We start from the raw sequence: 137,038 nt of genomic DNA on the forward strand, positions 1-137,038 counted from the left end.
AGCCCCTCTCGGCTTAGAGAAAGTCCAGCTGTGAGCTGGGACAAGGAAAGCGAGGCCGGGAGAGGCCCAGCAGCCTGTCCACCTGCGGCCCCTCCATAGGCGGGGCCGAAGCCTCCCCCACAGCTTCCCTGGGCTCAGGAACTCTCTCACCCCCCACCTCTCCAGAGACAGCCTGGCCTGGAGCCTTCTCACACATGCTCAGGGGGATGTGGGACCACAGCCCCTGACGGCCGGGTTTGCTGGTGGAGAGCGTAGGTGTGGCCCACCTGGGCACGCGCTCCTCTGCCGGCTGGCTCCCCTCTCCAGGGCCAGGCGGGGGCTGCAGGGCTGGGGTCCCTAAAAGAGTGACCCCCAGTACCAAGTGGCGCACACTTCCTAAGGCCAACAGGGGCTACGACAGAAACATACCCCAGGCCCAGAACTGTCCCTGAGCGGCTCCACCAGCCCTGGGGGGTGGGGGGACATCAGCTGAGCACAGGCCTTGGGGCCAGATCCTGCCCCTGCCCAGGGCCCACCCCTCCCCCTCTCAGCCTGGGAAGGAGAGCAGGCAGTAGCCGCCCCCACCCCCAAGCTGAGGACAGAAAGGACTCATGAGAGACTGGCCGTGAGGGCTGGGCAGGGCCTGGCCCCCAGCCCAACAGGGATGTGACCAGGCTGGAGCGTGACCTGGCCGTCACCTGCCCGGGGCCAGCCGGCTGTGCTGCAGGGAGGGGCCTTGGCTCTCTTCATCCCTGGTATCGTCATCACAGCACAACCGATACACGGAAGTAAAAGGCACATTTGCCCTACCTCGGGTAGACACCTTAATATTGGAAGACGTGAAATTCTTGACACACATTAATTCAATGCAATACCAGTAAAGATCTCAACTCATTTTATTTAGTTATTTATTTTTGGCCCCTCCTCGTGGAGGCCACTGGCCTGAAATCGCTGAGTGGGTGTTGAAGTTAGACTTGACCTCGGGCTCTAGAGGATATCACAGAGTCGGAGTGAGAAGCCCAATGTGGAGTCTGCAGGGATAGGAAAGGACTCGAGTGGAACAGAAGAGAGGGCTCAGCGTCAGCTCCGTGGACACCTGGTGAGCTGACACTCAGCAAGGATGGCAGGCCACGCGGGGAGGGTGGCCGCCGATGCCACCGGAGGAACACCAGCTTGTTATCGCGAGACTGAATGAACACGGTCGCCTGTACCCCTTGGCACAGAGAGGAGCTCTGGTGTGAGCATGAGAGCTGTAGGGTTAACACGGGGAAGATGAGGAAGGGCTTCTCAAACAGGAAACAGCAGACCACCAGCTAATCCCCGTCACCACCCCACAGCCGAGGCGTTCCGTGTGACAAGGACACCTCAGCCGACATCAGCAGACGCCGTGGAGTGGGGGAGGTTAGCCGCAGCATCTAAAGCCAGGGGCAGGCCGGTGCTGTGGTGCAGTGGGTTAAGCTGCACCTGTGGCCTGTGGCCTGTGATGTCAGCGTCAGTTGATTTGAGTCCTGGCTGCCCCACTTCCATCTCCGATCCAGCTCTCTGCTAATAGCCTGGGAAAGCGGTGGAAGATAATTCAGGTGCTTGGGTTCCTGTACCTTTGTGAGAGACCCGGATGGAGCTCCTGGCTCCTGGCTTTGGCCTGGCCTAGCCCTGGCTGTTGCAGCCATTTGGAGAGTGAACTAGCAGATAGAAGGTCTCTCTACTTCTCTCCACCCCCCCCCCCCCCGTAACTCTGCCTTTCAAATAAATGAATAAAATAGATCTTTAAAAAATAATTAAAATAAATAAATAAACACTGTTCTGGGCCCCTACTGTAATGGATGGGTTTTCCTTGTCCTGAGCGCCATCTGCTAAGTCAGAGGTCCAGCCTGTCCCCAGCAGCCACCCCGGTCTCCGTGTCCCTGGAGGGAAGCCACAGTGGCTGGGAGGCAGGGGCCGAGGCGGTGCTGTGGGTGAGTAACCACAGCGGCTGGGAGGAACGGCCCTGCGTGTGGCCCTCGGCAGCTCCCCTGCACTCAGTAAGCCCCCGACTGATTTGACTAAGGCGAAGGGATCCCTCTCCCCAAGGCGGGTGTCACCACAGGGGCCTGGAAATCCGGAAGGGGTGAGTTTCCAGCTCCTATTGCTTTTGTTGTAATATAATCATCTGCTTGTAGGCTGTGTTTGACAACTGGAAGTTTAATCACCTGGACACTTTGGCCCAGGGAGTCGGGACAACTCAAAGACTACATTTCCCAGAAGCCTCCTCTCCGGGGACCAGCCCACAGCTTGGGAACACTGTTACCATGGAGACAGCTAACAGCTAGCACAGGCTGTCCTCGGAGGGGTGAGGAGGGAGCAGGGGTCTGCGGCTGCTGGACTGGCTTGGCAGAGGGAGGGGGACGGTCGTGGGATGAGGGGGCTGCCTCTTCCTGGGGGGTCTTTAGCCCTGATCTTGGGGGGAGGTTTTCGTGAGTGTGTGTAGAGGGGAGGAGGAGGTTGCAGGGAAGGGCCTGTGGATGGGGCAGGGTCCAGGGAGCTTTGAGGCAGGATGGCCCTCCCTAGCAGCTGTGGGGAGAATAAGGTGTTGCAGCTCTGGCCCCAGCTGCCCACCTCCCCGCCTCTTCCAGGGGTCCCTTGCCCTTGGGTTCAGGGCCACCCAGTGCCGGCTCCACGGTAACCCCTGGCGCCCTCTGACACCTGGACCTGCTCCTTTCCTTCTTCACCACGTCCCTGCCTCCCACCGTCCTTTCCTGGACATTCCTAACTCATTAGGCTCTGAAACGCACGGCTTACACAGCCAGGAAGAGATGGGTTTGAATCCCAAATCTGCCACTTACTAGCTACGACTGTATGTGCTGCCCTGAAGGTCTCTAGACCTCAATCTTGTCGTCTGCAAAGTGGGCATCGTAAGAGGGTCTGCACCACAGAGTTGTTGGAGGATCCGTGAGAATAGCCCTGTGCAGCCCTAGCATGGGGTCTGCACATAGTAGCTGTTAACTAAACTGTGAGTGCCTCCGGGGCTCATGCTCTTTGTGCTGAAATGGATCTGACGCCCAGCCATGCTGTTTGGCTGGAGGTTTGTCCCCCAGGAACTGGGGTCCTGGACGGGCCTCGTGGATAGGCTTCCTGGACTTGGGGCCTCTGCTGTGACCTTGACCGACTGGCTTCCAGCACCAGGAGTGTTCAGCACGTCCCAAGTCCTAGAACACAGAATGTCAGAACTGGGCAAAAGCACCTGGTCTTCCCTTCCTCTGGCAGGAGGGGAAACTGAGGCCCAGGAAGGGGCAGGGCATGGCGCAAGGGCACAGCAGGAGCAGGGAGCAGAGCCAGGATTTCTCCCAACCCTGGCTGCTGGCCAGTGATTTGTCTCCCCGGGGAGGGCGGGCCAGCATTTACCTCCTGGTCCCCTTTGCATGCTCGGGGCTGGCTCGATTCTGCAGGGTGATGAGAAACGGGGACACCTGCCCTTCCCTCCCTGCTCCGCACCACAGCCTGGGAGTTGGGTCGGGTTTCCTCCTCGCTGGGCTCTTGCTCTGTTGGCTGTGGAGGAAGTAGACATTTGAGATGGGGTGATGGAAAGGCCGGAACCGGGGACTGGTGGGTCTGCTGGGGTGGCGCTGGGCAGCCAGGAGCAGGGACGCGAGGGGAGGCTGAGCTCTGCTCCCACACGAGTCTAGAGCTGGCACTTGGGCCTCTGTGGCATCCCCTGGGACCTCCGTCCCCGTGTCTCCACCTGCCATCCTTAGTAGGCACGTGTGGTCACCTCACAGTCACGCCGTGGCCACCCCACCCCAGCTGGAGGTCCCCTTCCAGGCAGCAGGAAGAGAAAGGACAAAAGTTACAGCTGGGCCTCCTGGGCGCGGCCCTCTAATCAGCCGCCCGGGAATTTGTGCTCACGTCTCACTGGCCAGAACTCGGTCCCCTCTCAGGCCAGCACGTCACCTGTAGCTGCAGGAGGCTCTGGAAGCTGAACATTTGAGGGCACAGTTCTGCCCTCCCCAACGCGGGGCTCTGCTGTGGGGCAGGGCCTGGATCTCTGGGGAGGACAACAGGGTCCACTCAGCCAGGCCCTGCTCTGTGGCAGCGTGGGTCACAGAACCAGGCCTATCCTCTGTCTGCCGGCCACACAGGGCGTGGCCAGGAGCTGACCCCATCACCTGCCCCTCATCCACGTGCCTTGGTCTCTCTGGTCTCTGTGCCTCAGGCCGCAGTTTGCTGAGATGAGATGTCACTCACCTGGAACCTTCATGGGTTTTTTGGTCACATTCTGTGTCGCTTGACTGTTGTGAATGCTTTTTGTAAACCAAGTCACTTTTTGGATTGAATCAAGACCTCTAAATAGGAGACCCTATGAAAGGGTAGCAATCCATACAGTATTAGCATCATTACTGTAAAGAAAAGATAACCATCAAAAGAGATGCGAGGGGCCAGTGTAGTGGTGTAGTGGGTTAAAGCCGCCGCCTGCAGCGCCAGCATCCCGTATGGGTGCCAGTTCGAGTCCCGGCTGCTCCACTTCTGATCCAGCTCCCTGCTGTTGCACCTGGGAAAGCAGCAGAGGATGGTCTAAGTCCTTGGGCCCCTGCACCCATGTGGGAGACCCGGAGGAGTTGATGTGCACCCGTTTTTCTCTTTTTTAAGATTTATTTATTTATTTGAAAGGCAGAGTTAGAGAGAAGGAGAGACACAGGTCTTCCATCCTCTGGTTCACTCCCCCAAGAAATCAGGAGCTTCATCCGGGTCTGCACATGGCTGGCAGCGACCCAAGCACTTGGGCCATCTTCACTGCTTCCCCAGGTGCCTTAGCAGGGAACTGGAAGGAAAATGGAGCAGCCAGGACTTGAACCTGGGCCCATCGGGGATGCTGGCTCGCTACTGCCCTGCCTGTCTAAAGGGAGTTGTGCAAGTAGAACACGTGGCTGTGCTGGGGGAGAGCAGGCACCTGCAGCAGGTGCCTCTCGGGTGCTGTCTTTACAGGAAGGGGGCGCTTGGCTATGCCACGGTGTCCTTGGCCACAGACAGAGACTGAGGCGCAGCGCTGGTGGTGGGCTTACAGAGGTGCTAGCGCCACACAGGACTTTGTCCTTGACCGAAAGGAAGTTTAAGAGGGAATCACTGGCCGGCGCCGCGCCTCACTAGGCTAATCCTCCGCCTTGCGGCGGAGGACTAGAACCCTGTGTGCCGGCGCCCCAAGGCGGAGGATTAGCCTAGTGAGCCGCGGCGCCGGCACACCGGGTTCTAGTCCCGGTCGGGACACCGGATTTTGTCCCGGTTGCCCCTCTTCCAGGCCAGCTCTCTGCTGTGGCCAGGGAGTGCAGTGGAGGATGGCCCAAGTGCTTGGGCCCTGCACCCCATGGGAGACCAGGATAAGTACTGGCTCCTGCCATCGGATCAGCGCGGTGCGCCGGCTGCGGCGGCCATTGGAGGGTGAACCAACGGCAAAGGAAGACCTTTCTCTCTGTCTCTCTCTGTCTCACTGTCCACTCTGCCTGTCAAAAAAAAAAAAAAAAAAAAAAGAGGGAATCACTTCCGGTCTGTGTGCTGGAGGCCACTTGAAACCATTTCCGGGGGTCCCGGGGATGCACAGTGCGGCTTGGCGGCTGTTGGTGATTGATCTGAGGGTCACCCCTCCCCCAGTGCCAGAATGGAGGTCCTGAAGGAGAAGGTGGAGGAGGAGGAGGCGGCCGAGCGGGAGGAGGCAGCCGAGCGGGCAGAACGGGCGGACAGGATGGATAAGGCCATGATGAGGCCGGTGGAGGTGCGCAAGGAGACCACCATGACGCCGGAGAAGCTCAGAGACCTGGAGAGGAAGCTGGCCGAGACCCCGCTCCCCAGCCCGGCAAAGCTCCCGTGAGTGTGTTGGGATGGAGGCTCTGGGCCCTGCAACCCCGGTGAGAGTGGACCAGGACTGGGCACAGGAAGAGCCAGGCAGGGTGGTGGCACCGGGCTGGGATCAGGACACAGAGGGAGGGCTCCGCTTTCAGACTGCCTGGTCTGAGTGGCCACTCTCCCTCTGCCTGGCTGTGTGATCTTGGGTGACTCACTCACCCTCTCTGTGCCTCAGTCCCTTTAGCTCTTTAAAAGTGCAGGTGTGGATGCTGATAGCCACTGAGGCTGAATGAGGGAGGGGTGGAGTCAGTGGCGGCGCGGGTGGATTGAGGCTCCCCAGGGGCCAGGCAAAGCCTCCCTGGGACTAACGCTGTGCCTGTTGTAGCACAGGCTCTCGACCAAGGACACCCTTGACCTCTCCAAGCTGCCCCTCTCCTACAAAACTAACACGCCCAGAGAGGAGCACCTGCTGCAGGTGGCAGACAACTTCTCCCGCCAGTACAGCCACCTGTGCCCGGACCGCGTGCCCCTCTTCCTGCACCCGCTCAACGAGTGTGAAGTGCCCGTAAGGCCGGGACAGGCAGGGTGCAGGGGGCCGGGGCGGGTTCTGCAAGGCTGTGGGCCCAAGAGCCTCTAGGCCGGAGCACACAAACTCAGCCCTGGTGGGCTGCGAGGGAATGAGCCCCCATGCCCCACCTGGAGAGGCAGCCGTGGATTGCTGCGGGGTTGGGGTAGAACCAGGCCTGGGTTAGGAGGTCAGGAGGAGAAGGGATTGGGATTTGCAAGGGAAGCGCTGGTCTGTGAGTGCGGGCAGCCAGCACAGGTGTCAAAAATCACCATGTGCTCTGAATACAATGGTCTGTGGGGCCTGCGCACCTGCGTTTTGCTACCTTTGGGTGAATCCCACACCATTCCAGCTACAGATGGGGACTCAGGGACACGCTTTGGACCACAGGTGTGAGGAAGAAGCCCCGGGGCCTGTCCTGGGGCTTGGGTCTGTTTTTCTGCCACTCCCGGGAAGGGTTGGCCTTGGGGCTGGAGCCTGCACTGGCCCTCAGCTGCCCCTGGCCAGGAACCTCTGGAAAGACCACACCTGTGAGGGGCCTAGGGGGCAGGAGGCTGGACCCCGACTCTGACTCTGACTCACTGGGGCACTGAGCCTCCCCCCTTGGTGCCGAGGTTGGGGGGTGCTAGGGGGAGGGAGCTCCCAAGGCCCCTCCTACCCGGATCCAGAATAAGCTCGTGAGGGGGTGGGGTCTCCCAGCCACTGCCTCTGCTCCACCATACACTTCCGGGAAGGGGGCTGCTCTGCCCCGCCAGGGCTCCCCGGGATTTGAGGAAGGCCCTGGGGGCCCCAGGACCCGCAGCTCCAGGCTGCCCAAGGCTTCCCTTGCAGAAGTTTGTGAGCACAACCATCCGGCCCACGCTCTTGCCCTACTCCGAACTCTACAACTGGGACGGCTGCGCCCAGTTTGTCTCTGACTTCCTCACCATGGTGCCCCTGCCAGACCCGCTCAAGCCGGTGAGTCCCGCTCACAGAGGCGTCCTGGGGCACCGGGGGCTGCTGGGAAGCCAGGGCGGGCTCAGGCCACAGCCCCTCAGAGACCCCCCTGGGGAGAGGCAGTGCCTTGCCTGGGGGCGCACAGCAAGCCTGGCCCCCTGGCCTGACTTGGGGGGGGCAGCCTCCTGTGGCCTCTGCCCCACCTTGGGGCGCCTTCTCTCTGCCAGTGGAGAGAGGGAGGAAGAGTGGGGTGTCGATAATGACAGGCAAGGGGAAGATGCCGGATAGGAGAGGGGAACACGGGAAGCCAAGTCCCCCATCAGGCGGCCAAGGCCAGAGGCTTCTACAAGCTGGAATTCCCGCCTCTGGGGGAAGTCTGTGGGCCCCTTAAAATTGCAGGCACCTGGGGATCGCACTGGCTAGGTGGTGTCCACTTTGTGTTTGGCGGGGTCCCGAGCCCCACAAGGGTTAGAACCCCGCCAGGGGCCAGCGGGCACTCCAGCCTCGGCCCCAGTCTGACAGGTGGGCTTGCTGGCTGGCGGGGCGGAGCGGCAGGTGCTGACGCCGCCTGCCGTGCGCAGCCCTCGCACCTGCACTCCTCCACCACGGTCCTGAAGCGACAGCAGGGGAACTGCTTCGACTTCAGCACGCTGCTCTGCTCCCTGCTCCTTGGCTCCGGCTACGACGCCTACTGCGTCAACGGCTACAGTTCGCAGGACCTGTGCCAGATGGACCTCACGCGGGAGGTGTGCCCGCTCACCGTCAAGCCCCGAGAGGTACAGCCAGGCTCCTGGTGCCCCTGCCCTGGCTTTGCCCTCTCCCCAGGCAGCCCTTCAACCGCCCTGGTAACTCCCTTGTGCACATGTGTGAACACACACAGCCCCCACCTCCCACCTCACTGTCGCTCCCCGCTGGGTCCAACCCAGTGCCAGCCACTGTGCTGCCCGCCCTGGGTGAATTTCACAAACACCACGGGACTTCTGGTGTAAGTCAAACTATTCCAGCTGTACCTGATGCATCAGACTCCAAACGCCCCAGCCCTCTTCATGAAAGGAAGTGGCAGACAAATGTGCAGACTTGATTCTCAATCCCCACCCCCATGTTAATAGCAAAAGAAAGAACCCTGCCAGTGGGGGGTGGTGTGGTCTGTGTTCGCACACCTGCTTTTACATGGGCCAGGGGCTGCCATGAACACACGAGGCACTCTGAAATGACTCTTAGTGGTCAGACTCATGAAAGCATCCGTCTAGATGGGAAACCGCTCATACGGTGGTGATACCTTTTACCACTGCTTAGTCCCAGGACTCTCAGCCGGGCCAAGCCCCTTCGGGGGTCCGCAGCTCGGGGGCAGGGACTCAGGGGCCTGAGGCATCCAGCAAGATGCAGGTGCGCCTGTATTCCCCCTGAGTGAGCACCTGAGGGTCCCAGCGCGGGGGCTGTGACGGAGGGCAGGTGAGGAGCGGGCGGAGGTGCCAGAAGAGCCTCGCTCGCCCAGGTCCTGCGGCTCAAGAGAAGACCAAGAGACAGTAGTTCCATCCTGGCCTTCGGCTTCGGCACTCTCAGCCCAGCCAAAGTTGTCTTTTTTTCTTTTCCTTTTTTTTTTTTTTTTTTTTTTTTAAAGACTTGCTTATTTGGAAGAGTTACTTAGAGCGGGGGACACACAGAGATCTTCCATCTGCTGGTTCACTCCCCAAATGGCCGCCAGTGCCAAGCCTGGGCCAGGCTGAAACCAGGAGCCTGGAGCTCCATCCAGGTCCCCTACATGGGTGCAGGGGCCCAAGCGCTCAGGCCATCTTTAGTTGTGGTCCCAGGCGCGTTAGCAGGGAGCTGGCTTGGAAGTGGAGCAGCTGGGAGGCAGGGCTGGCTGGGGGAGTCTCTCAGAGCTGGCTCTTCTTGCCTTGCTGGGTGACAGAGGATCAAAAAGGAGGAAAAGCCACCGCCTAAGAAATACACCATCAAGCCCCCCAGGGACCTGACCAGCAGGTTTGAGCAGGAGCAGGAGATCAAGAGGCAGGAGGAGAAGAAGGCCGAGGAGGAGAAACTGCGGAGGGAGGAGCAGGAGCGCGTCATGGTGGGTCCGCGCCCGGGGACCCAGCTGTGGCTGAGGGACTGCCGGGAGAGGAGGCAGGCAGAGGCCCATCCACAACTGCACCTCACCTCTGCCAAGCCCGTGGGACTCTCCCAGGGTGGTCAGCCAGCTCCAAGGGACAGAGTCCACGAGGTTCTCCTTGCTCCATGCTCACTGGGTGCACACCTGCTCACCCGCCTCCCCACCCCTCTCCTGCCATCATGCCCTCTCTCACCCACACCCCCTCTCCCACCACCCCCCGCCCTCCCTCCCACCCCTCTCCCACCACCCTCCCTCCCATCCATCTTGCCATCCATGCTTCCATCGTCCCTCATCCCTCCTTCCAACGTCCTCCCTCCTCTCCCTATCTTCTCCTTCCACGATGCATTCCCTGAGCTGCTCCTGTGGGCCAGGCCCTGGAGCTACCACCAGGAACTTGACACAGCACAGAGCTCCCAGGGGGATGAGACAGGAAGCCATGTACTTCCTTTCTGTGGCTTTACCAAAGGAAAGAGTTGCCTTTGTCGGGGTGAACTCTCACCCAGCTCTATGGCTTTTAAAGCTAGTAAGCCTTAGATACCTGGAGCCCCCCCAGAGTCCAGTTTGCAAACCCCAGGTCCGGCCCCACCCTCCCATCTGATGGACAGGTTCACGGAGGACCAGAAGCCAAGGGTGGGGTCTGAGCAGAGCTCAGCTCCCCTGCTGGCCACCAGCCCCGGGGAGGTCTCTGGGCCCCCCTACGCTGCTCTTACCAACCATCTGATCGGGGGGGTTGCCCACCTGTGCAGGAGGCGGAGAAGGCGAAGCCCGACCCCCTGCACGGCCTGCGCGTGCACGCCTGGGTGCTGGTGCTCTCGGGGAAGCGCGAGGTGCCTGAGACCTTCTTCATCGACCCTTTCACGGGGCGCAGCTACAGCACCCAGGACGAGCACTTCCTGGGCATCGAGAGCCTCTGGAACCACAAGAACTACTGGATCAACATGCAGGACTGCTGGAACTACTGCAAGGTGCCTGGCGGGTCCGGGGCGGGCACGGCCAGGACTCGGGAGTGCGGCATCTTCCCCGTAGCCAAGTCCCCGTGGTGCAGGCCCTTGCCCGTGAGCCACCGTCCTGCCGCGATGGTGCCTCTCTTTTGGTTTCTGTGTCCTCTGAAAACGTGGATTCTTAGTTTGATCGACACTGAAGTGTCACACACGCGCGAGGTGCCCTCAGCCTGGGCGCAAACTCGGTACATCGGTAGGTGCTGGCAGTGCCCAGGTGCCTGCAGCCACTTCTTGGAGGGGCGCATCGCCCACGCCCCCAGAAAGCCCCTTTGCCTTCCGTTACCGCCAACCCCGTGTCTTCAAAAAATTCACAAAAAATGCGCATTGTGAAGAAAATTAGATACGGATTTCAAAAAACATCTTTGCAGTCAAACAGACATCTTTTAGGGTAAATATTTAATTTGAGAGGCAGAGAGACAGATCTTCCATCCCCAGCTGAGCCAGGAGCCAGGAACTCCTTCTGGGTCTCCCAGGCGGGTGGCAGGGGCCTGAGTTCCTGAGCCATCAGCTGCCGCCTCCCCCAGAGCACGTCACGGGAAGCTGGATCGGCAGCAGAGCAGCTGGGACTTGAACCACGTGCTCTGATGTGGCACATGTATGGTTAACTGCACCAAAAGCCCATTCCATGGACGCCTAATTCACATTTCCATGAACTTTTTGAAGCTCCCTTATATTTTTTACTTATGTAAATGGCACAGATACACATACGTGCATACCCACGCGAGAGTGTGCAGGCATGTGCACAGGGTGTTGAATTAGCACACCCCGAGTCACCTGTCAGCTGGGGCCAGCCCCTCAGGGGCCCACCTGGTCACTGACCTCTCCTCCTCCCCAAAGTTAACCCCCAGCCTGACTTTTTTTTTTATAACAATGGTTACTTTTTAAAAAAAAAAAAGATTTTATTTATTTATTTGAGAGGTAGAGTTACAGACAGTGAGAGGGAGAGACAGAGAGAAAGGTCTTCCACCCGCTGGTTCACTCCCCAAATGGCTGCAATGGCCAGAGCTGCGCCGATCTGAAGCCAGGAGCCAGGAGCCTCTTCTGGGTCTCCCACACGGGTACAGGGGCCCAAGCGTTTGGGCCATCTTCTACTGCTATCCCAGGCCATAGCAGAGAGCTGGATTGGAAGAGGGGCAGCCGGGACTAGAACCGGCGCCCATACGGGATGCCGGCTCCACAGGCGGAGGATTAACCTCCTGTGCCACAGGGCCGGCCCGGCCCAGCCTGACTTCTAATCGCATCTGTTACTTTCCTGTTTGTAATCACACAGTGTACGCACTCATGCCTGGCTCCTTTCGCTCCTGATCGGGGTCCTGCTGTGCGCGTAGCTGTGCTGCGTTTTCACTGCTTCGTCATTTCCCGTCATCTGGAGCCCTCAGAACTCATTTTTCCAAACTGCAGCTGCCCACCAAGACTGTTTCCGGCCTGGACTGCTCCGTACGGTGCTGTGTGAACATTTTTGTGCACGCATTTCCTTGAACGCCCACGCTCATTTCTGCCGCGTAAATGCTTCGGAGTGGAAGTGGGTTCCAGGATAGGCAGGAAGTTCACTTCCGTAGATGCTGTTCCTTTCCCAAAGTTGCCGCGTCAGTGGGCACTCTCCCCAGCAGTGCATGACAGTTCCCGCGCTCTGTAGCATCCTTGCCAATACTGGATATTTTCTGTCCTTTTTATTTAGGTAACAGTATTGCAGTATGGTTTAATTTTTTTTTAAAGATTATTTATTTATTTGACAGAGTTACAGACAGAGAGAGAAAGGTCTTCCTTCTGTTGGTTCACCCCCCAAATGGTCGCTACGGCCGGCGCTGCGCCAATCCGAAGCCAGGAGCTTCCTCCTGGTCTCCCATGCGGGTGCAGGGCCCAAGCACTTGGGTCATCCTCCTCTGCCCTCCTGGGCCACAGCAGAGAGCTGGACTGGAAGAGGAGCAACCGGGACAGAACCCAGTGCCCATATGGGATGCCGGTGCCACAGGTGGAGGATTAGCCAAGTGAGCCAAGGCGCCGGGCCCTTAATTATTTTTTAATATTTACTTATTTGAGAGAGAGAGAGAGAGAGGTTTTCCATCCACTAGTTCACTCCAAAGCCAGGAGCTTCTTCAGGGTCTCTCACATGGGTGCAGGGGCCCAAGCACTTGGGCCATCTTCCACTGCTTTCCCAGGCCACACCAGAGAGCTAAGTGGGAAGTGGAGCAGCTGGGACTAGAACCAGTGACCATATGGAATGCTGGCGCCACAGGCAGAGGCTTAGCCCACTACACAATGGTGCCAGCCCCTGTGGTTTGGTTTTAAGATACAATTGAGGGGCAGGTGTTGTGGCACAGCAGACTAAGCCTGAGACACACTGGTCTCATATCCGTGCCGGGAGCCGGGTCCTGCCTCTTCATCCAACCCAGCTCCCTGCTAACGAGCACCCTGGGAGGCAGCAGGCTATGGCTCAACTGCTTGCGTCCCTGCCACCGGCATGGGAGACCTGGATGGGGTTCTGGCTCCTAGCATCAGCCTGGCCCAGCCCTGGCTGCTGTGGGCATTTGGGGCATCTGTTTCTGTCCCTCTTTCTCTCTGCTGCTCTGCCTTAATAAAAATAAACAAACTGTAAACCTATAACTTAAAAAATGCAAATGACTTTTGAAAACCATCCTCATGTCAAGCAAAGCTTCAGCCTTCTCACGAATTCTACAAATCAAAGACTTCAGGACTGCCTACATGGGCAAGCACACAGCTGAATGATGGCTTTTTGCTTTTTCATTCTTTTCTGGATGTGTTTGATATTATTTCTTCCTTAAATGTTTGCTAGAATTCATAAGCGAAGCCATCTGGGCCTGGGATTTTCTTTGGTGCACAGGTTTATAAGCTGTAGATTCAATTTCTTCAATAGATATTCAGGCTTTGTCGTCTTGAGAGTTGGTAGTTTCTGTCTTTAAAACCGTCTCCATTGCAGTTTTCAAGTTTATTGCCATGGAATTGTCTACACTGGATCCTTATTTTCCTGTTAACACCTTAGAGTCTGTAGACACCACCTCTGTCATCCTCCGCATCGGTGACTTCTGTGTCGACAATCGTATTGTTCCTGGCAGCAAATCAGTTCTGGTCTTTATTTTCTAAATAAATCATGGGTTTCCACTCTGATCTTTATTTTAAACTTTATGCTTGTTTTGAATTTCATTCCTTCTTAATTTTCTAGTTCTTTTTTAAAAGTTTGTTTATTTGAAGGGCAGAGTTTACAGAGGGAGAGAGACAGAGAGGGAGAGAGAGATCTTTCATCCACTGGTTCACTACCCAAACAGCTGCAGGGGCTGGAGCTGGTTCAGTCTGAAGCCAGGAGCCAGGAGCTTCTTCCAGGTCTGCCACATGGGTGAAGAGGCCCAAGTCCTTGGGCCATCTTCCACTGCTTTCCCAGGCACATTAGCAGGGAGCTGGATGGGAAGTGGAGCAGCTGGGACTTGAACCAATGCCAATATGAGATGCAGGCATTGCAGGCGGGGCCTTTACCTGCTGCACCACAGTGCCGGCCCCTAGTTCTTCTTTTAAATGTTAATTTTTTTCATCTAGTTGAAAGCATAGCAACAGAGAGAGACCTTCCATCTACTGGTTTACCCTCCAAATGCCCTTGACAGGCCCAAGCCGGGAAGGCAGGATTCCACCTGGGTCTCCCACGTGGGCAGCTGGGGCCCAAGCACTCGCGCACCGTCTGCTGCCTCGCAGGATGTGTTAGCAGGAGGCTGCTCTGGGAGCGGCGATTTTCTACGTGATGGAAGCCTTGATTTCCTCCCAGAGGCCTGCTGCAGGGGCCGCTCCCACAACACGGTATATTGGGCTTTCCTTTTCTTTCTATTCAAAGTGCTTGCTAATTTCCCTTTTAATTTCTCCTTTGATCCATGGGTTACTTTGTTGTCAGATAGTTAGAAAATTTCCAGAGATCTTGCTATTGTTGGTTTCTAATTTAGTTCTGCACTGATTAGAGAACAGAATTTTGTGGTTTCTGTTATGATTTGCTTGGTGTCCAGAACATGGTCTCTTTTGGTGAGCTTTCTGCACTCAACTGGAATGTGTGTCCTGTTGAGGCCACGTTCTATAAATGTCATTTAGGGTACACAGCAATTGATAGTCTCATTCAAGCTTTGTTGCTTTTCTATCAACTTCTCTTTCAGCTGTTGACAACATTATTGAGAAATTGAACTAGGAATTTCCCTGTTCTTTCCATTCTAGCAGTGTTTGCTGCATGTGTTTTGAAGTTAGATTGAGAAAATTTTTTTGACAGGCAGAGTTAGAGAGAGAGAGACAGAGAAAGGTCTTCCTTCTGTTGGTTCACCCCCCAAATGGCTGCTACGGCCTGCACGCTACGCTGATCCGAAGCCAGGAACCAGGTGCTGCCTCCTGGTCTCCCATGCGGGTGCAGGGCCCAAGCACTTGGGCCATCCTCCACTGCCCTCCCAGGCCACTGCAGAGAGCTGGACTGGAAGAGGAGCAACTGGGACAGAATCTGGTGCCCCAACCGGGACTGGAACCCGGTGTGCTGGCGCTGCAGGCAGAGGATTAGCCTAGTGAGCCATGACACCGTCCTAGATTGAGAAATTTTTAAGATGATTATGTCCTCTTGATGAATTGTTTATATGATCGTGTTAATTTTTTTTATTTATCTGAGAGAGAGTTAGAGAGGGAGAGACAGAGAGAGAGGCCTTCCATCCACTGGTTTACTCCCCAGATGGCCACAATGGCCAGAGATGGCCAGGAGCTTCTGTCTGGTCTCCCACGTAGATGCAGGGGTCCAAGCACCTGGGTGATTGTCCACTGCTTTCCCAGGCCACAGCAGAGAGCTGGATCAGAAGAAAAACAGCCAGGACACACACCTGCGCCCATATGAGATGCCAGTGCCACAGACGGAGGCTTAGCCCACTACGCCACAGCACTGGCCACCGTCATGATCGTTTAATCATTCTGAAATGACCATCTTTAGCTCTAATAATATTTCTGTGCTGATATCTATTTTTCTGATATTAATATAGCCACCCTAGATTTATTTTTGCATGTGTGTGTTATTGTCCTTTTAATCCACTGCCTCACTTCTGAGCCAACTCCCTGCAATGTGCTTGGGAAGGGAGCAGAGCATGGCCCAAGTGCTTGGGCCCCTGCCACCCATGTGGGAGACCAAGATGGCATTCTAGGTTCTTGGCTTCGGCCTGGCTCAGCCCTGGACATCTGGGAAGTGTGCAATAGAGAGCCAAAAGGCCAGGATCTCTGGGAAACCGGCCTGGCCAGAAACAGAGGACCCGGGAAAACGAGGAGCGTGGGGACATGGCGCCTGCCCGTCCAAGTTCAAGTCCAGCTGGCTTGATTTCTCCTCCTCCTCAGATTGGAGGCGCCTTGCCATGGGCAAGACCCCGGGGGTCTGGCTCACCAGGCACCTGGCCCCCATCACAGTGGCTAGGACGCCATGGAGAAGCCCCTTCTGCTCTGGGACTGCATTCCCCTGTGCAAGGGCCTGGGGCGCCCCCTGTGGGAGACGGCGGGAGCAGACACGGGACTGCTCTGGTGCAGTCCGTGTAGAAGTATGAAGTTGGGAGAAAGATGAACTTCTGCCTTCAGCAAAGAAAGGCACCCCCTACGCCCCGGCCCCTCCTTGTGCCTGGAGCCTAGGTGCTCTCGTCCCTCAGCGACCTCACAGGGTGTGGGAAAGAACACTCAGCAGGGGTGTCGGAGAGTTGCTGGCTCTCCACTGGATGTGAGCCATTTTACAGGTGAGCAAACTGAGGCCTGAGGAAGTGAAATGACTGCTTCCACGCAACAGGGTCAGGGCAGAGCCAAGAGTGCCCTGCCCAGAGCCCAGGCTTGTGACTGCTAGGGTCCCGTGTCCCAGGAGACCGTGGCCTCCTTCCACGCCAGTGCCTGGCAAAGGAGATGAGTGACAGGGGTCCCGGATGCCGGATGCTGCGGGACGAAGGCGGGAGTGAGATCGGAAGGGCAGGACCGCGTCAGCAAGTGAGGGCATGGAGGACGGCATCAGGACGCTGGCTGGCACCCTTCGTGCCACCTGAGCCTCGGAATGGCTCCTTTCTTCCTTCAAAGCCACTGGAAGTAGCTTTAGGGGGAGGGGAGGCTGGTGAGGTATCCATAGAGACTGCCCGGTGTGGACACACCCTGGGCCACAGGCTGCAGCCCGTCCAGTCGGTTCTGCTTTATGTTAAGGACTTTTATTTACTTAAAAGGCAGGGAAACAGGAGACCATGATCTTCCCTCTGCTGGTTCACTCCCCAGATGCCCAGGCGGCGGGGGCTGGGGACTCCATCCAGGTCTCCCGTGTGGGTAGCAGAGACCCTTGTACGTGAGCCATCACCTGCTGCCTCCCAGGGTGCACATTATCAGGACGCTGGCATCTGAAGCAGAGCCAGGTCTCAAGCTCAGTGGCTGTGATAAGATACAAGCATCTGGGGCTGGGACTATGGCACAGTGGGTTAAAGCCGCTGCCTGCAGTGCCAGCATCCCATATGGGCGCTGGTTCTAGTCCTGGCTGCTCCTCTTTAGATTCAGCTCTCGGCTGTAGCCTGGGAAAGCAGTAGAAGATGGCCCAAGTCCTTGGGCCCCTGCACCCACATGGGAGACCTGGAGGAAGCTCCTGGCTTTGGATTGGCACAGCTCCAGCCGTTGCAGCCCTCTGGGGACTGAACCAGCGGATGGAAGACCTCTCTGTCTCTGTCTCTACCTCTCTTTCAAATAAAATAAAAAATGCAAACATCCCAAGCGACATCCTACTCTCTGCACCAGCACCTGCCCCGCTTATGCTTCTGCCACAGAGATAGAGTTTTAAGTGAAAGGAGCAAAGGACAATGTCTCACCACTAGTCGCTACATAAAAGTGACCACTGAAAGCAATGCAGACATCTGAATGACCAGGTTCCTCTCCACTAAGCTTCAGCCGCCCCAAGCCCTGTTTCAGCTGTGAGGGGTCTCGCCCCCATCCCCCACCCCTCCCCCTCCGAAAGCAGGATTAGGGCACGCCCCGGTGGGCAGTTGTCCTTTACCTTGGATCTCCCTGGCAGCACAATTTGGTGTGGAGGGGGAGGGGCCTGCCCTGGGGGCAGCTGGGAACTGCTGAGGCTCCTGTGGCCCTGGCCTCAGGTGGGCTGGGTGAGGGGAAGGTGGAGGAGACCCGAGCCGTGCCAGGGAGGAGAGATCCCCACCTGGCCAGCTTCCATATGTGCCCCCTCTGGGGCTCCCTGCTTCCTGCACGAGCTGGGGCTGGGTGAGCGCGTGTGTAGGCATGGCCCAGCTGGAGAGTTCCCTGGGCTCTCCCATTGAGCAGTTGGGGTCTTCTTCACCGGGGACTGGTTATGGGAGGGGGTTCCTGCCCCCTCCCTGCTGAGAGGAGGAGGATGCCCACGGTCTGCCTCCCTGAGCCCAGGCCCATGGCCCTGCCTCCCCATGGAGCAAGTGGGGGTGTGAGTGGCTGAGGGGCGCACTCAGAACTCCCCCACCCTTTCAGGACCTGGTCTTTGACCTGGGAGACCCTGTGAGGTGGGAATACATGGTCTTGGGCACCGACAAGCCCCACCTGTCCTTGACCGAGGATGACGACTCCGGAGTGAATGATGATGACGACGTGGAAAATCTGGTAAGTCCCCGTGGCCCACGGGTGGGGAGTGCATGGGAGGCCTTGCCCCTGTCCCACTCCCGGCAGCCTGATGGCCACCTTACTAGCAGGTGCATCTATGCAGAGGTAGACCAGTAGGCTGGTTATAGGCTCCTCCAAGCAGATGGACAAACTGAGGCCCACACAGGCCCAGTGACCAGCCCAGGACCTCCCACCCATTCAGGGGTGGCCCTGCTCCTTTGGGAATGGAGACATAAAAGCCCTCTGCACAAGCCCCAGGGCCGGCCGTTCCTCGGTGCCCACCCATTGCCATGCCTTTCCTGTCCTAGGAGGTCTTCCAAAGGTCATTTACCAGAACCTTCCCCGGGTCAGCAGGGGCCTTCCTGGCAGGTCCGCGTGAGGGCCTGTGGGTGGTGGTCACAGGCCTTAGTTACAGCTCTGAGGTCTTGGGCAGCCTCAGGGTTGTTTCCAGTATGTAAAATGGGGGAGGGGCTCCTGGTCAAGCTCACGGCGGCAATGACAAGTCTAGGCCTGCTCTCAGGACATCCCACCAGTGGAGTGGTTCAACACAGACACTCATGATCTCGCCGTTCTGCAAGCCAGAGGTCAAGGTGTTGGTAGGACCAGGGCCCGAGCCCGCCTTCTCCCTGGGCCCTCACCCAGCCTCCCCTCTGAGTCCCTGTCCCAACCCCTGCTGCTTCTAAGGACAGCAGTCAAGCTGGGTTAGGGCTGCTCCACAACCACTTTAGCTTCAGTGCCTCTTTAAAGACATCGTTCCCATCCCGAGGTCCCGGACTGAGCCCAGGCCGCGCGCACAGGGCTCTCCCTGAGTACCAGGCTCTGGTGCAGGTGCCCAATCTGAATTAGCCCGTTTAAATCCCCTAGCCACCCAGCGAGGCAGGGTCTAGTTATTACCCGTGATTCTTTTCACCCCATTTCACAGATGGGAAGACTCATACGTCAGGGTTTAAGAAACTTGCCCAAGGTGTCACAGCCAGTGGCTGAGACTTGAACCTGGCTCCAGGTCTGGGCTCCCGTGGCGTCTCCATTCTACCTCCTGTACTAGCTTGGTGACCACTTGCCTGTACCAGCTGTACACTTGCCTGGGGAACCATGTGGAATGCTGGCTCCGCATTTGTGCTAAGCACAGGGACCTCCCCTATTTATTGCCATCTATCCCAGGACACTGGCGCCCCCTGCTGGCCTTGAGGCTTGGCCCAGTCCATGCCCAGAGACCCTGTCCCTGCCAGCAGCATCCCCAGCACCCGTACACAGTTCCAGCCCCGCAGCCTGCCCCCCCACCCCATCACAGAGGTTGATAAGGGGGCGTCCCTAAGAGTCAGGACTCAGCACGGACCCCAGGACAAACCAGGGCCTCCAGCCGCCTCCTACCCGATGTCCCAGGTTTCTCATGGTGCTCCCTGCTGACCACTCGGGACTCACAATCATGAGTGGAAGTCGGGTCTGAGCGATGTTTGTGGAGGAAGTTACCGAGACGGCATCTGCTCCATAGCCACCTGTTTTAAGGACTGTTTGTCCAGGCCAGGCCAGTTGTGCAGATGGGGAAACAGGTGCAGAGAGGAAAGGAAATCATCATTACGTCAGCCAGGCTTGTCCCACGCCCTCTCTGTAGCACGCTGGCCTCCCAGGAGGGCCAGTTTACAGTTAGGGAAACTGAGGCTTGGAGTGGTTCACTGGTGTTAGAGGCCGGTTCTTGGGTCCATCAGACTCCAGAAGCTTTTCTCTAATGAAGCACTGGGCACACGGGGTGCAGGTGCAGGGAGTGGTGGGTGCCCTGGCGAGAGCTCCTGTCTGCCTTCCACGTCCAGGCTGGCTCCCCTGCGGGGCTGAGCCACCAGCTTTGACCACAATCTCCCCCACAAGGCACTGACCCGCCCTGCCCACCCCTTCTCCCCGCAGGGCAAGGAGGACGAGGACAAGAGCTTCGACATGCCGCCCTCGTGGGTGGAACAGATCGAGATCTCCCCAGAAGGTCTCTGTGGTCCTCCCGTCCTCTCCAGAGCCAGTGCCCGGGCCTCCGGGGAGCTCCATAGCCGAGGGCAGGCCGCTCCTTTCCACCACACACACTCAGCCATGCGGTCCCGGCACTGGCACACAGGAGGGTTCACGTAACGTGTGCTGTTTGCTGCGGGGGGGGGGGGGGACACATCCCCTCCCCCTCCTTCACACCTTCTGCACAGCAGAGGCGGGGGCAACGCACAGAGGGCACAGAGGATGTCAGAACCAGACAGAGGCAGGCGGAGTGGGCAGCAGGGCGGGGCCCATCTCGCCCACATTGGGGTCTGCTGGCTGCCGAGGTCCCACCTGCGGCCCACCAGGAGGGCACAGGCCGCTCCAGCAGGATGCAAAGTGCTGGAGTGGTTGTCATGGGAACACAGGGTGGGGCAGGGGGATGGGGAGTTACCCAGTCCAGTCCTGGGGGAGGTATTGGGAGATGGGCAGGCAGAATGGGCTTCCAGGAGTAGGGGTCATCCCAGCAAGGGCGGGCGTTTCTGGCAGAGAGACCCACACAGGTGTAGGCCTGGCAGTGAGCGAGAACGTGGCCTGGCTGCAGTGCTGTCCCCTCTAGTCAGGCTTGGATACCGCCTCGGGTGGGTCTGTGCTTCTGCCTGGCCTGAGTTGCTCCAGGGGTGGGGCAGTCCCCCACGCTGTTCTGTGCCTCCCAGGGGTGGGCTTGAGGCCTGGAGGGGCTCTGCAGACAGTGCACCAGGAGGTACAGGGCTGGGCGACCAGGCAACTCCAGCTCTGTCTGTGCACACAGCGTTCGAGACCCGCTGCCCCAACGGGAAGAAGGTGATCCAGTACAAGAGGGCCAAGCTGGAGAAGTGGGCCCCATACCTCAACAGCAACGGCCTGGTGAGCCGCCTCACCACCTACCAGGACCTGGAGTGTAAGGCTCGCTCTGGCTGTGGGGCTGTGCTGGGTGGCCTTGGGCATGCCCTTCTGCCGGCTCGCCGTGCGTGTGGCCACTGCCGGCACAGCGGGTAGCGGCAGGGGAGCCGGCCTGGCTGCAGCAGGCGTCTGCCGGCCCCACAGGTACGGAGGTTGTGGAGATCAAGGAGTGGTACCAGAACCGGGAGGACACGCTGGAGCTGAGGCACATCAACAAGACCACGGGCCTGCACACCGACTACTTCCAGCCGGGCCACCCCCAGGCCCTGCGCGGTACACGGCCCCGGGGCAGGGAGACGGGCACCTGGGCACCGACAAGGTTCTGGGGTGGCCGCTGCCTTGCTCGGCACACCTGATGCGTGGGCAGTCAGGGGAAGCGGCTAGTGCTCCCCAGGGAGGTTGGAGCCAGGGCCGCACCCATCCAGGGCTCGAGACTGAGCAGGATCCCACCGAGAGGGCACTTTGGACTGGCAGAGGGTGCTGCAGCAAGCAGCCTCCCCTCGAAGGGCCAGGCAGCGGGCGGAGAGCGCCGGTGAGGATGGGAAGCAGGGAGGGGAGGAGGCGTCTTGGGAGAGACCCAATAACCCCAAGCAAGAATTTATAGCAAAGCTTAGGCCCAGTGTATATTTAAAAAAAAAAAAAAAAGAGGAAATGGGACCAATAAGAGGCCATCTTGCAACCCTTCATGTTGGAAAGATGGCTTTAAAAACGGTCCTACTGGGTGCAGACAGGCGTGGGAGGCAGCACACAGCTGCCCCTCGCCATGGGTAGGCAGTGAATGGCATAGCTTTTCTGGAGCACAGCCGGGCAGAAGCCACTGATAGCAAGCCCAAGCCATGTCCGCCTTTTACCAGGTCATTCCACGGCTGCGAGTCTGCTCCTGGTAACAAGAAAGAGCAAAAGTGGCTTCATGCAGGTGTTCTTCCGGGGGGTGTGGGACACAACCTAGGCGGCCAGCGAGAGGGCATCGGTTGCTCAGGCAGAGCTGTCTCTCTCTGGGCCTGCACTCTGGTTACTTACCCGGCCGCCACCCCCCCCCCACCCTAGTACACTCCTACAAGTCCATGCTGCCCGAGATGGACCGCGTCATGGAGTTCTACGAGACAGCCCGCGTGGATGGCCTGATAAAGCGGGAGGAGACCCCCAAGACGATGACAGAGCACTATCAGGGGCGTGCAGACTTCCTCTCCTACCGCCACATCAATTTTGGATCCAGGACCAAGAAGTCGAATGGGGACAGCTCGGAGTCGAACCCCCGGCCCATGGTGGTGAGAGCTCGCCACGTGCTCTGGCAGACTGGGCCTGGGGCGGAGACACTTACAGCACACTGTGCACCAAGCATTCACTGCGTGCACGACCCTGGGGCTGTCTGGGGCCAGACTCCACCTTCCCTCACTGGGCCAAGCAGTAAGCAAGCTGAGTCTTGTCAAGGGGGCTGGAGACGGGGCCCAGCACCACACAGGGCTGGAGCTGCTTGGCCATGAGAAACCATGGCGGGGAGGGGGTGTGTTTCGCCTTGCTTGGCCCCAGACCCTGGAGTCCCTAGAGCACAGGGAGAAGTCTCCTCCGCCTCACCTTGCACTCGCCCATGCTCTGGCCCCGCAGAAAATCACGGAGCGGTTCTCCCGCAACCCCGCGAAGCCCGCGGACGAGGACGTGGCGGAGCGCGTGTTTCTGATCAGCGAGGAGCGCATCCAGCTGCGCTTCCACTGCCGCGACGACTACATCACCGCGTCCCGGCGCGAGTTCCTGCGGCGCACCGAGGTCGACAGTAAGGGCAACAAGGTCATCATGACGCCCGACATGTGTGTCAGCTTCGAGGTAGGCCCATGACTGTGGGGCGGCAGCGGTCCAGGGCCAGGGGGGTCAGCGCCCCACTCCCACCGCGTTCCTGTCCACGCAACTTGGGAGAACTGGGAGGGACGCCCATGAATCCTAGCCAGGAAACTCCTCCTTCTCCCTTGGGAAAATCCAAAGCTCCCACCCGTGGCCCAGGGCCTTAAGTCATGGCTGCTCTGCTTCTGATCCAGCTTCCTGGGAAAGCAATGGAGGATGGCCCAAGTGCTTGGACCCCTGCCATCCACATGGGAGACCCCAGGTGGAGCTCCTGGCTCCTGGCTTCAGCCTGGCCCAGCCCTGGCCGTTATGGCCGGTTGGGGAGTGAACCAGTGGATGGAAGATCTCTTTCTCTTTCTCTCTCTCTCTCTCTGCCCCTCCCTCTCTGTTGCTCTGCCTTTAAATAAATCTTTTTTTAAAAAAAGTTCCCATCTGGACACACCTTTGAAGCTCCTCTGAAAATTTTCCCTTTCCCACCAGAAAAGGGCACCCAGCAGGCCAAGACCACTCCTCCTGGTCGGCCCCCAGGCCCCTGTCTCAGCAGACCCCAGATCCCAGGCCTGATGCTGGAGTTCACCTTCCAAGCCAAGTCCTCGCTCTCCCGACACCTCCCCCAGCCCCTCTGTCTTCAGCGCCTCTTCTCTTATTATGTGCACCCAAGTAGGTGAGGCATCCGAGGCCCAGAGAGGGCAGGTGACTTGCTTGCGGTCACACAGCTGGCAAGTGGCAGAGGTGGGTTGGAACACACGTGGCCTCGCCACGATGACCCTGGCAGCCCGTCTGTCACGGCGGTGGTTGTCCCGCAGGTGGAGCCCATGGAGCACACCAAGAAGCTTCTGTACCAGTACGAGACCATGATGCAGCTCAAGAACGAGGAAAAGCTGTCCAGACACCAGGCCTGGGAGTCGGAGATGGAGGTGAGCGCCCACGGATAGCGGGCAGGTGGGTGGCGACGGGTGGTGGCGGGGGCGTCTTCTCTGTGCCCTTCGACCTCCCGATGCAGGTGCTGGAGATCCTGAAGCTTCGAGAGGAAGAGGAGGAGGCGCACACGCTCACCGTCTCCATCTATGACACCAAGCGCAATGAGAAGAGCAAGGAGTACCGCGAGGCCATGGCGAGTCCCGCGCCCCGCCCCAAGCCCCGCCCCAAGCCCCGCCCCAGAGGTCCCTGGGTTCTGCCAGGAAATTCTTTGAGAGAGAATGAAGTTATTGATACGGTGTGGTCATCCTGGCTGCTGAGCTCGCTTGCGCTCTCTCTCTATCTTTCTCTCTCTCTCTCTCTCTCTCTTAATTTTTAAAAGAATTCTATTTGAAAGGCAGAGAGATCTTCCATCTGCTGGTTCACTCCCGAATTCCTGCAACAGCTGGGCTGGACCTCCATCTGGGTCTCCCACATGGGTGGCAGAGACCCAAGCACTGGAATCCTCGCCATTGCCTCCCGGAGTGTTCGTTAGCAGGAAACTGGATGAGGAACGAGGACTGGAACTCGGGCACTCTGAGTGGGTGACTTCACCACTTCACCAAACGCCCCCGAGTTGGCCATTTCTAATTCATCCCAAAGAGCCCCGGGATTCGGGCCAGGTCTCTCCCCACCCGCAGGGGCAGTAGCCAAGCTGGCATGAAGAATTAAGATTGTGTGGCTCGACTCCAGCCGGGGCTCCCACCAGGCTGCAGCCTGGGCCCGTGGCCCCAGCGCGTGGTGCTCAGTTACACCTTCGGGTTGTAAGGGCCAGCTTGGTTTTCTGGGCCAGCTTCGGAGTCCCTTTCACCAACTGAGTGGAGGTTTCCAGAAATAGTTTGGGGTTAGCAGCAGGCCAGGGCATCAGGTCCCAGGAGAGGGCAGAGCCCCGCCTCTCCAGCTTTACCAGCCCCCATCAGCCAATGAGAATCCTCAAAGAGAAGGAGAAATGAGAAGTTACCAGCAGCTTCCAGTTTAGCATCGTGGATTCCAATTGGTGCTTACCCAGTAAGCATCTGCTATGGATTGCCAGGTCCCAGCCTGTGTGGTTACAGACAAGATCCCGTCTGAGGGACCGCGTTGTGGAGCTGAGGGTTAAACCAACACCTGCAAAGCCAGCGGGATCGCATATCAGAGCACTGGTTCAAGTCCCGCTTGCTCCACTTCTGACCCAGCTCCCTGCTAATGCACCTGGGAGAGCAGTGGAGGATGATCCGAGTGCTCACTGGGAGACCTGGATGGAGTTGCAGGCTCCTGGCTTTGGCCTGGCCCAGCCCCAGCCATTGCAGCCATTTGGGGAGTAAACCAGCAGATGGAAGATTCTTATCCTCTCTCTCTCTCTTTCCTTCTCTCTCTGTATCTCTTTCAAATAATAAGTAAATCTCAAAAAAAAAAAAAAAGAAAGAAAGAAAGAGAGAGAGAAAAGAGAGAAAAGAGAGAAAAGAGAGAAAAGAGAGAAAAGGAAAAGAAAGAAAGAAAGAAAGAAAGAAAGAGAGAGAAAGGGAGAGAGAAAAGAGAGAAAAGAAAGAAAAGGAAAAGAAAGAAAGAAAGAAAGAAAGAAAGAAAGAAAGAAAGAAAGAAAGAAAGAAAGAAAGAAACAAACAAACAAGAGTTGGCTGTTACCAGTGAACACGGGCGCAAGAGCCACACGCACCTGCCCCTCCTTGGCCCATCTTGGTGCTGCCTGGCCCTGTGCCGTCACACGGCTCATGCACAGCTGCCCCGAGCTCTGGAGGGCCTGCTGATCCCGCTAACCCCCGCCCCGCCCCCGCAGGAGCGCGTGATGCACGAGGAGCACCTGCGGCAGATGGAGGCCCAGCTCGACTACCTGGCCCCGTTCCTGGCCCAGCTGCCCCCAGGAGAGAAGCTGACGCGCTGGCAGGCCGTGCGCCTCAAGGACGAGTGCCTGAGCGACTTCAAGCAGCGGCTCATCGACAAGGCCAACCTCATCCAGGCCCGCTTCGAGAAGGTGCAGCTGGGGGCCCCCACGCCCGCGGGGGTCGGGGGCGGGCCTCCGGGGCAAGGCCCCGGGCTGCTTGTCCACACCTCCTGGACTTGAGATGGGCTGCTGAGTATGTCAGTGCCAGGGAGTCCAAACTACTGGATTGTTCTCCCTCTTGTCTTTTGGGCGGACGGACAGACAGGTGCAAGCAAGGAAGAAGGGATAGAGGGAGAGAAAGATGATTGGAGGGAAGGAAGGATGGGTGGGAAGAAGCAGGCAGGCTGGCCTCCCGCCATCAGATGGATGAAGAGATGGGTGGGCCGGGGACGGGAGAGGCGGAGCGATGGCTGGGGGGAGGTGCTGGGTGAATGGCATTGCAGCGACTCCTAGTTCTTGACCCATTTCTGTTGGTCAGGCGCAGACCGAGTTGCTGCTGTGATTATAACACTTAATTGTCGCAGAGAGAAGTGGGGGGGTGGGGGTGGGGGGTACCATGACACTTGTTTTGCAAACCAGAAATTGGAGGCCCTGAAAATCTCAGTCACCTGTCCTGAGGCATGTGGCCGTCTCAGTCCCAACCCTTGCTCCTACCTCACAGACATAATATTCCTCATACGACCCAGAAACTCCCACCGAGACAGCCCGCGGCCCCTGCCCCGCCTTCCTGGCCTGCATGGGAAGGGACAGGGGGATGAACCCCCATGGGGCCATCTGGTGACCAGTGGGATTGCATCCTGCAACCCGGGCGAGGGCCGGAGTCATCAGCGCTCTCCCCGCCTGCCTGTGCCCACAGGAGACCCAGGAGCTGCAGAAGAAGCAGCAGTGGTACCAGGAGAACCAGGTGACCCTGACGCCCGAGGATGAAGACTTGTACCTGAGTTACTGCTCTCAGGCCATGTTCCGCATCCGCATCCTGGAGCAGCGGCTCAGCCGGTGAGGGGCTGAGGGGCTGGGGAGCCGGGGGGGGGGGCCTGGGGAGCGCCGGCCGGGGGGCTGGGCCCCCAGTGCTGTGATGCCTCACCCCTCTTCTCCGACTGCAGACACAAGGAGCTGGCCCCGTTGAAGTACCTGGCTCTGGAGGAGAAGCTCTACAAGGACCCCCGCCTGGTGGAGTTCCTCAAAGTGTTCACCTGATGCCCCCTCCCCCGAGGACTCAGCTGAAGCGCAGAGGGAGGGAACTCCGCCCACAGCCCAGCCCCGCCCACAGCCCAGCCCCGCCCACAGCCCAGCCCAAGCTCCGACACCAGCTAATGGCCGTCTATCTACACAGCCCACCCACCCCCCCATCCTCCACGGCCTGGCTGCTCCCACTTCTCACAACGTTCCTGTAAATAAACATTGGAATTTGTGCCTCATGCTTCATAAGCTCCAGCACCAGCCTTTATCCCCCCTCCCCACACACACACTTTTTTTTAGCTTGAGAGAGGGAGAGAGAAGCCACAACCTGTTGGTTCACTCCCCACAACATCTAAAAGGCTGGGGGTTGGTGCGGGAGCCGGCGTGGCCAGAGCCCAGTTACTTGAGACATCTCTGCTGTCTCCCTGGGTCTGCGTAGCAGGAAGCTGGAGTCAGGCGCTGGAGCTGGCACGGAAACCAGGCACTCTGATATGGGGCACAGGCACGCCAATCGCTAAGCCAAACACTCTCCCCATTGCCTTCCCTTCTTTGTAAGCCAACACCTCCCCCCCCCCACCCCCACCCCCCCACAGCCACCGTCCACACTTGCTTCCTGTCCTTTCTTTCTTTCTTTAAAGAGTTACTTATTTGAAAGCCGCATTACACAGAGAGAAGGGGGGGGGGGTCTCCCATTGCTGGTTCACTCCCCAGTTGGCCACAATAGCCAAAGCTTTGCCGATCCAAAGCCAGGAACCAGGGGCTTCTTCCAGGTCTCCCACGCTGGTGCAGAGGCCCAAGGACCTGGGCCATCTTCTCTGCTTTCCCAGGCCGTAGCAGAGAGCTGGATCAGAAGTGGAACAGCCAGGACTTGAACCAGCGCCCATATGGGATGCTGGCACTGCAGGTGGCAGCTTTACCCACTTTGCCACAGCGCCGGCCCCTTCTGTCCTTTCTCCCCTTGGAGTGCTGAGTTTTCAAGCCCCTCTGCAGATGGTCTCACAGACACCTGCAAACAAGCTGTTAGGTGTCCCAGCGGGTGGCTGGCAACGGCAAGGCCACGGTGCATGGTCCGGAGCACAGGGGCCGCCTGACGTCAGAATGCAAAGGACTGAATCCCAGTTCCTCTTTGTACCAGACAGTTTGCCCATTTGTGCAATGGGGTGGCATTGGTGCATTAAATATGGCTTATAGAGCAGAGAGGACTGGGATGGCACATGGGAGTCCTCACTAAGGTGTTAGCTCTAAAAAAACAGCCAAGAAACACACGAGAATGTTATCAGAAGCAGTCATTAGGGGACAGGGCCACCACATGCATGCCCACCAGTTTGGCTGCAATGAGGGTTGGTGGGGATGAGGAACACCTGGAGCTCTCAAACAGCTTTCCTGGTGGAGGTGTAAATTAGCACAACCACTTTGGCACACTGGACCCATAATTCCATTTCTACCTCCTGTCCATCCATTCCATGAACTTAACAAAAATGCAGCTAGACAGATAAACATAGATACCACAGAAGGCCGTGTGGGTAAGCAGTACTGTTGATACCAGGGCCAAACTGGAAACCATCCAAGTGCCCAAGAGTAGAATGGCACATACATTGTAGTCTTGTGATATTTTTGGTTGTAATAATTGATTAGGGAAGATAATGCTTCCAAACATCCTACAATGCACAGGAGAGTCCCCCCCTCAACACACACACACACACATTAAACCCAAATGTCAGTAATACGGAGGCCGCTATCAGGCTATAAAATGAATTACAACTACATAGAATGATATTTAAATTTTCAAGAATAATGTTGAGTCTAGATGCAAAAAAGTACTGTATGATTCTATGTATATAAAGAAGAAAAACACAAAATCCAGAGATGGGACTAGAAGTCAAGAGCATGTTCGCTCCCAGGCTGCGAGGAGCAGTGAAGGGACCCGAGCAGTGGCGGGGCTCCTGCTTGGTGGTGACGTCCTGCTCCTGACCCAGGGCTGCTGACTGAAGATTCGCCACCACGTACGCTTGCAGTAAGTAGCCTTTGGGGTTATATGTATTACACTGCCACAAGAAGCACTTTTAAAAGCTTCTCGTGGCTCTAATCAAGCTTTTAGAGCCAACGTCCATTTAACAAATGCAGGCGAGGAGGAACAGGTAAACGATACCGAGAGAAAATACCAATCCATCATTTGGGACACTCAGTAAGGCAAAGGGCCTGATTTCTGCCAGAGTCATTAAAAAAAAAAAAAAAAAACACCTGGGGAGTAGAAAAGAGCCAAATGTGCTGAATTCTGATTGATTCCTAGTTAGAAAAGCATTATTAAAAAGATACTTGGGACACCTGAATATAAACTATGTTAGCGGATTATTGGGAGTGATCATACAGTGATTATGTAGAATAAAGGCCTTATTTTTTTAAACATTAACTTCCTAGAAAAATTTATTTGAAATGCAGAGCAATAGAGGGAGAGAGAGTTAGAGTTATCTTCCATCCGCTGCTTCTATCTCCAAATGGCTGCAACAGCCAGGTCTGAGCCAGGAGCCTGGAAGTCCATCCTGATCTCCTACATGGGTGGTCGGGGTCTAGGTATTTTGCCCACCTGCTACTCCTTCCCAGGCACAGGAGCAGGAAGCTGGATCAGAAATGGAGTAGGGGAGCCAGCGCTGTGGTGCAGCGGGTTAACGCCCTGGCCTGAAGCCCGGCATCCCATATGGGTGCCAGTTCGAGACCCGGGTGCTACACTTCCTATCCAGCTCCCTGCTATGGCCTGGGACAGCAGTAGAAGATGGCCCAAGTCCCTGGGCCCCTGCACCTGCATGGGAGACCTGGAAGAAGCTCCTGGCTTTGGATCGGTGTGGCTCCCGCTGTTAGGGCCAATCGGGGAGTGAACCAGTAGATGGGAGACTCTCTGTCTCTGCCTCTCCTCTCTCTGTGTAACTCTTTCAAATAAAATAAATACTTTTTTTTTTTAAAGAAATGGAGTAGCAGCGACTTAAATTGGCCTCCCAATATGAGATGCTGGGGGTCCCAGGCCAGACGTAACCTGCTGCTCCATAAGGCCGGCCTCAGTATTTAGTGCTGGAGTGAACTGTCTTACCCACAATTCTCAATGGTTTAGGGAAAAAAGACGACGCAAATATGGGAAATTATTTTTTCTTCAAAAAAATTTTTTAATTAACACCTGTACTACTCGTACAATGTTATGGGGTACAGCGCAATATTTCAACACGGTACAAACCAATCAAACGGGGCAAATAGCCTTAACATTTCCTCTTCTTGATGACTGGGGCCGCCCAGCCCCTGTCTCCATTTGCTGAGACCAAGGCGGCGACCATTCTCCTGTCCTCCCGAGTGCTCTGGGGGAAGGTTTCCCTAATGCAAGTCGAGGGGAGCTGCAGGCCAGCCACCTTCCCTCCGGCCCCCCACCCCGTGTCGTCCTGCTCCAGGTCTTCCCAGCGGAAACCGCCTGTGAGGGCAGCGGGGGGTGCAGGGCGGCAGGGAGCCCACCAAGGCTTCCAGTCCTGGGCCGCGGCTTTTGGCTGTGCGCTCCTTTTCTCAAGCACCTTCACCTGGGCCTCAGGTGACTTCCTGCCCCTGAGGGTTGTGGCGAATCTAAGCGAGATCTAGCCTCCTGTCCTGCAGGAACCAACCGGGAGGCTTCAGGCGCTGGGCCCACAGTGAGGCTGGGGAGCCGGGATCTCTCCCCAGGCGGCCCTCGGCCGGCAGGACCGCGGAGGGACCGCCTCCCCTAGCCGGTTACAGCCGTTCCAGAGCCAATCCAGCTAAGGTGTCACAAATAACGTGGGCCTCCCTCGGATTCCTAGTTTGAGGTCCCCTTCGGGAAGCAGCCACACCGCCCACTCATTCATCCGCCGCGGCCCCGCTGTGGGAACCGCACTCTGGCTCTGCGCCCGACCAGGGACACAGGACCGGGCTTTTGCCCTCTAGACCGCTCGCGACAGATGCTCAAGCCAGCGCCAGGGTCAAAGGAGAGGGGCAAAGTCCTCAGGCCACGCGGACCGCCCACAGGCAGGGAGAAGAAAGAGAAACTGTGGCAAAATGCTGACTAAGGCTATGTTTTTGCTTCGCCCCACTCCAAGATGGAATCCGCGGCTTCACGATGCTCTCCCATTCCCCTTCTCATTGGTTATCTGGAAATGGTTCGTCCAATAATGTGGACGCTTATTGGTCAATCTAAGACGGTTGCTAAAGCGATTGGCGCAGTCTCCATTGGAGGGCGTTTCTCAAATTTTTCAAACGCAAACTAGGTTCTAGGAAGAGAAGGAAAAAGGGAGGCGAGGGAAAGCTTAAGGTGGAGGCGGGACCAAGAGGATGGCAGCCCCCGCATTGGTTCACTAGAGGCCGAGGGGAGGCTCTTGAACGCTCCTTTCTCGTGATTAGTCGGATTCAGGGAAAAGTGGGCGGGTATTTAGGAAAAGCGGCAGAAGCGCCTGCTTGCATTGGTCAATGCTGGCGGGAGGTGGAGCGTCGACGGCGGCTGATTGGTGTGGGAGGTGTGGTGGGCGGGGCTCTGGGCCGGAGGTTTTGTTGTGAGGGTCGGTTGTCAAGCAGCCGCCAATCAGAGCAGGGGATGGAAGCAAGTGGGGGTCGCTCCTGGAGCAGCGAGCGTCTCGGCCTCGGGAGCCGCAGTTGCAGGTGGGGTGGGCAGGGGGGCGAGGAGGCGAGGAGGCGAGGGGAGGACGGGTGCTGGCCTGGGCCGCGCCAGGCGGGGCTGGCCGGGCACCGGAGCGAGCTCCGGGCAGGGGGAGGCTAGAGCCCGTGCCCCGGTAGCCGAGACGGGTGGGAGGATCAGGCGGGGCTGAGAGGCCAGCCCCAGCTTCGGGACCAGCGGGGCCGGAGGGGGGAAACCTGGAGGGCCGGAAGCAGAGCTGGGGGCCTGCAGGAGGGTGGGTGATGGATAGGGACGCGAGGCCAGGAGAGTGAATGAATGGGGGCCACCTTAGCACTGGGGAGAGGGGAGGAGGGGGCTCTCGAGGGGGGGGCCAAGTTAGGGAGTTTAGGAGGCGGGATGTTTGGGAATGGAAGCCGTGGACGGCCAGAGAAAGGCAGACCGGGGGGACCCAGGAGACAGGGGGCGCAGGGAAGGGGCTCACGGGAGAGGGAAGAAGGGGGTGCGAGAAGCGGGTGGTGGGAGGCCCCGCGAAGTGGCCTTTTGTAATTGGAGTCATAACCGACTCCCGCCCGGACCGGAGGCCTGGTTCCCTGCTCCGTCCTTGGGGCATCGCGGGGGACAGGAGGGGTTCCCTGCCAGGAGCTGGGGGGTCTGGACCCCAGGGGCCTCTGAGATGCTCCCCGAGAGGACTTGGATGGCTCTCTCTCGGAGGTACCTTTCCGGGTCCCCGAGTCTAGCCTCTGACCCCACCCTCTATCCCTTAGGTCAGCCAGAAGCAGTGACTCTAGAAATCTGTGTGAATTGCAGGCACGTGGTCCTCCCCGCCGACTGCGGCTGCCGCACTCCGGAGGCAGAGCCGCCTCCCCTTTGCCCTGTGTTCTGTCCGAGCCGCCCTGCCCCAGGTGCCCCCGCTGGCGATCCTCAGACCCAATCTGCAGTACGGCCGCTGGCCCTGGGGGGCTCTGGGTGATGCAGGGAGCTGTGGCTCTTCCCAGGGATCTCCTAACAAGCCGCCCCTGTGTCTGTTCCAGGCCGGTGTTGAGCTGAGATGGCTCCAGTCTGACGCCCGGAGCTCCTGGACCGCGGTGGCTGGACACAGGCTGCTGCTGTTGCCTGCGGCGGATGGTTTAAAGGCAGCTCAGGGCCAGGAGAGAAGGCATTCCCCCTGCCTGGATGTGTGGGAACTCCCTGCCAACTTGATTGGTGGATCTGGGGGGGATCCGCCCCCCACCCCAGCAGGAAAGCGCAGTCCGGTATTGTGGGCGGAGCCTCAGGTGCCAGCCCCTGAAGAATGGCCACCCCCGTGGTCACCAAGACAGCCTGGAAGTTGCGTGAGTAGTTTGCAGGTTTCTTTACCACCCCGGTCTGTTCTGGGAGCTGCTGGTTAGGGGTTGGCTTGAGCCTGTAGCTTTGTCTCCTGTTCTTGGCGGGGAGACCAAGATGGCAATCACTTCTTAGCTGGGTGACACTGGACAGGTGATTTGGCCTCTTTGGGGCTGTTTCGCTGTCTGTATCGTGAGATGATCGCACTTGTATTCCATAGTCGCTACAAGATTCAAGTGGGATCGTGGATAGACTACAGCGCTTAGCCCCGGATTTCCGGAGGGCTGACGGGCAGAGCGGGGTGACGACTCCTCACAGGTGTTTTCGGTGTTTTGGATGTCAAACTTGACACGGATGGGAGTGTCTGGGTTTGGGGGTGCAAGGGGTGGCAGAAGGAAGGGGGTTGGGGCAGGCAGAGGGCTACACCGGGGCCTGCAATGCAGTACCCCGCCATTACTCCGCACTGATGCTAAGTAAGCTCTTTGATTTCAAGACCACTTTATACTTTAAAAAAATTATTGAGGACCCTGAGTGCTCTTGTGGATGGGAGTATGTCTGTCTGTCAGTACTTAGCACGTTAGAAATGAATACTGAGACGTATTAAAACTCAAGAATACCTATAGTCACTACATGCCACTGATGGTGCCTCCCGTGACCTGTATCTTCCAGAAAACCCCAGCATATGCTGTGAGCAAACGAGACTGCAAAAGGCAGCTACGGTTTTAGTCGTGTTAGGAATGTAGTTTTGCCCTCTTGTCTCGCTGTAAGGACCTTGAGGGCCCCAGACCGTGTTTTGAGAATGCTCTGTGCGTCGGCCTTTTGAGCCGTCCCCCAGCTGTAACTACTAGTCGGCCCGGCCCAGGTGTGACGCGCTGCACCTGGTCACCTGCTGCACGCTGTCCCTGGGCTGTTGAGGGGAGCTGGGGCGAGGCTCACCCACTTTTAAACCTTGAGACCCTGGGCGAAGCTCTTTGCTGGACCTCAGTTTCTCTAATTGTTCTCCAAAGCCTTCTGGTTTGGGGAGAACCCGATTATGGTTCCCCAAGAAGGCTATACTTTGGACAGAGCAGCGTCGTATCCACCCTTTCAATTTTAGCCGGGCTTTCCTGAGCATGGATCGGTGCCGGGGAGCGCGAGGGGGACAGAATGGACAAGGACGCTGTATCGCGGGGGCCCAGAGCCTGCACCGCATCCGCCCACTGCTCCTTCTCTGAGTCCGAGCTGTGCTGCGGGATGGGATAGGTGGGCAGGCAGCGCTGCAGGCTGCCCCCAGGCCAGCAGCCCCGTGGATTGGAAGGACTGAAAGGGGCAGCTGCAGCGGGAACGAGGTGCCACTTGAGGGCGGCCCCCGCTCTTCTGAGACTGAGGCTTTGTCCTCACGGCAAGGACAAGCCGTCTTGTGTTGGAGCAGGAGGGACGTGAGGCGGCACGTTGGGCACCTGCGGGCAGTTTCCTGGGCATAGTGCTTTTCGAGATTACGATCCACCCACATGTCCCGAGGCCACAGTGGCCTGTGGCTCACGGTGGCTCTGGGGCCCAGTGAGGATCGAAAGCCACTCGGCCAGCCTGGGGTCGTCCTCCCTGGTTCATTGTGTCTTCCATACCGGATGCAAGTCCTCAGTGCCTGGGACCAGAACGCCCCGTGTCCCTGGTGTTGGCCCAGATGTGGGCCTGTGCTGGGTCCCGGGGAGGGCTTGGGCCACAGTACGGAGCGGCAGCTGTGAGCTGGCCCGCCTGCCACACTCGAGGGTGCTCGTGTGCATGCAGGTGCGGTGCCCAGGCCGGGCCGTCGGCAGCTGCTGTCCTTCAAGCCAGGCTTCACGGTGTGCCCTGTGCCGCCTCTGCTGGGGCCCCCATACCCCTGCCTCTCGCCATGGGCTCCAAAGAGCTCCTAGCAGGCTGCTTAGAGGGGAACAGTCTGGACCCTTCTAGAAGGACCCAGCCTCTCACCCCTTGTCATTCCCAAAGTCTGTGGTCTGCAGCTCGATGCACTGGCCCCTGAGCCCTCTGCCCGATCTCCCTGCAGCGTGAAGCCAGGGACTTCCTTCCGTTCCCTGCAGCCTCCGAGTGCTAGGCCTAGCCAGATCGCCAGGACACGCCTAGTTAGGAGTTAGTGGCTGTCTCCTGGGCAGTGCAGTGCCGCCCAAGCCCGGGCAGAACTCGGAGGCCTCACCGCCTGCAGGGGGTGCCTTCTGGAAGAGGGGCAGAGCGCTCAGGGAGAAGGTACTCTGCCTGCTTTCAGGGTGCAACGGAAGGTCTTGAGCGGACAGGTGTCTGGGGCCAGAGCCCCCCAAGTGTGTGTCCCCCCAGGATCCAGAGGCCAGAGGCTCTGAGGGAGAGGCGAGGGCCAGAGAGGGCCCCAGCTCCCTTGGATCCAAGCGATGGGCCCCCAGCACCCGGCTTGTGTTCGGACTGCAGGGAGCACCTGTCCTCACTGGGGCTGGGTGTTGCCTCTGAGGGCGCTGCCCTGGCCAGGCCCCAAGGTGGGTGTCTGTGAGGCTGAGCCTGGGGCCTGCTGCCCGGCCTTCTCATAGCTCCTCGCGAGCCGCTGGCCTGGGCCTATGGCCCCCGGGGTGGGAGTCCAGAGCTGGCACTCAGAAAAGGCCCTTTGTGGGAGAGCCGCGAGCCGCATTCCTGCGAGGCGTCTCGGCTGCCCTGGGCGCTGGCGTATCAGGTCTGCCCTGGCCTTGGTGGGCTGTGCTGTCCTCCTGCAGGCTCCCAGGGGGAATCCCCCAGGGGCTGGCCTGGAGTCTGCACCGCTTGGTCCCTTGCCTTTGTCCCCTACCCTTCAGAGCACTGACAAGGTACCCTGAGGTTCATGTCTGCGGCCCCCGCTGCTGCCTCGCAGGCCAGGCCAGGGGCCCTCGGCTGCCCACAGGCCTTATCTCCCGCTCAGCGTGGTCAGCCCTCACCCCGCCCAGCCTGCTCGCTCTGCTGCCTCCATCCCCCACCTCCTGAAGCCCACACGTGTGGCCACAGGTCTTAGCCAGCCTGCAGCCTCAGGGTACGTGCTACAGCCCCTCACATGGTCTCCAGGAATCTAAGCAACCCCATGGGATAGGCACCACTGCCACCCATCTTCACCAGACGAGGGACCCCGCCTCAGAGAGGACAGGTGATTTGTCAAAGGCCACAGAGCATCAGCAGGGCCCAGGCCAAAGCTGACCGGTGATTCTGCTCGGAGAACTGAAGTCCCATGCGAGCTCACCTAGGCATAGCCTGTCCCAAGGTGACTTGAATTATTTGCTGACGATTTATTTATTTGAAAGGCAGAGTTATAGAGAGACAGATTCTCCATCTACTGGTTCACTCCCTAAGTGGCTACAACAGCTGAGGCTGGGCCAGGCTGAAGCCAGAAGCCCAGAATACCATCCGGGTTTCCCATGTGGGTGGTGGCGACCCACTTGGGCCATCTGCTGCTGCTTTCCCAGGCCATCAGCAGGGAGCTGGATTGGAAATGGGGCCACTGAGGCATGAACCAGGGCCCACGTGGGATGCTGGCATCACAGCTGGCAGTTTAACCTGCTGTGTTAGAATATTTTTTAAGTTTAAGAATATTTTTTAAGTTTTTTTATTTATTTGAGAGGTAGAGTTATAGAGGGAGAGACAGAGAAAAAGGTCTTCTATCCGCTGGTTTACTCCCCAGATGGATGCAGTGGCCAGAACTGGGCCAATCCAAAGCTGGGAGCCAGGAGCTTCTTCCAGGTCTCCCACACCAGTCAGGAGCCCAAGGACTTGCACAGTCTTCCACTGCTTTCCCAGGCCATAGCAGAGAGCTGGATCGGAAGGGGAGCAGCTGGGACATAAACCGGTGACCCTGTGGGATGCTGCACCACAGGCAGAGGCTTAGCCCACTACGCCACAGTGTGGGCCACCCTTGAATTGTTCTTAATTGTTCTCCAAAGCGAGCATGGGTGTCCAAGTGGGCATGGGTCCATTTTTTTTTTTTTATTTTAACAGTTATCTCTGTTTTGTGTTGTGGTAAAATATCAAGAGCCGATGAGACTTGTAATTTCATGGATATTATTGCTTAGGATCAAGTGATCCAAAACTAGCAAGTTGATTTTGAAGTTCATTGGTATTACCAGCTGATGTGCAGAGAAAGGTGAAAACTCAAAAGGAGTGGCCAAAGTTGGGAGCAGTCGCGTGTGCCTGGGCCCACGCCCGGCCAGGCTGCCGGTCCCCACGCGGGGCCTCCCCCCGCCACGCGGCCCCTCGTGTGCTTGACCGCCTTCCCTCCCCCTTGCCTTGCAGAGGAGATCGTCGCCCACGCCAGCAATGTGTCCTCGCTGGTGCTGGGCAAGGCCTCCGGGCGGCTGCTGGCGACGGGCGGGGATGACTGCCGCGTCAACCTGTGGTCCATCAACAAACCCAACTGCATCATGGTGAGCGGGGCCCGGGCGGGGAGCAGGCGCGCTGCGGGCTCCGGAGGCGCAGCCCGGGCCGTGGCGTCCACAGCGCGTCCACGGTGCTCCGTCAGTGCTCCCCTGGCTGGCAGGACAGAGGCCGGCCCTCGGGAGTGGGGGCGCCCCTGGCTGTGGGAGAGAACTCCAAGGGGCCCCTCACAGGAAGGGCGAAGAAACCCCAGGCCTGCGGTTGAACTGAAAGGCTTGAAGCCCTCCCCGGCCCACCTGCCCGCTGTCATTCACACGGGGCGCCAGTTGCCTCAGGCCTCAGAGTGTCTGGGGGACCTGGCTGGAGTTGCTGTCCTTTAACAGCGTTTAGGTACATGACTGTGTTGAGTGCTGGAGACTGTTTGCCCAAACAGGCAAGCATGCAGGTGGAAAACAGACAAGGGACGACATCCGAGTCCAGTTCTCTTCTGTGGCAAGCACTGTAGTTGGTATTTTGGTCTGTGTCCTTGCAGGTGCTTGAGATAGTTGTATGTGCACGCACATGTGTGTGTGTGCGCGCCTGTGCTCATACATGCATGTAGATGCACATGTGTGTAAACACACATGTATGCATAGGAACATATTCCGAGGACACTATCTTATTTATTCTAGTATAGCCTGTTCTCTTAGGATAACAATGTTGCAGGATTTTCTTACGTCAACGAGTGCTGTTACAAGGTGAATATTAAAGGCTTCATGGTATCCCACGGTGGGGTAGGCTGTGATTAGCTTAGCCACGCCCTGCCATGAGCAAGGAGGGTGTCTCCAGTTTTTTTAAAGCTCGCTGGCAAACATTGACCTGCCCTTGGAGCACATCTGGGATGGTTGCATCAAATCCAAGGGTGTGCACGTTTTAAAAACCTTCCAAAGCCTTTAGCCAAACTGCCCTCCAGAAATCAGTTCACCTGCTCACCGGCGGCAGCGCGGGAAGCGGCCCTTTCCCTTCGCATCCCAGCCAGCGCAGTGAACGAGCCTTCTCTGACCCTTGGCCAGATCAAGGAGAAGGGAAAGGACGCTGGGCGGTGATCTTTGTTAGCAGAAACTTCGTCACTGCCGTGTTTCCGTGTGACCCGGGGGACCGACTGGGATCTGCCTGAACCAGAACTGGAGTGCTGCGGTTCAGCAAGAATAGAACTGAAATGTTTTGTTTTCTTTAAAAAAAAGAATAGGGTTACAAACCCCCTTCTCCCGGCCCAACTCCCCCCGACCAGATACACAAGTTAATAGAGAATCAGCAAAGACTGACCCCGAATCGGCATGAAATGACCCTGTGCCCTGGCCCCCCAGAGAAGTGGTTACCGGTGCAAAGGGTCCCACCTTGGACCTCTCGTTGGACACCAGGTGCAGCCTCAGGCAGACCCCAGCTCGCTGTAGACCAGCCGCCCGGCCTGGGTGGCTCAGCCGGGCAGGTGCTCTCTGGCCGTGGGGCTTCTGCCCCTGCTGCTCCCTCTGCAGGCAGCGCACTTTGCTGCTCCTGCTGCTGTTTCTCTTGGTTGCTGGGTCTCTACATTGTTATTTACTTGCATTTGATTTGAAAAAGAGATCTTCCATTCGCTGGCTTACTCTCCAAATGCCCATAACGGTCAGGGGTGGGCCAGGCACAAGCCTGGGAGCCCAGAACTTAGTCCGGGTCTCTGATGTGGGTGGCAGGGGCCCACGTTCTTGAGCCATCCCCTGCGGCCTCCCAGGGTGCTGCTGGCTTTGTTTATTTCTGAGGCTGGGACACAGGAGTTCAGCCTGTGAAATATGCAGGATAAATGGAGAAAGGTCTCCCTCCCTCCCTCCTCGGGTCCCCGCATCTCTTTCTGGAGGTGCCCATGGATCACAATCCCTCTGTGTCCTTCCAGAATTATTTTAGGTGCACGCGAGCAGGTGTGGCCGGCTCTCTTCACTGTTTTACAAAGTGTATCACGCTGGACCCATCGTCCTCGTTTTTCACCAGGAGGCCCTGAAGCTCCGACTCCTCATTTGAAGGGTCGGCTCACTCACTCACGTGGGGGACTGCAGCTAAACACGGCTTAGCCTGCCAGTCCCTGGGGTGGGCGTTTCTTTTTTTAAAGGTGTATTTTATAATTTATTTGAAAGAGAGATCTTCCATTTTCTGGTTTACTCCCCACATGGGCCGGGCCAGGCTGAAGCCAAGAGCCTGGGCTGCCATCCTGGTCTCCCATGTGGGTGGCAGGGCCCCAGCACTCAGGCCATCTGACAGGAGCATTAGCAGGAAGTTGGGTCAGAAGCAGAGCAGCCAGGACTCAAACCTGCACTCCAACATGGGATGCTTAACGCTCTGCCGCAACCCCGGGCCCTGCGGGGTGGGCGTGTCTGTCCCGGCTGCCATCTCGCCAGGCAGGTGCGCAGTGGAGGCCGGCCTTGGGTGTGTGTGAGCACGGCACCTTCCCAGTGCTGGCGTCGCTGGTTTGAAGAGAATGTGCATTTCCCACGCGGGTAGCTGTTGCCCTCGGCGGCATTCAGGCCCACCCGAGCCCCCACAGTGATGGACGTGCCGCTGGAAGCTCTGGCCTCGGCGCTGTGGTGCTGATGAGCGTCAGCCCCTCCCCGGCCCTCCAGCCCTCTGTGGGAACGTTATAGTAAATGCTGATGGCAGCGCTGCTGTGCTGGGGGAGGGGGGAGGCATGGAGGTGGCATGTCCGACACCGTGCACCTCAGAAATCTGGAGGAGCCGCCACCCCAGCTTCCTGTGCTCAGAGCTGGGTGAGAATCCCGTCCTCCCAGTCCCCATGCAGCTCCCTGTGGCTGCTGGCCTGCGAGGGTGTGAGGGGTGTGCTGAGTCAGGCCTCCATCCTGCCCTGGCTCCCGTCATTGAGGGCCCAGCTTGGGCTGGGCAGAAGCAGGAGCTGAGAGCGGGGTGTGGGGTGGGGCTCTGTGGCCTCAGCACTAAAGAGACTGCTGTTTGTTATCTGGGCCAGCTGCTCCCCTTCGGGGGACCCGGGGCCTTGTCTGCCAGTGACGGCCACCTCGGAATGCAGCTGGTGGTGGGAGGATTGGGCTTCAGCCCCAGAAGCTGAGGCCGGGAGCTGTGGCTACTCAGGGGTGGCCCGCGGAGGCCACGTGTGGCCCCAGGATAGCCTCTCTTGTGGGCCACTCTCGCTGCAGCCTTTTCCAGAGACCCCAAGTTCGGGGCTGCGGTGTGTGGGTGGGGTGGGCATCCTGAAGCTGCCACTCTCTTCCACAGAGCCTGACGGGCCACACATCCCCCGTGGAGAGTGTCCGCCTCAACACCCCCGAGGAGCTCATCGTGGCCGGCTCCCAGTCGGGCTCCATCCGCGTCTGGGACCTGGAAGCTGCCAAAAGTAGGCCTTGAAGCTTGCCTTTCGCACACCTGCACCTGTTCCTTTTGGGCTTGTGGTTGGGCCGATTCCTCCAAGAAGCCTGCCCTGACTGGGTCAGCTGTTTTACTCCTGTGGCAGTGACCAGATGGAGTGGCACCCACCCCGCCCCACCAGCCTGGCAGGGACGGCCACTGTTGCTCCCTGAGCGACTGGCACCCAGGAGGTGCCCAGGAAATGTCTGAATGAGCAGCCTTGAATCTGGCTGTGTGTGCCCGTGGTGGGGGGGGTGCGTGTGTGTGTGTGCATGTGCGTATTCAGAACCCAGGACCTGTAGGACACGTGGATGCATGAGCTGTGAGGAGCAGGCTGAGAACTGGGGAGCCATGCCCAGCCTGGGGCAGTCCCTACTGTGGGCACACGGGCCTGGGCAAGGGGGCAGACGGATCTTGGGTTTGCTTGTGCTTGTGCCTTGTTGGTTCACCGTGAGGGAGGTCGTGGTTAGTGTAGAAAGTCGAGCCCTGGCAGGTGCAGGTGGTCGCTGTGGAAGACGAGCCCTGTGCCCCGGCCCTCCCCGTCCAGAAGCCCCGGCTCTGGTTGCCTTGTTTGTTGCACTGATCCCCGCTGTTTTCAGAAGCGTGATTACGCTGCGACCTCTGCCTTGTCTGTTTTAAGATCTTAGCTACTGCCTTCCTCGTGTGGAGCCCCTGACTGCTTGCCTGCGTCTCCGTTGCTCTTCACCAGTTCACGCCCATTCTCTGCCAGGAGAGAGCTTTCTCCTGTTGGCCGCAAGCCCGTGCCGCAACCCAGGCATCTCGGCTCAGAGCCTCTGGCCCCCAGGTCCCGGTGGCCTGCAGCCCGGCTGCCCCCGGCCCTCCCTGTCTCATCCCCACGGAGTGCTCCCTGTCTCTGCCTCAGCGGGCCCTGCGCTGTCGTCTTGCTCAGAGCCGTTCTTCCAGAGCTTTCTGCGGAAGGCTGCCTGGGCCTGGTGTCAGAGGCTGCCGGGTGCGGGCGACTTGGTTGTACCCCAGGCTTTTTCCACAGTTCCAGTGTAGGGCTCTGGGGCGCAGATGGTTCTCCCCTGGGACTTTGAAAGGGCAGCTCCCCGGCCTTCTGGGTGCTGGGGCTGCTGTTGGGAGGCCGGCGCTGTCCTGCCCGGTCCTTCCCCAAGGATCTCCTTCTCTTCCGTGTCTGTGTCTCTTGCACCTGCCCTCCCTCCCACAAGCTTGGAGGATCTGTGGCCCGCAGAGATGAGCCTTGTGGTGGGTCTATTTTCATCCCCGTGCTAGGTGCCCTCTGGGTTCTCTCAGTCTGAAACCAGGGCCCTTGGTTCTGGGCCACGTGGGGCATGTCACTGTCTCCAGTGTTGCTGTGGGTTGTCGGGCGCAGCGTTGCCAGCACCATGCGTGTTTTGGAAGAAGCTGGAGATTGGGCCCTGTGCGCGAGTGTGCCTGTTTTCAGTCCTGCTCGCTGCCTTTCCGTGGCCTCTGGTCCAGCCCTGCTGGCCTGCAGGGAGGAGGCCGTCTGCGTGCCCGACACTCGCAGGGGAAACAGCTGCCTGGCTTTCTGCCAAGGCCGATTTTTCCAGAAGAGTGCCCCTCTGCTGGTTGAGGCTCCAGGGTTCTTCTGGGCCTCCCTGGGCTCCCCGTGTCTGCGGCAGGACTGCTGGGGTGGCAGTGCCCAGTGGTGAGGGGCGCTGTGCTTTCTGTGTCAGCCCCGGGCCTGGGCAGGATGCCTGCCTCCCCGGGGACGGTCTCTCTGGGAGCTGCAGAGTCCCAGCACACGGCCCTGCTGTGTCCAGGACAGCAGCCCCGGGGTGGCCCTCTGGGAAGGGGTGCAGCTCAGGAAGACAGGTCAGCCCCCTGGAAGCACCAGCCTGCACCTGAATCGCAGTGGACAGTGGTCGGCCACCTGCAGGAGAGAGAGAGGAGCCACAGGCACTGTGCCCCTGCCCAGGCTTTACTGGCCACGAAGGTTTTACCCACGGAGGAATTCATTTTATTTTATTTTTTTTAAGATTTTATTTATTTTGTTTGAGAGTTAGAGTTACAGACAGAGAGAGAGAGACAGAGAGAAAGGGTTTCCGTCCGTTGGTTCACTCCCCAAATGGCTGCAACGGCCAGAGCTGCTTCCATCCGAAGCCAGGAGCCAGGAGCTTGGAGCTTCTTCCTGGTCTCCCACATGGGTGCAGGGGCCCAAGGACCTGGGCCATCTTCTACTGCTTTCCCAGGCCACAGCAGAGAGCCGAACTGGAAGAGGGGCAGCCAGGACTAGAACCGGCGCCCATATGGGATGCCATGCCACAGGCGGAGGATTAACCTACAGCGCCATGGCGCTGGCCCCATCCACGGAGGAATTCTTCCTGTTGACCAGGGAGTGCAGACTGCAGAGCCCTGGGTTCCTGGGCGCTGGCTCTGGGCCTGGCTCCCAGAAAAACACGTGGCCTAGATACCCCCTCACTCCTGAACCAGAGCCAGGTGGCCAGGGCCCCCGCATCTGACAGGAGAGTGAACCAAGGCCCAGGGAAGGCGCCAAGCTTGGCGAAGGCTCCCGTTGTGTGTCAGGCCTTCCATCCCAGTGCCCTCGGCTCTCCCGATCGCTGCCTCGTTAGGGGTTCTCCGTGGAGGAGAGGCTGGTCTTCAGCTGGAAGAGCTAAGCCCTCAGACCACCCCCGCACACCCTGACCAGAGTGTGGGTGGCAGCGACAGAGAGGCCTGCCGAGGCCCCAGATTTAGAAGGCGCCCAGCTGTCACAGTTACTCTGAAAGGTTGCTCGGCCTGGCACAGAGACGGGGGCCGAGCAGCTGCTCAGCCTGGTGGGCCTGGCAGTCCCTCGGCCCCTGCGGCCGAGACTGGACATCAGCAGGCCTCTGACTCCCGCACAGAAGTCACGCCTGAAGAATGTGGTCCTGCCTGCTTTCCCCCACGCAGCCACAGGCGGGCGGCCCACGCTGGGGTGGGGCGGGCGTGGCCTGCAGCAGGCGCTGGTCTGTGGGCTGGGCAGCATAGGCCTGCAAGGCGGTGCTGAGCCCCTGCAGCACGTGCTAGCCACAAAAGCAAGGAGGGCCCCAGCTCTGGTTGGCGCCGCTGAGTGAGGCACCTACCTGACGGGGGGGCGGGGGGCAGGGCAGGTGCTGTGTCGGGCTCCTGGGAGGATGTGAGGGGGCCTGGTCCCCAGGGTGCTGACAAGGACAGCAGCTCCTCCTGCCCATGTGAGTGAGGGCTCTGCCGTCTGTGGTTCAGCCTCCGGCAGGCTGCCTCACCCTCAGAGCCTCGGAGCCTGGACGAGCCGTGGCTGGCTGCATGGGAGTCACTCGGAAGTGCTCAGGCGACGTCCTGGGCACTCCGTGGGTCATCACTGAGGCCAGTGGGGAGCCACAGGAGGAAAGGAGGTCTGTAGGGGCCGGCGCTGTGGCACGGTGGGCTAAGCCTCTGCCTGCAGTGCCGGCATCCACATGGATGCCGGTTCGAGAGGTTTGGCTTCAGGGACAGCCGGGGTGGGGGTGGCGGTGGGGGGCGGAGGCAGGCCTCCCGCAGGAGGAAAGTGGAACAGCAACAATTACAGGTGGCATTTATTGAGCTGACATGTCAGGCAGGCCTGGGCTAAGCACTTTACATTTTTTTTTTAATTGGAAGAGTTACACAGGGAGAGAAGAAGAGGCAGAGAGGGAGGGAGGGGTCTTCCATCTGCTGGTTCACTCCCCACTTGGCCACAATGGCTGGAGCTTTGCCGATGCAAAGCCAGGAGCTTCTTCCGGGTCTCCCACGTGGGAGCAGGGGCCCAAGGACCTGGGCCATCTTCTACTGCTTTCCCAGGCCATAGCAGAGAGCTGGATCGGAAATGTAGTAGCCGGGACTCGAACTGGCATCCATATGGGATGCCGGCACTGCGGGCGGCAGCTTTACCCTCTACGCCACAGCACTGGCCCCTACATTCATTTTCCTGATTGTTTCTAGAATCTAACAGGAAGCTCAAGAGGGTCAGTGACTGCCTGGGGTCACCCCGCAAGTGAGGAACAGTCAGGTCCCATCCAGTCTGTCTGGTGGCGGGGCTGTGGGCTGGTGTTGCGGGGTGGAGATTGTAGGGTTCACTTAACGCACCCAGAGCTTACACCTCTGCCCTCCTGTCCCTGAAGCCTCGTGTCTGGAGTCCTTGCCTCCTTTAATGAAGGGCTGGCTGCCTCCCGAGGCACCCTGTTACTCCGACTTCCGGCTGGCTGGGCTCCCACACCCCAGGCTGCAGCTTCCAGGGGCCCCTCAGTTGCATTCCAGCAGTGGAATTGTCAGTCTTTCAAAAAGCGAGACACATGAGACGCAGTAGAGTACACAGCACCCCGAGACATAGCGAAGTGTGCGTCCGGGCGGGGCCAGCCCTGGCTGCAGAGCATAGAGACTGGTTCCCTGGGGCTGTAGAGGAGGTCGGTCCCCAGCCCTGAGCAGTCGCTGGCCCTTGCTGCGCCTTCCTGTTCCCTCCCTGTGCTCTCTCGGTTCTCATAGCTGCCCAGCTGGTCCCCAAGGCCACCCTTGGGGTCCCTCAGACTGGGTCACCCCAGAAGACCAGTGTGAGCACCCAGACATTCCCCTGCCTGCTTTCCTTGGGGCTTTGCCCACAAGTCACGTGGGTCCAGCATTGCATCCCTTGTTTTCCATCCACGGCTAAGCAGCAAAATGCCACCTCTTCCAGAAAGCCTTCCTGGACTTCTCTTTTCAACTAAGCAGCTTCTCCCCCAGCTTGAGCCTCTCCTAATCTCTGTCCTTGTGCTGTCAGGCGGGGCCAGATGCCCTGCAGTCTACAAGCTCCATGTTCCCAGGGCCTGAGCTGTACCCAGGGCTGCTCGGCTCTGCTCCCTCTGGGGCTTTGCTACAGAGAGAACGCACTGGGGTGACCCCAAAGGCACAGGCTGTGGGGAGCTTTGAGGTTCGTTTTCGGGGGAGTAGAGTGATGGCCACAATGGCTGCTGTCACCCAAGAGGAAAATTGAGAGGGTGCTGTGATTCTGTTTGACTTCCCCCCCTCCCCCCCCCCTTTTTTTTTTTTTAAGTTTTATTTGAATGGCAGAGAGCGAGCGAGCCTCCATCCCCTGGTTCACTGCCTCAATCCAGGTCTCCCACGTAGTGGCAGGGTACCAAGTCCTTGGGCCATCATCCGCTGTCTTCTCAGGCGCATTCGCAGGGAGCTGGGGCAGCAGCAGAGGCGGCGCTGGACCCCAGGCCCTCTGCTAAGAGACGCAGGCATCCCAAGGAGCGGCTTCAGCACCGCGCCACGACGCCCTCCCCTCCCCTCCCTCCAAGACCCACCTTCTGTTCTGTGCGGTTCATACAAAGCCCACGCAGCCCCGGCGGCCCTCCTCCGCCTGGCATCTCACGCCGCTGCCCGCTTTCTTCCTTGCTAGTTCTGCGCACGCTCATGGGGCACAAAGCCAACATCTGCAGCCTGGATTTCCACCCCTATGGCGAGTTTGTGGCCTCGGGCTCCCAGGACACAAACATCAAGGTGAGGCCCCGCCCTGTCCTCGCGCCTCCCGAGGGACAGGCCTGCCCCCCCCCCCCATGCTGCCTGCTGGGTGGCGGGGGAGAGGGGAGGGTGCCTGTGCCGGGGGCTTCTTCCCTCTCTGCGGCAGGGTCCACGGCCCCCAGGGGAGGGGAACCGCAGGCTTCTGCCCAGAACACCCAGCTTCCACGAGTGGATTCCAGACCTCTGTCTGGGGCGGGGGTCCCGACCTGGAGGAGCCCAGAGCCCTCTGTGCTCGGGGCTGCTCACCGGCCCCTGGCCCAGGCTCCAGCTCTGTGGCCCGACTTCTCCTGACTGTCTGTCTGCCTGTCTCCCCCACAGCTGTGGGACATCAGGAGGAAAGGCTGCGTCTTCCGATACCGGGTAAGGACAGCGCCCCCTGTCGCTCATTCCTTGGGTGCCTCGCAGACCCTGGCAGAGGTGGGGGGCTGCTGACCAACTCTGGTGTGCTGTGGCAGGGCGGGGTGGTCCAGCTGGACCCCTGGCTTCCGTGACCCCACCACCACCACCAAGTGGTGCTTATCTTCCTGGGCTCCATGCCTGGGTAAGGCAGGCACCAGGGTCCTGTCCACGGGAGCACACGAGTGCTCTGATTTCCTGGGGCGTCCTCCTGGCCTGGGAGTCTGCATTCACACGTGGAGACGTGTCCCTCTGCGACACCTCCCAGTTGTGGCCCATTGTCCCCTCTGCCTGTCCGCCGGGGCAGGGACAGGACAGGGAGGTGGGAGAGGCTGCGGGCCCGGCCGTGAGCGTGGCCTCCACAGGGCCTCTGTTTCTCCACAGGGCCACAGCCAGGCCGTGCGGTGTCTGCGGTTCAGCCCCGACGGGAAGTGGTTGGCGTCGGCTGCAGATGACCACACAGTGAAGGTAGCTCCTGGCCCGACCTGGGCGCGGGGCCCCGGGGGCTGGGTCTTCCCGCTGCAGCCTCCTGAGTATATTCACACCCCACACCCCTTGGCACATCCCAAGCTTGTCCCCAGTGCTCGGGCTGCATCGTAGGGAAAGCGGGCCACGGAGGTGCCCAGCCCGCCCCTGACCTCCCCGCCTCTGCCCCAGCTCTGGGACCTGACTGCCGGCAAGATGATGTCCGAGTTCCCGGGCCACACGGGGCCCGTGAACGTGGTGGAGTTCCACCCCAACGAGTACCTCCTGGCCTCCGGCAGCTCTGACAGGTGAGGAGGAGCGCGCGCTTCTCCCACGCCCGCTGCCCCTCTGGCCTGGGTGTCCTGTGAGACCAATGAGCTCGTGGGGACCGCACTGGCTCCCAGCCGAGCCGGGATTGGGCCCCGGCCCTCATGTCCTAGTGGGGACTCAGTGCCGCAAGGCCTGTGGCTTTTGGGGCCAGCCCTGGGGACAGTGCTTACTAGGCTCCGCCCTCTGCCTGTGCTGGGCCAGCCCCTGCCCCTGCCGCTGCTCTTGATGGCCCTGCTGGGGAGGCTTCCAGACAGTCGTCAGAGGGCCTGGCCAGGCCGCGGGCCTGTGTGGAGGATGACACAGTGTGGCTGCCTTTGCAGGACAATCCGGTTCTGGGATCTGGAGAAATTCCAGGTGGTGAGCTGCATCGAAGGGGAACCAGGGCCCGTGAGGTACGCGTGCAGGCAGCTGGGCCGGGGGACGCGGGGCGCGGGTACAGGTGGGCCTTTCCCACCTCTGCTTCTGCTCCCTCCCTCACCTGGGCTCCCCAGGTTTCTGGGGGTGGGGCCCGGGCCGGGTGCCCTCAGCCCCACCGCCGCCTCTCGCCTGGCCCAGGAGCGTCCTCTTCAACCCCGACGGCTGCTGCCTGTACAGTGGCTGCCAGGACTCACTGCGCGTCTACGGCTGGGAGCCCGAGCGCTGCTTCGACGTGGTCCTCGTCAACTGGGGCAAGGTGGCCGACCTGGCCATCTGCAACGACCAGCTGGTGAGCGCCACGTGCCCAGCGCCCACCCCCACCCCCACCCCCACCCTGGACCCCGCCCGCTCCTGCCCTGCCTCTCTGGGCCCCTGGCCCCAGCCCCAGCCCTGCCGCTTCCTGCAGATAGGCGTGGCCTTCGCCCAGAGCAACGTCTCCTCTTACGTGGTGGACCTGACGCGGGTCACCAGGACAGGCACGGTGGCCCAGGACCCCGTGCAGGACAGCCGGCCCCTGGCGCAGCAGCCCCCCAACCCCAGCGCCCCGCTCCGGCGCATCTATGAGCGGCCCAGCACGACCTGCAGCAAGCCTCAGAGGTGCAGGGGCGTGAAGGGCACGGGGTGGCGGAGGCCGGGGTGCGCAGGGCATCCTGGGAAAGGCTGCTCACTTGGGCCCCGGCTTCCCTGTGGCCTGGCCCTGTGCTCCCAGGGTGAAGCAGAACTCGGAGAGCGAGCGCCGCAGCCCGAGCAGCGAGGAGGACCGGGACGAGCGCGAGTCCCGCGCGGAGATCCAGAACGCCGAGGACTACAACGAGATCTTCCAGCCCAAGAACAGCATCAGTGAGGCCCGGCCCCCCGCCTGTTCCCTGGGGGCCCACACCTGTCCTGGTCCCACGGGCGGAACAAAGCAGAGGGAAGGGAAGGCCCATGGTGGGCAAGTGGGCTGGGAGGGGGCTGGGCGAGGGTCCCAGACAGGAGCCCTGGGCAGGCCAGGGCCAGTCCTCAGCCCCGCCCCCTCCCCACCCCCCACCTTTGCAGGCCGGACACCGCCCCGAAGAAGCGAGCCCTTCCCAGCACCCCCAGAGGATGGTGAGTAGGGGGCTGCACCTGGCCTGCCGGGAGCCCCTCTCTCCCTGGGTCTTTCCCTCCACCTTTCTAAACACACCTACTGTGTGCCCACCTGTGCACGGCTGTGGTGACCAAGCGTGAGCACTACAGGGCGGGTGCTCCCGCTGGGGGCGCACACCCAGCTGTGTGGTGAGCAGGTGGGAGCCAGCCAGCCAGATGGGCAGGAGGCTCTGGGGGAGGCCCGAGGGCCTGGTGAGAGAGGGAGGCCAGAGCGGGAGCTGGGTGAGTCCCTGCTGGAGGCAGGCCCAGAAGGAAGACGTCACCTGCCCTATGCTGGAGGGGGCAGGGCGTCCGCCCTCCGCCTGGCTCCCTGGGGGACCGTCTCCTCCTCCTCCCTCAAAGCTGGTTTCCTCCGAGCCTCTCCCTCCCCACTGCCTTCTCACCATCACACACGCACAGCGCATCCCCTGTGCCACACACCCTGGGGCTCCTGGGTTCCAGCAGTAAGCCCCCAAGCAGAGGGAAGGACAGGCCCCGCCCCGGCCTCGCTGGCTCCCCGGGGCCCTGTCCCCCACCCGCCGGCCCGCATCCTGGCCTGCCCCAGCAAGCCTTTCCTCTGGCCTGCAGACACGCCCGCGGCGAAGGAGGCAGCGAGGCCCAGCCCTGCCATGGACGTGCAGCTCCCCACGCCAAATGTACGTCCAAATCGAGCGTGCAGCGTGCGGCTCCGGGGCAGGGCTCCCTCGCACGGCTGAGGGTGCCCCATGCTGGGAGGCAGAAGGGGCCCTCTGCTGGCCCCCTGCTGAGCTTTCCCCTCTTTCAGCTCGAGGCCCCGCCCCGGCCCCCCGTCATCACCTCCACATCTGCACCCAAGGGTGAGCCCGCCATCATCCCTGCCACCCGGAATGAGCCCATTGGGCTCAAGGCCTCCGACTTCCTGCCTGTGAGTGGGGTGGGGCAGGGCGGATGCCCCCCGGGTGCAGGAGGAGCCCTGCCGCCATCCTCTGGGGCTGTCCCACACAGGCCGTGAAGATCCCCCAGCAGGCGGAGCTGGTGGACGAGGATGCCATGTCACAGATCCGCAAGGGGCACGACACCATGTGCGTGGTGCTCACCAGCCGCCACAAGAACCTGGACACCGTGCGTGCCGTGTGGACCACGGGCGACATCAAGGCTAGTGTCCCTCCCTGCTCGGGGGCCTTGGGGCTGATCTGAGTGGGGACAGAGCGGGGCTGGGCAGGCAGAGCCGTGGTGGGCTGGGCCCCCTCCCCGTCACCCCAAGCCGCATCGCCTTCCACGCCTGGCCTGAGCTCGTCGTGGTGGGGCAGCCCCGCCCACCCTGACCCAGCTCTGTCTGTGCAGACCTCAGTGGACTCGGCGGTGGCCATCAATGACCTCTCGGTGGTGGTGGACCTGCTGAACATCGTCAACCAGAAAGCGTAAGTGGCCACAGCGGGCGGGCGGGCCGAGGGGCAGGGGTGTGGCCGGGCTGACGGGGCCTGTCCCCCGCCTCTCCCCAGCTCCCTGTGGAAGCTGGACCTGTGCACCACCGTCCTGCCGCAGATCGAGAAGCTTCTGCAGAGCAAGTATGAGAGGTGCGTGCGGGGAAGGCACGCCTGGTGGCAGGAGGGGTGGTCACGGGCCCGTCCGCGACCGCACTCTCCGCTTGTGGGTGACGCCCCCCTCCGTCTGCCCTGAAGCTACGTCCAGACGGGCTGCACCTCCCTGAAGCTGATCCTGCAGCGGTTTCTGCCCCTCATCACAGACATCCTGGCAGCGCCGCCCTCCGTGGGCGTGGACATCAGCCGGGAGGAGAGGTGAGGGGCGGGGCGAGGGCGCCGGTGTGGGGGGTGGCCTGGTGCACGGCCTGGGTGGAGCCCTCGCTAGGACACGCGTGTCCTCAGGGCTGCCCTGTCATCTGCAGGCTGCACAAGTGCCGGCTCTGCTACAAGCAGCTCAAGGGCATCAGCGGCCTCGTCAAGAGCAAGTCGGGCCTGAGCGGCCGCCACGGCAGTGCCTTCCGCGAGCTGCACCTGCTCATGGCCAGTCTAGACTGAGGTGCCCCCAGGGGGCCGGCGCCTGCTCCCCACGTCTTCACCAGCCTGCAAGCCCCTGCCTGGCCCCTGCCGCCACCCCGAGCTGTCCTGGAGGAGGCGACGCTGGGCCCTTGGCACCTCCAGAGCCTCGAACTCAACTCCAGCAATGGCTGCCCAGCTCTGCCTGCTTAGGCAGCGAACTGAGCCCCAGGGCTGCTACTGTAATTTATAAGGTGAATTTTATTAAATTTGTAACTCTTGCCTGCTCTCCTCGTGGGGAGGGGCACTGTCTGGCCCCCAGGCTCTCCCAGGACTGCCAGCCCTGGTGCTGCAGGCTGTCTGACCAGCAGGGGACAGCAGCAAAGGGCTAAATCAGGTCCACCCCGCCACGGCTGCGCACCAGGTGAGGGGGTGCCCACGGCCAGCGCCGTCGCCCCATCCGCTGAGGGCGGCTCTGTACTGCCCTTCCCCTTCCCCGCTGCACAAGTTCCCAGGGCTGGGACTCAGCACAGGCTGGTGCAGGGGGAGTGGGGGAGAGCGGAGCCCCAGCCGCACCCTGCAGTTTCCCACCTATTGCGTGGAGGAGACACCCGTGGGATGGCTGCAGCAGCCAGGGGCGGGGCTGGCCCCTGTGAACCCTGGGCAGAGGGGGTGAGCAGGCCACACCCCCTGCGGCTGGACCGAGGGCTGGCCAGCCCAGCTCTTTCAGACCACACTCGTGTAAAAAAAGGCTTTTATTTTAAGAAGTAAAAATGGCTACGCTTCCAAAAGTTCTTAAATAGGACTTCAGAGGGGGAGAGGTGGGGACGCTGGAGTGCCTGCTGCCAGGCGCCGGGGGGAGCAGCTGAGGCCCCGCGCCCCGGGAATGCTATGTACACGTGGCCGGAGCCCCTCGGTGCCTTCCGGGAGACCCCGCGGGCCTGGGGGCAGCTGGCCAGCCCACCCTTGCAGCTCACGCCGTCCGCGCCACTGGTGAGCCCGAGCCGCTGCTTCTTGCTCTGCGAGGGGCCGGGACGTCCCTGTCTCCTGCGAGCCGGCGAGCACGGCCGGCTGTCCATCCATCACACAGGCAAGGGCCTCGACTTCCCTGCGGGAGGGGAGGCGGGGAGGTCAGCTGCAGGCCAGCTGCAGGCAGGGGTGCCCACTGCGGTGCTGCGAGAGCAGGAGGGAGCCCGCAGAAGCACACAGACAGCAGGCAGCGGGGACAGAGCCAGCCCCGCCACCCAGGCAGGCGGGCGAGCAGCGCTGGGCCACTGGCCCCACACTCACCTGGAGACTCTGCAGCCCAGCCTTCAGGCTGAAATCAAAGCGACAGGCGTCTCACTGGGGGCGTGCCTCAGGCCAGGCCCCCACGGGGTCCTGCCAACCCTAGCCCTTTGCCGGCCCTCCAGTGGGCACTGGCACCTGTGCTGGGGCTCACCTCTCTAGGACACAGGTGGGCTCCGCCCTCTCTGTGCCCAGGGTAGGGGTCCCTGGCCTGCTCCCCGAGCCCGGCCAGCCCCAGTTAGGCAGCAGGAGGGCTGGGCTGCTCCTCACACCGGCCCCTCCCTCCTTTCGTAAAGTGGACCCAGCGCTGTGTGCCCGACGCTGCAGGGCAGGGGACAGGGTGACAGAGGTTCAGAGACTAGAAAAGCCCACCCAGGTAGGGCACCTGGGGGCTGTGATGATGGAGGGGGTAGGGTTGGGGGCTTACCCGAGGGCTGCAGCTTCCTTCGGATGGAGCCCGCACGGCTCGTGGTCCCTGAGCCGGGGGCTGAGTGGGCACGTGCTGAGGGCTGCGGTGCCTGGCAAGCTGGCTCCCACTGTGAATGGAGGAGGACAATGGCTGGGCCTCCCTCCCCAAACCTCAGTTTCCTCATCTGTAGAATGGGTGTATTAACTCTTATGCTCCCTGAGACGGGCTCTCGTTAAGTGAGACGCTGGTACTCCGTGTGCCAGGCCTGCAGGCCTCCCTGACCATGACAGATCTGGACTAAAGAGCTGCGGCATCTGGGTTCGTTCTAGCTCCACCCCCTTCACCCACAGGCCCAGTCGGTCCCCTAAGCCCCTTCCTGCTGCTCACGCCCCTCCTGCCCCGGGCCAGCCCGAGATGGGCCTGGGGTGGTTCCCTTACCTCCAGATGCTCCTGGCTGGACCAGGACCCCAGCTCTGTGCGCCGAGCCCCAGGGCCCAGCTCCACAGAGCGTACCCGCTCGGCAAACTTGAGCGAGTAGAGCGTCTCGCTGGTGTTTTTCTCCACAGGGGACACCTGGGGAACAGAGTGGTCAGCCCACCCCCAGGCCAGCCAGCCACCCCCGTAGCACCAGAGGGACAGTGATTCCGAGGAGGGGAGGGAGGAGGGTGTGCGAGGCACACACATCACTGACTCAGGAGCGTGGTGCTCCGGGGCGGGGGCACGGGGGGCACGGAACGCGTCTTGGTGCCAGCCCATGACGGGTGCCCACCTGCACCACCATGAGGGTCTTGCTGTCGCCGCTGAGCGAGTCCTGCAGCAGGTAGGTGAGCTTGGAGTTGCGGAAGGGCACATGGCCCTGGCGCGAGCGCAGGGCGGCGATGACGTCCCCCAGCGCCGACAGCGACTTGTTGATGTGCTGCGCCTCCCGCAGGCGGCTGCCCTCGGCTCCCGACTTGCCCACGCGCTCTGAGCCAGCCAGGTCCACCAGGTTCAGCTTCCCTGCAGGGAGGGTGCCAGCCAGGTCAGGGCTGCCTGCCGCGGGGGGCCTCCGCCCAGGCTGCCCAGGGTCTGGCGCTCACCCGTGGTGCGCAGGCCCGTGCTGCAGTCCGTGCCCCGCACCGTCACGATGAGCAGGGCGTGCGAGCGGGAGCTGTGCTCATTCAGGTTGGTGAACTCCGTCGTGCGGTTGGTGTGGCCGAACTCGAACACCTGGGGCACAGGGTTCAGAACAGGTCTTCGGAATCGCCCTGGCCCCAACGCCCCTCGCAGACATCTCCCAGCTGAGGGACATCGGTCCCTCAATGCCCACAACAGCCAGGGCAGGGCCAGGCCAAAGCCAGGAGCCTGGAACTCAACCCAGGTCTCCCAGGGGCACACTAAGGACCCAAGTACTTGAGCCATCGCCTGTTGCTCTCAGGAGCCACATTAACAGGGAAGTGGAGGGGAAGCAGAGCAATCGGGCCTGGAAACTGCTATGGCACGTGGACATCACTGCCGCAGACGCCCGCCCTTCCACACCGGAGAGGAGCAAACAGGCTCAGAGCGGACAGGGGCAGGCCCGAGTCACACAGGGCAGGGCAGAAGCTGCCGTGGAACCTGGCTTCGTCCTGGTCCACAGCAGCTCTGCGTGGGCCCAGGGTCTCCCCAGCATTTCCCCCAGAGCCCCCCAGCCACACACCTTGTTGATGTCGTCCACACTCTGCACCCGGAACTCGGTCAGTCCTGGCACATACAGCTGCCCACTGCCATCTGGGCACAGCCGGATCTCCAGCTTCTCCTGAGGCTCCTTCCCCAGCAGGTCCCTGGAGGGGCGGGGCCGGGGGAGGGCGGTTACTCCTTCCTCCCAGGTGAGGCCTCTCCTAGCTCCCCACCTAGGTCCCTGCTCCTCCAGCTGCTCCCTTGCACTCTGCTGTTCCCCAAGAGTCCTGTAGATGGCGCCATTCCTGCCTCCACAGTGAGCAGCTCTGTGGGCAGAGCCTCAGCTGCTGTCTGCTGTGCACCACTGCCCCTGCAGCCCACAAGGAGAGCCCCCCTCCACAGTCCCTCTTGTCCAGTCCCCAGCGGTGCCCACAGCCGCCTGTGGGGCTGGCGCCTGCACCTGAGGACCTCGTTGTAGATCTCGGCGGCGCTGACGGTGATGTTGTACTCCCAGTCGGACGCCTTCTCCTGCACCTCGGAGAAGAGCAGCTGCAGTGCCCGCTGGTTGATGCCAGGGTTCTCGGGGGTTCCCTAAAGAAGGAAAGGGCCCCGTGAGCCAGGCCTCTCGGGGGGGGGGGAGGGGCTGTGCCATGCTCACGTGGCATCTGCTGCCCCCAAGCCCCTCGGCCACCACTCCAGGGGAGCCTCCCTACCCAGAGCACCTCCCTGCCTGCTGGTCATGTCCCCCAAACGCCCCCTCCACTGGCGGCAGCAACTGCTGCCTAGGCCCCAGTTTAAAGTGGCCTGGGGTCTCGGGGCCTCTGCTCCTGAGGCAAAACACACGCTGTGCAGAACCCCGGTGTCCGTGAGGGGTGCCCCGCAGGCAGCACCTACCTCCATGGTGTACGTCTTGCCAGCGCCCGTCTGGCCATAGGCGAAGATGCAGACATTGAAGCCGTCGATGCAGGAGGTGACCAGGGCCTGCACCTCCTGGAACACCTGGGAGAGGAGTGTGACGGACTGTGGGGCCCCGCCAGCTCCAAGCCCACTCGCCCCCAGCAACACCACGGCCTGTGGCCCTGCTGACGCTCCCTGCTCTCCAGCCCCCCGTGCTGGACACTGGTGGGCAGCCGGGGTGCTGCCATCAACGCCAGTGCGTGGTCCCCGGTGCAGCTCAGTGCATGAAGGCAGAGGTAGGCACCTGCCTGCACCTGTACCTCCAGGGCCTGCCGCCAGCAGACCGTGCAGGAGCAAAGGGGCGGACGTGGGAACAGGAGGGCGCAGGCAGGACAGGCCCGGGGGACTGGGTGTGGCAGAGAAAGGGGGATGCAGAGACTACACAGCACCCATGTACCTGAGGGACAGAAGCCCTAGCAAGATCCAGGGGACTGATACAAGAGGGTATCCTTGGGACCAGTGCTGTAGCACAGTGGGTTAAGCCACAGCCTGCAGCACAGGCATCCCATATGGGTGCCAGTTCATGTCCCAGCTACTCCACTTCCCACCCAGCTCCCTGCTAATGGCCTGGGAAAGCAGTGGAAGATGGCCCAAGTGCTTGGGTCCCTACACGCGCATGGGAGACCCGGAAGAAGCTCCTGGTTCCTGGCTTCAGCCTGGCCCAGCCCCGGCTTTATTGCAGCCATTTAGGGGGTGAACCAGCAGCTGGAAGCAAATAAATAAATCTTTAACCACAAAAGAGGGTATTCTTGGCAGGAGAGGGGGCTTAGGGGCCCTGGATCACATAAATGGGAGGAGCCACATGGGTGGGCGGGGCCTCAGACACATGGGTTGGGTAGGCTGCATGCAACCCGGCCCTTCCCATGGGAGGCTTCTGAGACCCTCAGTCTTTGCTTCTCACTCGTCCCCACCGCCTTCTGTCTGGCTCTCCCCACGAGTCTGTCCCTCTGGGCTGCACTCACGTCCTGCTGCGAGGCCCACGGCGAGAAGACCTTGTCCAGCTCAAAGGACACGGGCTTGCCCTTGTGCAGCAGGTGGATGATGGAGTCGTCATCAGGGTCGAAGGTCACTGCGTTGGTCGCCTCCGGGCCTTCCCCATCCTCTTTGGTGACTGGCCGGACACGAGCAATCACCCGGATGTTCCCTGAGTTGGTTGGGGGTGGAGAGAAGGGCCCAGGCTGGGTCTAGAGCAGACTGCCAAGGCTGGCATCTTGGCGCAGTGGGCTAAGCCTCTGCGTGCAATGAGGCTCCCATGTGGGCACTGGTTTGAGTGCCAGCTGCTCCACTTCTGACCCAGCTCCCTGCTAAAGCACCTGGGAAAGCAGCAGAGGATGGCCCAAGTGCTTGGGCCCCTGCACCTGGTGGGAGACCTGGATGGAGCTGCAGGCTCCTGGCTTCTGCCTGGCCCAGCACTGGCTGTTGCAGCCACCTGGAGAGTGAACCAGTGGAGGGAAGGTCTTTTTGTCTCTTTTCTCTCTGCATCTCCGACAAATATTTAAAAAGTACAAAGCCGGGGGTGGTGCTGGGGTGTAGTGGATAAAACCATATGGGTACAAGTTCGAGTTACGGCTGCTCCACTTCCAATCCAGCTCCCTAATAGTCTGGGAAAGCAGAAGATGGTCCAAGTCCTTGGGCCGCTGCACCCCCGTGGGAGACCCAGAAGCAGCTCCAGGCTCCTGGCTTCAGATCGGCGCAGCTGCAGCTATTGCAGCCATTTGGAGAATGAACCAGTAGATGGAAGACCTCTCTCTCTGCCTCTAACTCTGCCTTTCAAATAAATCAATCTTCGAAAAATAAAATAAACCACATGGCCTTCACACTGGTACCCTCTGGCATTCCAGGAAGGCGAGAGATCCAGGAGCCCCCCTCCCAGGACCGTCATCCGTCCCCTGCACTGTGGTATGCCTTTGAGCAATGCAGGCCTGGGGGCTCTGCCTTGGGGCTGGGAGGAAAGGTGGGTGGCGCTGGCGGGGCTCCGGCACCGCCCCAGCCTGAGAAGAGGCCTTGCCCTCTGGATCTTGGCTTCCTCACCCCTCATCGAGCAGCTTGAGCCTTGATGAGCCAAGGACGTTTTCTGGTCAATCTAGAAGGGCTCGGCCATCAGGCCAGGAGGCAGGCAGACAGCTGGGCAGAGACACTGGGGCACCCAAGGGTGTCTGGCAGCATGAGCTGGTCACGCACCCCTTGCTTCCAACCCACTCGTGGAATCCCAGCACCCCCCCCAACATGGCTCCCCCTTCCTTCCCCTCCTAGTCCCCGTCCAGCTCACAGGCCAGGTGTCAGTTACAGCTCTGCCTCCTCCAGGAACCCCCTACACACCGACATCTGTCCCATACCAGGGGCTGTCAGAGCGCCTCCCGGCTCTTTCGTAAGGGAACACAGTTAGGGTCCCCTGGGTGACAGTCACTGTCCATTCTCCCAGCCAAGGTGAGCACCATGAGGGCAGGGACGGCACCTCTGGGGCGGCAGCACCTGGCACAGAGCACCCAGGCTTCCGTGCAGGCCCCGGGTGAGAACAAGTGGCAACCCAGCTGCCACTACCCAGGGCCCCGGGGAGTGAACTGCTGCGGGCGCTGGGCGGGGGCTTCAGCGCTGCACACGCCCGAGGCAGACCGTTCTCCGCCACACGGCCTGGAGCATGTTCCCTGACCGCTCTGCGGCTCCGTGTCCTGGTCTAGCTCCTCCGTGGGGCAGCACCGTGCTGCCCGCCCCGGCCCGGCCCGCCTGGTGGTCATGGTCACCTTTCAGCCGCACGAGCTCATTGTGGCACTTCTTGCGCAGCTGCAGTTCCCGGCGGTACTTGCGCAGCAGCTCCTGGTTGTTGCTGTTGACCTCCTCGATGGCCTGGCCGATCTGGGGGCGGGGGCACGGGCACAGCTGTGGGGGGCCGGCTCCCCGGCCTGGCTCGCCCCGCCGCCCACCCACCAGGGGTGCACCCTGCCTCCCGCTGTGGGCTGAGGGTCTGACTGACACGCGCTGTCCTATGTCACCTTTTCCCAGTGACCCCTCAGGTGGCGGTGCTACTACATTCCCACTTTACAGGTGAAGAAACTGAGCCACTGCTTCCCAGTTACCCTGCCCTGTGCAGGGTGCAGCACCAGCACCCGACGGCAACAGCGTTCAGCTAGGCACAAATCCCAGCTCCAGCAGAACAGCTGGGGCGCCTGAGACAACGGCCTCAGCCCCCTCACCTGCAGCGTGGGGCTGACACCACCGAACGCGAGTCTACGAGGTGGTGGAGTTCAGGTCTCCCAGGTACACTTCAGAGGGGGAGAGAGATGCGGAAGCCCCAACCCCGTGTGTCCTCCTTTGTTATTATGAAGGGAGACGCAGACACCAACGGGCTCAACGCAGGCGGCTGCGGGGCTCCTCGGCACCTGGCGCAGGCTTTGACTTTCCCCGAGCTGCGCACCGCTCAGCACTGCTTACAGAAGAACCCGCGGTCTACTCTGCAGAGCCCTGCGGGCGAATTCAGGGAGCCAAGGGCTTGCACGTGGGAGGCATTTAAGAGACCTGGGCTATTCGCACCCTGTAAGTCCAGTTTTCAAAGTGAAACCTAGCACACGTGAGAACATGCAGTAGGTCTATGGCCACGGTCACACGTGTACAACAGAATAGCCTGCAGGCAGATAGCTGGCCATGGCCAGCGTGTGGGAGCTGCGGAAGTGTCTGTGAATTCGGGAACCAGTCCCGAGTGGATGCTGCGCCTGCCCCAAGGCCCCAGTGCCTCTCCCAGCCCCTGACCCAGCCCCCGCACTCACTTCAGCCTTGACACTCCGGAGGGCCTCCTGCAGCAGCAGGGGGAAGCCGCGCACCTGCCGCTTGAGCCCGTTGTAGTCGTTGGTGAGGGTCCGCAGCGCCGGCTGCAGCGTCAGGAGGTTGGTCCGGACGCCTGCGGGGACGCGAGGGGAGTGAGGCTGGCGGGGAGGGAGGGCCGCGGCGGAGTGGGGGCGGTGGGCAGGGCTCGGGCGGGGTGGGAGGGGCCGCCGCGAGGTAGGGGGCAGTGGGCAGGGCTCGGGCGGGGTGGGAGGGGCCGCGGCGAGGTCGGGGGCGGTTGGGCAGGGCTCGGGCGGGGTAGAAGGGGCCGCGGCGGGGTGGGGGGCGGTGGGCAGGGCTCGGCCGGGGTGGGAAGGGCCGCGGCGAGGTGGGGGGCGGTGGGCAGGGCTCGGGCTGGGTGGAAGGGGCCGCGGCGGGGTTGGGGGCGGGCAGGACTCAGGCGCGGTGGGAGGGGCCGCGGCGAGGTGGGGGGCGGTGGGCAGGGCTCGGCCGGGGTGGGAGGGCCAAGGCGGAGCGGGGGCGGTGGGCAGGGCTCGGGCGGGGTAGAAGGGGCCACGGCGGAGTGGGGGCGGTGGGCAGGGCTCGGGCGGGGTGGGAGGGGCCGCGGCGAGGTCAGGGGCGGGCAGGGCTCCAGCGACCGCCTCACCTGCCAGGTTCTCGTGCACGGCCTTCATTTCCACCTGGGCTCTGGCAAAGGCCTCTTCGATGGCCCGGTTCTTGTCCTCCTCCAGGGACTGCATCTCCTCCAGCATCTGTCCGTGCGCCCGCTCCAGCTCCGCCTCGTACATGGCAATCTGGCGGCCGGGCCATGAGGAAGCTCAGGGCCGTGGAATGTGGTGGGGGAAGGTACAAGAAGGGGAGCCCCGCCCCTCACCAACACCACACCCCCCTCCTGCACAAGCACACGCGGTAGCAGGGTCAACCGGCTTCTCTCTCCCGGGCCCACGGCTGTGAACTCCATGTAGCTGCCACCACCGTCCCACCTCTCCACCCCTCACCCCCTGCCATGGGCCCCAGCCCCGCCTGGGCCGGGCCCTGGGGGAGTCAGGAGAACTCAAGCCCCGTGGTGTTGATGGAGCACACCGGGCCTGAACCTCTGCTGGTCGCGTCCCAGAGGGCCCACCGTGGGCGCTGGGAGCAGAGCGCATTACAGATGAGGAAACAGAGACAAATCTTGCCCTTGGTCACAGGGTCAGGAGGGAGAGAAGGCACTGGCCCGTCCCAGCATGCTTAGCCACTGGCCGTCCCAGCCCCCACCCACCTGTGCACGGAGCTGCGTGGTCAGCTGGTGTGAGCTCTGCAGCTGCTGCTCCATCTCCTTCAGCACCTGCCGCTGCATGGCCACCTGCTCCTGCAGGTGCTGGTTCCGGGCCTGGGACTCGCTGAGCGCCTGCCTGGTCTTGGGCGACTCCACCTCCACCGTCTTGATGACATACTGCAAGGCGAGGGCAGGCGTGTGGGGCCCTGGGAGGTGGCCACGGGAGGGGAGCCTCGAGGGGCCCCATCAAGAGCCCCGGGGGGAAAAAAGCGAGAGCAGCCTGGGGTCCTGGCTTTCCAGAACGCACTGGAATCTTCTCATTTTAATGAGAGCCTGCTACGAGCCCAGCTGTGACTCCCACCTGGGCACAGAACAGAGGAGAAGGGCAGAACCCAGAGGGCACACGCGGGCACCCGAGCACTGGGTGTGGACACTTTCTCCGGCCCTGGCCAGCTGCAGAAAAGGGCAAGGCCCAGTGCAGCACGGGACCGAGTCCATTAAATACCCACACCTGTTTTATCCCCACGACACGCCCCTCTCTCGAGGCTGCCCTGCCCTGGGCCCAGGCGCAGGTGAGGCTCACCTTGACAGGCGGGGACTGGGCCCGCAGGCTGGCGATGGTCTCGTGGCTGTCGCGCAGGCGCCGGCTGAGCCGCTCCTCCTCCTGCGCCTTCTCGGCCAGGCAGTCCTTGAGGCGCAGCTCCACCTCGGCCAGCCGGTCCGTCTTCTGCTGCACCTCCAGGTTCAGCTCGGACAGCACGCCTTTGTTCTCCGCCACTTCCAGCTGCAGCTGGGACAGCTTGTCCCGGAGCTGGGCGCTCTCCTGCGGGGGCGCGGGCCGCCGTGAGGGGCTGCGTTCGCAGTGAGGAGGAGCCGGACCCTCCGGGACCGACCGGGGCCGGGGTGTGGGGCCGGCTTACCTGGCTGTGTTCGCAGCCCGGGCAGGGCGCTGCCGCCGCCGCCACGGCCGGCTGTGCCCGCAGCCCCTGCAGCTCAGCCTCACAGCGCCGCAGCTCCTGCCTCAGCCGCTCATTCTCCACCGTCAGCCGGTCCCGCAGCTTCTCCAAGTCGGTGCCTCCCTGCGGAGGGCCGGGGCCCAGGGGAGGCATGTGGAGGGGGCAGAGGGGCGGACAAACAGCAGGCAAGGGCCCGAGGAGGAGGAAAGAAAAAGGAGAAATGTGAGAGAGCAGGACATGGAGAGAAACCCAGAGACAGGCGGCAGAGAGGAAGAGAGGCGGCCAGGAGGGGCCTCCTGCCCCACCCCCCACCTGGCCTAGTTTCCTGAGTGTGAAAGTGCCGAGAAGTCATATTTATGCACAGGGTTCACACTCCTATTTTATGTCAGCCAGCGATCCGCTCCCCTCCCTGCGGGGACCACATGACCCCCGAGGACTAGCAGCTGAGCCCGCGTTCCCGATGTGTTTTTGATGGGGAAAGGATGGTGCAGCTCCCCGCCCCCAGGGGGCGCCCTGGAGCCTCACCAGCTCTGATCGAAGTCGGCTCACTTCTTGGGCCTGGCTGATGAGCTTCTCCTTCAGGTTTTCCACCTGCAGGGCAAAGCCAGGGTCACAGGGCCTTGGTCCTCCCCTCCAGCCCACAGCCTGGGGCCTCCCTGCGTTCAAGCCTCGGGCACCTCCGGCTGCCCGCTGTGCACCGAGCCAACCCTAGCTCTTCGGGACTCGGGCCCCCTCCCAGGTCCTTTGCCTAGGCAATTGTGTATTTTCTTTCTTAGCAAGGTCGATCTATCCTGGCCCAGCCCCGGGAATCTTAGACTCTGAGTGGTTTCCTGTAGGAGAGAGGACCTGGCTCATCCAGGGCCTGGCGGAGGGGAGGACCCCCCCACACACACCCCTGTCCCCACGGAGCACTGATCCCGGGCAGCGCCCTCGTCCCTGGAGCTGTCCCCTTCCCCAAGGGCCCTGACTCTGGCCTCACATCAACCCGTCCCCAGGAGCCTCTCCTCGGGAAATAACCCAGACACACAAAGGCTCTGGCACCAGCCTTCAGCTGGGCATGTTTGGGGCTTTTGTTCCAGAACATTCTGTGACGTCCATACTTCCCCTTGGAAAATGTGCAGTGTGTGGCAGGACCGCTGTGTGATGGCTCAGGACGCGTACACCAGCTGGCGTGGAGGCACTGGGCTCTCACGGCCACCGGGGCCGTTGTTTGAATACGATTTGTCCCCCGGAACTCCGCGAGGCGGACGCTAACGGCAGTGAGAGGCGTGAGCTTGCTCTGACTGCCGTGTGCAGAGGCAGGGTCTTTGGAAAGCGATGAAACTGGATCAGGACACTGGGGCAGGGCCTCGAGGTTGAATCCTAGTGGCTTTATGGGCGGGGCGGGGCAGACCTCCCACCTATAGACGGCCTCACAGGCTCCCTGTCTCTCGCCATGCGACACTCTGTGCTCTGTCAGCAAGAAGCAAACTAAACCTTTCTCCTGGGGCCAGCACTCAGCGCAATGGGTTAAGAGGCTGTCTGTGGGTCTCACAAGCCCCGGCCCCAGCTGTTGCGGCCATTTGGGAGTGGGCCAGCGGATGGAGGACATCTCTCTCTCTCTCTCCTTCCCTCTCTCTCTCTCTCTGATTCTAGCTCTGCCTCTCTGCAACTCTGCCTTTCAAATAAATAAATAAATCAAAAAAAAAAAAAATAAAGATGCTGCCTGCAGAGCCATCATGGGCACCAGTTCGAGTCCTGGCTGATCGACTTCCAACCCAATTCCCTGCACCTGGGAAAGAAGCGGAAAAGGGTCTACGTGCTTGGGCCCCTGCACCCATGTGGGAGACCAGATGGTGATCCAAGGTTCCTGGGTTCGGACTGTTTGGGGGAATGAACCAACAGATGGGAGATGTCTTTCTCTGTTTCTATGTAATTCTGCTTTTTTAAATTTTTTTTTATTTAATGAGCATAAATTTCCAAAGTACAGCTTATGAACCACAATAGCCTCCTCCCCCCCGTATCTTCCCTCCCACCCACAATGCAATTCTGCTTTTCAAATAAATACAATTTCCAATATCAACCTCTTCTCTCCTCAAGTTAGCCAGCCCTAAATGCTTTACTATAGTAATGAGCAGCTGGCAAATGCAACAGGTGGCACCGGCAAGGGGCTCTATAGGACTAGATGCCGAGACCCACTAGGGGGCGCCACAACGTGTGCCAGACTAACCTGTGCAGAGCAGCCTGACACTTGATTGCAGGGTGTGGGTGTGCGTGTGAAAATCTCCCTGCTTAATGTGGCCGTGACGCCATCCAATGGCAGTGTGTGGGCCGCTCTCCGCTGTGGGGTCAGTGTCTCTGGGGGCGGGAGAGGGCAGCGGGACCACAGGGGTCGGGCCCCTGCTTCTCTGAGCTGGCAGGAGGGAGATGACCCATGGCACCTGTTCCTACCTCAGTGAGAAAGCGAGCCCGGGGGCCAGAGTTTGACAGACGCCGCGTGGGACCCTGCACCTGTGTCAGTGTCCCGGCTCAGCGTCCCACCCAGCTCCCTGCTGATGTGCACCCTCAGAGGCAGCACGTGGGTCCCCGCCACCCGCATGAGAGACCTGCATTGAGTTTCTGGCTCCTGACTTTGGCCCCAGCTGTTGTGGGCATCTGGGGAGTAAACCAGCAGAAAGATCTTTCTCTGTCTCCCAGCCTTTCACACACAATGAAAACAAATGATAAGGGGCCAGCGCCATGGCGCAGTGGATTAATCCTCTGCCTGTGGCGCCGGCATCCTTCCTATATGGGTGTCGGTTCTAGTCCTGGCTGCTCCTCTTCCAGTCCAGCTCTCTGCTGTGGCCCGGGAGGGCAGTGGAGGATGGCCCAAGTGCTTGGGCCCTGCACCCACGTGGGAGACCCGGAGGAGGCTCCTGGCTCCTGGCTTTGGATTGGCACAGCTCCAGCCATTGTGGCCACATGGAGAGTGAGCCAACAGAGGGGACACCTTTCTCTCTGTCTCTCCATCTCACTGTCTGTAGTTCTACCTCTCAAATAAATAAAATCTTAAAAAAAAAAAGATAGCCCGGCGCCGCGGCTCACTAGGTTAATCCTCCGCCTGTGGCGCCAGCACCCCAAGTTCTAGTCCTGGTTGGGGCACTGGATTCTGTCCCGGTTGCCCCTCTTCCAGTCCAGCTCTCTGCTGTGGCCCGGGAGTGCAATGGAGGATGACCCAGGTCCTTGGGCCCTGCACCTGCCTTGGAGACCAGGAGGAAGCACCTGGCTCCTGGCTTCGGATCGGCGTAGCGCGCCGGCCACAGTGGCCATTTGGGGGGTGAACCAACAGGAGGAAGACCTTTCTCTCTGTCTCTCTCTCACTGTCTAACTCTGCCTGTCAAAAAAAATGATAAATGAAAATTTCTCATTAAAAAAAAAAAAAAAAGTGGCCCCAGCACGGCTCACTTGTGGTTTAGTGCAGGGGAGGGTTGCGGGGGTGGGGGGTGGGGGGGGTAGTTTCAAGACACAAGATTCCGCTGAGGGGCTGGGAGGCACAACGCCTCCTGGTGGACAAGCAGGGGACCTAAAGGCTGGGCCCACGTAGGCTGCGTCTGTCGCCACCTCCACTGTCCATTCCTGATTGGACACAGTGTCACTGACCAGCAGAGAGCAAAGCTACTTCCACTTCTCTGCTTGCGACCCATAAGCCCTCTTCCTGGCGCCCCCTAGCGTCCAGCTGGGAATACACTGGATACGCACCACAGGGGAGTAGTTAGCTAAGTTAAGCGATGTATGAGAATCTGCTTCTTGGGCTGTTATGCAGTCATTACAACTATGTTCACCAGGAGTTCTCAGTGGCATGGGGAAAGGCTCATCGACACACCACGTCAAAGAACAACCTGGAAAAAACTGCCTGTGTGGTACAGAGGCGGAGGAGCTCTGGGTTGTAGGATTACAGCTGGCAAATTCTTTGTTCTTTTCAGAATTTCTAAGTCTCAGAGCATATACGTTCCTTGGGGCTGGCATTGTGGGGCGGCAGGTTGGGCCACCACTTGTGGTGTGGGCATCCCGTATGGGAGCTCTGGTTCAAGTCCCGGCAGAGCCACTTCCGATCCAGCTAGTGTGCCTGGGAAGGCAGCAGAGGGTGGCTCAGGTGCTTAGGCCCCTGCCACCCACATGCCAGGCTCCTGGCTTCAGCTTAGTGCAGCCCCAGCCACTGTGGCCATTTGGGGAGTAAACTAGTGGATGGAAGTCCTCTCTGTTTCTCTCTCCCCCCACCCGCCACCCCCCACCCATCACTACGCCTTTCAAATAAGTAAATCTCTAAAATAAAAACTACAAGCCCATATACATAAGAAAAGATGTATGTGTTCCTCTTGCACACTGACTGAAGTAAGTGGGTGCACTTCCTCTGACAGGGTCAGGAGCCCCCAAGCCCACTCCTCCCCCGAGAGGCGGCTGCCTCGGCTGCACCAGCCACGTTCCAGTTGCAGCTCTCTGCAGCGCCCAGCACTGCCCAGTATCAGATGCCAGGGCAGTGAAAGTGCCGGCCGCCACCTGCCTGCTCCCTCCTTGCGTCACAGATAGAACCTGGGTGCTCCTGGGCCCTGGCTGGGCTCTCCCAGGGACACCCGACAGGAAGCGGCTGGAACAGCACAGGTTTAGGGGAGAGCGGTAGAAGACCCCAGGACAGAGATGCGGGATGCTAAGCCATCCCCGGGCTTGTCCCGGGAGGCGAGCAGCAGAGCAGGGGCACCCACGGGCGGCCTGGCCCAGGAGAAGGATCTTTGACTTCATCAATGCGGTCTGCTTCCGGAGGCGCGGGGAGCCCTGAAGGTGCTCCGACACCCACTGTGGGCGTCAGCCTGAGGTGGGAGGGGCCAGAACCCGGTGGGTGCTCACTGACTGCTTGGCCGGACAGCGTTCCAGAGCCCAGGAGCAGGACTGGGGCGTGCAGCCTGTGGACGCTGCCAGCGCAGCTATGCCCCAGGGTCCTGGAGGGGCCGAGCCGGCTGGTGCCCCCACCCAAGCCCACCCTCCTCCACAGCCTGAAAAAGCCAGTCGTGGGATGGGGCTTCAGCCCTGCCGGGCTCAGCGGGGAGCGGGGGTGCGGGGAGAGGGAGTGCTGTCGGCGTGGGGCAGAGCCAACTCAGCAGAGGGCGCGGCGGGCGCTCGCTCTGTGTGTTCTCAGCCGTCTGCCCGGGGCGGGCAGCCTCTTATCATGGCAAATAACCCGCTGATTAAGGCTCTACCACCCACAGAGCCTGGCGTCAGGGTCCTCAGCCGTCTTCCCAGGAAAGACGGGCTCCCTGCCCACCACCCCCGACCCCCCTCTGTGGAGGAGCTGCTGAGCCCAGAAGCCTCAGGAGCACCCCCTGGGAGCCACCCTGCCCCGTCCCCCCAACACTCCCGCTCTCAGCAGGCCTGCTCCTGGCTGTGTCCACACCACCTCCTCGGCCAAGTCTTCACCGCACCGAGAGCAGGGATCTTGAGCCAGGCTGCCTGGGGTTCCCCTGCAGTGACCTTGAACAAGCCCCTTAACCGCTCAGTGCCTTTTGGTTTCCTCATCTACCTTATTGTGAGGACTGAATGAGATGACACGGGTGATGTACTCAGGACAGGGCCCAGCGCTCAGTGGCTCCTACTGCTGGAATGAAGGGCCCGGGATGGCAGGGAGCTGTCCGTGGTGCTCAGGGCCAAATGATGGTGGCTGGCACATAGTAGGTGTGCAGTAAACGCATGTAGGATGAATACTGTGTGCCCGGGACCACCAGGCAGAGTGGTATCTATGGGTGAGGCTGGTAAGCAGGGTGCGAGGTGGGCAGGGTGGTGGGGCCGGGGCACGCTGAGGGAAGCTCACTCTGCCCAGGGTGGGAGCTGCTACAGCACTCTAGGCAGCAGGTGCCGGGGAGAGAGTCGGCCCCAAAGACCACCTCTCCCAGCATCCTAGTGCACAAAGGAAGTCCAGATTTTTTTAAGTAATTATTTGTTTGAAAGGCAGAGCAACAGACAGGGAAAGACATAGAGAGGAAGAGACAGAGGACAGAGGAGAGAGAGAGAGAGAGAGAGAGAGAGATTATCCATCTGCTGGCTCACTCCCCAAATGGCTGCAACAGCCAAGTCTCAGCCAGGCCAAAGCCAGGAGCCTGGAATTCCATCTGGGTCTCCCACATGGGTGGTGGAACCCAAGTACTTGGGCCATCTTCTGCTGCGTTCCTAGGTACATTATCAGGAAGCTGGACTGGAAGTGGAGGAGGTGGGATTCGGACCAGCATTGTGAGACTGGCTGCTGGTGTCACATGCAATGGTTTAACCCACTCTGCCACAATGCTGACCATAAAGCCCAGATTTTTATGTGACCTTCACTAATATTTAAATGTTGGCAACTGGGGCAGGCATTTGGCACCATGGTTAGGATGCTGATTAGGATGTCTGCATCCCACTTTAGAGTCTCTGGAAGCCACGCCAGTTTGAGTCCTGGCTGTTCCACTTCTGATCCAGCTCCTTGCTATGTACCTGAGAAGGCAACAGATGATGGCCCAAATACTCAGGCCCCTGCCAAGCATGTGGGAGATCTGGATGGAATTCCGTGGTCCTGGCTTCAGCCTGTCCTAGCCCTGACTATCCTGGCCATTTGGGGAGTGAACCAATAGATGGAAGACTTCTCTTTCTGTGTGTGTGTGTCTGTCTGTCTGTCTGTCTCTCTCTCTCTCCTTCTCGCTCTGCAGCTCTGCTTTCCAAATAAATAAATTAAAAAAATTTAAATGTAGGCAACCAAATTGATTTTACAAATCAGGCCAATTAGGACTAACAGCCAAATTCAGCAAATGTGCAAGATACAAAAACACACAAAAATCCACTGCATTTCTGTAACTAGCAAAGAACCACCCCGAAAGGAATTAAGAACATGATCCCATTTATGACAGCATTAAAAGGAACAAAATAGCACAAAAGGATGTAAAAGACTTTTACACTGAAAACCACAAAATGTTGCTGAAAGGGATTAAAGAAGACACCAACAAATGGAAAGGCATCCCATGTTCGTGGATTAGGAGACTTAATATCGTTGAGATGTCAATAGCACCAAAAGCATTCCATAGGTCCACTGCAGTCCCTATCAAAAGCCCAACAATGGCTTCTGAAGACGTAGAAAAATCCATCCTAAAATTCATATGGAATTTCAAGGGGCATCAAAGAATCAAAACAATCTTGAAAAAGAACAAAGGTAGAGATGTCACACTTCCTGCTTGAAAAACTTACTACAAAGCTACTGTCATCAAAACAGCATGGGGCTGCCATTAAAACCAACATGCAGGCCAATGGGATAGAATACAGAGCCCAAGAGTAACCCCTCACCGATACAGCGAAGCGATTTTCAACAAGGACGCTGAGATCATCCCAGGGGAGCAAAGAGTCTTCTCACAAACGGTGCTGGGAAAACCGGGCATCCACATGCGAAAGAAGGCAGTGGGCCCCTGACCCTCGCCAGCACACACAGTTCACCTCAAATACATCCGAGACCAAAACCCGAGAGCGACCCTGTCAAACGCTTAGCTCTTCAAAGAAAACACAGGAAGAGACTTCGTGACATTGGATTTGAAGATTTCTTGGGTAGGACACCAACAGCATGGATGATAAAGAAAAAAAATGGATAGGCTGGACTTCACCGGAATTGAAAACATTTTTATGACAAAGGAGTTTATCAACAGAGTAAAAAGGCAACCCACGGAATTGGAGAGAAATACCTGCAAGCGACATTTCCGATCAAAGGTTAACTCCATTAGGGCGGCTGTTACAAGAAATAACACAACAGCAGGTGCTGGTGAGGATGAGGAGAGCCTGGGCCCCTCCTGCACTGCCGGGGGGAGCGTAAGACGCCGCAGCCGCGGTGGGACACTATACGGCGGCTCCCTCACAGAGGAAAAGCAGAGTCACCATGCGGGCCAGCAACCCCACTTCCGGGTAACTGCAGGCGAGGACTCGGGGACAAGCTCGCCCCAGTGTACCCAGCACTGCTACCTGTAAGGGCCGAAGGGTCTGGCATCCTGTCCGTGGGTGGACGGGTAAGTGAGACACACGGCGGGGCCAGAGTCTGACACCGACGCCACGCGGGAACCTGAACTGGCGGGGGGAATGAGCCGGTGCCAGGACGACCGCTGTGGGATGCCACCCGGAGGCTGGACCCAGAGGATGTTCCGAGCCACAGGAAGTAGAGTGGAGCTGTGCTGGGGGGCGGAGGGTGGGAAACCTATTTGCTGGAGACAGAGTTTGGGTCGCGGCTTGGGGAGGAGCTGGACAGTGGTGAGAGTCGCACAAAAACGTGAATCGCCTCAATGCCACTCAGCTGAGGCTTCACCAGGGCTAAGATGGAATGTTTGGTGTTACATGTATTCTCCAATTGTTTTACAAAAACGCAGGCAGGGGCCAGTGTTGTGGTGCAGCAGATAAAGCTGCCACCTGCGATGCCGGCATCCCATATGGGCTCCAGTTCAGGTCCTGGCTGCTCCACTTCCGATCCAGCTCCCTGCTAATGTGCCCGGGAAAGCAGTAGAAGATGGCGCTTGGGCCCCTGCACTCATGTGGGAGACTCAGAAGAAGCTCCTGGCTCCTGGCTTTGGCCCAGCCCTGGCTGTTGTAGTCATCTGGGAAGTGAGCCAGCAGATGGAAGATTTTCTCTCTCTTTCTCTGTCTCTCTCTCTCTGTGATTCTGCCTTTCAAATGAATGAATGAATGAATGAATGAAACTTTTTAAGGCCACATTATACATTTTAAAGGGCAAGATCTAGTTTTCCAGTCCGTGCCCTCTGAGAACAATTTGTAAAATATTTTATTTGCGAGGCAGAGAGACGATCCCGGTCTCCCATAGGTGACAGGAACCCAGTCACTGGAGCTGTCACTGCCGCCTCCAGGGGTGTGCGTTAGCAGGAAGCAGGAGCCAGCAGCCGCAGCTGCGCATCGTGCCCAGGCGCTCCCATGTGGGCTGCAGGTGTCCTCTCTGTGCAGCCGGATGCCCGCCCTGAGGGGCGATTTTTACGGTTCTATCTAGAGGTGGGAGAGGAGGAGGTGGGGAGGGCCACGGTCTGGGCGGCACGGAACATGGGAAGGAACCTGGAGGCTTTGCTCCAGGGACCACCCCCCCCCCCCCGAAGAGGGCAGGAAGTCACGGCCGCCAGGGCGTGGTCCAGGGCTGCAATCCTTTGGCCTGAGTGCTCCCAGTGCACACCATGCACCCCCCCACCCCCCGACTCCCCAACTCAGCCTTAGAGACTCCGCAACCCCCCAGAGCTGCGCCGGCAGCCGCACCGGCTGAGTCAGCTCCGACAGCCCGTCAGGCAGGTATGATTATCCGCACCGTCCGAGCTTCCGGAGGGTTAGCCTTGGTTAAGCAACCTTCGAGCGGTCACCTGACTGCTAAGTGGCAGATGCAGCACTGACTCAGGTCTGGCTGATGCTGGCAGGGCGCCCCCACCCCACCAGGATCTGCAGCAAGACAAAGCAGCCAGGTGGGGTGGGGGGCGAGTCTGGACAGGCTGGGGCCGAGGCCAGGAAAAGCAAGGTGGAGGCGCCGTCGGGGGCTCTCCTTCGGGGAGCAACATTCAGACCGTCAGACAGAGCACCCGGCAGTGACCCCGCTGGGCACCACACCCACAGTTTGCCACCCCCTTCTCTGTCCACTCTCACAGCTGGTCTGCTCCCCAACCACAAGCAACGCTTAGCCCCAGATCAGAGACTGGGAAAGGAAGGCTCGGAGGGGAAGTGACTTCCTACAGCTCCGGATGGCAGGGCCAGGGTAGGACTCCTGCCCAGACCATCACAAGTCTGCAACGCTACCCCGGATGGTGGTGGGCACTCACCAGGGACCACCTCGTCCAGGGACTGTTATTAAGCCCATTTTGCAGATGAGGAAATGGAGGCGGGGCTGGTGCTGTGTTAACACCCTGGCCCGAAGTGCTGGCATCCCATATGGGTGCCGGTTTGAGTCCTGGCTGCTCCACTTCCAATCCAGCTCTCTGCTATGGCCTGGGAAAGCAGTGGAAGATGATCCAAGTGCTTGGGCCCCTGCACCCATGTGGGAGACCCAGAAGAAGCTCCTGGCTCCTGGCTTCGGATCGGCGCAGCTCTGGCCGTTGCAGCCAACCGGGAAGTAAACCAGTGGGTGGAAGACCTCTCTCTCTCTCTCTCTGCCTCTCTTTCTCCCTCCGTGTAACTCTGACTTTCAAATAAATAAATAAATCTTTAAGAAAAGAAAGAAAGAAACAGAGGCACAGAGTGCTAATTAACTACCCAGGCGCACAGAGCCGGTGAGTGGAGCCGAAGTCAGACTCTGACCTTGGCTCCAGCTGCACCTGCACAGGGCCAGACCCTCCAGAGAGCAGCTCCGAGACCTGAGGCTTCAGGGGCATCCCCTGAGAAATCCCGGGAAACAGCCGGCGGTCAGAACGTCCACAGACAACCTGAGCCGGGACCGGGGACCACTGGGAACTCCCAAGTCATCGGGGGCGCAGGCTGGGGCGCTGGGGACCACAGGCGCCAGGGCAGCTGGGCTGCTTCACCTCCACCTTCCCTCCTAAAAAGTTCGTGGTGCTAATTAGAGGAAGAAACGTTTGCTTTTTAATTTGCTTAAAGTCACAAAAGGCCACAAGTTACTATGACTTCATTTACAGGAAATGTTCGGAAAAGGAAAACCCATAAACAGAGCAAGTGGGTTAAGGGTTGCCAGGGGCTGGGGGCAGGGGAACAGGGGCTGACTGTGAACCTACCTTTGGCTGGGAGGGGGGGGCAGGGAGGGCAACTAAGTTGGGTTGGAATCAGAGCGGGGAGGGGTGCACACTCATGAACAGGGAGCTGTCTGTCCCAGAGGGACAGAATCTACGGCGCATGAACGGAATCTCAACAAAGCTCGGGGAAGAAGGAACACGCAGAGCTGTCTGGGAAGAGGAGTGCCTGGCTTGCCTAACCTGGGCAGGGCTGGGGAAGGCAGAACTGCTGCTGAGCTCCCGCCTCGGGCCGGACACACAACCTGCAGGGGAGCCCTGGACCAAGCCCACAGCACCCAGAGCCATGGCTCTCCTGCTGCCACAGTCCCTTTGCACTGGCTTTCCCTGAGCACAGAATGTACTTCCCTCAGCTCTGTGCTGGTCTCAGTTCCAGCACTGCTTTTCCCCAGGGGCTAAGCCCTCACCGCCGTGTGTGTGTGTGTGTGTGTTGTGTGTGTGTGCACGCGCGTGTGTCCCTCCTGCAGCGCCCTCATCACTCCCCTCACCATACACGTGTGCACGGAACAAATGACCCTCTTCCTGAAGCCTGCAGCCTCCACGGGGCAGGGCCACGCCCGCCCACCCAGCACGAAAGAGGCTCACACAAGCAGACAGCGGGACAGAGCTGGCCACGAGGAGGCCCTCGGCGGGCAGATAGTCCCAGAGCCGGCAAAGCAGCGGGGAAGTGCAGAAGAGGCAGACACAGGGTGAGAAGGGTGCCCCTGAGAGGGCCCACCCGGCTCAGCAGGAGCAGGAGCCAGCACGCGAAGACCTGCTGCCTCCCAGACCCGAGACGGTCACACCAGGGCCCTGTGTAGCCCCGCCTCACCCTCTAGGTGGTGCCGGGCCAAGAGCAGAGACCCTGCTGTCCTGAGCAATGGCCTCTGACCTGTTCCCCAGGAGGGCAGTGGCTTCCGCCTGGCCCAGCCTCCCCAGGTACCTGGTTCTGCAGCTGGGCGGCTGCGACTTGCTGGTCGCTGTCGTGGAGGGCCAGCCTCTCCCGCAGGACCACCAGCTCCTCCTGCAGCTGGGCCTTCTCCTCCTGCAGCTGGGACATGGCTTCCACCATCCTGTGCACAACAGGGGCCGCCCCTGGCGACCCCGACAGGCTCGAGCACCTCCCGCTGCCAAAGAGCCGCCCACCTACGAGCAAAGTAGTGGCTGATCAGTGGGGCGGCGGAGGTCCCAGCCTGGTGGAGGACCTCACGGCAGGGCAGGCTGTCAGGGACGTCAGGGGACGCAAGCAGAGGACCTGGGGGACCCGGGGGAGCCGCAGGCAGCGGCAGCAGGGGTCAGCCAGGCCATCCGGGGCCCTCCTCGGGGAAAGCCGCCTCCACGGGCAGCTTCCGGGGGATGAAGACCCCTCTCAGAGCCTGCACTCCAGGCCTGATGGGCCAGTCCCTCTCCAGGGCCAGTCTGCAAGGAATCGTGGCTGAGGAAGAACAGGAGACATGACTTCTTCACACCTCACCCCCCCTCGAGAGTCCTGCAGAGGAGTGGGGCTCCCCACCGGTGCACGGAGGCAGAGCTAGGGCAATGAGTGTGGGTACCAGGGACACAGGGGCCAGGAGGCAGAGACAGACCAGCACGTGCAGCCGGGCCAGGGGCACGTGGGGACTGTACAGGTACAAGATGATCAATTCAGAGCTGGGCAGGGCCCCAGCTGAGTCCTCCTCCTCCCACAGCCTTCCACTATCCTGCCACCAGGAGTGGGAGACAGACAGACAGATGCGGGACAGAGCATCGAGGCCCGAGGAGTCCGAGGCCCGCTGACGGAGCCCAGCAAGCTCGTCACAGCACGTGTGTGTCTGCAGCTCTGCAGTGAGGAGCTGGCACGCAGGGGACAGAGCCGGGCACAGGACAGAGGGGGAGGGCAGGGGCTTTGCCTCCTCCCTCAGGCAGTGCCAATGGGGGCCTGGCGGGCAGTTCAGAGGGGAACCTGCTGGCCTCCCCACTCCGCCTGGAGCCCCAGGGCTTCTGGGCTTTGTTTGGAGTGGGCAGGCTCCGCGCCTCTGTGAACAAAGCCACCTGCACCTGACCCAGCTGGCAGCCTTGATGGGAGGCAGCAAGTGTGTTCGTTCACGGCTCCACGGAGACCAACAGACTGGGCGGCAGGGAGGCCACCCCGGTGGGGCTGCAGGCTGGGCACCGCCGGGTAGGCAGGCGGACAGGTGGGAGGCAGGAGAGGTGAAGAGAGGCTCCCTGGAGAGAGCAGGAAGGGTGCACGCATGCCAGCTTCTCCCTCCTTGCAGAGAGCCAGGGCTGGAGCAGTCCCTGGTTGGACAGGAACCCTGGCTGTGTGGCCTGCACGTGACACAGCATGCGTGTCACACGGAGCTGGCCGGACTTCTGTGATGTGTTCCAGAGGGAGTGAGGGAAGCCAGATGCTTCCAGGCCTGCACATGGGGCTGCCGTGGGTGGCATGTGACCCGCATGCTGTCCGTAGGCTGCGGGGGTTTGAGAGGGAACACGCTGGACTTGGCCCCAGAGCTGAGGCTGGCACCTAAGAGATGCACGGGAGGGGCCCCGTGGGGGTCCCCCCTCCCCCCAGGAAGTGGGGACAATGCAGCTTGCTCAAAAGACAACCTTGGGAATGGAGCCCGGAGCCTGTAGGGGACTGCAGGCCACAGGGCTGAGACGAGACCAGGGAGCCCTGTGTCAGGGCCACTGCTTCGACCACGGGAGCCTCGGAAACACCTGGAAGCCCCCCCTGAGCAGGTGCCTCCTGACCTCAGCACGGCCCACACGCAGGTGCAGGGTGCCGACTGGGGACCAGGGGCTACTAGGGATGAGAGGGGTGGGGAGAAAAGATCTTGATGCTACAGGAGGTCCCCAGAGGAAGCACAGGTAGGACAAGGTGAGATCAAAGGAACACTCGGGCGGGCGGAACAGGGCCCTGGGGCCCAGGATGCTGCATTCGCATGGAAGGCCAGTGGTCAAAGAGCGGGGACCTCAGAGGTCCTCCTGGGGTACTGTCCCTGGGAGACCCCGGGCTGGGACCAGACAGGAGTCGGTCCTCACTCTTAGCTTGGATTAGTCTTTCTCTTCCCGGAGCCTCTGCTGCCTGATAAAGGAAGCCGACCTGCCAGCTGGGGGATGTCCGCCTTTCCCAGGCCCTGCACCTGCTGCTGGGCGCCACAGGCCCGGGCAGAGACAGGCGAGCACGGCTCGGCACTGCCTCAGAGAGGGAACGGCTCCCTGCAGCCCTGGCAAGTTCAGACACACAGGTTAACCTGCGGCGGCAGCTGGAGGCCGGCTCCATTTGCTCCGTCTGCCCGTTCTTGGCCTCCCCTGTGAGCGCCCTGAGGATGCTGGGCTCAGGCTTGCTCTTGGGAGCCCCGGCACGGACCTGTGAGACTACGGGATGGAAGACTACAGAATCTTCCAGAACCGCAGCCATCTGGATGCCATCGCGGCCTTGCCAGAGAAGAGTGGAGCCATCAGCTTTTTCTGGGTCTCAAGGCAGCAGAATCAGAGCCCTATCCTAGGACACTGCGGACCCCCGCGACGGCAGGACACCAGGGGAGAGGCAGTGGCGCCTGCGCGGCTGCCGCCCTGCCCTGCTTTTGACAGGCACTGGGAAAAGACAAAACGTGGGGAAATTCAACCCCAGCCCCAGCTGGCCAAGGTCTCTTATCACTGGGTGGGGCGCTGGGAGCAGGGTGGCCGGGGACAGGCAAGCACACACACTTCGCTGTCCCTGAGCCGGGAGGGGCGGCCCAGGCTCCTGCAGCTGCCGAGGGTGGGCTGGGGCAGCTCTGACCCCGAGGGCCCCTCCTGAGCCAGCCTGGCCAGGGTGTTGGGCCGGGGGGAGGAGCTCCTTTACCTGGTTTCTCTACATTCACGGCGCCACCGGCTTCCGGGGCCTCCCGCTCCCGCTCCCGCCTGGGGGCCGGCGCCGGCCGCTTCAGGAGCTTCTCTTCTTTCGTCCCCTGACTCTTGCTCTCGTACCCCTTGTCCTGCAGGGCCTGCTGCCAAGACACAACCAGAAGCCTCTGGTGAAGGGGACTGCGCCGGGAGGGACCCGGCACGCCTCCGGCAGCGGGCACCTGCAGCTGGAGCGAACCCAGGCCCAGAGGCTCCAGCCTTTGGGCGGAGGTGTGGACAGCGAGACGGCGGCACTGCCTCTCCCGCCCTCCCCTGGGGCAGCTGGCCCCCGGGCACCAGCAAAGAAGGCTCTCGTGGGCGCTTGAAGCCCTCAGGCAGAGCTCGGATTGCCCCTTCGTGAGTCAACAGGGCAGCCCCGTTGATCCCAGACACCCGTCCCAACCCCACCACTAGCCCACCCATCCCAGGGCATCTTCCCCCATCATGTCGGCTGCCACTGCCCCAGAGACACGGCCCCCTGCTTCCAGACGGCACCCTCGGGGCTGCCCAGGACGCGGCACACGGTCCACCTACGCAGCACCAGGACCACGTGGCTGTCCAGGGACCGTGGAACCCCCATCTCTTGGCCAAGGAGGAACACGGACAAAGAAGGCTGAGACACGGCAGAGGAGGGGGGAGGAGAGAAAGAGGAAGTCCCCTACAGCTCCCTTGGAAAGACAGCCCAGGGCGGCGAAGACACCTGTGTCCTGCTTCTGAGAGGCTGGGCTCCAACAGGGCCTCCTGCTCGTGGGCACCCCGGGAGGCAGCAACGATGGCCCAAGTTCTTGGGCCCCATTATCCTGGTTGCAGCCTGGCCCATTTAGGGCACCTGGGGAATGAACTAGCAGATGAGTGATCTCTCTCTCTTTCTCTGCCTCAGAAAGAATGAATGTTTTTAAAGAGAAAGAAGGATGCCCCAGACAAGCAGTGCACAGCTGTGTAAGGTACACTCCCATTTGAGGCTAAGAGATAGAACCGACACAGACAGATCTAGAACCACATCCAGACAGGTGGCTCTCCCTGGGAGGCTGGGGAGATGGTGCGGCGGCTAAGGGCGGAAACCAGTGGCACTTCAGCATCTGGGGGGAAGTGCGGAGAGTGGAAGGCAGTGGTCCCTACTTTATTCTGAACCTTTTTGGCCTTCTAAATATCCACAGTGTTTTCTTTTGCTTTTTAACGTCAACACGGGTTACCAAGGTTTTTCGTGTCTCTGTGCCCTCTGTGTTCTGAAAATGCTGTCCCGAGTCTCAGGGCCTGGTGGGAAGCCTGGCTCTGCCCGGCGTGAGCTGTGTGACTGCGGGTGGCTTCCTGGCCCTCGCGGAAGCTGCGCTGTCTTCCTCCTCCAGGGACGACAGTGACAGCGCCCGCCTCACCAGGCCAGCCGGGGCCAGGTCCTCAGGAAGTGCCAGCCGCTGGACACGGGCAGCCGTTACACACGGAACATCCCCTGTCCCAAGGCTGGGGCCCAGGGGTATTCTGGAACATTCACCAGTACACCAGGACAGACCGTGGGGAGGGGAGCCGAGGCTGGCCGTGCCGTCCATGCCCGTTTCACGCGCACAGAACCTGATGGCGATTTTGATGGACGGCTTTAATGAGTCTGTGCACGACACAGTTTCCTGGTGCGGGCTTCTCCACCTGTGGCATCGTGTCGGCACACAGGAAGTCCTGATATGGGGGCATCTGGGACTCGGATTTCATTGCATTATCTGTCATCTTTGCATCTCTTCACTTTGGTCACTGAGCAGCCAAGGAAGAGAACGGAGAGAGGAGACAGGACAACCCGCAGAGTTCCTCCTTCGTCCTTTGCCACCTGCTCCCTCCCTCCCGTGACCTCCGGCCTTCAGGTTCCACTTAAGGGAGGGGGTGCACGCGCCTCCTGGAGTTAGGAAAACTCCCACCCCCGGACCAACTGCCATCCCATGGCAGGGGCTTGTCAGAGCAGCTGGCACTTCCCATCTGCAGACCTCAGCCAAGGTCACGCTATTTCGGGCCCGCTGGCCAAGCCACAGGAAGGACAGCCTGGCCCCTGGGGGGTTGGGGATTTCTACAGCGCTTCTGTGGGGAGGACCTCAGGTTTCCACCGCTGGGCCGGAGGCTGGGGTGGCCCTCTGCCCACTGGGTCGCCTCCCTGAGCCTGGGACCCGCCCCCGTGACCTGACGCAGTGGAGCTTCATGGCGCCCAGAGGGACATGGATCCTGGGCAGATCTGCTGAGCCCAGGCCACGCTGCCACCGCAGCCCGGCACCCCGTCATCAAAACTCAGAACGGAGCCGCGCCCGACTGCAGGCTGCGGGCTTCTGACCACTGCCGCCCAGTTAACTACCGACGGCCTCAGGTCAGAGCCAAGCTCTGCTCTGGTTTCCTTAACTATTCTCTCACCAGACCTCGCGGATAAAAAAAGAACGGCCTGCCTCCATCTCACAGCTGAACCGCCCGAAAATGGCCAGGAAACACCGCAGAAGACCAGGTGGGCTCAGAAGCCACATGAAGCGCTGGGCCTATGTTCACACTGGGATCGGGGCCATGGCGCATTACTCTCCGCATGCGAACACGCGTGAAGAGACCACGGAGACTCACTGCTGGGAACAAGAGCTGGTCACAGAACAGCAGGTCAACCTCAACAGTGATTACCATCACAGACACACAAGACATGCTTGGATAGGAAAGAGAAGCAGGTAAACATTAAGCGCTTACTAGCACACTTTTCAAAGGTAAGAGGGCTACCAGGGGCATCCGGGGTCTCGGCATGGCACCTCCGGCCTGTGTGAATGCTGTACGGCTAGCTACGGTTACTGGTTCAGACCCCTGCTTGCTGTGTGGCCAGCAGCGAGTTCCTGGGCCTCTCTGAGCCTCTGCGCCTTCCTCTATGAGACTCGGATCAGACAGTGTCTCGAGACTGGAATGAGGACCACGACGGCTGCTACGAGCTACGTCCTGCCTGGGACGAAGGCGGTGTGCGATTAACAGTTGCTATCATTACTGCGGTCACCATGCAGCTGTGCTACTGCCAAGGGTGCCCACGTAGGTGAAGTTAGTGACCGTGAGGTTGGGCCAAGGAAAAGACCCCAGGTGTTGGCAGAGCCTCCTGTCTGGCTTTGGATCCTCACATCACACAAGGGAATAGCGGCATTGCTCCCTCCACCCCCCCCACCCCAGGTGCATGTGCCCGACAGGCACCCCAAGCCTGCCAATCTCCCCAGTATTTCCTGGGGCTCAGCCATCTCAGCAGGCCCCATGCCTCCCATCTAACTCCTCGGCAAGGAAAGCTGCTGTCACCCTCTGCGAGATCTTCCCCCAGACAACAAAGCAAACTGCCCCAAGGTCGCGGGCTCCCAGGGCCGTGCTGGGGCAGCCTGGTGAAGAGGCTCCGGCAGGTCCCCAGCTCTCTCCTGGGAGCCTGCAGGGGACCCGGCTGCAGGGGTTCACGGGGCCAAGGCCTACCAGCCCAGCCAGCCCCTCAAGTTTCTGCAGGCTGGGAGCTTCTTACCTGTAAGGTCAGGTAGAGCCTGTGGGGACTCCCAGGGCCAGCCCAGTCCACGCTGAGTGCTCGGCACTGTGCTAGGGCTGGGCGGGCTGCACTGCGGCCACCAGAGTCCTCGTCGCCAACGCCGCCGACCGTGTCTTTTCCACGCCCTGACCGGGGATAGAGAGATGGGTGAGATGCTCTGACCACGGGCCAGCGCAGCGCTCTGGCTGAGCTGTGCACCTGTCTGCCCACCCGCTCCACACAGAAGCAGGGGCTGCCTCCAGGTTCTCCTCTGGAGAGCACCCAAGACCCCACCCGCTCCCTGTCCCCACAGGGGCTTTGGGGCTGGCACGTGCTCTTTAGCGCCCTCTACAGACAGTGGCAGAAGGAAGCTGATGCCAGCCAGCACCCGGGGCCTGCCTTTATTACTTCAGCCGCCTCTAGGTGGCAACTTCTCCTCTGCTGGCTCCAAGAGCATACTCAGAACCAGCTAAAACGCATCTGCTGGCACCTCTGACACACTGCCTCCCTCCAGGACAGGAGAGCTGACTGGGGCAGGCCACCCCGTCCGCCAGCACCCTCCACTGTGGCCAGATGCGGGGCCAGCGACTCGGGGGGACACAGCATCCTGAGTGCCAGCCCCTGGAGCCAAGCGCTGTCCAGGCCTCACAGCCCCTCTTTCATTTTCATTTATGTATTTATTTTTATATATTTGAAAGGCAGAGAGAAAACGACGGACAGACAGGGATCGTCCATGCCCTGGTGTATTACTCAAAGGCCTGCAACTGCCAGAGCCAGGCCAGGCTGACGCCAGGAGCCAGGAACTCCATCCGGGTCCCCTGTGTGGGTGGCAGGGGCCCGAGCACTTGCTTGAGCCATCACCTGCTGATTCCCAGAGCGCACATGCAGGAAGCTGGAACTGGGGCAGAGCTGGGACCTGAACCCAGACACTCGGATGTGGGGGGCAGGCATTCCAGGCAGCGTCTTAGCTGCTGCACCAGACGCCTGGCTCCCACCTAGCTCGGGCTTGGCTGGTTGCGAGTACAGTGGGGCTAATGAGCCAGCCTCAAAGCCCTGTGATGAGGATCTAACAGGACGGCACACATACAGTCCCCACAAATGCATCCCATCTGGACCACAACTGCCATCAGCTCACGACCTCCCCACTGGACTGGCAAAGAACCAGCAGCTCAAGTGGGTTAAGGACGTGCTCGGGTCACCCAGAGCCAGTACTCCAATGCCAGGTGCCAAAGGACGCTCTGCAGCTACCCTGCAGAGGGTGGCAGTGAGGGGGTGCCGAGGGGCCCAGGGCAGCCGAGGGGGGTGTGCACCCGCCCGCTGACACGTGCTGTGCCTTCACTTCTCATACTGAATTCCCCTTGGTCACTGTCGTGAGTCCGCACGGCCACAGCCTCCACAGCACCTGTTTAAGGGACCCACGAGCGCGTGCGCACACAGGACCGGCAGGGGCTGCCCAAAATCCTCAGTGACAACATTACAGGCTGTTCCTAGTTGCTTTTTATACATTGAAGTTCTCCAAGTTCTCTTTTTTCTCTTTTCTACCAGAAAGGCAGAACTCATTCCTATTATATCTGTGATCCTAAGGACATCCTTGCAGGGAGGAGAACACCCTCTGCCCTCTCCTGGCCACTGGGTCTACCGGTCCCTAAACTCCACATTTTTCCCAGAGGCCCCCCTGGGTCATCCCCAGCCGGCCACAGGCAACCCGGAAAGCAGGGAGACCTCGGGAGGCGGCCCGCTGGCTGCCGCTGATGGCACAAACACAGGAGAGCGGGAAAGAAGAGGAGTCTGTCCCGTGCCTGCTCTGGGCCTCAGTTTCCCCTTCTGTGCATGCAGGGGCTTGAACCCGATGGCCCAGAGACCGGCTGGTAACAACCCCTATCCCCATGTAGGGCAGCAGTGACGGACAGCAAAACCCTTCAGGCAGCCAGCCAGCCGGGCGAGCCCTCTCTCCCTGACAAACCAAAGCACCCTGCCAGGGAGAGCTCCGGAGAGGGTCGGGGCACCTCCCCGGCCCCCACAATCCAGCCCCACCCAGCACCACAGGAGCCAAGCACCTCTGGGTGGCCGCATGCCCGCCCGGGGACAGGACCCAGACAGGCGCGCTGGCACCAACAGTTCCCCAGGGCCCCTTCCCCGCCCCCTGCCCCGTGCTGCCCTGCTACCTACAGAAGCCGCCTGGAGGGCACCTCAGACAGAGCACATGGGCGCCCAAAGCCCGCCAGGCCGCGCTCCCCACCAGCCTCAGTCCACCCCTCACGCCTCCCTCGGGCCAGCCCAGCCGGGATCAAGTGTCAGCGCCGCCAAGGGCACCCCGGCTGCCCGGCCGCTTCACCTACCTTGTTTACCAGCTGTGAGCCCGGGAGCGCTCGGCCTGGGACCGGCAGATCGGACGGCAGAGCCCCGGCCGGGCCGGCCACCGAGACCGTGGTTGTCCTTCTTCCCTTTCCCGCTCCAGGGACTGTTAAAGTTTAACCCAGCGTCCAGGCAGGGCGCAGGGAAGGGGCGCCTGGCGAGGCAGCGCAGGGCACTGTGCCTGCCCGCCCGCCAGCCCGCCTGGCTCGGGCTGCCGCTTACCCTGTAATTACCTGACAGCTCTGACTGAGGAACCGGGCGAGAAACCTCAGTCTCATCTCTGCGATCTGGAGGAAGGCCGGGAAATAAAGAGGCATTTTAAAAATGCGGACTCACCAGTTCTCAACCTCCCCAGGCCGGTGTGCGGGGAAGGGCGGGCAGCCGGGCTGGCAGCGGCTGGGGCGGGGCGAGCCATCCCCGGCTCCTGCTCCGCGGCCCGGCCCACTCTCCACAGGCCCCGCAGCGAGGGCGTGGCTCCCAGGTTCCACGTCCTGCGAGAAGGGACCATGGCCCGGGGCTCAGCAGCCTCCTCCGGGCTCGGGGCAGCCTGTGGAGAGAATGACGGGAGATGAGCTCCACAGGTCAGGGGATCACAGGTCACCTGTTGCCCAGTGGCGGCCTCCAGCACAAAATGGGACCTGTCACCATTGGCAGGGTGCTTGCTACTGAGCAGGGAGGCTCAGCAAGGTGCGGGTGTGCAGCACCCTGCGGGGCGTGCCTCTGAGCCCGGCGGCACAGACAGTGCACAGGTCATGGCCCCACCTGGAGAAGGCACCACAGCAGCACCATCTCCCTCTACCCCGAAGTCTGGTCCTTTTTCTCCAAGACGTCTCAGTTTCTGAACCATCAGCCTCAGGCTGCTCTGCAGACAAGGGCTCGGGAAAGCCCTGGCTGTGGCCAGTGCCAAGCTAGACGTATCTGCAGCAAATTCTCTTAAAGTTAGCTCACTTGTGTAGCCGTCTAGCCTTCGCTGTGCCTGGAGCAGGGCAGGTACCACGTCAGCTGTTGAGATCCCAAGATTCATCCATCCCTCATTTACCACTTACTTATCAGATGCCTGCTGTGGGTCAGGTCCCTGCCGGGAGGGGGAAGGGAGTCCTCTTTAATCAGGAGAGATGCAGCCTCCAAGCTCCAGGTCAGAAGGGAGATACACGTTTCAATAAACCCTCCCAATCTGAACGGGATCCAGGGAGGCTGGAGGTAGGGAGGTAGGTGCCAGGCACCAGGTGGTGTGCAGGGCACTGATCAGAAACAGAAAACTCACAGGCCCCTCGTGAACAGAACAAAGGGACCAGAGTTCCAGCATGCACTGCACAAGACTTTACTGAGCACCTACTATGTGCAAAGCAGTCTTAAGGGCATTTAAGCTGACCAAGCTAGAGTCTCATGTCCAGTGATGTCACTTACAGAAGAAGGGAAATCAGCCTGGAGAGGCGACATGGAGTTTGCTTTTGGTTTTAAGATTGAGTGGGGGGTGCCGGCGCTGTGGTGTACTGGGTAAAGCCACCGCCTGCAGTGCTGGCATCCCATATGGGCACTGGTTCAAGACCCGGCTGCTCCACCTCTGATCCAGTTCTCTGCTATGGCCTGGGAAAGCAGTAGAAGATAGCTCAGGTGCTTGGGGCCCTGCACCCACGTGGGAGACCCAGAGAAAGCTCCTGGCTCCTGACTTCAGATCAGCCCAGCTCCAGCTGTTGCGGTCATTTGGGGAATAAACCAGCAGGTGGAAGTTTCTCTCTCCTCCTCCTACCTCTGCTTCTCTGTAATTCTGCCTTTCAAATAAATAAATAAATAAATATTTTTTAAGGTAGAAACTGAAGTCACTTGTTTAAAACTTTTAAAAAAAATTGAGCTGGGGGCCTGGTGCTGTGGCGCAGTGGGTTAAGCCACGGCCTGCAGTGCCTGCACCCCATATGGGCACCAGTTCAAGTCCCAGCTGCCCCATTTCTGGTCCAACTCCCTGCTAATGGACTGGGAAAAGCAGTGGAGGAGGATGGCCCAAGTGCTTGGGCCCCTGCACCTACATGGGAGACCTGGATGAAGCTCCTGGTTCCTGGCTTCAGCTTGGCCCAGCCCTGGCTGTTGCGGCTATTTGGGGAGTATATCAGTGGATGGAAGATCTCTCTTATTTCTCTGTCTCTCCTTCTCTTGCTGTAAATCTTTCAAATAAATAAATAAATCTTTAAAAAAAAAACAGCTGAAATATATACAACAATAACAAATAAACAAATTGAACATTTAAAAAACAGATTGATTTGGGGGTGCCTAAGGTACCTCCTAGTGCAGCTACCTGGGCCATGTAACACTCTCCCCCAGCTCACTGCAAGGACCACTTCCTGCAGGCAGGAAAGCTGTCTGAACTACATCCACTACCCCTAACCACTCTGGCTCCAGCACCCAGCCTACAGCTGTGCGCACATCACGCATTCTGTACGGCTTGCTGGGTGGATGAACTGAAACGCACACATGCAATTGCTGAGACTGAAACCTGGGAGAGAGGTCAGGGCTGGACACCGAGACTCGGCGTGAAAGACAGCCACTGACGCCAGAGGTGAGGACGCAATCACCAAAGGTTGAGCAAGAGCAGTGGCAGCTGGGTGAGGACAGGGCGCACTCGGGGCCAGTGAGGAGGCTGGAGAAGGGATGCCAGACAGGCGGCAGGTGCACCATCAACTGCAGTCCCAGCAGTGACTGGAGAGCTGACGGGAGGGACAGGATGGAAGAAAGCTGAGGCAGGTGGAGGCCCTGGGGGCTCCTCAAGACAGCGGTCAGGGGCTGGCGCTGTGGCTTAGAAGGCTAAGCCTCTGCCTGTGGCGCTGGCATCCCATATGGGCACTAGTTCATGTGTGGCTGCTCTACTTCTGATCCAGCTCTCTGCTGTGGCCTGGGAAAGCAGCAGAAGATGGCCCAAGTGCTTGGGCCCTGCAACCGCGTGGGAGACCTGGAAGCTCCTGGCTCCTGGCTTCGGATTGGCTCAGCTCTGGTGGTTGCAGCCATCTGGGGAGTGAACCAGCGGATGGAAGACCTCTCTCTCTCCCTCTCCCTCACTCTGTCTGTAACTCTATGTCTCAAATAAATAAATAAATAAAAATCTTTTAAAAAGAAAAAAAGACAGTGGTCAACGGAACAGGGCAGAGGGCAGGCTTGGAAGGCTTGAGGGGTGGGGTGAGGGCTGGAGGACAAGCAGCCCCCCTTCTGTTCGGGGCTGTCTGGCAAGGGTGAGAAGGAGAGGATACACCAGAGGACGTGGTACACCGAGCACAGGGTTGAACATGCCAGGTAGACAGAGAACTAGGGATGAATGAGGCTCTGAGAGTCCAGGGCCGTGGGCCTGAAGATCTAGTACCAGAGGCCCAGAGCTGGGTCCCGGGAGAATGGCATCATGGGTCCTTGCTTCCCGGACCGAGGAAGACAGCTTGGAGGAGGAGGCTCCCGGATGCAGTCTCGCTGGAAAGGGAACAGGAGTGTGTGCCCAAGGACGGGGCAGAGGCCAATCCAAACACGTGGGCAGACGCCACGGGGGAACCGAGATGGAGCAGCGTGCAAAGGAGGAGACCGAGGGAGGCAGCACCGCCCTGGTCTCCAGGCCGTCTGGCACAAAGCTGGGCACACCGGCAGCCTGCGGGCCAACGGCAGAGCCGGGGGAGGGCCGGTGCAGCTGCGTGCCCGGCTGCAGGGCACTGAGGCTGACTCCACGGGCAGCGGGGGTGTCGGGGAGATCCGTGAGGCCACGGGGCGCCAGCAGACAAGATTCCTGTGGCTATCAGGACGGGAAGCCGGCGAGGCGGCCAGGAAGACAGCAGGAAGAAAGAGGAAGGGCGTGCTAGATCCCAAAGAGGAGGAAGCAGCTGAATTTAGCAGCAGGACGGTTGTGAAGGTCAAATGTCTCAAGGAATCTCAAATGAGTCCAGGGTCTGGACCCACAAAGACGTCCTCTCTCTCTCCTCCTTTGCACAGGGATTTCACACTTGACCCGGCTTCTGGGTTCCGGCTTCCCGGGACCTCTGCCTACCTGGGAGTCACAGGGTAGGGCCAGGAGGCTGGCTCAGACCCTGGCTCTGCTGCTCACTAGCTGTGTGACCTTGGGAGAATGACTCTGACCCTCTGTGCCTCACCATTTCCCTCTACCAAATGGGGAGAAGCCACCTTACAGGTCAGAGCAGTGTGTGTGTAATCGTGTTTGGCACAAGACTGGCACACGCCAGGAGCGTGAACATCTTATTTTGCAGTGACTGCTCCAGGGGTGGTGGGATCTAGAGGAGCTGGCTGGGGGGCCGGGGGGGGTGGAAGGAAGAGGAGGCCATCTGGCTCTGTGGGTTTAGGCTCTGGCCCTGCCCGAGACCAGGGACACCGCAGAGACGGGGACCAGATGACAGCTGCCCACAGACTGCTGCAGGGGGACAGGCCGAAGGTCGGAGAGGCAGCGCAGGGGCTGAGATTTCCAAGCCTCTGCGCCCCGGTGTCCACACAGACAGCAGAATTTGGCACCAGCGTCCCTCAGGTCCAGACACTGCAAACACAGGGCCCCGTTCTGAGGCTGCATTCCTAGCAAATAGCTCCCGCCGGCCAAGGGCACGGGGAACACGGCAGGACAAGGGTGGGTGCTCACCCAGCCCCAGCCCGAGGGAAAGCCAGGGAAGGTGAAAGGCCAGAGGTGGCCACCACCCCCTACCTTGAGCCACACGTGTTGGGCGGTGGGAGTGGGGCTGCAACCGCCTTTCAGAATTCAAATAAGCTTCCTCTTTAAAATCTCCCAGGACCAGGCCCTTCACTGCACCGGCCAGAGTTCTGCTCTAACTCGCAGTGGGGGTGGGTGGAAACGGGTGGCTCCTGGGCTCACTCTCCCTGCAGGGACCCCCGCCCCCCTGCCAGCTGCAGCTGTCAAAGGCCCTCTCCTCACTGCCCAACAGGGCCCCGGCTGGCCGGGACCCTTCTTCCTGACCGCGGGACTGGCGCACCCCACCCTGTGCCCCGCCAGAACTGACCGTGGTGGGAGGGACCAAAGGGGGCGGGGGTGGGTGGGAGCAGGAGACCCCTGCAAAGGGGGCGGCGCTGATTGACACTGCAGCTCCCAGGTAGGGTCTGCGCTCTCCCCCGGCCAATGAAATCAGAATCAGCTACGGAGCCTGCTCCGATTCCAGGGGACATGCTGCCCCAGTGCTCGGCTCCCAGCAAGGTCCTCGGCTCCCGCTGGACGGCGCCGGGGGCCTGCGCAGGGCCGGGTGTCAGGGGCCCGGCTCTCCCCGCGTCCCTGGCGGGCCGGGGCACAGGGGTCCCGTGGGAAAGGCCGGCCCGGATGCGGCGCCCCGAACGGCGGACCGGGCGGAGCCCGAGCGCCCAGCCCGCCCCCAGCCCGCCTGGGCCCCCGACTCACCGGCCCGGCGGAGGCAGGATCCCGGCGTCGCCGCAGCGCCCGGGGCTCGGCCCGGCCCGGCCCGCCGGTGGGAGGCAGCTCCACGCCGCCGCCTCCTCGGCCCGCCCCGCTCCCGCCCCTCCCGCACACTTTCCACAGGAAATGATTAACTCGGGCCGCGGCGCGTTCCCATGGCAACCGGCGCCGACCCCGGCGGGGGGCGGCGCGCGCGCACAATCTCACGCGCACGCGCGGGCCCAGGCGCGCGCCCCCGCACACGGGGGTGCCGGTGTGTGCGGCCAGCCGCGGGGGCACGCGCACACGTGCTCCTGCTTTCGGGAACGGTCTCGGGAGCAGAACATGCCACACACATGCCGGCACACGCCGGACGGCGCCCACCCATGAAGTTATCACACACGTGCCCACACCCGGTGGTGCACACTGCGCGCTCCCTCGTGCTGGTGAGCAACGCATCAGTCCTGGGACAAAGAGTGCATGCATCCTAGCCAGTACTCACACATACAAGGTGCTCCGGAAAGTTCATAGATGTCTATTCTGTTCAGTTTTTGTTTCTTTTATCTATTTGAAAGACAGATCTCACCTTCACTCCCCAAATGCATACAAGAGCTGGCGCTGGGCCAGGCAAAAGCAGGGAGCCAGGAACTCAATGCATGTCTCTCTATGCATGCGTGGTGGCAGAGACCCAAGTACTTGAACGTTCACCTGCTGTCTCCCAGGATGAACGTTAGCAGGAAGCTAGAATTGGATACAGAGCCAAGATTCAAATTTAGGCATTCTGTTTTGGAATGGGTGTGTCCCAATGGGTGGCTCAACTACCAGGTCAAGCTGTAGTCCCATGCATTGAGACTTTTTAATTTAGTTTTTAAAGATTTAATGGGGCCAGCACTGTGGTGCAGCGGGTTAAAGCCGTGGCCTGAAGTGCCAGCATCCCATATGGGTGCCGGTTCTAGTCCCGGCTGCTCCTCTTCCGATCCAGCTCTCTGTTACTGGGATAGCAATAGAAGATTAAAAAAATTTATTTATTTATTTATTTGCAAGGCAGAGTTAGAGAGAGAAAGACAGATCTTCCATCCACTGGGTCACTCCCCAAATGGCCGCAACGGCTGAAGCTGGGCCAATCCAAAGAAAGGAGCGAGGAGATTCTTCTGGGTCTCCCATGTGAGTGCAGGGGCCCAAGGACTTGGGCCATCTTGCTCTGCTTCCCAGGCACATTAGCAGGGAGCCAGATGGGAAGTGGAGCAGCTGGGACTCGAACCAGCACCCATATGGAAAACTAGCCCTGCAGGCAATGGCTTTACCTGCTATGCCACAGTGCCCGCCCTAGTTCAACTTTTAGAAAAGATATATTTATTTGAAAGGCAGTTACAGGGAGAGAGAGAGAGAGATATCTTCCATCCACTGGTTCACTCCCCAAGTGGCTGCAATGGCTGCCACCGGTCAGGCTTGTACCTGGAGCCTGGAACCCCATCTGGGTCTCCCACATGGGTGGCAGGGGCTCAAGCACTTGGGTCTTCTGCTGCTTACCCAGGTGCATTAGCAGGGAGCTGGATTGGAAGTGGAGCAGCTTAGATTTGAATCAGTGTTCATATGGGATGCTAGTGTCGTATGCAGCAGCCACTGTGCCAATTCTCAGCCCTTTAATTCAATTTTTCCATGAATTTTATTTGGTTTTTAAAAATATTGATTTCATTTTTAAAAATATTTACTTATTAATTTGAAAGGCACAGTGACAGAGACAGAGGGAAAGAGAGAGAAAGAGAGGGGGAGAATTTTCCATCATTCACTCCCCAAATGGCTACAGCAGCCAAGGCTGAGCCAGGCTGAAGTCAGGAGTCAGGAACTCCATCTGGGTCTCCCACTTGGGTGGCAGAGACCCAAGGACTTGGACCATCATCTAGTAAGTCCCAGGCATGTTAGCAGGAAGCTAGATCAGAATTGCAGGATAGCCAGGACTTGAACCCGCACTCTGATATGGGCTGCGGGCGTCCCGAGGCGCAGTTGGACTCGCTGCACCGCAACACCAGCCCCTCAGTGACTCTGTGGAAGGACCCTGTGCACGCCTCTCACATGCTCATTCGCTTTCCTTGCTCGAACACACACACACACACTTTCTTCCCATCCCGGCAGGCACTTGCACGGGAGATGGTGCACATACACTCTGTCACGTGCTCTGGCACACGCACTGTCACGCTGTCTAGCGCCAACGCTTAAGCCGGGCTGCCTCCCAGCCTCTCCCCTCCCCCAAGCCCAGCAAATGAGCATCTCAGTGCGGCAAAGCTGCTCGGGGGTTTTTTAAGGTAAAATATTCCTTTCCGCTCCAGCGAAAGCAGCTCCCAGTTCAGCCCCAGAAGGCCCTCCCCTCGGGGCTCCTGAGCTCCTGGTGGGGGCCTGGGGGAGACTGAGCGGGCGGGCAGGACAGACAGCTGACCCGGAGGAGCTGCTCTGTTCTTTGTCTCCCAGACAGAGGCGCGTTTGATTCCAGGGTTAGCAGCAGTATTCTCCCTCCAGGGTGCGGAAGGAGAAAGCAAGCAGGCTGATGGCTCTGCAGGTAATCCGAGGAGGGTGGGCACGGGGCCCTTCCCGCTGGCCCAGGAGGGGCAAGGCGGGAACTTGCGGGGTCCTGGCGCTCCAGGCGAGTTCTGTCTCCTGTGGCTGCCCAGGCCCGGGACTAGCAGTCTGCCAGGGCCTGGGCCTTCGAATGTTTTGGATGCCAGGTCAGCACAGTCACCGTCCCTCCCACTGGACGTGGGCTAGGGCCTGTTTGAATTTGAGATTCCTGAGCGAAGGCTCAGTGGAGGGTTAGATGGCAGGCTCCCGGTGGCGGTGGCTGCGGTGGCTGCGAGGCTCCCTGGCGAGTTTGGTTTGCAGCCAAGGCCCCCTGAAGCCCCTCCCCATGGGAGAGAAAGCCTTGGGGCCGGCAGCAGGGGTGAGCGGACGTTTCCAGACACTTCCCTTTACTGTGGTCCCTGTTGGTTGGTGGGAGGGTGGGTCGCCTGCCTTCCAAGTCCTGGTGTGAAATGGGGCGGGGGCTGGTCTTACTTGGGAGGCGGTACATCCACACGAACGGCAGGTTCCTTCCGGCAAGCCTGAGCCAGCATTTTAACTTAATAACATTTAGTGTTCTTTTTCTCTGATTAGATGTTCGCTGTAACCCTTATCCCACCCACTGGAGATAAACCCTGCCAACACTGTAGTACAGCCTTTTCCCTTTTCTGGGCACATAATAGACACCATTTACTTCTAAGCTAGCCCCGTGCCAGGCACTGCAGCGAGCGCTTCATAAACACGAACCCATTTAACCCCGAGCGCCCGCGCCATCAGCCTGTCTTTCAGGAGAGAAGCTGAGCCTCAGGAAGTTTGTTGATGAATCCAACCTGCAGTGAACATGAGCGGGGAGCCCCCAAGGATGTGTGGGCACACCCAGAGGGCCATCCTGTGTATACGGGTGCGAGAGCACAGTCCCTCGAAGGACCAAGAAATCCGGGGCATGAAGAAGAGATGTTCTGGCGCTGGGGCTGGGGCTGAGGCTGTGGGGTAGTGAGTTAGTTCTCCGCCTGCGGTGCCAGCATCCCATGTGGGCGATGGTTCAAGTCCCGGCTGTTCCACTTCCGATCCAGCTCTCTGCTGATGGCCTGGGAAGGCAGTGGAGGATGGCCCAAGTGCTTGGGCCCCTGCACGCATGTTGGGGACCCAGAGGAAGCTCCTGGCTCCAGCTGTTGCAGCCATTTGGAGAGGGAAACAGTGGATGGAAGACCTCTGTCTCTCCCTCTCTCTGTGACTCTGCCTCTCAAGTAAATAAATACATCATCTTTAAAAATGTAAAAAAAAAAAAAAAAAAAAAAAAAGAGGTATTCTTAGAACTGTAGCAAAACTCTGACTTGAAAAGCACAAACTAGCCGGCGCCGTGGCTCAATAGGCTAATCCTCCACCTTGCAGCGCCGGCACACCGGGTTCTAGTCCCGGTCGGGGCGCTGGATTCTGTCCCGGTTGCCCCTCTTCCAGGCCAGCTCTCTGCTATGGCCAGGGAGTGCAGTGGAGGATGGCCCAGGTGTTTGGGCCCTGCACCCCATGGGAGACCAGGAAAAGCACCTGGATCCTGGCTCCTGCCATCGGATCAGCGCGGTGCGCCGGCTGCAGCGGCGGCCATTGGAGGGTGAACCAACAGCAAAAGGAAGACCTTTCTTTTCTCTCTCTGTCTCTCTCTCTCACTGTCCACTCTGCCTGTCAAAAATAAAAAAAAAAAAAAGAAAAGAAAAGCACAAACTAGGGGCTGGCATTGTGGCGCAGTAGATTAAGCCTAAAGATGTGACACCCGCATCCCATATGGACACCAGTTCAAATCTCGGTTGCTCCACTTCCAGTCTAGCTCAGAAGGTGGCCCAAGTGCTTGGGTCCTGCCTCCCCCATGGATGATCCGAATGGAGTTGCAGGTTTCTCTCTTCAGCCTGGTCCAGACCTGACTGTTGGCACTCACTGGGGAGTGAACAAATGGATGCTAGACGTCTCTCCCTCTCTTTTTCTTTCTCCCCCTCTGTAACTCTGCCTTTCAAATAAATAAATAAATCTTTTTAAACAGAAAAAAAGAATGGCTTCACGATTGTTGACACTTATTTTTAAAAATGTGCCAGTCACCAGGAATTTCATACTGATCAACTCCAAGGTCATTTCTATCCGGAAACATCACGCATGATCCCCTGACCACAGGGAAAGCGGACAACTTCCAGAAACCTGACCATGCCAACGTAAGTGAGGATGCTCATGTTCTGCCTTTGACCTCTTCTCAGCCACCTCTGGTAGAGGCACAGCTGTCTCAGGGGGCCACACCAAAGGCACATCCAACCTGTGCCCCAGGCAGGTGGCAGCAGTGTTATCTTTGTGTTGAAAGAGCCTGAAACTCTCACCTCTCCATCATCCCTCAGAAAAACGGGCAAGGGCCTGGGAGCCCTTGGCAAAGGGAAGCAGAGAGGGGAGATGATAGCCAGACTGTGTGACCCGATCCTCACGGCACCACAGTCAACACGGGTACGATGTGCGTGATTTTCCGGTTCTCTTATTCACCCTGAGAGCCAGGCACCTCCAGGCCTTGCAGACGCTGTGCTGCCTGCCCTCTCCTTTACCCCACTGCCACATGCCTCTGCCAGCCTGTACCCACCAGTTCTGCTTGTCTTGCTTGTCGCCTTGGAGGAGACCGTCCGTGACCCCTGGCAGCTGCAGGTGGGCTCACCCCTGCAGTGTCCCCCACCCGGGGCTGTCACAGACATTCCTGTCTGTCCCACTGGCACCTTGAAGGCAGGGCTCTTTCCTGATTCCAGGATCAACCTCAGCAGAGCCTAGCCCAGAGCCTGGTGTCACGTGCAAGATTTCAAAATGTTCTTGGAAAATGAGAAACTTTTTTAGCGCAAAAAAAAAAAATGTTGAAATCCATGCAGTTTTTTCATACTAGAAATTTTCCATCACCTTTCCCATGACCCTGCTATGCATTAATGATTTCAAAAAAATTTTGGACCAAAATAAACTTTCAATCCCATTTCCTTGAATTTTTTTGTGGTGAAATGAGAAGGCCATGCCAAGACGGCCACTGGCAAGTGAGCCTCAGTTATTTGGTAATGGCTTTGGAAACCACCTGGCAATGGAGCCTGCCTGGCAACAGGCTGTGATTGGTTAGGGCATAAACCGCCCCTTGACCAGATTGGCTGCCTCGGCTATATAAGCTGCTGTACCAACTGAAATAAATGAGTCTGTGGGCTGCTTGCCTCTGGCCACTTTCACCTGACTCCCCGGTGTCTGTGTGGTGACTCCGCGCCTCTTGCCCCCTTGCTTCTCAGAACGAATCCATAGCAACACTTTTTGAAGTGCCTTTTGGGTGTTCATTGAATACACAGACCCTACAGAACTGAGAGGGGAGGAGCAGGTGCATGAGACATACCCAGATAGACTTTCTTCCCTGTAAATCAATGATGATTCCTAGCAAAAGGATGTAAGAGGATAAAGCCCCCAGGTAATGATTTCCATGGGGCAGCTATGGGAACCATGCATCTTCCCTCGAGGCTGGGGAACAGTTTCTCAGTCTGGGTTCAACAGTTCCGTAGCAAGGACCTCTCAGTCAGCTGCTGTTGTGAATCCACATCTTGCATAGCCCCTGAAATCGTGGGTCAGCAGCACTGCAGAAAGAGCTGGAGAGGGGGCCGGCGCCGCGGCTCACTAGGCTAATCCTCTGCCTTGCGGCGCCAGCACACCGGGTTCTAGTCCCGGTCGGGGCGCCAGATTCTGTCCCGGTTGCCCCTCTTCCAGGCCAGCTCTCTGCTGTGGCCAGGGAAGTGCAGTGGAGGATGGCCCAGGTGCTTGGGCCCTGCACCCCATGGGAGACCAGGATAAGTACCTGGCTCCTGCCATCGGATCAGCATGGTGCAACGGCCGCAGCGTGCTGGCCATGGCGGCCATTGGAAGGTGAACCAACGGCAAAGGAAGACCTTTCTCTCTGTCTCTCTCTCTCTCACTGTCCACTCTGCCTGTCAAAAAAAAAAAAAAAAAAAAAAAAAAAAAAAAAGAGCTGGAGAGGACCCCGGGGAGGAGAAGGGCTGGGCTCTGCCTCCGGCCACACAGCAGCCCCTAAGTCTAAATTCTGGCTTTGCCCCTCACCAGCTGCAGGACTTGAACAAGCTTGGCACGGGGCTCACTGGCTGGCTCTCAGGAGCCATGCTCTCTGGTGGGCGTGGAAGTTCAGAGGTCTTGGGTAACGCGTGGCTGGGGTGTGCACTCCCCTAGCCCTTGCCGGCTGTAGACTGGCTCCTACAGGAGCTAGGTACTCCACAGGTACTTGAGTGAGTGACACCTTCCACCTTTCCCCACTGTTCTGCAGCCTCATCGACAGGAGAAACCACTGTCCCACCTGCAGAGGTCCCTGCTGGGAACCAAGGCAGTCCTCCTGCCAATCAAACCACCTTGGTGGAAACTAACCTGCCCGGCGTGGCTGCACTCCGAAGAGCTTCCCAGCTCCCAGGTGAGGGGAACCTAAAACCTGTTTGTGACCCAGTGGCTTCAAGGTCAAAAGCAAACAGAGGCCTTTTTTTCCCCTTTATTATTTCCTGTAGTCTTAAAAAATGAGAGGAATGCAAACACTGCAGAGATAAAGTTCTTAAGCACCAGGTAATAAAAAGATTTAGCAAGAAGGGCCTGGGAAAGCCCAGGCCGGCCCCGCCCCCTGCCCCTCCTCCCTCTGATCACCCAGAGGCTCAGGGCTTCCTTCCTTGGTACTAGATGCCCTTCTGCTTGCTCTGAGCTGCGCTATATTAACACCGGCTCCGCTTTTGCCTGCTCTGTCATGATTTCCCCTTACCTGCTGCAAATTCTAGGTGGTTGGTTTATTTTCTTTAACTTAAAAATTGTTTTCCTGGGGCTGGCGCTGTGGGTTAGGCAACTCAAAGGAATCCTGGCTGTTCCACTTCCCATCCAGCTCCCTGCTAATGCGCCTAGGAAAGCAGCGGGAAGATGGCCCAAGTACTTGGGTCCCTGCCACCTACGTGGGAGATTGGGTGGAGTTCCCGGTTTCTGGCTTATGCCTGGTCCAGCCCTGGCCATTACAACCATTTGGGGAGCGAGGCAGCAGATGGGAGATCTCTCTCTCTCTCTCTCTCTCCCCCCTCTATAACTGTCTTTCAAATAACTAAATAATTTTTTTTACAAATTGTTTTTCCTGGGCCAGCACTGTAGCACAGTAGTTAAGCCACAGCCCTTGACACTGGATCCCATATCAGAGCACTGGTTCGAGTCCCAGCTACTCCACTTCCGATCCAACTCCCTGCCAAAGTGCCTGGGAAGGCAGTAGAAGATGGCCCAAGTGCTTGGGCCCCTCCACATGGGAGACCCAGAGGAAGGTCCTGGCTCCTGGCTTCCAGCTGGCCCAGCTCTGGTTGTTGTGACCATTTGGGGAGTGAACCAGCAGAGAGATCTCTCTCCATCCCTCCTTCTCTCTCTGTAACCCTGCCTTTCAAAATAAATAAATAAAATCTTTTTAAGAAAAATCACATAACGAGCATTTTCCAGGTAACATGTTCCCTACCACAGCCCCTACAGGGAGGGTGAGACCAAGAACTCGCTCAGCGTTGGGGTCCCAGCGACAAGAATCTTAGTCGTAAGCAGCTGCATAGCAGGTGGCCACTCGCCTCAGCCCCGGCTGACCCGGCTATCCGTGAGTCCCGTGTCTGAGCAGCTCCCACCTCTTTCCCCACACTCACCAACAGCCCAGGCGCCAACATCTCCCCACCCACAGCCCTGTGGGCCCCCTGGGGGAGGAGGGGAGGAGAAGGTCGGCAGCTGCACAGCAGTCGCTCTCAGCGGAGTCGGGGTTGGGTGTCTGACTTTCAGAACGTGTTGCCAGATTGCCATCCGCCGCGCTCTCCCGAGTTTACACTGAGGGTTGGCAGCGTTTGGGGACGAGTACTATTTTTCACACTAATTTACAATTTTTCTCTGGAACCTGGAATGCTCGCCCGGGCTGCTTCCCCTGCAAGGCACGAGGCACGTAATGAGCCGCCCGAGCCATGACTGCAGAGCTAGGGGTGTGTTGCTTTGGTCACCGGGTGCTCAGGCCAGGAGTGTCTGTGTCAGCCGGGCTGGGCCGGGTGGGGCTGAGAACAGGGACACACCCCTCCCTTCTCTGCCAGCTCTTAAGCCCCAGACATCCGCAGACACCCTCTCGGGGATCCGAGATGGGGTAGGCGTTGGTGTGGCGGGTGAGCCGCCTGTTGGGACACCTGCATCCCAGTATGGGAGTGCCTGGTTAGAGTCCCAATGCTGCTTCCAATTCCAGCTTCCTACAGATGCTCACTCTGGGAGGCAGCAGGCGATGGCTCACGTATTTGGGTCCCTGCCACCCACGTGGGAGATGTGGAATGCGTTCACAGCTCCTGGCTTTGGCCTGACTTAGCCTCAACTATTGTGGGCATCTGGGGAGTGAACCACTGAATAGAATATCCTTCTCTCTCTGGGTGTGTCTTTCAAATAAAGTGAAAATAAATTTAAAAAGATAAAGAAACCTTCCACTGGGGGCCAACGAGGAGCATGCCCCCTGCGATGCCGGAATCCCATATGAGCGCTGGTTGAAGTTCTGGTTTCTCTGTTGCCAATCCAGTTCTCTGCTAGTGCACCTGGGAAAGCAGAGGAAGATGGCCCAAGTGCTTGGGCTCCTGCCATCCCATATGGGAGACCTTGATGGAATTCCTGGATCCTGGCTTTGGTCTAGGCCAGCCCTGATCATTGTGGCCATTTGGGGAGAGAACCAGTGGATGGACCATCTCTCTCTGTCTCTCCCTCTTTCTCTCTAACTCTGCCTTTCAAATAAGTAAATAAATCTTAAAAAAAAAAAAAAAGAAAGAAAAGAAAAGAAAAGAAAAGAAAAGAAAAGAAAAGAAAAGAAAGAAAGAAAAGAAAAGAAAGAAACCCTAGACATGTGATTCTGTTCAGGCAGCCACGGGCATCCCGACATCATCCCTGCTCTCCCACTACCCTGTGCTGGGTGTCGGTCAGTCACTCCTGGACCAGAACCCCTCCAGGAGGGGAGGGAGGGGCCGAGGCAGCAGCCAGGGCCAGGGAGCCTCCTGCGCCTGGGAAGCCCCAGCCCCAGCCCGCCCAGCCCGCCTCCTGGCACTGCAACCTCACACTCTCTGTGCCAGGCCCTGTGGCGGCCACAGCAGCTCCCCGCAGCCTGGGTGCTCCTCCTCTGGGGGTGGCCCTTGTTTGCAAACAGTAGGGGAAGCTTTGCCACAGCTGATTAACCAGACTCCCACGGCCCCGGGTCTTAGTCATCCCGCCCAGCGCAAGCAACCTGCGGCCCGCCCTGCCAGCATCGCCCGCTCCAGGTGCCAGGAACAAGTGACGGGGAGCCCCGCAGGCCCAGCGGCGTCCACCTGCCACCTTCCGGGGCTGCACGGATGCACTTCCTCCTGCCCCAAGCAAGCAGGATCCGCGGGCCTGGAATGCCGGGGCAGCAGCTTGATCTCGGCTCAGCTTTCAGCTGCTGAGGGACAACTACGTGCCCAGCTCTGGCCTTAACCTGTAGATCTAGGGCTGCCTGTGCTGTCATTTGCCATTTGCTCCCCACCGAGGGGGAGGGGCTGCCGTGGGGAAGGTGGGAACCGTAGCATAGGGGCCGTGTCCCCAACCCCGTGTGTCACCCTGGGCAGGTTTCTTGCCCTCAGCTGGTCTCATGTCCCCCCAGCCTCGGTAAAGAATAGGGGGGCTGGTGACCTTCCCAGCCCCACAGCCAGGAGTGACGGGTACTAGAATGGATGGCCCTGGCCCTGCCAGTCCCAAAGTGGGGCGATCCACCCCAGCCCCCGGGGCTCCGGCTTCATAATTTATATGCAGTACACGTGCCACTCCAAGGACACAGGGAAACACTGGCGGTTGCCGGGGGCTGGGAGGAGGAGGGGCCTGGGGAGCGAGTGCTAATAGGGATGGTTGCACAATTCTGTAAATGTGCTAAAAACCCTCCACTTCCGCATTTGCAACGGTTGGATTTTATGGTATGTTAATTATGTCTCAATAAGACTATTTAAGAAAGAAAGGACAAGAGGAAGGAAAGGAGGGAGAGAGGGAGTGCCCAGGGTCAGGCCAGAGTTGCCTTTGGGATTTGCCTTCAGCACCCAGCCTCTCCCCAGCCATCTCCCTCCAGGCACCCCCACTCCAGAACACAGAGAAGCAGCGTGTGAAGACCCCCAAGTGGCAGAGGACGGCTCCGGCTGCCGACCAGAGTGGCAGGGACCCCTGCCTCTGGTGCTCACCCTCTCCGAGGCACAAGGAGCCAACGTGGATCAAAGAGCAGGTGTGTGTGGACCCAGAGGGAGGAGGCAGAGGGTAGCGGGAAAGGTGACAGTGGCCAGGGCAGCAGAAAGCCTGTGAGTTCGGGCGCGGTGTCGCTGTGCTGGGGAGGGCCTGGAAGCAGAAGCAGGGACTGGAAACATGGGGCTGGCCAGGGCTGCCCTCGGTGGCCTGGGCTCCCCACAGGCCTCCAGACAGGGTGAGTAGGAAATACACATTGCTCTCTGCCAACTGGGACAGCCGTGTGTGCTTGGCGAGACTGAGGGACACCTGCTTGGCAAGGCTGGGGGACACCAAGGCAGCCAACCCAGACTTGACCCTGAGCCGGGGCACAGGTGCAGGGGCCCACAGCAAGCGCAGGTTGGGCCAGACAGGCAGGTGCCCAGCCCACTCCTGCTGAGAGGAAGCTTCCAGGGCCAGAGCAGGGTCCTGGGGGGTCTTAGAAGCACAGCTCCCTATGCAAATCGCCAAAGGCAGACAACCCAGAGAGCAGCCCCTGCCCCACCTCTGCCGCGCCAAAGCTCCCAGTCCACACCGCGCTGCTCCCTGGGCAAACGGCCCCATCCTGAGTGGACAGAGGCAGATACCCCTGAGCTCCGGCCCCACGCCTGCCCCGCTCCCTCGCGGCAATCGCTTGGATTTCACTCTGCTCTGAAGCCAACCTCCAGCCTGGCACCCGGCAGGGGGCACAGCTCCCCCGGGCAGGCTGGGGGACCTCCCAGCCTCTGCAGCACCTGCCTTCAGAAGGGAGAGACCTGGGGACCCAGAGACTCAAGGCAGCTGCACAGTGACAGCCCGTGGCTTATGCCCAAAGCCAGCTCACACGGTGCAGAGCCCTGTGGGGAGCAGGCCCCGGGGGTGCATGGTCACTGGGGCTCTGCAGGACATCTGTGCTCATCTGTAACCAGAGCAGCTGCAGGCCTGGCTTCCCCATCACTGTAGAGTACAGGCCTGCGTGTCCACACTCAGCTCCAACTGGCCCCAGGGGGAAGTGGCAGCAAAGGGGTGAGATGTCGGGGGCATCAGTAGGGTCCCCCTCCCCTCTGCCTTGCAGAAGCCCCAGGAGCTGCCCACACATCCCCGTTCACACAGAACACCAAGGCCTAGAAGGTGAAGGAGCCGGTGTGCCGGGAACATGCACGACACAGGCGCTCGGAGGCCGTTTCTCTGTACCGCACCAGTGGGAGAGCCCACTTAAACCCACGCATGTGGGGACAAGCCCAGAAGAGATGAGCAGCCCCAGCCCTGAGGAAGTGGGGAAGTGCTCCTCCCCAGAGGGCCCAGGGCCCACCTCCCGCTGCCTCCCCAGGCGGGGACCCTCGGAAGATCCACCTTGGACTGGAGCGGAAGCTGGGCCGAGAAGCGAGGGTCTGGGCCGCCACAGGGGAAGGTCTGGGCTCAGCCCGGCAGCAGCTGAAGTCCCCGCATTCCAAAACCACAGGCCGGGAAGTGACACATGCTGTTGCCAGACAGGTTTAGGAGGCATCTGGGGAGTGGGGCTCCGGAAACTAGGTCGGGGCCGGTGCCATGCTGGCCAGCCTCCCGGGAGGCCCAGCGAGGAGACAGCACCCCCCTCCCCACTACAGGGGCTCCCGGGGGACCCTCCAGGCCAGCACGAGGGAGACCATGACCCAGGGCTGCTGTCCAGGGCAGCGAAATGGTGGAAGGTCTTCCCCCTTCCCCTGTCAAATCTGCAGCCATCATGACCTTCCTTGAACCACAAGTGAGACGATGAATGATGATAGTGACAGCTTAACCCTTACTCAGTGCCTGCTGCATGCCAGGTACCAAGCAACCGAGCACTGTCGGAGGTGCAGTGGATTCCACAAACTGAGGGGCTTGAGGCCAGACACAGGGCCGGCAGTGTGGTGCAGAGGGTTGTGTTCAGTGTTGACACCTGTGACACCAGCATCTGGTATGAGCAGCCGGTTCTGGTCCTGGTCGCTCTACTCCTTTTTTTTTTTTTTTAAAGATTCATTTATTTTATTTGAAAGTCAGAGTTACACACAGAGAGAAGGAGAGGCAGAGAGAGAGAGAGAGAGAGGTCTTCCATCCACTGGCTCACTCCCCAACTGGCCACAATGGTCGGAGCTGTGCTGATCCGAAGCCAGGAGCTTCTTCTGGGTCTTCCATGCGGGTGCAGGGGCCCAAGGACTTGGGCCATCTTCTACTGCTTTCCCAGGCCATAGCAGAGAGCTGGATGGGAAGTGGAGCAGCCAGGCCTCGAATCAGTGCCCATATGGGATGCTGGCACTGCAGGCCGGGGATTTAACCCTCTGTGCCACAGCGCTGGCCTCTGCTCTACTTCTGATCCAGCTCCTTGCTAATCCACCTGGGAAAGCAGCAGAAGTTGCCCCAAGTGCTTGGGTCCCCGCCACTCATGTGGGAGTTGTCGATGGAATTCTAGGCTCCTGCCTTCAGCCTGGCCCAGCATTGGCTGTTGTGGCCATCTGAGGCATGAACCAGCAGGTGAAAGATCTCTCTATATATATCTCTCTGGTCTCTCCCTATCTCTCTGACATTCTACCTTTCAAATAAATAAATCTTGAGAGAGAGAGAGAGAGAGAGAGAGAGAGAGAGTCAGTCAGTCACCGGGAGGCCCTCCCAGCTCCCAGCTAAGCCATGGGTCCCGGAGGAGACAGAAGAGCAAGGGTGTTGTGGTGTCCCCCAGCGCTCCCTCCCAGTGGAACAGGCGCCACCCCACTGTTGGCCACATGGAGCCTGGCCCCAGCACAGCGCGGCGTTTTCTCATCCAACACTCTCAAGGTGGAGACCGATTCTCCAGAGGAGAATTCTCCAGAAAACCAGGACTCAGAGGATGCCCGCCATGCCAGTGAGGCCCCAGCTCTGCCCACACCTCAGTCTTTTGGTGGAGGGCACTCAGGGGGACTGGGGGCCGCGGGCATGGGTATGCCTGTGAGGACAGAAGGGATAGGTCAGAGTTGAGGACCAGGAGCCTGTCAAATCGACACGCTCTGGAGCCCCACAGGGCCTGGAGGGCGGGCAGGCAGTGGCCTGGCACAAGCAGGGGCACAAGACCCTGAGGGACCTCCGCTCTGGACACCGCCGGCCAGAGGAATCAACGCCTACAAGAGACCGTGACCTTCCGAGTAGAAACCCCAGTGGCTTCCCTGGGAGCTCAAGACAGAATCCGACCTCCTCCCACTCAGCTCAGCCTGCCCCTGCCTTCCTGCGTGCGCCCCACAGCTGCCACAGGGCCTTTGTACTTGCTGCTCCCTCTGCCTGAATGCCAGCCCCGGAACTCTGTGCACACCACTCCTCACCCCTGGGTCCCCAGCTTGGCTGCCGCCTCCTCAGAGTGGCCTTGGGGTTAGAGACGTCCAGTAATCTTCTCTCCTATCTCTGTTTTACTTCCTTCATAGCACTTACTGCAAACCGCAATTACTCTACTTTTAAGATTCAGTGGGGCTGGTGTTGTGGTGGTTGAGCCACGACCTGTGACTCTGGCATCCCGCAGAAGCTCAGGTTTGAGTTCAGCTGCTCCGTGTCTGGTCGGGCTCCCTGCTAGTGCATCTGGAAAAGCAGCAGCAGACGACCCAGGTGCTGGGGCCCCTGCACCCACACGGGAGACCCAGAAGAAGCTCCTGGCTCCTGACGTCAGCCTGGCCCAGCCCTGGCTGTCATTGCCATTTGGGGAGTGAACCTGCGGATGGAAGCTCTCTCCCTCTCCCTCTCTCTGTAACTCAGCCTTTCAAATAAACAAATACATCTTTAAAAATATATAGATATATTTATTTATTAAAATTTTTATTTGCTTATTTATTTGAAAGTCAGAATTACAAAGAGAGGGAGATCTTTCATCCTCTGGTCCACTCCTAAAATGCCTACAATGGCTGGGGCTGGGCCAGGTTGAAGCCTTCTTCTGGGTCTCCCACGTGGGTACAGGGGCCCAAGCATTTGGACCGTCCCCTGCTGCTTTCCCAGGCCATCAGCAGGGAGCTGGATCAGAAGCGGGGCAGCCAGGACTTGAACTGGAGCCCATACAGGATGCCGGTGCTGCAGCAGCTTAATCTCACTTGAACATAGCACCAGCCCCTATTTATTTATTATAAGGGCAGAGAGACAGAGAAAGGGAAAGAGAAAGGTAGAGATAGAGATTAAGATAGAGAGATCCCATCTTCTGCCTGCTGATTCACTCCCCAGCTGTAACAATCAAGGCTGGGCCAGGCTCAAGCCAGGAGTCTGGAACTCCATCTGGGTCTCCCACGTGGGTGGCAGGGACCCAAGGACTTGGGCCATCTTTTTTCTCTTTCTTTTTTTAGATTTTATTTATTTATTTGATAGGCAGAGTTACAGACAGTGAGAGGGAGAGATGGAGAGAAAGGTCCTCCCTCCGCTGATTCACTTCCTAAGTGGCCTAACAGTTGGAGCTGACTGATCCGAAGCCAGGAGCCAGGAGCTTCTTCTAGGTCTCCTATGCAGGTACAGGGGCCCAAGGACCTGGGCCATCCTCCACTGCTTTCCCAGGCCATAGCAGAGAGCTGGATCGGAAGAGGAACAGCCAGGACTAGAATTGGTGCCCATATGGGATGCCGGGTGCCACAGGTGGAGGATTAACCTGTGCCACAGCGCCGGCCCCAGGCCATCTTCTACTGCCTTCCCAGGCACATGCGCAGGGAGCTGGACTAGAAGCAGGCCTGGAACTGGCATTTCCATATGGGATCAGGCCCCACAGCAGCGGCTTAATCGGTGACACCACAACACCCATCCCTGTTTAGTTAGCATTTGCTCCTCTGTGCATTTCACTCATGAAGGCGAGGACTTTGTCTCATCCCTGCTGACCCCAGCACCCAGCATGGCGGCTTGCAGGTACAAAGTTCTCAGTGGCTACTCACTACATACGAGGATGAATGAATTCTGTAAGGATGCAGTCACAGGTAGATGGCCTAAAGCCTGAGAAAAGACTGGGATGTGGTGAGGACAGTGGCTGGGCCTCAAGCCAGGAGGCCTTCCTGGAGGAGGGGTGGCTGCAGCTTGGGGCAGGGTCAGGAAGCAGGAAGAGGAAGCAAGCCACTCTCTGCTGCTGCAGCTACAGCCACTGCCACGGAGACCAGGGCAGGGTTCCTTAGGCCACGTCCTGCCCCGGCCCTGGTGACGGACTCGGATCAGGGGCAAAGGTCCTGAGACTCGGAGGTGGATTTTCACCCTGTGACCCTCTGGGCCCATTTGCCGGCACTCTCTCTAAGTGCTGAAGGCCAAATGGCCTCCTTGTCTCTTGGAGACCTGGGCAAACCCAAAGGTCAGCCTCCTTATCTCCCTCAGCCACAGCTGGGGACGTTAGCACCAGTCTGCTGACCTCAGAGCTGCAGAGGGCACAAGAAACACGACTTGCACATCAAACTCCAGGAATATTCTCCCAGGGCACGACAGACAGCCCAGTGGGTCAGACCACGAGGTCTGGGCCAGGCTCTGGGCCAGGGGGTTAAGCCCCCTGCTTGCGATGCCAGCATCCCGTTCCGCAGTGCCTGCGATCAGGACCTGCCGCCACGTCCCTTCCAGCTTCCTGCTCATGCGCCTGGGAAGGCAGCAGAGGATATCCTGAGAACTTGAACTCCTGCCCCCCGTGGGAGGCCCGGAAGGAGTTCCAGGCTCCTGGCTTCTGCCTGGCCCGGCCTTGGCTGTTGCAGGCAATTCAGGAGTGAACCAGCGAATGGAAGAGCTCTCTGTCTCTCTTTCTCCCTTGCTTTGCCTCTCAAATTAATCAATCTTTATTATGGGAGAAAAAAAACGAAATGCACTCTGGAGTTAAAATCCGGGGCCACTGGTTGCATGCTTAGGCAAGTCTCGTGACCTCCTGAGCCTACTCCGTCCTGTGTCCCTTGTCCTCAGGAAGTCACAGAGGAGAGGCAGGTGTCTGGGCTGGTGGTTATGAGGGGCCCGGGGTGTCCGGGTGCCACAGCCGAATGCCAGGGTGAAGTCCCCACCCCTCCACCCTGATTCGCTTCCCACTGACGCGCACCCTGGGAGAGCACCCGGGTCCCTGCCATCCTTGTGGGAGACCTGGATTGAATTGCAGGCTCCTGGCTTTGGTTTGCCCCAGCCCTGGCTGTTGTGGTCATCTGGGCAGTGAACCAGAGATGGAAGATCTCTCTCTGTCTCTGCCTTCCCAATGAAAGAGGGGAGGAGGAAAGGAAGGAGGGAGTGAGGGAAGGAGGGAGAGAGGAAGGGAGATACTGTACAAAGTAAGCTTAAAAAAGGAGCTTTTGGGGCCAGTGCTGTGGTGTAGCGGGTAAAACCTCCACCAGCCATGCCACCATTCCATATGGGCACCGGTTCGAGTCCTGGCTGCTCCACTTCCAATCCAACTCTCTGCTATGGCCTGGGAGAGCAGTAGAAGATGGTCCAAGTCCTTGGGCCCCTGCACCTGCCTGGGAGATTTGGGAGAAGCTTCTGATTCTTGGCTTCAGATCAACACAGCCCTGGCCATTGTGGCCATTTGGGGAGTGAACCAGCAGATGGAAGAACTCCCAATCTCTCTCTGTCTCTGCCTCTCTGCAACTCTGCCTTTCAAATAAATAAATCTTTTTTTACACAGAGAGAGAAGGAGAGGCAGAGAGAAACAGAAAAAGAGGTCTTCCATCTGCTGGTTCAAATGGCCGCAATGGCTGGAGATGTGCTGGTCCAAAGCCAGGAGCCAGGAGTTTCTTCCAGGTCTCCCACACAGGTGCAGGGACCCAAGGACTTGGGCCATCTTCCACTGCTTTCCCAGGCCATGGCAGAGAGCTGGATCAGAAGTGGAGCAGCTGGGACTAGAACCAGTGCCCATACGGGATACTGGCACTGCAGGCAGCGGCCTTACCTGCTATACCATAGTGCCGGCCCCAATAAATCTTTTTTTTCTAAGGATATATTGAAGAAGTAATGAGAGCAGGCGCCGTGGCTCACTAGGCTAATCCTCCGCCTTGCGGCGCTGGCACACGGGGTTCTAGTCCCAGTCAGGGAGCCGGATTCTGTCCCAGTTGCCCCTCTTCCAGGCCAGCTCTCTGCTGTGGCCAGGGAGTGCAGTGGAGGATGGCCCAAGTGCTTGGGCCCTGCACCCCATGGGAGACCAGGATAAGTACCTGGCTCCTGCCATCGGATCAGCGCGGTGTGCTGGCCATTGGAGGGTGAATCAACGGCAAAGAAAGACCTTTCTCTCTGTCTCTCTCTCACTGTCCACTCTGCCTGTCAAAAAATTAAAAAAAAAAAGTAATGAGACAATGTCCACGGACAACATGGAACACAGTAGGTGCTCAACACATGATAGGTACACTTATCAAGGAGCAGTTAATGGCGCTGTGGAAGGGTCCCTCATTCTGCAAACTGACTGGCCTGGCCTCTAGGAAATGGTAAGGTCCTGGAAGCACAGAGAAATGCAGGGGCTGTTCCAGAGGGCAGGAGACCACAGAGACAAACAGCTGAACGTGGCACTGCACTCAGGTTTCCTCTTGTCACAAAGGGCGGCTGACAAAATCCCAGTAGTGCCTGGTAGGCAGACAGCAGTGCTGTTTCAACATGAATTCCCCATCCCTGTACACTGGCGAGACAAGACTATCCCTTGCTTTTTTTTTTTTTTTTTTTTTTTTTTTGACAGATAGAGTTATAGACAGTGAAAGAGAGACAGAGAGAAAGGTCTTCCTTCCGTTGGTTCACCCCCCAAATGGCCGCTACAGCTGGCGCTGCACTGATCTGAAGCCAGGATCCAGGTGCTTCTCCTGGTCTCCCATGCGGGTGCAGGCCCCAAGCACTTGGGCCATCCTCCACTGCCTTCCCGGGTCACAGCAGAGAGCTAGACTGGAAGAGGAGCAACCGGAACAGAATCCAGCGCCCCAACTGGGCCTAGAACCCGGGGTGCCGGCGCCGCAGGCGGAGGATTAGCCAAGTGAGCCGCGGCACTGGCCTAGCCCTTGCTTTTAGGAAACACACCTGAGGTATCTGACACTAAAGGAGCTCTATGTCTACATCTCACTCCTTTTTAAAAAACATTTCCTTATTTATTTGAAAGGTAGAGTTACAGGGGTGGGGCCTTCCATCTACTGGTTCACTCCCCAAATGCCCACAACTGGGGCTAGGCCAGAAACTCCATCTGGGTCTCCCAAGCACTTGGGCCACCTTCCACTGCTTTCCCAGGCCACAGCAGGGAGCTTTTCCCCATGGGGGGAGATGTCTCTCTGACAGCAGCTTCCAAGGAGAGTGATGCGCCCTCTGGGTCTGCCTGGACTGACCCGGTTTGAGCACTGAAAGTCTCACATCCTGGAGAACCCTCCAGCCCCGGGCAAGTGAGGTGATGGGTCACCCCACTTCCGGGGGACCTTGTAGATGGGGCCACCGTGGCCTCATTGGGCCAGTGAGGTTCCCTGCCCTTCAGCCAGGGGCAGGGTTGCAATGAGTGGGTCAAGGGCAGACCGGACAGCTCAGCCACCCAGCAAGAGTGGGGCTGGTGACTTCCGGGTAAAACAGCACACTCCATACAGAGGACAAGGTTTCCATGCTCTTGAGCTGCCCTTTGCTAGGCCAGGGCCCTCTGGGCAGCACGGGCATCCTTGACCGCACCCCCTCCCCGAGCCTCAGGCAAATAGCTAACCTGCATCCCAAGCCTACTCATGCATCCCCACAGCCGGAACCCGACGTGAAGGCCGGAGGGACAGCAACAGGGCACTTCACAGCTCGCCCCAGCCCCGCCCGCCTGGCAGGTGCTGGCCCAGCCCGAGGGCTGCTGTGCCACACAGGTGCCCTCCCTGGGGCCCTCCCTCCTGTGACCTGGCAGGGGTTGAGTCTGCACCTGCGTGAGGCCGGGAGAGGCAGCGCAGTCCTTTCTCGTGAGTCATGGTCCAGTCCCCTCCTTTCGTGCCCTCTCCCGCGGACACAGAGGCCTCTGTGCAATAGCAAGGCTCTGGCTTGTCCCCAGCCTCACAGGACTCCGCGGAGGCCAGCGAGGTTTGCGTGCACGCTTTGAGCTGCACCCATGAAAGCCCAGCCGCAGGTGATTACAGGAGGCTGCGAGCTCGCGTGCTGCAGGCTATTAGACGCCATGCGAGGACGCCGCCCCGCTTGGCTCGGCGGCCGCGGAGGGGCCAGCTGTGAGTCAGGCCTTGGCCCTGGCCACCTTCTTAATTTAGACGAGTGGCAGCTGCCCACCCAAATTAGCTGCCCCTGCTTCAGCCTCTGCTCAGCTCCGCACATGCCTTGCACATGCCTTCCTCGGCTTAGGAGTTTCTGAAAGCCGTCCGTGCATCGCCCTGTGGGGTGGTTTTCTTGTTCGACTGCTTTTAAGGCATTCAGGTTTCAACAACACAAACTCTGCTTGGAAAGTACATCCCCCGCCAGCCCCAGCCGCGACCTCTGTCCTCCTGCCCCTCCTCTGAGACCAGCACTGCGACCAGCGGCTGCTGGGTCCATCCTGATGTCGTCTCCGCATACAAAGGGTCTTCAAAATGTCCGTGGAAAATGTGGGGCAGGCGTTGGGCACGGCGTTTAAGACTGCCTGGTCTCTGCTGTGGCCCGGGAGTGCAGTGGAGGATGGCCCCAGTGCTCGGGCCCTGCACCCGCGCGGGAGACAGGAGAAGCTCCTGGCTCCTGGCTCCTGGCTCCTGGCTCTGGATTGGCGCGGCTCCGACTGTTGCAGCCAATTGAGGAGTGAACCGGCAGATGGAAGACCCTCACCCCCGCTTCTGCCTCTCTGTAACTCTGCCTCTCAAATAAATAAATAAATGTTTAGAGAGAGAGAGAAAGAGAAAGAGAAAGAGAAAGAGAGAGAGAGAGAGAGAGAGAGAGAAAGAGACTCCTTGGGGTGCCTGCATCCCATGTCAGGGAGCCTGGTTCCAGTCTTGGCTCCACTCACAATTCCAGCCTCCTGCAGATGCGCACCCTGGGAGGCAGCAGGTGAGGGCTCAAGTACTTGGGTCCCTACCACCCACATGGGAGTTCCGGCTCCCTAGCTATTGGTGGGCATTTGGGGAGGGAACCAGCAGGTGGGAGTTTCCGTTTCCCTCTCCCTATCCCTCTCCCTCTCCCTCTCCCTTTTCCTCTCCCTCTCCCTCTCCCTCTCCCTCTCTCCCTTTCTGTGTCTCTCTGCCTTTCAAATAATAAAATAAATAAAAACGTTTAAAATACACACTATGAAAAATCTATGCCTGTATTTCAAAGTTTTTTTTTTTTTTTTTTTTTTTTTTTTTTTTTTTTTTTTTTTTTTTTTTTTGACAGGCAGAGTGGACAGTGAGAGAGAGAGACAGAGAGAAAGGTCTTCCTTTGCCATTGGTTCACCCTCCAACGGCTGCCGCGGCCGGCGTGCTGAGGCCGGCGCACTGCGCTGATCCAATGGCAGGAGCCAGGTACTTATCCTGGTCTCCCATGGGGTGCAGGGCCCAAGCACTTGGGCCATCCTCCACTGTACTCCCTGGCCACAGCAGAGAGCTGGCCTGGAAGAGGGGCAACTGGGACATAATCCGGTGCCCTGACCAGGACTAGAACCCGGTGTGCCGGCGCCGCAAGGCGGAGGATTAGCCTAGTGAGCCGCGGCGCCAGCCTGTATTTCAAAGTTTTTTATACTAGATTTATAAATATAAATATAAATAATATAACATATGTAAATAATATAACATATATTATAAATAATAAACATCGTCTGAAATTCCACATGCCACGAGCTTTTCAAAGGGTCTCCCATAAGCCCACACACGCAAAAATGCCGCGGGCTGGCCCACGCATGTCAGCACGGTTCACACAGCAGCCAGACTTTGCTTTCCACACCCCCTGCCAGTGCAGAGTCCCCCACAGCACACATGCAGACTTGGCCCTGGCCGTGGGCTTCCTTCCAAGTGTGAGGCTGCTGGCGGGTTCCGGCGGTCCCCTACGGCAACCACGGTGCTTCCAGGAATGCTCCGGTGCCCGGATCTTTGCTTTCACTTACAGGTAGTACAGGTGGAGCGTCGCTAATCTGAACATCTGAAATCAGAACCTTGTCCTTGGACAGGACGCCACAGGTGGAAAATTCCACACCTGGCCTCCTGTCACAGGTCACAGTCAAAACGCAGGTGCACTACAAATGCTGCGTGAGGTCACTGTCAGGTTCTGCGGGGAAGGTGCATCTGAAACTTCAATAAATCTCCTGTTAGACCTGGCCCCATCCCTAAGAGACCTCTATGCTGATGCAAATATTCCAAAGTCAGAAAAAAAAGATCCCGAATCTTCAACACTGCTGGCCCCAACTAGTTAGGAGAAGAGATACCAGGCCTCTGACAAGATTCCTAGAAACAGAGCCGCAAGTACTGCCACTGCAAGTCTGACGTAGGAAACAGCACCCCTTGGACAATCTGGCGGAAAATAAGAATCCGTTCTCTAAGAAAAAAATCCATGAGATCCTTCCCTGTTCAGTGTCTGGATGGAAGCTCCCAGATCCACCTGAAGAAGTCTCGGTAGAGGGCAATGGAATGTGTGTGGGGAATTTGGATCAACCATCACTCCTGTACCTGTGTGTGCGTGTGTCTGTGTGTCCACATGTGTGTGCCAGTGTCCATGTGTATCTGCGTGTGTGTGTGTCATCATACAGGAAGCTGCCCGTCTGTCCTGCTGTCACACTCGGCACAGCTCAGTTGCAATTCCAGAAGTCAAGTTCTTTCCCACGCTCCATCGCCAAGGTACATACCTCTCAGCACCACGGTGCTCCTTGGCCTGGATCTCCCAGGAGGCGGCTGTGGCCCAACGCTGCTCCCTGCCACGGCTCGCGGGGCCCCGGCGCCCTGGTCTGAGCTGTGGACCCTGCCGACAGCTGCTGCCTCGGGACTGAAACCAGAGCCTGCTCAGAGAGGGCTGCAGAGCTCACACGCCCAGTGAGACATTAATATTTCACAGCAGAAGCCAGGAGGGCCCCAGGTTCACACCGGGTGCTTCTAGAAAGCACTGTGAAGACACAGCCCCCGTTCTCTCTCACTCAGGGTCTACACGAGACTCTAGAGACTCCACAAGAGACATGTGAAAAGGAGAGGAGCTGCCGACAACCTGTGACTGGCCAGACCTGTGCCAGCTCAGGGTCTGGCTTCCGAGCCCTGGGGATCCACCCCTTGGCATCCGCTTGGCTCTGAGTCTGAGCACTGTCCACCATGAAGATGTGGCAAGAGGCGAGGGCCATCATGTGATCATGGGATAGAGCTGCACCACAGTGCCACAGACCCAGAGCCAGGACAAGAAGCCACCTGGCACCCGGTATGTGGGAGACGCTTAGCACCTGTGACCTCCTCCCCTCCCAGGTGCCAGAGCTCAGACTCTCTCCGGACCTCACACTGCCTGCCAAGCACATGATGGTGACTCTCGGGGCCACCACGTCCCTGGCACGGCCATGTTTCCAGGTTGAGATGTCATCAGCTTGGGTTTTAGCAACCACAAAGCCACCAGACCAGAAACTCCTCTGTCCTCCCCAGGAATGTGGGGGGAATGATGTAGACAAGGAGGAAGTGACAGCAAAGAGGAGAAGCTGTGGTCCCAGCCCGCCTCCACCACCTCGCCTCCTCCGCCCCGGCTCCCCACTCTGTGCTGCAGGAAACCATTATTTCCACAAAACCATTGCCCACAGCCAGTGCTGGCTGCACATAACAAACCTAGTTGCTGACAGCATCCCTGTGATGACCAGAGCCCATTATAAAGTCATCTAATAAAATCACCATGGCTGTCATTCCTACTGCCATCATGCACCTGACACATGACATTTCTGAGACTTCCAGAAAAGCAAGAAAATGGGTGACACTCAAACGCCATCTGGAAACTCCACCCTTCCAGGTCACACAAAGGGATGGCCCTGGACCCTGTTGGGTACAGCTCACCCTTGAGTAGGCACTCCTTCTCAGATGTGAACTTCACTTTGCAAATAAATCCTATTCCTGACATGTTTCATCTTTGAATTCCTTCCTGCATTGGAGACAAGAACCTGGACCCAGTCAATGGATGACATCTGTGGCGAGCCAGCCAGGAGGTGAAAGCCCACCCAGAAATTGGCCAGAGCGGCTTTCTCCCATTGCACTTAGAGCCTTGGTTTTGTTCTGCGTCTCTTTCCTTCTCCACTTCGTTCCGACCCGGTACAGACAAACTCCTCTTGACCCAACCATGTCTGCTCTCTCCACTGACTCTCTTCCACCTCCTATGAGCCCCCACCTCCACCCTACAATCCAATCTCTATCTCCCGCCACCAGAGGCCTGGCCAGGGTCCCTACCAGGGAAACAACACAAGGACTGTCAAGAGACTAAAGGCCTGCTGACCATGGCCCTGCACGAGGGATTCCTAATTTAGAGAAGTCCTTCACCTGTTTGTAGCAGGAAGACAAGGAAGAGCCCTGAGGTACTCACCCCAAAACTGGATCCAATTCCATGACAGTGGCCCGCTACACAGCTGGACCCCATGGCCGCAGGACGGCCTGGCTGCCCAGAAGTGGGTGCTGCTACCACGCCTTTGGCTGAGGAAGCCACCAAACTGACTTTGGGCCAGCCTCTTGCTGTTCCGACTCCGCACCACGTATAAGGGGTCTAGAGGTTAAAGGACACCAGTGGCTCACAGGAGACACCGTTCCAAACAGCAGATTCACCAGCGGGACCTCTCAGAGCATGACCCGGTCCAGCTGCCCTCCTGCCATCTGCAGATACGGAACGCAGCTCGCTCTATGGAGATGCTGTGTCTACGGGGCAAATCCCTGGGAAACCCAGATGCTGAATGGCTCACCGGTGGTAGCGGTTCCAGGAAGGCAGGGGTTAGAAAGGCAGGACACGGCACAAGTGGTGGAAGCCCAGGCATTACCACCCAACACCTCGACTCAAGAGGCCAAATTTATCCCCTTGGCTAGAGCCTTAAAACGGGGGAAAGGCCAGGGCGTCACCACTCAGACTCCAGATGGTCCTCTGGCCTGCACGAGTGCCCGGAGCCTGAGGCCCTGTTTCTGCCTTGTGTATTGGCTGACTTGGGGCTTTTGCTCAGAACATCGTCCGTTGTTCCGTCACAGAGTGATGACGAGATGGTTTGGATCCCCAGCTTTGTGACGTTTTGGACGTCACGCTGGCCTCTGGTCGGCCACCTGCAGTGCTTAAGGAAGCCTGCTGCACTTACGTTAGCAGTTTATGGAAGAAGATGCCACAAGGGTGTATGATTTAGCCAAGTGGCTCCACAATTTTGGAAGGGAAGTCTCTCGGCTTCCTCCAACCGGGAAGCAGTAGCAGGTGCTCTTCCTGGGGCCAGTGCTGGGGCGCAGTGGGATGAGGTGCTGCCTGCGATGCTGCCACCCCATATCCGAGTCCCAGCTGTTCCACTTCCCTTCTCCCTGCTGCCTCCTAACGCAACTGGGAAAGCAGTGCAAGATGACTGATGGGCCCCTGCCAGCCGTGTAGGAGACCTGGAGGAAGCTCCTGGCTCCTGCTTCAGCCTGGCCCAGCGGTGGCCAGTGCGGCCATTTGGGGAGTGAACCAGTGGATGGAAGACCTCTCTCCCTCTCTCTCTCTGTAACTGCCTTTCAAATAAACAAACAAATCAATCAACTTTTTTTTTTTTTTAAAGTGCTCTCCCTTCTCTGACATGGCTCTTCCTCCTGCCCCTTTCTGACCCAGGTATTCTCACACCTACCTGTCAAATGTCTCTCCTGCAGAACCCAACAGTTTCCTATCAGGGCAGTGGTCAGGCAGGGATTCCAGCCAGTTACCAACAACTGGAGAGGAAGCTCCAGTCCCTCACTGGGACCTCTAGCTCAACAGCGAGGGATTCTCATTCCCCGGCCAGGCAGGCAGGACACCCACGACTCGACAACCTGCCTGCTTTATGCCGAAGAAGCCCCCTGTTTCCAGGCAGTCACTGTCCAGAACAGGAGCTGGCTGATAATAGCCAACACGGCGCCTTCTGCATCCCCACCATGACACATAGCCCATTATAACAACACTGTAATAAAAGATAATAGCAGTGCCTTGGCTGACACTCCTGCTCCCATCATGCCCGGGTGTGCAGCACATCCAAGAGGTCTAAAGTGGCAAGGAAGTGGGCAGTACTCAAACTCCACTCTAAGATGCTGCCCCTACACTAACCAAGCCCAGGCCCACACACCACCTGCCGTGCCTCCGCATCATATAAGGGATGATCCTGTTACACGTAGTTCACTCAAGTGTGGGCTTTTCCTTTGTGCATAAATTCAATTCCTCCATTCCTGCATGGGAGGCAAGAACCTGCACCCAGCCATCCCATCACAGAAGGAGCTGAGAACACCCCATGGCGGTTCTAGAAGGTTCCATCTCAAGACTAAAGTCACTGTGGCGTGTATGTGTGTGTGTGTGTGTGCACCATCCACTGAGCGCTCACTGGATGCCAGGTGCCGGCTGAAGCGCCTGGATGTGTTCACTGATCTGCTTCTCCCCACACAGCCTGCAGGGGAGGCTGCCATAGTCCAGATGAAGAAGCAGACGTGCGGGCAGGGCGAGCACTTGTCCAGCATCACTGTGGGTGGGGGGCAGGCCTGGGGTCGAGGTGGCCCAGGAGCTCACCGCCTGGCCCTGCAGCCTCCAGCAGGGAGGATGGGGAAGCGGCAGCTTCACGTTCCCCGCCCTCGTCTGTCCCACGTCATCTCTTGTCCCCTTTGCTGCGGCCCCCAGCAGGCAGCTGGCCAAGGGCAGCGGTGAGATTTGGCCCTGGCCTAGGCTGTCTTTAAGGCCAGTCCCTCCCGGGCGCTGCACGTGGCAGCCCACGTGTAGACGTGGCCGGGAGTGGGAGGGAAAGGCCAGAGAGGCAGCGTGGGCGGCGGGAGGGAGAGCGGCCGTGGCGGAGTGTTTGCCAAGGAGACCTGCTTGTCTCACTTCCCCGAGGGCGGCGGCTCTAAAGAGACAGCCTGCGTGGGGCCCGATCCTGGCTCCTCGGCCCGGCTCTGCCCTGACGGATCCAGCCCTCCACAGGCCTGGGCAGGCCCTGACCAGCCTCCTGGCCCTACCGACTCTGTTGCAGGAGCAGGCAGCGGCGCTGGTGGCAGGACCCTTGCGCCTAGCAGCCTTTCAGTAAGCGCATGAGAAGCGGCCCTCACACGGCGCCGGGTGATGGCGTCCCTGACTGAGCGATAACTCAACACCTGGAGTCACCGACCCAGCCCTGTGCCAGCTACTCTGCTGTGATTAGAGCAGACACGGATGCTATACCCATTTTACAGGAGAGAAAACTGAGGCTCAAAAAATTCAGTCCATTTGCTCAAGGCCATCACATCACAGGCCAGCTTTTCCTGCAGGTGCAAGAGGCATAGCGCCTGGGACCCAGAATACTTTCAGGGACTCCTAAAAATGCTTTCATTTTATTTACAGAGAGAAGGGGGAAAATGAATGTTTAGGGCAAAGAAAGTATTTCCTATAAAACATGAAACTATTCCTCTTTATCCCAACGTAGCAGTAAAAGTATATTTTTAAATTTCCTCTCCCCTGGAGGAAAAGGCTCACAACGGCAAAAGCGCCCAGGGCTCAAGGACATCAGCGTGCCGCCCTGAGGAAGCAGGACTTGAACCCAGATCTGCTGCTCCTCCAAGGCTATGTCTGTCAAAGAACCTTCCAACCCCTCCCCAGCGTGAAAGGAGCCGCCTGGGGCAACCTCAGGGCTGCGGAGTCTGCACCTGTGGTGGAGTCTGCACCTGTGGTGTGCTGCCCGCACCGCCACTCAGCCACGGCGCTCACCCGCTGGCCACAGCCTCAGTCCCTGGCCTTCCAGGAAGCCACCTGGGCAGAGGAGCTCATTGCAGACCCAGGTCATTCACAGGGGGAAGGTGAAGGCCAGTGGAGCCTGGGGAGGTGCTTGCCCCGGAGCCGGACCCGGGAGGTGCCTAAGAGGGACCGGGATCACTGGGAACACATTCCAGCTTTTCTTCCTCGCCCGAAAGAAGGCGAGCGCCAGCCTGCTCTGTGGGCATTCTGCCTTGGACAGTCCAGGGACAGAGGGCGTTGGCTGTGGAGGCCCACAGACCTGGCTTTGGGTCCCCATCCTGACGCGCAGTTTGCTGTGGGAATGGGGAGGTGTGGCCTCCAGCTCAGGAGCTCCCTTGAGATGTCCCACCTCAGTGTGACCTTGAGAAACCGCCTTCCTCTGACTCTGTCTTCCCAGCCTTAAAATGCAAACAAGAGCAACCATCGCCCCCCACGGGAAGGGGCTGGAAGTAATCACGGGCTACGTGGTAAAGCCAGCAGCTGGGGACGCCCCCTTCCTCCGCCAGGTCTGGGAGGGCACAGCTGGCACAGGACGGGGTGGGGGGTGCTCATGAGAGAGGAGCCTCGCCTCCCATTAGGCGTCACCAGGTCGGAAACTCCTCAGCCCCAGCGACTCGGTGACTTACGCCACACCAGAGCCTTGCAAGCCGAGGGTTGCACAACCCAAGGCAGAAACCGTGAAATTGGAACAAAGGCCTGGCTCATCAGTAGGCCTGGGTTCCGCGCAGGTGAGCAATGCCTTAGCTCGGCAGGGTGAGATGCCCCGCTAGAACCGCCAGGCTGAACCCTGCTGACCCAGCAGGGGAGTTTCTCAGGCTTTCTAGAAGTCTCTGGGGGAGAGGTGGCCTCCTCCCACAATGGCCCCTCCTCTCCTGTCCTGCGCTCCTGGAGCCGCAAGTGCTTCTCAAACTGCGCTGTGCGCACGAATCGGCTGGGCTGCTGTTGGAATACGGTGGGCCCGAGAATCTGCATTTCTGGGGAGCTCCCGACCATGCCGATGCAGCTGGCCAGCACTGAGGGCCTGGGCTTTCCTCTGGTCCACTGACACACTGCCCAGATCCTCCTGCACTCCGCACCTTGGAATCTTTGGGAACCTAGATTGAGTCCCTGGGTCCTGGCTTTGGCCTGGCCCTGCCCTGGCTGTTATGGACATTTGGCAAGTGAATCAGCAGATGCAATCTCTCTCTTTCTGTCTCAAATAAAATAAATTCTAAACATTTTAAAAATCTGAAGCCAATAATTTGCTGAGAGAACTTTCTTCTCCCACACATCACCCACTGACACCTTTTTCTGGCAGGTAGCAAAACCCTTTGGTGGCCTCTTGCCACAGAGATGTTAAAATTACAGCTCGTTGTGAATTCCTCTTAAAACCCCAGAAGGCCCCACGCAAAGCCCCGCCCTCTCCCATCACCTCTCCTCCCAACCCCCACCTAAGGTGTCCCTGCTTCTCCTTGTGGGCAGCTATTCCAGAAGTGTTTGTTTGTTTGTTTGTAGTTTCATTCATTTCATTTGAAAGGCAGAGTGGCAGAGGAGAGAGGGGAAACCTCCCACCTGCTGGCTCTCTCCCCAGAGGGCCACAATGGCAGGGGGTGGGCCAGGCTGAACCCAGGGGCCAGGAACTCCATCTGGGTCTCCCACGTGGGTGCAGGGCCCAAGCACTTGGGCCATCTTCTGCTGCTTTCCCAGGCGCTTTAGCAGGGAGCTAGATCGGAAGCCGAGCAGCTAGCACTGGAACCAGAGCGCCTATGGGCCCCAGAGCCACAAGCAGCGGTTTAACCTGCTGCACCACGACACCAGCCCCGGAGAAGGGAGATTTTGGAAGCATCATCACGGCCAGGTTCTTCCTTTCTTTGATGAAACTGTTAAGCCCCGTGGTTCCTCGTTTCCTCCTTTCCTTGGGCAAGATGAGGTTGGGTGGTGGGAAGTAGGGGTGGCTCCCAAGGGAAGCTCCCCACCAACTCCACCAGGAGCTCCTCCCCTAATTCCTGAGCGGAGCTTAACCACAGCACGCAGGGGAGAGGCCCTCGCACGGGCAGAGCCCTACACACCCCTGCTGCAGCTGGTGCGCTGATGCGGACAACTTCCCCCACGTCCTGGCCTCCTGCCCCAGGCACGCCCTGCCTGGGAGCAGCCTCAACGACCCCCAGGGCACAAGAGGGGGTCACCCATGCTGTCAGCATCAGAGCCCCTGCCCCCCACTGCGGTGAGCTCCCCATCAGGAGGGGGGAAGGCGTTTATGGCGGATCACCGCCCCCCGGGAGCTGGGTGTCAGAGTCCAGGGCACCAACAGGGGTTCTGGGAGCAGTGTCGCCCCCTCTGCAGGCCTGGTTGGATGCTGTTCACTACAGAACGCATTTACCACTCTGGTTTTAAAGTCATGCACATAACGGTAGTGTAGGAACACGTTTATCAGATAAATTGATTTTTTTAAATTGCTAAAGGTTACCATCTGTGAAAATCATCTCTCCGTGCCGTTTCTCAGGGGAGCTCTCCTTATTTCAACTGCTGGCAGCCTAGGAAACCTCAGCTTGTCCCTGAGCTAACAGCACTCCCTGATACTTGTTAGTTAAACATCGGAGTGAAAATTAGGGTTGAGGGGGCTGGCTGGGTGATGCAGCAGGTTAAGCAGCCGCTTGCAATGCCGACATCCCATACTGGAGAATGAGCCGGTGGGTGGAAGATGGCTCCCTCCTCTCTCTCTGTCATTCTGCCTTCTGAATAAATAAAGTCTTAAAAAAAAAAAAAAAGCGAAAGGCATGTGATGCTGTAGTTAAATTACTTGGGACACCCACATCCCATGTCAAGGTGCTGGTTCGAGTCCCATCTCCTCTGCTTCTGATCCGCTTTCCTGTTGGGAGGCAGCAGGTGATGGCCCAAGTACTTGGGTCCCTGCCACCCACATGGGAGACCCGGATGGAATTCCAGGCTCCTGGTTTTGGCCTGGCCCAGCCCTAGCTGTGGCAGGCATTTGGGAAGTGAATCAGTGGATCGATAATAATGATTTTTTAAATTATTACAAAGGCTATCTCCATTCTACGGTTCATTCATAATTTGGGGAAATATTCACACAGATCCTTTTCTTAAAGCTTTAGAATTTGGAAGTATGTAAAAATAAAGATCCTGTAGCAGCTACGGGCATGGGCGCTCCCTATGGGGGTCTCACTCTGCAGGAGCCGAGCCATTCATTAGCACCTTTGGAGCCTTTGCTGTCACTGCTGCCCCGGGCGGCAGAGCTGGGACCCGCGGGAGACACCTGGATGTGATAGGAAATTCAGGTGGGAAAAAAGCAGCGGAAAGGCGTTGTTGCACTTTCCTTGCTAAAGCGTGAAGGCTGCTGGCTCCCTGCGGGCTGGGCCATCCACCCAGCCTGCGAGTGAGGGCAGGGGAAGGTTCCTGGTTTTGTTCTGGGCACAGGCAGGGGCGAGAGGCGGCTGCCTGAAGCACCTGTCGGCCTGGGGACGCGAGGTAGCTGAGGCGCTCTGGGAGCTGATCTCATCAGACGGTTTTGTCAACAAGCGAGAAAACTTCTCTAACAAATACACATCTCAGAACGCAGTCAGCCCACTTATCCGTGGGGGAGACGAGAGCGGATTCCACATAGCCCAGCTCCTCCTGCAAGCTGAAGCAGCCGCGCAAGTCCAACAGCAGCAGGGACGCAGGCAGGGAAAGGCGAGGGGCGGATCTTCCACGTTCGCCGAGCCGAAGGCACACAGTCAGGTACGCACGGTGCTTGTCAGCCCCATTTCAGACAAGGACACGGGAGGTGAGTGATTTAACCAAAGTTGCAGCCTACTAATAAAACTCCACGCTTCCACGCCAGGCCCCGCTGCTAACCCAGGATGTGCTGCCCTCCAGGAGAATTAACACCTCTACTTGAACCTGACCGCCAGGGCGCTCCCCTGGGGGGCGCAAACATGGGCAGAGGTGTTTCTTCCCCCCTGATCCTCATCAGAGCCCCTCAGCGGGGCTAAGAGCATTGTTTCCTCTTGACCAAGAGCTCAGCCTCTGGCGCAAAGGGTGGCGAGCTCGTCCATCCAAAGTCAAGAGGGAATTGGGGTCTGAGGCTGCAAATTCCCTTTGTCTCATGCAGCTGCCCCAGGAATGGCCCTAAAAGAAAACAGAAATGCCCACTCCTGCTGCAGAGACATCCTTCCAGCTCCCACCTCAGGAGAGAGAGCGAGAGCGAGAGAGAGCTCACGCCTACCTGGGGTTCACTTCCCAAATGCCTGTAAGGGCCCCACAGACAGGAGCGGGGAGCTCCGTCCAGGTCTCCCGTGTGGGTGGCAAGAATCCAATTACTTGAGCCACCGCTGCTGCCTCCCGGGATCTGCGTGAGCAGAAAGCTGAAACTGGGAGCAGATGTCGTCCAGCTTTATTAATAATTTTAGATAGGGTTCTTGCTTGTCTATTCAGAGAATTCTGAATATCAGCTCAAACAGACCAGGCGACATGGTAAGTTTTTAAGTGTTTTATTCAGTGAGAGAAATGCACAGCAAAGTGAGGGCTTTATTTAGGGGAGAAGGAAGTCTAGAAGCTAAGTTGGGTCCATGCCAGGCAGAGAGCAGCCGGGAGCCACGTGGAGCAAGCGTGCAATGCGGGGCAACAAGGGAAGGGCCCACCGTGCCCCGGGGCCTTCTATTTACTCCCAAAGGGGAGTGGTTACGTGGTCTGATTGGCAGGTGGGCATGCAGGTGGGGGCAGGTAGGGGTGTGCGATCCCACGGGGGAAGGACGAAGCTGTGGTCTCCAGCCTACAAATCCTCTCTGCCTGCCTACATCACAGCCAGAGCTGGGAGTTGAACCCAGGCACTCTGGATAGAAGATGCAGGCATCTTGCCTGCCAGACCAAAACCCGCCCCTCGCCCCAGCCTTTCTCAGAGGCATCATTAGCTCGGCTTCTCTCTTGACATCCAGAGTGCGCAGTGCCGTGCTTTTTTTTTTTTTTTTTTTTGACAGGCAGAGTGGACAGTGAGAGAGAGAGAGAGACAGAGAGAAAGGTCTTCCTTTGCCATTGGTTCACCCTCCAATGGCCGCCGCGGCCGACGAGCTGCAGCCCGCGCATCGCGCTGATCCGAAGGCAGGAGCCAGGTACTCATCCTGGTCTCCCATGGGGTGCAGGGCCCAAGTACTTGGGCCATCTTCCACTGCACTCCCTGGCCACAACAGAGGGCTGGCCTGGAAGAGGGGCAACCGGGACAGAATCCAGCGCCCTGACCGGGACTAGAACCCGGTGTGCCGGCGCCGCAAGGCAGAGGATTAGCCTAGTGAGCCGCGGCGCCGGCCAGTGCCGTACTTTTTGAAAGGGTGACAGAGTTGGGGAGTGGAGCAGCAACTGAGGAATTCAATCAACTTTACAGGAAAAATCATGTCAGTGCCACCCCACTGAAAATGCAGCCGTGAACACGAGATCCAGTTGCTATAGCAACCGTTTAATTGACATTTTCATTTTCCCAGCATTTGTTCCAGGCAGGTAGGCGCAGACCCATGTCCTCAGGGAGGTGTGAGCAGGGGGTGTGTCTGCTTCCCCTGTCAGTGCTCCTCACTTGGCGGGGGGGGGGGGGGGGGGGGGCCAGACACTGCTCCCAGACGACCCCTGGACATGAACGACAACAGGCAGTGCCCAGAGAACCCTGTGATTCAGCACCTACAGTGGGCAGAGCCAGCATCGCTATGCAGAGGTGGAGGAGGAGACGATACTCCCGAACTTGCTCATTGCAGGGATGGGCTGCCAAGGCTCAGGTGAAGGGCAGAGCCCGGCCCAGACTCAGGTCCAGGTCCAAGGACACTTGATGGGCTGTTCCCTCGACTGGCTGCTGAGCCAGTTTCAAGGGGAGGAGAGTGGGGTGAGGAGGCTGCCTAGCTTAGCTTCAACCCATCAAGGCAGCAGGACCCCTTGTACCTTCCCAAGAGACAAGCCGCATCTGCCGAAAAGCCTAGAACACAAAGGAGGGGGGCGAGTATATCCCCAAGCTCAAGCAATACATCCCCTGCAAGAGCAGCCGCTGCCGTCTCCGCTGCAAACTCCCCGCACCCTCGGAGGTTCAGAACTCAGCCGCCCTGCCAGGTGCGCGGCCCCCTGGCTGGATCTGAGGACGACGCACGTGGAATACTAAACACAGCCCAGGGAGTTCCCGACTTGGCCACCTGACTGCAGCCTGGCCTGCCCTCGGCGGCGGTGGTTTCTCTCAAGGGCGAGGTGCCACGCCAGTCTCTCACCAAGTGTGCAGACAAGGCGGTGCATGGAAAGCGCAACTCCATGGAGAAACAGGGGCGGCAGCGAATCATTTTTGGGGGGATGGGAAGATCTGTAGGTGGGAAAGATTGCTTCTGTGACTTCCCGGGGTGGGGGTGGGGGGGACAGAATGGGCTGCAAGTGCAGCTTCTGATTTCCAGAAGGCAAATCCTTTGCAGAAGCCCAGGGGGGTTACAAGTGATCAGGGCTCGGCTGAATCCCTGTCTTCCCAGGCATTGCCGCGTCATCTTCGCTCCTAAGCACTCCTGCCTCTGATGCTTGCCACAGAGAGCGCCCTCCAGGTGGGAAAACCAAACTACAAAGGGCCCCCACCAGGCGCCACGCTGAGGTCCTGCTGGAAATGACCAGCGAGACGGGGCTCCCAGGGAAATGCCACCAAGGCCCAAGGAGTAGGGTGCAAAGGGGCGGGGGTGCACCCAGGGCCTCGTCCCCCGAACCCACAGCCACACTCTGGGGAAGAAGCCTTACTGTGGGTGCTGGGGACCCTCCGCTAAATTGCTGAAGTCCATTGCCAATGTAACTCAAGCACTCCTTCCCCCCAAATCCTATCAACTGGAGGCTCGCCCGCGATCGCTCTCTTCATTTTATTTTACAACCCGCAGAAATCTGTCTTAAAACATGTGCTGGGGCCTTGAAAGGCAGGCATGTGGGGACACTGTTGTTCAATGCCTGGGACCCGAGCGTGATGGAGACTTCCTCGCACCGAGCTGTGGGCTTTTTCCTCCCCCAGTGTCAAATCTCATCCCCCTGAGCGGCTCGTCTGCCAGCGGGACAGCTTCTCTCCTATTGGAAGCGCTTTCCTTTTCCTCTCCATCCTTTTCCACGGGCAGCTTCAGGGACCATCACCCAAGACTCGCGTGGGGCGGGCCCCTGCTCCTCCCACATCTAGTCCTGCCCGGCTTCCCTGTCTGGGGAAACGGTCCCAGCAGCCCAAGTCGGAAACCTGATGTGGGCTGTCTCCTACCTCGAACCCCAGCTGTTAGCAGGTGCAGCAGGCCCTACACGCTGCACGCATGTCAGGCCCGACTACCCCCCATCGCCTTCCCCCGGGGAGCTGCAGCAGCCTGCCCCCAGGCCACCTAGCTGCTCCCCAGCCCCGCAGCCCTCCTGCCCCAGGGGGCCAGAGGCACCATGGAAAACACCACTTACACCGCGCCCCTTTCTCCAATGTCTGCTTCAGCAGATTCATGGAGACTTCAAGTTCATGGAAAATGCACATGAAACAACTACGCATGGGTCTCTCTCTCTCTCTCTCTCTCTCTCTCTCTCTCTCTTCTTTTGCATCAAAATTAACTTATCTTCTAAGGGGTTGGGAGGGGAAGCATCGGCCACAGCAATGAAGATGCCTGCATCCCAAACCAGAGTGCGGTCTCTGCTCCGGATCCTGTTCCCTGCTAATGCACACCCTGGGAGGCAGCAGATGTGAGCTCAAATATTTGAGCCCCTGCCACCCATGTGGAAGACCTGGGTTCAGTTCCTGGCTCCTGGCCCAGTCCTGGCTGTTGCAAGCATTTTTGGGGGAGTGAACAAATGAATGGAAGATCTCTCTCTCTCTCTCTCTCTCTCTCTCTGCCAATAAAATAAAAGTAAATAATTTAATAAGTGAAAAAGTTTAAAAATAAACTTATATTTGAGCTCCAATTTTTCAGCTTTTAAAAGATTTTATTGGGGCCGGCGCCGCCATGGTTCACTTGGTTAATCCTCCTCCTGCGGTGCCGGCATCCCATATGGGCGCCAGTTCTAGTCCTGGTTGCTCCTTTTCCAGTCCAGCTCTCTGCTGTGGCCCGGGAGGGCAGTGGAGGATGGCCCAAGTGCTTGGGCCCTTGCACCCACATGGGAGACCAGGAGGAGGCACCTGGCTCCTGGCTTCGGATAGGCGCAGCACTGGCCGTAGCGGCCATTTGGGGAGTGAACCAAAGGAAGGAAGAACTTTCTCTCTCTCTCACTGTCTATAACTCTACCTGTCAAATAAAAAAAAAAGATTTTATTTATTTATTTGAGAGGTAGAGTTACAGAGACAGGGAGAGACAGAGAGAAAGGTCTTCTATCTACTAGTTCACTCCCCAATTGGCCGCAATGGCCAGAGCTGGGCCCATCTGAAGCCAGGAGCCAGGAGCTTCTTCTGAGTCTCCCATGCAGGTGCAGGAGCCCAAGGACTTAGGTCATCCTCCACTGCCTTCTCAGGCCATAGCAGAGAGCTGGATAGGAAGAGGAGCAGCCGGGACTAGAACCGGTGCCTATATGGGATGCTGGTGCTGTAGGAGGAGGCTTAGCACACTACGCAATAATGCCACACCTGTTTGTTTGTTTGTTTTCTGTTTTTTTTTTTTTTTTTTTAAGCACCCTCTTACTTGCAAGCTTCTCTGGGCTGGTGCTGCCCCAGCACCTGCTAAATCTTGCTTTCTCCTTAGGGAGAAGACAACGCACAAGAGGAGAGTGGCACGCAGAGAGCGGGCAAGGGTGATAGGAACCTGGGAAAGGGGCCGGTGCTGTGGCGCAGTAGACTAAGCCTTAGCCTGTGGCACCAGCATCCCAATAGGCACTGGTTCATGTTATCCAGCTCTCTGCTGTGGCCTGGGAAGGCAGAGGAAGATGGTCCAAGTCCTTGGGCCCCTGCACCCACATGGGAGACCCAGAAGAAGCTCCAGGCTCCTGGCTTCAGATCAGCCCAGCTCTGGCCTTTATGGCCGTTTGGGGAGTGAACCAGTGGATGGAAGACCTCTCTCTCTGTCTCTCCCTCTCTGTATCTGTAACTCTGACTCTCAAATAATAAACCTTAAAAAGAAAAGAAAAGAAAAGAAAAGACAAGACAAGAAAAGACAAGACAAAACCAGGGAAGAAAGAAGCCGGGAGAGAGGGTGGAATTCACGCTACTCCCAACAGGGGCTGTGATCTCAGGTGGGGGGGGGGAGGCCTCGTGGAAAGGGGCATTTGAGGCCTGGAGGAGCCCTGTGGGGGCATCTGTACAACAGCCTGGGAAGAGCTCTCGAGCTGCTCCCCACAGTTCAAGGAAAAGTAAAACTACAAGATAACTTTATTGAGGTGGGCATTTGATGCTGCAGTTTAGACAAAGCTTGGGACACCTATGTTGCATACTGGATGGCTTGGACCCTAGTCCTAGTCTTCCAGCTTCCTGTTAAGACACACCCTGGAGGGGAGGGGGGACTGGCACTGTGGCGTAGTGGATAAAGCCGCCGCCTGCAGTGCCAGCATCCCACATGGGTGCTGATTCGAGTCCGGCTGCTCCTCTTCTATCCAGCTCTCTGCTGTGGCCTGGGAAAGCAGCAGAGGATGGCCCCAGTCCCCATGTGGGAGACCCACAGGAGGCTCCAGGCTCCTGGCTTCGTTCAGATCTGTGCGGTTCCAGCCAATGCAGCCAGCTGAGGAGTGAACCAGTGGATGGAGGACCTCTCTCTCTCTCTCTCTCTCTGCCTCTCCTTCTCTCTGTGTGTAACTCTGACTTTCAAATAAATAAAGAAATCTTTAAAAAAAAAAAAAGACAGCTGGTGGTGGCTCAACTACTTGGATCCCTTCCCCCCAGTGGGACACTGAGATTGGGCTCCTGGCTTCCAGCTTCAGCCTGGCCCAGTCTCAGCTATTGTGAGCATCTGCGGAGTGAACCAGGGGATTGAAGATCTCACTCGCTCTGCCTCTTAAATAATTTTTAAAAATTTAAAGATAAGTTTATTTTGGTGCCCAAAATGTTTGAAATTGCATAATGAAAACTAAGCGTAGGGTGCATGCTACGGTGTGGCAGGATCAGCCCTGCCTGCAGTGCCTGTATCCCTCCTCCGGGCATCAGGTCAAGTCCCTGCTGCTCTGCTTCCAGCTAACGTTATCTGGGAAAGTGGAAAAGATGACCCGAATGCTTGAGCTCCTGCCACCCACGTGGGAACCCTGCATGGAGGTCCAGGCTCCTGATGTCAGCCTGGCCCAGCCCTGGCCGTTGCAGCCATTTAGGGAGTGAACCAGTGGGTGGAAGAGCTCTCTCTGTAACTCTGCCTTTCAAATAAATACATCTTTAAAAAAAAAAAAAACTATGCGTGGTTTTTAATTAAATTCTCATTTCTTGAAAGGCAGAGAAACAGAGAGAGATCTTCCATCTGCTGGGTCACTCTCTAAATGCTTGCAATAGCAGGGACTGGGCCAGGCTCTCCATCTGGGTCTCCCACGTGGTGGCAGGGACCCAAGTCCTGAGCCATCATCTGCTGCCTCCCAGGGTGTGTATTAACAGGAACCCAGATTGAAGTTCCAGCATTCCAATATGGGCACCCCAAGTGGTGCACCCGCCGCTCCACAGTGCCCACCCCCTGTCTGTTAGGTAGCTAGGCCGCATCAGCCAAAGAAAATGGGGATTGTTAAAGCAAACTGGAACTGTCATGTGATGTAACGAGGCAGCAAGCCTTGGCGGCAGACCAGCAGCTACACCCCGAGTACTGCGCTCGTCCCATAATCCTGTTGGGGCCCAGCCCTCTCCTCCCCGACCTGCACCCAGAGGGCTGCTGGCTCCCATCCAGCGGTGCTCGAGAGGTCCCAGGAGGAGTTTCAGGAACCCCCACGCCCAGGAAGCCCTCCTCCCAGCAGGGTCCCAGAGGAGGGAGGAAGGGAGGAAAGATGGGGGGCCCGAACCCCTATCCACACCAACTCCAGCCTGAACAGACACGCTTCTTGGTTTTTCCTCGATACATGCCTGGCCTATCAGGTGTGTCTGTCTTCATTAAATTCGGCTCCCCCAGCACACCAGAATCCCTCGCCGCAGGATTGGGTACCACGTGAATTTCTGGAAGTGCCCTGGCGCAACCCCCCCCCCCCCCCCCCCCGGCTTCCCTGTCACACTAGCACAAAGTCCCGGTTCCTTACCCTGTCCGCGAGATCCTGTGCCATCTGCTCATGGGCCTCCACTGCCGGCTCTGCCCCTGCTCTCGCCTCTCCAGCCACAGGGGTCTCTCAGGCCAGCCTCGCTCCCATTTCGGGGTCTTTACCACCTTCCCCAATCAACCCCCTTATCCCCTCTGCAAACAGTCTCTCCCATCTACCCTTGCGTCTCAAAATGTCACTTCCTCCAAGAGGTCTTCCCTGACCACTCCCACCTCCCTGGGTTTTAATCCCTCATTGTACTTATCACTGAACTTCTCTTGTTTTCTGTCTGCCTCCCGGACTAGGAATGCAAACTGCAAGGGGGCAGAAGCCTCCTGGACTGTTCAGGGTCAGATCCCCCGTGCCAGGGACAGACCTGGGCCAGAGCAAACATTCAATGCATATTTATGGAGTGAAGGCATCAATCCATCAAGTGGAGCCGGACAGCAAGCTTGTAAATAATACATGCAAGCGGCTGCCACACAGCAGGCATCACTCAAAACCTCACACCCAGCCCCGTCCCAGGCGCTGCCTTTTGATCCACAAGAACCCACAGCAACAAAACAACTCAACGGTATCTCGGTAACGCTGTCCAGGCGCGCTGGGAACTTGAGCATTTAGCCAAAGCCCTTCTCACTATCTGTTCATCCTAACAACCTAGTGAGGAGGCAAGGCTGTAGCCCCATTTTAAGGAGCCCCAAAACTGAGGTCGAGCAGATGTTTTGTACTTGCCCAAGATCATGAAACCACGGGCCAGCATTGCGGCACAGGGTGTTAAGCCACTGCCTGCAATGCCATCACCCAGTATAGGTGCTGGTTCAAGCCTTAGCTGCTCTGTTTCTGATCCAGTTCCCTGCTAATGCACCTGGGAAAAGTGGTGGAAGATGGCCCAAGTGCTTGAGCCCCTGTATCCGCGTGGGAGACCCAGATGGAGCTCCTGGCTCCGGGCTGCACTTCAGCTTGACCCAGCCTTGATCTTTGCAGCCACTTGGTGAACCAGCAGGTGGAAGATCTCTCCCTGCCCCCCGCACCCCCCCACCTCTTAACTCTGCTTTCAGATAAATTTGTTGTGTTTTATTTAAGTTTTACCTATTTATTTGAAAGGCAGAGTTAGAGAGAGGCAGAGGCAAAGACACACAGAGAGAGGTCTTCCATCTACTGGTTCCCACCCCAGATGGCCACAACAGCCAGAGCTGGGCTAATCTGAAGCCAGGAGCCTGGAGCTTCCTCCTGGTCTCCCATGTAGGTGCAGGGACCCAAGCACTTGGGCCATCTTCCGCTGCTTTCCCAGGCCATAGCAGAGAGCCGGATCGGAAGTGGAGCAGCTGGAACTCGAACAGGCACCCGGCTTTACTTGCTATGCCACAGCGCCGGCACTGATAAATTTGTTTTAAAAAATCATCTAACCGGCCTTGGGCAGAGCCAGGAGCCTCCCCCCAGACTACACAACTGTTTTCAAATCCCTCTGAATGAATGCCATGGAACACTTCTGTTGTGCCAGGAGCTGCGTTAGAAAGAATTTCAGAGACTGTCTCACAGGCAAGCCGGGGTAAAACGTTCCAGATACCAGGGTTCTAGGGAATCCTGGGCCACGTGTAGAGACCCAACCCCGCTCTACCAGGATTTCTCCCACAGTCACCCTCACGAGTGCCGATTGCCAATACTCCGCTCCTCACTGCATGCCGCTCGTTACTGTGCCGTTGTACACAGGAGGAAACTGAGGAACAGAGCCATCGAAATGCTTGCTTCTGGCCCAACACAGCAAGCAACACAGCTGGGTCCTGAACTTGGCCCTGGCCGTGTCATCGGCAGAAAAACCTGGTCTCTGTGGGTCAGCGGTCTGCAGGTGCTTCTGAGCGTATAAAATGCTAGAAACGGCCGGCGCCGCAGCTCTGTAGGCTAATCCTCCGCCTTGCAGCGCCGACACACCGGGTTCTAGTCTCGATCGGGGCGCCGGATTCTGTCCCGGTTGCCCCTCTTCCAGGCCAGCTCTCTGCTGTGGCCTGGGAGTGCAGTGGAGGATGGCCCAAGTGCTTGGGCCCTGCACCCCATGGGAGACCAGGATGAGTACCTGGCTCCTGCCTTCGGATCAGCGCGGTGCATCGGCCGCAGCGCACTGGCCGCGGCGGCCATTGGAGGGGGAACCAACAGCAAAGGAAGACCTTTCTTTGTCTCTCTCTCTCACTATCCACTCTGCCTGTCAAAAAAAAAAAAAATGCTAGGAAGATCTAACTCTGATGAGCTTTATATAGATGGGAAGGACCTAGGGGAGAACAGCCATACGCCAGCCCCTAAACTAGAGGCCACATGAGCCCCGCCCCCACCCAGGGCAAGGTGTGCTTCAAAGTCTTCCTTTTGTTCCTTACCTGTAGGTAGGGTCGCTGGGTCTGTGTGGCCGGGATGCCTCCTGGGGAGGGGGCCTGGAGCTTGGCAAGACCATCTTCATTGGAGACACCAGGGCCAGACCAGCGCCAGCCAGGAGCCTGCTCCCGGCCAGGGCTGGGCTCTGTCTCCCTCTCTTCTCTCTGCCCCCTCGGCCGGGCCCAGCTGATCCAGCCCAGCCACACCAGGGCTGGAACCACAAACATGGCAGCACCCAGCCCCGCTCGCTCTGACCCGCTGTAGAGCATGGTATTCGATGCCGGAACAGACAGCAGCCCGTGCCCTGGAATTTTCTGCTTGGTTCAACAATTCCTCGTTGGACCAAGCAGTGGCTCTGGCCTTGAACAAGGCGGGCATTCAGCCTTTGGCTCAGCAATTAAAAGGCTTTGGGGACAGCAGCTCCTTCAGCGTCAGCTCCCAGGGAGGGACTAACCCAGGTCGTAAGTGAGGGTCTCATAATGTGACCCTGAGTGAGTTTCCTAGCCAGTTTTCTGCAGCCCATGGAGGCTTGAGAAGAATTAGAATTATTACAACACAGGGTGTAAGAGGCAGGCGGGGAGAATAAAGCTAACCAGGCCCCTGACACCCAGGGGAGAACCAGAGATGTCCAAGTCTGTCTCCGAGTTCTCATTCTCTCAAAATCCTGTCGCACCCTTGGCCTTCCAGACCCGGCTAAGAGCAACTTCAGCCAACAGTCTTAGGACCAAGAGACCTGAGTTGGAAGGATCTGCTGAACCACAACAGAGGCTACCAAGGAAGAGAGCACTGGTCCTGGAACAAGCTCCCCCGACCACGGGCAGCAAGGTGAGCCGGTGGTTGGGAAATGTCCCCCAGCTCAGAACAAGCCTGCGTACTTTCTAATGAAAATCGGAAGAAGAAAGGCATCAGGGGTTTGCACTGACCCCACGCTAGCCATAGAGAAAAGGACGGGACGACAGCAAGTGGGGGGCTGTCCCCCGGGACAAGCCCGTGCTGCCTCTGTGCGCGTGGTCAGGGCCGTGCTGGGATCTGAGTGGGGGTTTTCACATTCAAGGCTGCACCTCGGCCCTGCTCAGCCACCCCCACGTCTGCTTCCTTCCACGCCCCAGCTCGCAGCAGTGACACTGAGGGGCTCTCAGAATCGTTGCCCCACCGCGTCCCCCCAGAGATGCAGAGGGAAACCCGCTGGCACCTTTAACTCTCACCCTGGGACGTGCCCCACATCTGTCAGCTTCAACCCTTGGGGCTCTGCCTTGCAACGTGCCACTCCCACCATCACGGCCTGGATGCCTGCCCTAGCCCCAACCCTCCGCCCCTGGTACTCAACTCCGCGGCCAGACCGACCCTGTGAAAACCAAAGCCCAAGCACACTGCATCCCAGCAAGGTTTTCAAAGCCAAGGTCTCCCGATGTCTGTGCTCCAAAACCCCGCCGCCATCTTCTTCTGCTCTGCTCCTAAGACCCACCAGCTGCCCCCAGGACCTTTGCACTGGCTGTGCCTCCCCCCTGGAGACTCTAACCTCAGATACCTTGTCCTTGAGGAGCCTCACCCTGACTGCCTCATTTAAATTAGGGCCCCACCCACCCCTTCATCTTCCACCAACACCCCAGCTCTCCCTAAGGCTCTTCCTATGCTCCGAGTTCACTGGTTTCTTCACAGCACCAAGCACCTCCTGATACGCTAGGGGTGCATTGATTGGCTAAGCCTATTAGGTAAGAAGTCAGAAATGAGCTTGTGTGTGTGTGACAAAGGCCTAAGGCATAGACATCCAGGTCCAGCATCCGCATCTCAAAGTCATCCCGACAACCTTCCAGGTGCGGCCCAGTATCTGCACTTCAGACACCCTGCCCCCACCTTCCAGGGGGCCCTGCCCCTTCTACCCCGGGATAACCAGATAACCGTCCCTCCTCTAACCACAGGCTTCCCCTGTCTGATAGCTTCAGGGGGGAAACTCAGAAAGGAATTTTTTGTATTTACATCCAATAAGTCCTTTGTTCCAGGAGGAGGAGAAGGAGAAGAGGCGGGAAGGCAAGACCCATCCCCTTAAAAACCCCCAGCCTAAATGTGCACTGCGCACCCTCTCTCAGGTCCTGTCTGGAGAGGTGCCCATCCGTCCTTACGGATGTCCCTGCCTTAGTAAACCTTGCTATTTTGCTTTCCACTGCTCTCTGTCTCATGCCTGAATTCTTTCTTGTGCGAAGACAAGGACCCTTCGCTTCTCCAGCAACAAGCCTGTGGTTATTTATTTATTTTTTTGACAGGCAGAGTGGACAGTGAGAGAGAGAGACAGAGAGAAAGGTCTTCCTTTGCTGTTGGTTCACCCTCCAATGGCTGCCGCGGCTGGCGCACTGCGGCCGGCGCACCGCGCTGATCCGATGGCAGGAGCCAGGTGCCTCCTCCTGGTCTCCCATGTGGGTGCAGGGCCCAAGTACCTGGGCCATCCTCCACTGCACTCCCGGGCCACAGCAGAGAGCTGGCCTGGAAGAGGGGCAACCGGGACAGAATCCGGTGCCCCGACCTGGACTAGAACCCGGTGTGCCGGCGCTGCAAGGCAGAGGATTAGCCTAGTGAGTCGTGGTGCCGGCCTGCCTGTGGTTATTACCCCAAATCTTTCTATCACTTGCAGATGAACCCAGGCAGCTGCCATAAAGCCCGGCAGGTGGAAGAGGCTCAGGTAAGATTTGAGAAGTGAAGCAGAAAACTAAGGACCTGTTTCTGATTTTCCTGCCCTTCAAGGGAGAAGGATGGGGGGAGAAGGGAAGGGCAAGGGGGTGGAGATCAGGGGGCGGCTGCCCGCATCGTAGCAGTGCCCAGGCAAGCCTGAGCCCACCTCCACCCCAACATTGGGGAAGGACTTTGGCGTCCAGGGGCTGGTGGCCAGTAGAGGGCAAACTCCACCCCTGCCCTTGCGGGGGCTTAGCACCGTGGAGCTCCTGGCTGCAAACTGAAACTCACGGAGCAGGTCCCCTGCTGCCAGTCTTCCCTCCTCCCTCCCCTCTCCACGGGGTCTCTAACAAGAGCAGGGGAAGCTGATGAGCAGTGTCACCCTGGCATGCCGCCCGCTCTGACAGGTCCAACTTCCTTCCTGAACACACGCTCAGGTACGGGGTTTTGAAAAAACTGGCTTCAGTGAATCTCGATGACCTGGAGTAACTCTTTCAGGAGCAAAACAAAAGGGACCCATAAAAAGGAGTTTGTTTTCCTTTGTGATTTGTGGTTTAGGAAATACATTTAGTCTTTGTCCCCGTTCTTGGCACAGACTCCTACAGCCCTTGGAATTTCCCGAATGGCAAGAGAGTCTTCAATCAAGCTGAGCTTATGCTAATGAGGAGAGTTAGGGTGGGGCCCTGAAGGCCCCAGGACAGGGCCCCCACACCACCATTCACCCAAAGGACCAAGTGATTAGAGGACTGGGACTTCCAGCCCTAACCACCACTTCCCTCCCAAAAGGGTGGGACAGGAGCTAAATGTTTATTAAAAAAAATATATGTAGCACTGGGCATTCTGGGGCAACCACATCCCATATAGGAGTGCTTGGGATTGAGCCCTGGCTCCTCTTTGGATCCAGCGTCCTGCTAACGTGCCTGGGAGGCAGCAGATGATGGCCCCAGGAATTAAATCCCTGCCGCTCACCTATGTGGGAGACCTGGCTTTGTCTTGGCCCAGCCCTGGCTGTTGCGGACCCTTGGGGAGTGAACCAGCAGATGGAGATCCCCATGTCTCTCTCTCTGCCTCCCTGTCAGTCTCTGCCTTTCAGATCAATCTTTAAATGCATATGTGGTGAACTGCACGTAGCAATGGTGCACATTCATGGGCACAGTGAGGTCTTTCCACACAGGCAGGCAGTGTATGATGACCAGGTCCGGAGACCTGGCAGACCTGTCGCAGATCACTCACGTTAGAACATTTAAAATCCTAGGAGCTCAATGTTCCATTCACGGTTGTGAGCCGGGCAGGCACTTGGCCTTGTACTTCACACCCTCCTGCCCCACATCTGGGTGCCTGAGTTTGATGCCCAGCTCCCTCCTGATGCCAGTGTCTCACTAATGTAGATCTGGAAAGCCAGCTCCAGCTGCTGGCTTCCTGCCGCCCACTTGGAGCCCTGGACAGAGCTCCGTGCTCCCAGCTTCGGCCCCAGCAGGAGACTTCTGCAGGTATCGGGGAGCGAAGCAGCAGCGTAGAGCTCTCTCTGTCTCTGCCTCTCCAAACAAAAATAAACACCAGTGTGTTGAACAAGGAGATTTCAGGGCTCCCTGGTGAGTGCACGCATCCCACATGCACCTGGTTCCCGCAATAGAAGGCCCTGGATCAACCTCTTTCTCTGTATGCTCTGTGACTTCCAGCACAGTGATGCCCTGAGTCCCGGGAGCTGTCCTAGCAAATTGTAGCACCTGCAGGGGGGCTCCAGGACCCCCTGAATGCATGGCTGGGCGGTCAGCGGTCCCAGGGCTCCAGACTGGCAACTGGCAGGTAGCGTGGGGGCGGCCTGTGCCACTGAGCCCTGCACCTGTGGGGTCTGGTGCTAACTCCAGGTGCTGTCAGAATTGAATTCAAGGGTAGCGCTCCCCAGCCCTGGCCCCTAACACCTCCCCTGAAGCAGGTGTCACAGAGAATTGGTCTGTGTGGAAAGAAACCCACCATGTTTGGAACCAGGAGTGTTCTATACGGAGTGATCTGGAGACAGATTGGAGGTTCCAAACCGAGTCTGGGTGAAACCAGCACGGGGCTGCCTGGATTTCTGCCGCCAGCAAGGGTGTTGAGTGCTCGTAGAGACTTGCACATGAGCAGGGTATACAGGAGAAGACCACGGCTTTCCCTTTCCTTGAGCTTAAGAGTATGTGTACGGGGCCGGCGCTGTGGCATACACCATTAAGCTGATGCCTGCAGCACCGGCATCCCATATGGGTGCTGGCTGGAGTCCTGACTGCTCCATTTCCAATCCTTGCAGGTACACCTGGGAGAAAAACAGAAGATGGCCCAAGGACCATCTACACCATGTGGGAGACCGGGATGAAGCTCTTGGCTCCTGGCTTTGGCTTTGCCCAGCCCGGGTCATTGCAGCCATTTGAGGAGTGAACCAGCGGTTAAAAGATCTCTCTCTCTCTCTCTCCCTCTCTCTCTTTCCTCTCTCTCTCTCTGTAACTCTGACTTCAAATAAATAAATAAATCTTTTTTAAAAAGGAGTGTGTATGTACATCTATACATTTTTAAAAATTTTTAAAATCACGCATAGTTTTTTTTTATAGTACTCATTTCCATGAACTTAAAAAAATGTATTTATTTATTTGAAAGGTAGAGTGCTGGCTCACTCCCCAAATGCTCACAACAGCCAGGGCTGGGCTAGGCTGAAGACAGGAACCTGGAACTCCATCCAGGTCTCCTACATGGGTGGCAAGGACCCAAGCGCCCAAGCCATCGTCTGGTGCCCTTTTAGGCACATTAGCAATAAGCTGATGGGACCTAAACCAGACACTCCAATACGGGATGTTCCAAGTGGCAGCTTTAACCCCCTGTGCCAGAACACCTGCCCCCACGAATACATATATATATTTTTAGATGGAGTCCAGATGCCCGAAGAATCCTTTGCAAAACAAGTTAAAAATACACTGGGCAATGATCGCTGGAGGATCCTCGCCATTAGCTAAAAAATACATCGGAAGCTGCCAAAGCTTAGGCAGCAAGTCGTTATTTTCTGTCTATGGCCCTGAAATTGCCATGGTGGTGGGGAGGGGAGCCATAGCTCTGGCTGTCCAGAGGCGTCTTCATTTGTTTCTCCAATGCCCTTGGGAAGGAAGCGCTGGTTGGCATTGTTGTTTTTGAGTCATTGTTTTCTTTGGTACAAAGCTGGAGTGATTTGCCTGAGACCACATGGAGAGCAGAAATGCAGGCACAGCCTGGAGCCGCTCTGCTGAGCTCCGTCCCCAGCAGGCGCACCCGTGGCTGAACCTGCGCCCGCGACTGAACCTGCCTTACAAACGCAAAGCTTTCGCCCATTTGCAGACGCGGTGCCCGCGATCTCGGTTCGGTTCGGGGCAGCCACGAAAGAAAATCTCTAGAGGTGGAGACATCGCTTTTCAAGGTTGCCCGCGTTCTGTTAGGAAAAAAATCCCAAGAATTCCGATGCCCTGGAGGCTGTGACTTCCCAACTGTTCTCAGGGGTTCAAAATGTTCAGGTAAAATTCTGCTGAGAGAGAGAGAGGATTTCCATATCCTTTTGTCTCTCCCCACCCTGCTCCTATGACCCTACAGTGCTCCAAGTGCCCTTCCCGTGGCTGTGGGGATTTTCTGGTTGCTTTTGGAGGAGCACAGAACACAGGGGAGGAAGCAGATGCTGCAAGACACTGGCACCTGGGGCTCCGTTGGTCTGGGCCCCATCGGCGGAGACACAGACTCTGTTAACCAAGGGCGAGGAGCAGAGCGGTTTCTGGGTAGTCGCAATCTCATTCGAAAGGACATGTTGTGAACAAGCCGAGCGGTGCAACCCGGATTCCACATATTAATTCCTTCCCTGCAGACCCGTGAACTGAGCTAAATGACCTCGCAGGTGCCAGCAATGCGGCTTCACCACAGCACAGCAACTGAGCCCACCGCTCCGTGCCCGTGGCTGAAGGCACCAACCGCATCGCGGCCAATTTCCTTATAAGTGCTCAGGGGAGCACAGTGGTGCTTCCTTGAGAATCTGAACATCAGTATAGCTTTTAAAAATTGATTGATTACTAAAGTCAAACAAAAAAATCGATTGATTATGTGAGAGGCAGAGAATACAGAGAGCGTGTGCCCCCCTCTGCGAGCTCACTCCCACCCGCCTGCAGTGGCTGGGGCTGGGCCGGGCTGGAGCTGGAAGCAGCAGGAACTCGGCCATCACCGCTCCTCCCAGGATCTGCATTAGCAGGAGCCAGAAGCTGGAGCCGAGACAGGAAGCCAGGCACTGAGATACGGGGTGCAGGCATCCTCACGCCTGGGCTAAGCCCCCACGCCAGCACAGGCTTCTACATGACAGGTAGCCCCCGTTGTCTCACGCAGGGAAGGGGGACGCAAACTTGCTGCTTCTGGGACAGAAGACAAGAGCGGAGGAGCGTGGAGTAAGTGCTTCTCAGCGTCGCTTTCACAGCCCAGCGTTGTCCAGGGCTTGCTTCCGGTGTGTATGGGAAATGCTTTCTTTTTAAGCTGCTGCTTGTAATACCCACATCCTATATCCGGGTGCCTGGTTCAAGGCCCAGTTACTCTGTGCTTCTGATCCAGCCTCCTGCTGATGTGTCCAGGAGGCAGTGGGTGATGGCTCAACTGCTTAGACCCCTGCCACCCACGTGGGAGACCCACATGGAGCTCCTGGCTCCTGGCTTCAGCCTGGTCCAGCTCTGGCTGTTGCAGGCATTTGGGGAGTGAACAGCAGATGGGAGATCTGGCTCTGTCATTCTGCCATTTAGTTAGTTATTAAGATTCATTTATTTAAAAGGAGAGTGACAGCGGAAAAAGGAGAGATGGGGAAAGAAATTTTCCACCAGCTGCTTCACTCCCCCAGTGCCTGCAACAGTCAAAGGAGGGTCAGGCTGAAGCTGGAAACTCCAACCTGGTCTCCACATGGGTGGCAGCAGCCTGAGCACTTGGGCCATTTTCTGCTGCTTTCCCAGGCACATAGCAGGGAGCTGGATCGGAAGTGGAGCAGCCAGGGCTCCAACCAGAGCTCAGATATGGAATGCCAGCGACACAGGCAGTGCCACCACACCAGCCCCTGCCACTCTGCCTTATGAGTAAACTAAGTAAATCTTAAGAATAAATAAGTAAAATGGCATGAATGACTTGAGCCAAATGAATGTCACTTGAAAATACGAGCGTCTCACTCTAATTACACTAATTACAGGGATTTCCACCGAGCACCGGGAACCGCCACACCCCGCCCAGCGGCCGGCCACGCGCCCCCAGATCCCGGTGTCTCTCTGGCCTCGGGCACCTGCCTTTCAGGAGTTCCCTCCCACCCTGGCCATCACAGCACGCGCCCCCCATGCAAACCCGACTCCCGCTTCCCTCCTACACGGTGCCCAGGAGCACGAAGAAAAGCAGTGCGGGGCAAAGGTCCCTCCGCCCCCGCCCGGGCGGGCGCAGCGCGGCGTGGGGACATCATAGCCGACGCTGGACACCGGGAAGAAAGGAGTCACGAAGGTGCTTTCCCCGCCCCACTGTTGTCCACCTGTCCCTGCACGGCCCTGGGCCATGACTCCCTCAATCGCACAGATCAAGTGGAGCTGACAAGGGCAAGCGGCAGGCCTGGACGCTCTCAGCAACACTGCAGGGGCCAGAAGGCTGCGGACCGAGCCGCGGGTGCTTCCCGGGTAGGCACCCTGGGAACAGCGGGCGCCGCGGCCCTGCAGGCCAGCGGGTGGAAGGTGCCCGGGGCTGCAACAGCCTCCGACAGGTGAGAAATCTTCTTCCTCTCTTTCTTTTTAAAGGTGCAGCCTTGTTTTCCACTTTTTTTTAAATTTAGAGACTATTTTACAATTATTTATTTATTTATTTTAAAGGCAAAGAGAGAGGGAGAGAGATTTTCCATTTGCTAGTTTGCTCCCCAAATGGCTGCAAGACCTAGGGCTGGGCCAGGCTGAAGCCAGGAACCTGCAGTTCAGTCCTGGTCTGCCGTGTTGGTTGCAGAGCCCCAGGGACTTGAGCCCTCACCTGCTGCCTCCCAGGGTGCACATCAGCAGGAAGCCAGAATCAAAAGTGGAGCCAGGCCTCGAACCCAGGCCCTCTGCTAGGGAATGCAGGCGTCTCAACCGCTGAGCCACGGACCTGCCCCCAGCCAGAACGTTCTCAGGCTGAAGGGGTCAGAGTACTGGCCTGCAGTGTGTACAGGTCATTGAGAATGCGCGTGTGGGGATCGGTGCTGTGGCACAGGGGGTGAAGCCTCCAGCGTCCCACGGAGCACCAGTCCCCGCTGCCCTGCCTCCGAGCCAGCTCCCTGCTAATGCACCTGGGAAGGCAGCAGAAGCTGGCCCAGGTATCTGGGCCCCTTCCACTCAGGTGGGAGACCTGGATGGAGTTCCTGGCTCCTGGCTTTGGTCTGGTCCAGCACTGGCTGTTGAGCCACTTGGGGAGTGAATTGGCAGATGGGAGATTCTCTCTCCATCCCTGTGTCTGTCCTGCCATTCAAATAAATAGATCTTAAATTTAAAAAAAAAAATGAATGTGTACTCCCTCCTGGGAGCAAATCCCAGCCCCTGGGCTGCTTGCTGCTGCTGGGCCTGGGGGCTCTCGGGCGGCTCCAGGCTTCAGGTCTCAGCTCCAATCAGCACCTCAGAGAGGCCTTGGTCCCAGCATCTCCCTAAATGAAGTCCTTGTTGAATTCCCACATGAAGAAGGAAAGGGAGCCGGAGTCCATCGCCCTAGGTGCAAGTCCCCGTCTGT

General features: G+C 58.7%; 3 protein-coding genes and 3 long non-coding RNA genes across 18 annotated transcripts; 4 read left to right on the top strand and 2 right to left on the bottom strand.

The window, feature by feature from the left end:
• Positions 1-2,205: 2,205 nt before the first annotated feature.
• On the top strand, positions 2,206-27,305 carry DRC7 (dynein regulatory complex subunit 7). Its single transcript, XM_017342250.4, has 18 exons — positions 2,206-2,308; positions 5,599-5,811; positions 6,181-6,355; positions 7,187-7,312; positions 7,873-8,067; positions 9,204-9,362; positions 10,148-10,366; positions 17,879-18,007; positions 19,907-19,979; positions 20,769-20,897; positions 21,044-21,172; positions 21,947-22,167; positions 22,505-22,720; positions 23,542-23,652; positions 23,739-23,849; positions 25,467-25,661; positions 26,428-26,567; positions 26,675-27,305. The coding sequence occupies exons 2-18, from the start codon at positions 5,606-5,608 to the stop codon at positions 26,766-26,768; spliced, it is 2,628 nt and encodes an 875-aa protein (XP_017197739.2). The 5' UTR covers positions 2,206-2,308; positions 5,599-5,605; the 3' UTR covers positions 26,769-27,305.
• LOC149120962 (uncharacterized) lies at positions 19,079-28,471 on the bottom strand. Of its 4 annotated transcripts, none has more exons than XR_016225003.1 (3): positions 27,672-28,471; positions 24,698-24,799; positions 19,079-19,515 (listed from the first exon to the last, which is right to left on the bottom strand). It is a non-coding gene; the product is annotated as an uncharacterized LOC149120962 (long non-coding RNA). The 4 variants fall into 4 exon arrangements; XR_016225002.1 differs by lacking the exon at positions 27,672-28,471 and adding an exon at positions 25,347-25,440; XR_016225005.1 differs by lacking the exons at positions 19,079-19,515; positions 27,672-28,471 and adding exons at positions 21,179-21,779; positions 25,347-25,440.
• A 2,771-nt stretch (positions 28,472-31,242) lies between these two features.
• KATNB1 (katanin regulatory subunit B1) lies at positions 31,243-50,857 on the top strand. Its single transcript, XM_002711544.6, has 20 exons — positions 31,243-31,391; positions 32,400-32,699; positions 36,946-37,076; positions 40,279-40,396; positions 45,764-45,864; positions 46,204-46,245; positions 46,666-46,749; positions 46,939-47,054; positions 47,397-47,468; positions 47,632-47,782; positions 47,900-48,090; positions 48,203-48,333; positions 48,532-48,582; positions 49,189-49,256; positions 49,385-49,504; positions 49,585-49,734; positions 49,924-50,000; positions 50,082-50,156; positions 50,262-50,378; positions 50,486-50,857. Exons 2-20 carry the CDS (start codon positions 32,660-32,662, stop codon positions 50,616-50,618), a joined length of 1,968 nt encoding a protein of 655 aa, XP_002711590.1. The 5' UTR covers positions 31,243-31,391; positions 32,400-32,659; the 3' UTR covers positions 50,619-50,857.
• Positions 50,858-51,313: 456 nt separating this feature from the next.
• On the bottom strand, positions 51,314-86,816 carry KIFC3 (kinesin family member C3). 9 transcript variants are annotated; one of them, XM_070061960.2, is made up of 21 exons: positions 86,660-86,792; positions 81,622-81,832; positions 78,931-79,076; positions 75,400-75,544; positions 72,514-72,716; positions 61,384-61,449; positions 60,823-60,981; positions 60,486-60,725; positions 59,906-60,079; positions 59,291-59,438; positions 58,629-58,759; positions 57,609-57,720; positions 55,830-56,011; positions 54,805-54,909; positions 54,371-54,501; positions 53,951-54,074; positions 53,352-53,481; positions 53,042-53,271; positions 52,711-52,845; positions 52,291-52,399; positions 51,314-51,684 (listed from the first exon to the last, which is right to left on the bottom strand). In XM_070061960.2, the coding sequence occupies exons 2-21, from the start codon at positions 81,791-81,793 to the stop codon at positions 51,659-51,661; spliced, it is 2,868 nt and encodes a 955-aa protein (XP_069918061.1). In that variant the 5' UTR covers positions 81,794-81,832; positions 86,660-86,792; the 3' UTR covers positions 51,314-51,658. The 9 variants fall into 9 exon arrangements, with proteins under 9 accessions (XP_069918061.1, XP_069918064.1, XP_089175502.1 ...); XM_070061963.2 differs by lacking the exon at positions 86,660-86,792 and adding an exon at positions 51,867-51,894; XM_089319376.1 differs by lacking the exons at positions 81,622-81,832; positions 86,660-86,792 and adding exons at positions 51,867-51,894; positions 81,270-81,562.
• Positions 86,817-89,066: 2,250 nt separating this feature from the next.
• Positions 89,067-94,683, top strand: LOC103348472 (uncharacterized). Of its 2 annotated transcripts, XR_007919918.3 has the most exons (4): positions 89,067-89,207; positions 93,519-93,659; positions 93,751-93,805; positions 94,362-94,683. It is a non-coding gene; the product is annotated as an uncharacterized LOC103348472 (long non-coding RNA). The 2 variants fall into 2 exon arrangements; XR_016224855.1 differs by lacking the exon at positions 93,751-93,805.
• Positions 94,684-128,325: 33,642 nt separating this feature from the next.
• LOC149120963 (uncharacterized) lies at positions 128,326-132,720 on the top strand. Its single transcript, XR_016224856.1, has 3 exons — positions 128,326-128,464; positions 130,266-130,313; positions 132,588-132,720. It is a non-coding gene; the product is annotated as an uncharacterized LOC149120963 (long non-coding RNA).
• Positions 132,721-137,038: the final 4,318 nt, after the last annotated feature.

Source organism: Oryctolagus cuniculus, chromosome 18 (genome assembly GCF_051225735.1).
Source record: "Oryctolagus cuniculus isolate XC-2025 breed Fujian yellow rabbit chromosome 18, ASM5122573v1, whole genome shotgun sequence".
NCBI lineage: Eukaryota > Metazoa > Chordata > Mammalia > Lagomorpha > Leporidae > Oryctolagus > Oryctolagus cuniculus.

Excerpts from the sequence above, each read along its gene's own strand:
- DRC7 (XM_017342250.4), top strand. The coding sequence starts at position 5,606 with ATGGAGGTCCTGAAGGAGAAGGTGGAGGAGGAGGAGGCGGCCGAGCGG. Across the intron at positions 18,008-19,906 it reads ATGACGACGTGGAAAATCTG|GGCAAGGAGGACGAGGACAA; the intron begins GTAAGTCCCCGT and ends TTCTCCCCGCAG. Across the intron at positions 19,980-20,768 it reads GATCGAGATCTCCCCAGAAG|CGTTCGAGACCCGCTGCCCC; the intron begins GTCTCTGTGGTC and ends CTGTGCACACAG.
- KATNB1 (XM_002711544.6), top strand. The coding sequence starts at position 32,660 with ATGGCCACCCCCGTGGTCACCAAGACAGCCTGGAAGTTGC. Across the intron at positions 48,334-48,531 it reads CCAGCCCAAGAACAGCATCA|GCCGGACACCGCCCCGAAGA; the intron begins GTGAGGCCCGGC and ends CCACCTTTGCAG. Across the intron at positions 49,735-49,923 it reads GGACCACGGGCGACATCAAG|ACCTCAGTGGACTCGGCGGT; the intron begins GCTAGTGTCCCT and ends CTGTCTGTGCAG.
- KIFC3 (XM_070061960.2), bottom strand. The coding sequence starts at position 81,793 with ATGGTCCCTTCTCGCAGGACGTGGAACCTGGGAGCCACGCCCTCGCTG. Across the intron at positions 53,482-53,950 it reads GTGTGGACGACATCAACAAG|GTGTTCGAGTTCGGCCACAC; the intron begins GTGTGTGGCTGG and ends CCTGTGCCCCAG. Across the intron at positions 52,846-53,041 it reads AGACCCTCATGGTGGTGCAG|GTGTCCCCTGTGGAGAAAAA; the intron begins GTGGGCACCCGT and ends TCTGTTCCCCAG.